The sequence below is a fragment of the Glycine soja genome, chromosome 10 (genome assembly GCF_004193775.1).
Source record: "Glycine soja cultivar W05 chromosome 10, ASM419377v2, whole genome shotgun sequence".
Lineage (NCBI taxonomy): Eukaryota > Viridiplantae > Streptophyta > Magnoliopsida > Fabales > Fabaceae > Glycine > Glycine soja.
In genome coordinates, this window is record NC_041011.1 from 32441393 (window position 1) to 32579561 (window position 138169).

General features: G+C 32.3%; 4 protein-coding genes and 2 long non-coding RNA genes across 7 annotated transcripts; 5 read left to right on the forward strand and 1 right to left on the reverse strand.

Annotated features, from left to right (window-relative positions):
- Positions 1-2170: 2170 nt before the first annotated feature.
- On the reverse strand, positions 2171-3769 carry LOC114369960. The gene is made up of 2 exons (XR_003657743.1): positions 3618-3769; positions 2171-2483 (listed from the first exon to the last, which is right to left on the reverse strand). It is a non-coding gene; the product is annotated as an uncharacterized LOC114369960 (long non-coding RNA).
- A 6515-nt stretch (positions 3770-10284) lies between these two features.
- Positions 10285-14627, forward strand: LOC114371956 (glycosyltransferase BC10-like). Of its 2 annotated transcripts, none has more exons than XM_028329298.1 (2): positions 10285-11738; positions 14191-14627. In XM_028329298.1, exon 1 carries the CDS (start codon positions 10728-10730, stop codon positions 11715-11717), a length of 990 nt encoding a protein of 329 aa, XP_028185099.1. In that variant the 5' UTR covers positions 10285-10727; the 3' UTR covers positions 11718-11738; positions 14191-14627. The 2 variants fall into 2 exon arrangements, with proteins under 2 accessions (XP_028185099.1, XP_028185098.1); XM_028329297.1 differs by having other exon boundaries at positions 10288-11719.
- A 12993-nt stretch (positions 14628-27620) lies between these two features.
- LOC114370786 lies at positions 27621-28896 on the forward strand. Its single transcript, XR_003657923.1, has 2 exons — positions 27621-28288; positions 28543-28896. It is a non-coding gene; the product is annotated as an uncharacterized LOC114370786 (long non-coding RNA).
- A 26078-nt stretch (positions 28897-54974) lies between these two features.
- LOC114369476 (uricase-2 isozyme 1) lies at positions 54975-59409 on the forward strand. Its single transcript, XM_028326708.1, has 8 exons — positions 54975-55272; positions 55547-55639; positions 55982-56057; positions 56247-56356; positions 57285-57376; positions 57603-57776; positions 57934-58024; positions 59041-59409. The coding sequence occupies exons 1-8, from the start codon at positions 55063-55065 to the stop codon at positions 59122-59124; spliced, it is 930 nt and encodes a 309-aa protein (XP_028182509.1). The 5' UTR covers positions 54975-55062; the 3' UTR covers positions 59125-59409.
- A 16291-nt stretch (positions 59410-75700) lies between these two features.
- LOC114371638 (probable L-type lectin-domain containing receptor kinase S.5) lies at positions 75701-79205 on the forward strand. The gene is made up of 4 exons (XM_028329011.1): positions 75701-76130; positions 76972-77676; positions 78160-78942; positions 79042-79205. The coding sequence occupies exons 1-4, from the start codon at positions 75701-75703 to the stop codon at positions 79203-79205; spliced, it is 2082 nt and encodes a 693-aa protein (XP_028184812.1).
- Positions 79206-81907: 2702 nt separating this feature from the next.
- LOC114371887 (exocyst complex component EXO70A1-like) lies at positions 81908-100306 on the forward strand. Its single transcript, XM_028329193.1, has 12 exons — positions 81908-82314; positions 82838-82933; positions 83973-84178; positions 84918-85178; positions 89503-89641; positions 89717-89929; positions 90686-90891; positions 91766-91963; positions 92068-92167; positions 98598-98710; positions 98799-98945; positions 99871-100306. Exons 1-12 carry the CDS (start codon positions 82153-82155, stop codon positions 99986-99988), a joined length of 1959 nt encoding a protein of 652 aa, XP_028184994.1. The 5' UTR covers positions 81908-82152; the 3' UTR covers positions 99989-100306.
- The last annotated feature ends 37863 nt before the right edge of the window (positions 100307-138169 follow it).

Consider the following 138169-nt stretch of genomic DNA (forward strand, 5'->3'; position numbering starts at 1 on the left):
ATTTGGTGTATCAATAATTGTGTTACAATTAATGCACATGCACTGATAATGGTACCACAATTAATACGTGAAATGGAGAAGCGTGAAATGCATCAGTATTTGTACTGCATTAATTACGAAGGTACCACATTAATTTCATTTTTTAATTTAAAAATAAAATAAAAAAAGCGTATAAACGTAAAAAACTGTCACGTAAACCGGTATTGATGTTGACATTTTTGGGCGGAAAAATTGGTTAACCACATAACTGAAGCATGTTTGGTACCATTTCAAAATATATAAATTATTTTACGGTATTAGTGTGAGTTATTTTCTTTTTTTTCATACTATAACTTACTTTATCATTGTCTTTACTATTTTTTTTTTAAATCTCTATACTCATGCATTTGAAAATTATTATTATTTCCATATCTTAATAGAATATTTAAAATTGATTGTTAAGTACTTATTAATTTGAAATGAAAATTAATAAAAATACGAATAAAAAATATGCTCATTAATTAAACGTTAATAAATTGACAATGATTACGGCAAAAACAAATACATAATTGAAGCTGGTTTTAATAGTATGTTAAAATTGATATTGTAATACTTAAGATTGATGGTTAAGTACCTACTAATTAGGAATAAGTCAACGTCTAAATTATGATTATTATTTGCATATCATAACCCAATATGCTTGTTAATTTGAAAATTATGATTATTTCCATATCCTAACAGAATGTTTAAAATTGATTGTTAAGTACCTGATAAATTGAAATGAAAACTAACAAAAATACGAATACGAATAAAATATGCTTATTAATTAAACGTTAATAAATTGACAATTATTATGAGAAAAATAAATACAAAATCGAAGTTGGTTTTAATAATAGGTTAAAATTGATATTGTAATTTTTAAAATTGATTGTTAAGTACCTACTAATTAGGAATAAGTCAACGTCTAAATTATGATTATTTTCGTATCCTAATTGAATATGCTTTTAAATAGTTTGAACTGAAGCGTGCTAAAGTAGCAAAGTCTTTTCAATTGTTAAGTACCTACTATTTTGATAATGATTAACATTAAATTATATTTATTAATTATTTATTTATTTTTTGTTTGAAACATTAATCTTATGTTAACATTAATCTTATTTTTTTAATTAACATAATTAAAATATCTAACTCTTCAATACAAATTTGAAATGTCTCTCTTTGATTCAAGTATGAAACTTATTTTTGATAAAAAAAATTAACTACAGTTAAAGATTTTTTTATTTTTTTAAAATGTATAAATTATTTTACGCTATTAGTATGAGTTATTTACTTTTTTTAATACTATAACTTACTTTATCATGTCCATTATCTTTACTATCTTTATTTTGAAATCTCTATACTCATGCACTAAAAGAATAGTGCATGTCACGATTTTCCTAATATTGACATTAAATTAATCTATGCACATTATTGTTTTTATCGTGTTTTTATTATGATATACTGATTTAATTTGAAATAAAAATCAACAAAAATAAGAAAAAAAATATGTTTATTAATTAAACATTAATAAATTGACAATGATTACGTCAAAAACAAATACAAAATTGAAGCTGATTTTAATAATATGTTAAAGTTGATAGTATAATATTTAAAATTGATTGTTAAGTACCTACTAAGTAGGAATAAGTAAACGTTTAAATTATGATATATCATACAAAATACTAAAAAATTGAAGTGAAAGCTCAACAAAATTCAAACAGCCCAAGAAACATTTATTCAAGGGAAACTCAAGGAAATTAAATGCAAAAGGATAAAAAAAAATGCTGATTGACATTGACGAATTTGATTTATTTTGATGATGAATAAAGGAGAAAGAGAAAAGAAAAATAGGTTTGATGAAGGCTTATGATTAAAATGATAAGAGCGACTCACATATAATAATATAATATATTTATTAATTATTTATTTATTATTCGTTTGAAACATTAATCTTATGTTAACATTTAAATTTTAAAATAATTAATTTATTATAATGATGACTAAAAGTATCATGACAGAAAAGCGTACTGGAAAGGCAAGTCTTGGGAACAAAAAAACACATTGGAAAGACAAAGAAAAGCGCATTGGAAAGACAAGTCTTGAGAAGAGACAACCGCATTGGAAAGGCAAGTCTTGAGAAGAGACAACCGCATTGGAAAGGCAAACGTCTTAGGAACAAAATACAAATAATACAAATAATTAATTATTACATATTTACATTTACAATGGAAATAAATGAATAAACGCATCGTAACCGAAGCAAAAGCAACGCAAAAGACAAAAAGTATTAAATGCACAGTAAAATTAAAATCAACAAAAATCATTAATATTAATTAATTAATAAAAATAATAAATGGAGGCTGACACCAACGTTTTTGGACGGGAATGAAGGCTCTTGACATTGCCAAACATAAGCACGGACGGGTCCACGTTAGCATCGTGAGCAAAGAAAACGAAACTTTCTCCTGCAAAGAAAACGAAGAATAGTGAAGAATGTTCAAGAACACCAAAAAGGTCAACATGGTTCAGGAACAACAAAAAATTAAATCTTTTTCACTGTGAGAACTAACAAAACAAAGCAAAGATAGAACAAAAGAAACATCAAATGCAAAGGAAGAACAATACTCAACCACAGTCAAATAAGCTGAGAAAAAAAATCAATATTTTGTACCGTCAGAACCCAAAAATCAAAGCTTTTTGGAGAAAAAAATGTAGTTTTAGAAGAAACAATGAACATGCAGTGAAAAAACAAAAAACAAAAAAAAAACGCATACAAATGCAAATATAGAGGTAAAAAAAAAGAAAACGTAGAAGAAGACGGGGAGGGAAAATGAAGCACATCAAAACCACATCAAGAGGGATAGAGGCAAAAATCGAAGCTTTTTGAGATAAAGCAAGAAAATGAACTTGTGTTCATGGAGTTTGGAGATAAAAATTGAAGCTTTTTGAGATAAAAATGAAGCTTTAGAAGAAACAATGAACATGTAGTGAAAAAACAAAAAACCGGGAAAAAAACACATACAAAATCGAAACTTTTTGGAGAAATGAAATACATCACAAACCTATCCTCCAAATGCCGCACACTATTTGTTTTCTTCGTTGTTGTTGTCGGTCACAAAGATACCTAATGCTACAAATTTGAACCCAAAATGCAAGAAAACCAAGAGAAAACAACATTGGAGAAGGCTCAGGAACACAAAAAAATTTAAGTTTTGACAGAGAAAGCAAGCACACGAACTTGTATTCATGGAGTTTGAAGAGAAAAATCAAAGTTTTTGTCTTGCAAAGGAAAAACAATACTCAACTACAGTCAAATAAGACCGAGGAACACAAAAAAAAAAATCAATCTTTTGTACCAACAGAACCTAGAAATCAAATATATCACAATGAACACGTTGGAGAAGGCTTAGGAACACAAAATAAAGGCATAACACAAAAAAAAAAAAAATCAAATTCAAATCAAATAGTATTTGTACGTAACAAAAAGGGGAGGAAAAAGCACTGAAAAAACAAAAAAACGCTTCAATCATCAATCATACAAATCATACACAATAGATGTAAAAAAAACATTAAAGACGGGAAGTGAAATGAAAACTTACTAGGGATTATTATGCATATGCAGCTACGGTGGAAAATGAAAATAAAAAAATGGAGAGAACGAACAGAAGAGAGAACGGGGAGATACCAATTGGGGTGAGAGAATTGAGGGAGAACGGGAAAAGAGAATAGAAGAATAGGTCATCCCGGACCTTATTTGTATAATAATAGATGATAATGGAAGCAATAGTAAGTGACTATAAGAAAAAACAAAATCAATTTGACGGCTAAATTTATTACTCTATAATATCAAATAAACAAAATAAAATAACTATGAGTTTGTTAAGGCTTAAATGTGAGTGCACTATACACATATATATTACTAGAGAAATAACAAATTCTAAGTTTTACTAAATTGCCTATAATTTAAATTTAAATATATCTACATGAATTTAAATTCTAACTTATAACTAATTATTCTATCATATTACTATTCTAATAATATATGCGTCATATAAACTCTATTCTGTAATAATGTTAAAATTAAGATAGCTAAAAAAACGTGGTACTAACTAGACCAAGATATTTTACTTTATAATAAAGTTCAATGAAGATTTTAAAAGCGTTTGATGAAGTTTAAGTTCCCCCCTCCGTAAAGCTAGACCACCTCTAATTGTTGTCCTCAAGGGCTGAGATGCTTTCCTTCCACGATTAGGTAGAGTAGTAAATGTTGAAATAAAAATATCACGATGGAATTCTCCCTTTGCACAAAATGGAATCCGTTTTATGCATGGACGGATGCAGGAAATAAGTGAAGGGGGTTGAATTTTTTTATTTTTTATTTTTTTTTACTTTAGGGTGGTTTAGTTTGAAGGAATGAAAAATATATGACAATGAATTCAGATAAAAAAATTAAATATTTGAATTAAAATAAAGAAAAAATATGAGACTCACATTAATTTTAAATTTTCATCTCAAATCCAATTAAAATGTAAAGCAATCAAACACCACCTTAATTAATTACTTAAATATTTAACTTCTAACAAATAAATTTTTAATAAACAATGAATTTTATAAATTTATTTATTATTTTTACACATAAAACTAAAATTAGAGGGGGTGTATTCAATTAGAATTTCAAAAGATTTTATAAGTTTTTTTTTTTAAAAAAAAAGTCTTAGATATTCAATCAAGATTTTTAAATAATAGAAATAAGTATTGTGATATTTAATCAAGACTATTAGAATTTTTTAAGAAATTTAATAAAGTTAGTTGGTATTCATTTAAGATTTTTTACAACTTAAGAAAAGTCTTCATATATTCAGAAAGTATACAAATTTTGATGGATTCTTTCTTATAATAGATTTTAATGAATTTCAAAATCCAAATGATCAACCTGTGGAGAATTGTCTTAGGAACCTCCAACCAAAACTTGAAGACGATCCAACGGTTAACGAATCCAGGATCGCGATTTTAATGACATAGATTTTGGTAAAATTTGAAATCTCATAATTTCAACTTAGCTCAATAAAACTCCACATAACTCAATATCCACATCAAGCAAATCACACATGACTAATTCAAGTCATACCTCAACTCATTCAAGTCAACCATATAGTCAAATAACACGATAAATACAATTAAACATCGATTTATAATTAGTAATATTTCAGGGTGTTACAAAGGTCACTCTTAGTTCAACGTGTGAACTCCGGGAATTCAGTTTAGCCACGTCCATCCTGATGTATGCCAGCTTCAGATTTGGTAAATACTGAATTAATCTCACAAGAAAGAAAGATCAAAATTCAAAACAAAAATCCTCCTAAAATAACTTTTCAATTCCATCAATGTTTTCTCTTAAAAATTTTATTTGTTGCTTTGATTTTGATTTCAGGGTATTCGAGAAAATAATTTGGTTTCACTTCTCCGGTTCATCTTTCAACACATAATTTGCAAGGTGAAACATTTTTTTTATTGGTCTATTTACTTAAAAGAGAAGGGAAACCAAAAAAAAAAAATATTTATAGTTCAAGGTGAATTTTAGGATGAAACTTCACATGCAATTTTTTTTATCCAAAATATTGTGAACTTTGTTCTCACTGCAGAACCAATAACAAAACAATATATTCGAGTTGCCTACATCTGTATAGGAGGATGCATAAATAATTCAGATTGTAGGAATTATTGTAAGTGTCGAGGTTTTAAGGAAGAATTCTTATGTCGTACAAATATTTGTTGTTATATGTGATTGAGTTATATTAATTGTGCCCATAGATATTTTATAAAACTACAATAAAATGGGTGCCTAAAATAAAATTTATTATTATTGGAGTTGGTAGATGTTTGTGTTATAAACTATATATCACTAGATCATTACTATTGTACCTTATTTCAAATCAAACAGACATCACATATATATAAGACAAGCTTTTATTGGAGTTGGTAGATGTTTGTGTGTTGATAATTAATAATTTTTAAATTCTTTTAATGCAAAATTTAAAATTTGTTTTTAAATGATATTTTAATCATTTTTAAAATATTAGTTTTACTTGTGTTATAGTACTGAAATTTTGAATTAGTTAACCTTATTACGGCTTATTATTATTATTATTATTTTTATTATTATTATTGTTATTATTATTTTTATTATTGTTATTATATTACTTGCTATATTTTAAAGTTATTAGCCTATAATTAGTTTATATAAAATATTTATTTATAAAATATTATTATATGATCAAAATTTTATATCATATCATTTAATAGATGTAAATATTATTTATCTATAAAACATTATTATATGTGTTACTCTTTATTATTACATGTTATTTTTCATATCTTACTGTTTTTATTAAATTAAAGAAGGAAATATTATTAACAATAATACTTATATTATTATTGTGTACTTTATAGGTATTTTATATTTATTATACACAATGAATATTTATTATCAAAATAAAAAATTATAAATATTAATTATACGCGTTACTCTTTTTTTTAATATTATTACATGTTATTTTTATATGTTATTATTTCTATTTTTATTAAATTCAAGAAGAAAACGTTATTAATAATTATTATTATTAGATTATTATTCCATATTTTATAGCTATTTTACATTTATTATTAATAATGAATATTTAGAACATAATTACCTAAATTTAGAAGAATGTTTTTTAATTATTATTATTATTATCAAGATCTAAATTTATATAAAAAAATATTAAGTTACAATTGGCATTCATATATGAATTTAAAAGAACTCTATTTATTAATAATATTATTAATTCATTATTATAAAACATGAGCATTAATTATCATTAATGTAATTGATACAATTTTTTATAAAAAAATAAATTTAGAGTGAAGTTCAACTATTATTTTAAAATATTAATTTAAAATTAACTAAATATCTATAAATTAATTCAAATAGTTCACAAAATATTTTTTATAATTAAAATAAAAAATTATAATTTTTATATACATAATAATTTATTTCTTAATTTATATCCTTCAGCTATTAATTAAAATAAAATATTGTGGATTATTTTAAAATTTAAATATATATTTATAAAATTATTACTTTTAATTATTATTTTTTATATAATATATTTTATAGTAAGAAATATTAAAAATTTAATAATTTTGAGACTAAATATTAATATAATGTTCAATGTTATTGTAATATGAATTTATATATCTATAAAATATTTAGGATTTTAATAAAATAAATGAAAAACATAAAACATATTTTCATTTGAAACCTAATTATTGGTCAGAAAAAATATATTTTTAGTAATCAATTTAAAAAATTTAATAAATTTGATAATAATTACTAATACAATATTTATTATGTTTATAATATATATTTATATACCTATAAAATATTTAGGATTTTAATTAATAAAATAAAAAATATAAACATATTTTTATTTGAAAATTAGTTATAGGTAAGAAGAAACTAATAGAATATTATTATTATTACTACTATTATAATAATTATAATAATAATAATAATTATTATTATAGTAATAATAATATAATTATAACATAACTTTATTTAAAATTTGAATAAAATCAAATTAAAAAGTTGATTATACTAATATATATATATATATATATATATAATTTAATTTAATTTTGTCTTAGTTATTAATTTAAAATATTACTACTTAATATTTATATTTAATTATATATATATAATATTAATGTCAACAACTTAAAGTTGAGAATAAATATTAATATAATATTCAATGTTATTATAATACATATTTATATACCTATAAAATATTTTGGATTTTAACAAAATAAAAACATAAAACATATTTTAATTTGAACCCTAATTATTGGTAAGAAAAAATATACTTTTAGTAATCAAGTTTAAAAATTTAATAAAGTTGATAATAAGTATTAATATAATTTTAATATTATTATAATATATATATATATATATATATATATATATATATACACAGTATTTAGGATTTCAATTAAATAAAATAAAAATATAAACATATTTTTATTTGAAAAATAATTATCGGTAAGAAGAAACTATTAGTATATTATTATTATTATTATTAAGTTTTATCTTAGTTATTAATTTAAAATAGAATTATATCATACGTAAAATATTACTACTTAATATTAATATTTTGATTATTTAAGTTATATATATAGGTAAATTATATTTTTTATAGATTTCAACTTCTATTTAATAAGTCTCATTAGATTTTGACCAACACTAGAATGTGTTTGAAATGATGTATTTTAAACTCATCTTTAAAATATTGTGGGTATGCCAAAAGAGTCTTAATTCAATTGAATTATCTAAAACAAAGCTTAAGTTTAGTAAAAACTTACTTTAGGAGATTTACAATAACTTAGGTATTATATCCAACTAACAGAATTAGCCTCCCTAAAAAATATTTGTGTTTAATTTAAGCTCAAAATTTAAAACTTAAACTATTGTATGGGAGGAATCTTGACTAACTTGACTCATTTTGCCACACATAAATACTCCTTAAAAGCATGTGTCTATAATTAATGGTTAAGCCTGCCTCAACCAACCAGAATTGCCTTAAAAATAAAAATAGATGCTGTGAAGAAGAAAAAAAACATGTTAATAATTCTCATATTTTTTTAAAAATAATTGGCTACTTTTTAATTTCTTTCCTTTTAATAAATTCTCTTCTAAAGCACCAATCAATTCCATTTCAGTCCCCACTATCAACTGCCCACCACCCTCCTCTCCTTTTCCCTCCTCCCTGTCACTCATGCTAAAAGAAAAAAGCACTTGTTCTTGTCGTTCCCCGCTCTTTTCTTGCATCTCACTTCTCTATTCCAAGAAAGCAAAAAAGAGAGAACAGAAACACACTTTTATAAAGAACTTCCCATATTTTTCTCCTCTCTCTCTCTCTTTCATCCCAACACCCCCATATACGTCTCTTATATTCACACTTTGTTCCCTTGCATTCTAATTGGTTCCCAAATATCATTATTTTATTCATACACCGAACCCAACAGAACAACACATTTATCCACTTGCCCAAGAATAATTATTGTGGTCCTGTTTTGATATATGCATTATAGAAACAATAATAGTAAAACTGCATCATATCTTTGAAAAATCAGCACTCCTCCTTCTACTACCCATAATTTTTCTCCAAAAAAATCGGTGTAGATGTTCAGTAGGGTGAAAGGCTAATCTAATCTGGTCCTTTAATTTAGCATCATTGATTCATTTTGCTTTTACATTATAAAAAAAGAAATCTAGCTTTAATTTTGACAGATATAGATTAATCTATAAGAGTATAACTGTAATCTTTCGTGCGAGGAGGGTAAGAGAGATGATGAATTTATTAATGCAGTTTTTAGCATTAATGCCCATTTCGTTTTTTTTTCCTTAGGTGACGTTATTTCCTATTTCAAACCGTCTTTTATGTGTGTGCTGTATTTGAATTAATGAGTACGGGGGAAAATTTTGGATAAACATTTTACTTCAAGAAAAAAACTTACCAAATAAATTAGGGTTAAAATTAGCGGAAAAAAGTTTAAGGATAAAATTCACAAAATTTTGAAAACTACTAGAAGGTAAAAAAAATTTTGTAATTAAGCCTTTTTAATTTTAGGAATTAATTTGATCCATCATTATAATTTTATGAACTAAATTAATTAGTCATTTACAGTTTTAGTTAAGATCATTATACCATTTTATTTATTTTAAGAACTAATTTATTGTTTATTACAATTTCAGAAACTAGATTGATTTATAGTATATAATTTTATTGACCTTTATATCATTATATTAATTTTAGAAATTAATTTGACTAATCATTATAATTTCAGAAACTATCTTCATAATTCACTTATAACAAATTGTTGGATAAATAATTTTTAAAAAAATTAGAATAAAAAGCTAAAATTGTTTATAGCCAAAATTTAAATTTAGCATCCTTAATGTTTTCCTCACAAATTTAGTAACTCCTCAATTTTAATTTTGAAATTTTAATCTACTGATTAATTTAACAAAAAAACGTGACAAAATATAAATCAAAAGATTGAACATCAAACTTTGTAATATATGAAAACTATACAATTAAAATAATAAATAAACTAAATTTGCAAACAAAAAAAAAAGTGAGACAAAACTTGAATTTTAATTATAATAAGAGGCCAAAATGCAATTAAATCCACAATTAAATTGGCATCATAAAGCATCTAATATTCCCTTCTTCTCTTTCTTTTTTTCCAGTTTTTCCTTTCCTTTACCACCAAAAAATAAAATAAAATCCTACAGTTTCTTCTTCCGTCCCCTTCCCTTCTATTCTATCATCAGATTCCGCAAAGACGTCCTTTCTTGTCCAAACACAGACCCACTGACACCATCATCATCATAATCACCAATGTTCTCATCGACACCACAATTGTCCTTGTCCTCTCCTCCACCATTCCCCATCCCCAATTTTCTCGATCTCATCTCCCACCACCATCAAAAATAATAATCTGAAAATGAAAAGAAACTAAAAATCCAAACCAAACCAAACCAAATTCAAAGACACGATGAAATTGAACTATCAATTTTGATACCAATTGAAGGACTAAAGAAGTTTCATCAAAATGAGAAGAAACTAAAAACCGAACCGAACTCCACGAACACCCATTTCTCCCCACTAATGGTGTCATCTCCATTGTTAGTGTCCCTCACTTTTTTTCTTTCTCTCCCTCTCTTGTTGTTTCTATCTCCTCATATTTTGTCCCCTCCCGACGCCGACGACCTCGCCCTCTTCCGCCGCGCCGCCGCCCCCCACACAACCTCCCACCTCTCCGCCACCCCGAAAATCGCCTTCCTCTTCCTCACCAACTCCAATCTCACCTTCTCCCCTCTCTGGGAGAAGTTCTTCTCTTCTTCTTCCTCCGATCACCACCGCCACCGCCTCTTCAACATCTACATCCACGCCGACCCCACCAAAAACATCACCATCTCCGGCGGCGTCTTCCACCACCTCGTCCCCGCGAAACCAACCGCCCGCGCCTCCCCCTCCCTCATCTCCGCCGCCCGCCGCCTCCTCGCCGCCGCCCTCCTCGACGACCCCCTCAACCACTACTTCGCCCTCCTCTCCCAATACTGTATCCCTCTCCACTCCCTTCAATTCACTCACAACTTCCTCTTCAAAAACCCACACAAAAGCTTCATTGAGATTCTTTCTAACGAACCCAACCTCTTCGACCGCTACACCGCGCGTGGCGAACACGCGATGCTCCCAGAAATCCCCTTCTCCTCCTTCCGCGTGGGGTCGCAGTTCTTCATTCTCACTCGCCGCCACGCGCGCGTGGTGGTGCGTGACATTCTTCTCTGGAACAAGTTTCGCCTTCCGTGTGTCACGGAAGAGCCTTGTTACCCAGAAGAGCATTATTTTCCGACGCTATTGTCCATGCAGGATCCGAATGGGTGTACCGGGTTTACCCTGACCCGGGTCAACTGGACCGGGTGCTGGGACGGGCACCCGCATCTGTACACCGCCCCGGAGGTCTCGCCGGAGCTCATTCTCCGGCTGAGAGAATCGAATTCGAGCAGTTACGTGTACCTCTTCGCGAGGAAGTTCGCGCCGGAGTGTCTTACGCCGTTGATGGAGATCGCCGATGACGTCATTTTACGGGAGTGAGAGTGAGGACTACTTTCTCTGGTTTCTGTTCTAAACACATACTCTACAGTGACGTCACTTTTGCTTTTTCTGGAAAGAAAAAAAAAATCTTGTTTATCTATTTATTTATTTATTGTTATGGACCTTAATTATGCCTTGTGGTGGGGATGTCGCTGTCGAACTTTAGGGGTTTTTTGGTTTTCGCTGGTTATAATTTTATTTTTGGCATTTTTTTTAAGGGATAAGGGAAATTCCACAAGTGAGTAGAGGTCATGTATATCTCAACTTTGCTATTGGAAGGAGGAAAATTTCAATTAGGATTTTGAAATTAACACCACTTATCAAGTTGGTCCATAATATTAGAGTATACGAATTTAGTTGGAATGGAATAGGGTAAACATCTAACTGTTGAAAATTATTAGTTTTTATAATAATAATTGTCATTATTTCTCTAAAAAGTGTAATTTAGATTGATCTCTAGTTAGTTAGCATAGGTCCTTTATGGATAAAATAAAATTCTCTAAAAGCATAAGAGAAGAAAATAAGATTAAAATAAATTGAATAATTGGTACACCTCAGACTTTTGCAAAAATTAGAGGAGAGAAGTTCTGTAGAAGTTATGTGCATCAGAGTAGTTTACACTTTATAGTGTATCATTAGGCACCCCCATTTATTTTTATATTTTTTTTTCTTTCTAGAAGCAAGGTAAGGCACCCCCATTTAATAGTTACCAAAGTTTAGGACTAAAATACATTTTCCTAATGTCAAGAATAAATTGACTCATAGAGGAAATAATTTAATTATAACTTACTGAAAATGTGAAGATTTTCTTTATCTTCTCATCTAATAATAGATTGTTATGTGTGATAAATTTGTTTATTTCTATAGTAATTATTTTAAAAAAATTATATTTAGGGTGATTTCAATAGAAATTAAAGTTGAATTAGTGTTTGTTCAATAGGAACCGTATGGTGTAAAAAAATAGAAAAGGATCAGTTTTTCTTCAGAGTTTTATCCAATTCAAATAATTTAAGGGTTACCTAACAAAGTGACACTGACTAATGCGACCTGCTGTGTGATTTAGTAAAACCCCTCTAATCAGCTCCTTCACAATTTATTTGGTTGCACTTTGATATGCCAGGGCCAAAACCATTTTAGCTTTATTAAGCGTTCATGGTTGGAAATGTGCATTCAATTAATTTGGAGTGATTCAGAATGTTGCACCTTCTAGGTTGATAAGATAGCAAGTCTCTAAGGTAGCAACTTTTATTCTTGTAGAATTGTGTGAATAATATTACTTTAATTGGTGACAAAAGCTAGTTACTAATTATACCTGTTGGAGAAAGCCATAAGAGGAGTATGTTAGACAAGACTGATCCACTCATCAATTATAATTTATATTTCATAGTTGGTACTTGGTTGCTGTGATGTGACCAATTTAAGTCATTCTCTAATATAAGTTTGGAATCTTATTTAATTTTCCAAGGGTTATTATTTTGTAGCTAAAAAAAGTGTTTTTGATGGTGTGATTGATATCTAAGATTAGTGATGGGGTAGGTATGAGCATTTGTTTTATTGCCAACCAAATCATGATCTAGCCCGAAGAGGCATGGTTCAATAATTAATAGAGGAAAACATACTAAGGACACTTTTTAACATCAGCAAATACCTGATTTGGGAGATGTTCATTTAAAACGTACCCAAATTCTCAGATGTTCCCCATTTTGTATGTTACATGGGGTACATACATGCTTGTTGTTCTTGATATGCTGTGTGATCCTGTCTTTCTCTTCATAATGTAAGGTTTCTTTCAGCTAGTTGGAACATGGGACAAGTTGTCTCACAGTAATGTAGATCTTAACATAATAATAAGAGAACCCTACAGATATATTCGGTATTGTCATATAAGTCACTATCTCCCTGGTTACTCCTACCTCATATAGTTACTAGATTTTAGTACGACTATGTACAAATTTGGTTAGCAGAAATTAGACCAGGACCACCAGGTTTAGCCAATTAGAAAATGTGAACAAAATTATGAGTAATGTACCTTACCACTCTTTTACATCATCTAATGAAACTATTGTGATGACTTGGAAGTCATCGTAGGAATTGTCAATGACTTATCCATGGTAATCTCTGTTTAGTTCCCTTGAAGTCATGATATTTTGAAGGGTCCTACAGGCACAGGATATGGTCAAGTCTTAAGATACTACTGGTCACAAAATTCTAGCAACTTGAATCTGAATAGAGCATATTTTCTGTATTGTTCATTTTCATCTCTATAATACTGCCAAATGGTTGGAATTCTGTACTGAGGTCACGTGGTAGAGAATGTGATGATCTTCATTCCATCCAACCATAAAAAATTATGCTAGTGATTGATATAATATATACATACCTGTGTGCATATTATGTGCCTTCTTCACTGGACCTAACCACTGCATTTGACTATTTCTCTTACGTGAATTTCTGTTTTATATTGTTTTTTCAGGGCATCTTTGATGATGTTGGGAAGAGGAAACCTTGTGTTGATGTTCAATGCAAATGTGTGTACAGAAAATCTGATTTCTTTAATTGTACATCTTAGTATGGAGTGCAAAAGGCAAAGGTGGTCTCCAAAGGTGGCCACATGGTCGAGAACATTGAGAATTGTATTTTGAAAAATCTCATGCAAAAAGTTCCACCATGAAGGGGGGTTGAAAGCTTGTAAGATGGATATATATAGATTATGTATGATGTGCTAGCCAAATTTTGAGTGCAACACATAAAGAAAACAAGCAATAGTCAATACTTTTTCTTTTCCAGTTCTTCCCCCCGCCCTTTTTTATCTTTTCCCTGAGGGCTTTCTACTTCAATGTAGTTCCCAAAAAAAAAGAGATTGGAAAACAAAAAATCTTGCTTTAAAAACGAAAAATCATTAACTCTTCAGTATGCATAGCCATTTCTTCCCCTTCTCACCACTCTTCTTTTTCCTTTGTGTTCCTTGGAAGACTAGCTCTTGAACAGCCTCATTATGCATGATAAGGTTGAAGACAACCCGAGAATTATGCTTTGTAGCCAATTTTTTTTTTCTGTTCCACTTATACTACCAGTGAACTGCCACATGATTTAACCCTATGAATAATATAATTTATTTCTTCAATAAAAAAAAGTTTACATCAAAGTTTATTCGCAACTTTGATCACTAAGCTTAACAGTGTAAATTAAAGAAAAAATTTAAGAGGTTTATCTATACTAATAACAAAGGGAATATTTCTTATTTGGTGTTCATATTTCATTGGACGATTTTATTCCTAAATTATTTTTTATTTTTATTTTTTAATTCTAACCTTTGGTAACCTTCCATTATTTCTATGAAGTTAGTTTCTTATTCTACCTCTTTTTTTTTATTAAATGTATTTAACTTTTGTTTTTTTATTATTTAAAAGGTTTAGAGAGACACGGACCTCTCTTCCCCTAGTTTTATTAATAAGGCCTTTTAATAATTTTTTAAAAAAGGTAATAAATAATTTTCATAAGCACGCTTATGAGTGAAATTTCAGGGTGCAAGGAATGATGACATGGAGCTATTTAAGGATATTGCTGATTAGGCTTTTACTTCCTGCACCCTTCTTTTTACTTCTTGCACCTCTAAAAATACTTCAATGGATAAAAATACCCCTTTCACCGAGCATCCCCTATTCTTGAATGACTATTTCATAAGAGTATCATATTCCAAAATAGCTATTCAGAAATATGTTTTTCTTATTCTGAAATACCTATTCCATAGTAGGTTTACAGATTACTCATCTTATTCTGGAATAACTATTCTGAAATATGAAACATATTCTAGAATAACTATTATGGAATAGGATACTCTTATGGAATGACCATTTTGATATAGGGGGTGCTTGGTTCAATAACATATTCAATCCTCAATATTAGATTTTGCATGAGATTTCAAAGGTGGCTTGATCCTGAACGCTCTTCAAGGGGTATTGGTTCTTGTTTTCCAAAAAATGTTGTTGTTGTTGCAGAGGACAAAGAGAGCGTGAAGAGGAAGAAGAAGTGGAAGAACCTCGCTCTTTTTCAGCCGCATGTTGTTGAAGAGGAGCTTTGCTACAAGTGGAAACAACAACAATGACAAATCTCAGATTATTTTGAGGGACTCCACACTCAAAGTTCTCTCTGTTACATCTATGTTTGGCTAGGGCTTTGTTCTTCACTTGTTTATTCTAAAATCTAAGATTATTTTGAGAATTGGTTTTTGATTTGTTTGTTTGTTGGGAACAATTTGTATAAAAAACAAACTTGGTTTCTTATTGGATTATTTTGTGGCATGAATTTAGGACACAATGTTGGACTTGAAAAGATTGGGAGGGGATGAGGGATCGAGAATTTGGGGATTGTTCATAATCATAATGATTTGGCTAAATCCCTAGTTGATTTTTAGAGAGAGAAACATTGTCGCTGATAATTGTCTATAACGAAGACTCGCAACAACTATACCACTTGTGAGGGTGGTTAACCCTAGACATCAGAGATGGGGGATTTAACTGTTTAAGTTTTGTCTTATGTTGTAGGGGAGAATGGGTGTATTAATTTTCCTAAAAAGAAAAAGAAAGGATATACTTGAAAAAAAAAAAGAAGTGGAAGAATGTGCAATAGTATAAGTGGGAGGCATGTTTAGCACAAGCCCATGAAAATGCCAATCCGACCCGACCCACCACGAGTTGGTGGGTTAGGTAGGTTGGCTCATCAAATTAATAAAAAAAAACTTTAAAAAATAATTAAAAATGTTTTTTGTGTTCTTTTTAAAAAAGATATGACATTTTTTTCATAAAAAACAATTCAAATGATTGAAATACAAATACAACTAATAGATAAATGTCTCAAATAATCATTCAAGAATCTAATATTTTCATTAATAATTCAAATGTCTAAAATACATAAATGCCATTCAAAAGTTTTAACAAACCATATTCTTAAAATAAAATTCAATCATCCAATCATTAGCCATAGTTCAACAACATTAAAGTCTTAAAATTAAAAATATCAAGTTGTGAAGGCAACACATATAATTGAAATTACTAGGTTCTAAACAACTAGAACATTTAATTCTAAATTCCATCATCCAAATTCCAAAATTGCAAGATGAAATTATAGTTATCCAACTTACTCTATTACATTTTAGTAAATAATATTATTATATTTTAAAGTGAGTTAACCCGACTTGAACTTATTTAACCCATAGGAGAAATGAGCCTAATTAAGTAAAACATTATGAGGCATATAATAATATAATATTTAAATGAAAAAATATTTTAAAACATATGATTGTATTACAATTGATTTGTAAATGCAGTTGCTAAGAGACAATAATCTACTATAATATAGTTGATAATAGATAGATAGATTGAGAAAGATTAATATGCTTATTTTAATTATAAAATATAATTATATTATTAATTAGAATCTTCTACTAATTAATGTTTATATAATTATAATTTTTTGAAAATGAATATGATGATGTCACGTGGCAAGACCTTCTCTTGTATAATATAGTAGATAGATTTGACTTATGTAAAATTTTAAGTTCTACTATAAAAAGTAATAAATTAAGAAAGTTTCTTGATTCTTCATTTTATTTATTCTCTTAATGGTGTATTTAAAATTTCATTATAGTAAATGTGACACTATTGAAAAATGAGTCACTAATAGACCAGTTTCTAAAATGTTGATATAAAAACAAATAATATTGTGCAAGAATAGAAAATATAATTTACTCATATATTATGAACATGTTGTTCATTCATGTATTAAACATTATAATAAAAAAATATGCTTAAGCAAGATTTTATTAAAAGATATAAAATCTTTACAAAGGAAGATATTTCACTACAAAAAATAGGGTTTAGCGACCGATAAGTTCTGTCGCTATATGGTTAAATACGGTCGCTAAAACTATTAGCCAGCGACCGAAATAGGTGCATCGCTAAAACCAAAAGTCGCTAAGCCCTCAGCAACCAAATTCCAATTCGGTGGCTATTTAGCGACCAAATTTGGTGGCAAGTACATACTCTTTGGGACTGTGTATTTGGTTGCTATTTCAATTGTGACTAAAATCAGCGACCGAATATTTCAGTCGCTAATTGATAATTAAATTTCAAATGTGAAATAGTTAAATCAAATTCAAATTCGGTCGCTAATTTGATCACCAATTTTATAATATAAAATGAGTTTAAAATAAGTTTGGTTGCTATGTAATAATTAATTTTAAATATAAAATAAAAATACAATTTAATCACTAATTCACTCTCTATTTAATATTTAATTTTTAAGTATAAAATAAATTAAAAATGAAGTTCAATCTCTATTGGGTAATGAATTTTAAAATAAAATAAATCAGTCACAAATTTGGTCACTAAACAAAAATATGTTATATTTTTTGTTTTTTTCATTTGTTACATTTAGATCTGCTTAATAATTATCAACTATCAATATAATTCTTAATTAAACTGTATAATGAAACTTATAAATAAAAGTGGACATTCATAATGTGTAAATATATCCAATAACAAAGTTCTAATCTAAAGATTGGTAAGATGCAAATTCAAAGTATCACAGTCCAACACACACAAAAAAGGTAAAGAAAGCATCAAATCTACCATGCATCTACTAGTATTCTTACAAAACTTAAAATTGTGAGTACAATATTATACCTAATGTTTGAGGAAGGGCTAAACTATGGTCCTTAGAGTGAGTAGCATGCTCCTTTATCACTACACTCACATGACCATTTAGATATTTGATTCAAAATATAATATTAATATAAATTTTATGCGAAAATAGTTCAAAATTCAAACTTTATTCTTTTTTAATTTATTATATTGTTATAATCTTATATATTATCCTTTAAAATATAATATATAAGATTAAATTCTATTTTCGCATAAATTTGAATATGTGTACTTATATAAGCTTTATTTTATTTTATATATTATATATTTTATAATCTTATGTATTTTTATCACATTATTTCAAACTTGTTTTATACAGTAAAAATATAATACAAATTTTATATTTAATGTATATTTTTATATAAATTATAATTTCACAAAATGAAAATATTTTTTATTTTTTAAAATATTTATATATGTGATTTAATGACAATATTTTTTTTACCTATATTAAGATATTCTTGTTATTTATTATAATAGTATTTTTTATATATCAATATATTATGTTTAAGGACGTGCAAAAGTGAGGAGCAAGCATATAGTGAATAATCTTAGACAATTGCTCTCTAATATTGATTATTCTAGAGTTTTCTTATTTACTAGCCTCTCTCTATATTTGTTATGTGTCTACCACCTCAAGAAAAGGAATCTAAGTGAAGCTTTTATTGTGTCATAAAGCTAAAATTAATCAATGACATAAAGCTAATAATTAGGAGAAAATGACACAAAAATGAACAATGAAGTAATTTATGGATTTATCTCCTTTCAAATATATAAAATGGTTAATGACATAGTCAGTTTCTTACGCATTCTAATTTCAAATGTAAAAATTACTAAGTTATACAATTTAAGGAAACCAACTTTCAATGAAGTAGGTAAAGAAATATATCGTAAGCATAACAAAAGGAATGAGGGAAGTTAACAATAGTTTAAAATCAATAAAAATAATCAATAAAAAAAGGATATTTTTTTTAAGAAAAAGATAGTAGAAAAGGAAAAAAAAAAAAGCAGCCTCGAGAACTTAATTAAAAATGGTAAAATTTTAAAGTTAAAAAACAAAATGTTTAATTAACAAATTATAAATCATTATAAGTCTTTTTATTTACACCTAAATGAAATATATTTAAAGATATAGAAACATTTATGTTATGTATATAAAACTTAAATGCTTACATGCATTAAATTTCTTAGATGGACTATTCTTGAATCTTGAAATTTAGGATAAAGAAAAAAAGAAGAGGTAGAAGTTTTAAAACTAAAATTTTATAATTTTCCTTTTTTTTAAAGTTTGGTTCAATTTCTTCTTTAAAAAAAATATGTTACAATAAATATTACCTTAAATTATCATTTAGTCATATTAAATATGTATGAAAGAAATTTCTTCAAATGAAATTATTTTAATACTTAAAATTTCAATAGAAAATTTTGGTTGTAATTCATAGGACCACGAAAGTGAGAATTAAGTTTTTAAAGATGACAATGATAGAGATAAGAAAAATAATGAATTAAAATATTTATTAGCACATGAATAGATAGAAACATAGCAGTTACGTAGAAATAAACAAGGAGAAAATAGATAAAAGACTGATGATAAGTGTAAACCAGGTGAAATTGAAATGATAATTTTTATTTCTATAATAATAATCACATGGTCACTGTGTGAAGCAACTTTCTTAGGCTAAAATTAGGACACGGGAATAAACAAGAACCTCAAACTAATAAGAACTTGTCTAATAGCAAAAAAACACATTATCAAATGCAAACATTTGAGTTCTATATTTCATGACATAACAACTTTTTACCATACAAGTTCCCTATTTATAAATCACTTTCCAAATTTAGTGTCTCGATCATCAGAATACACCTACCAAAATGAATAACAAACACACATTTAAATAGGAAACAAATTGACTAAGAATTCTGGTACAAGCAAGACAAAACATCGGTTAAATTAATTCTAAGTATTTTTTTAGTTAAGAAAACATTAAGCTTATTGAAAGAATGAATTGGTGAGACAAATTATGTGTTAGGCTACACATTTGTTGTGTTATTTATTGATTGATTTACAAGCAATTAGAGTATAATCTCAATGGACCAAAAACTAATCTCTACTCTAATAATTAGTAATTGATTTTTATAATCTAATGAACACAGATACGGATCAATGACTTTATATTCTAGCATTCATGTTGGTATTTTAAAAAAGACATTCTAAGATGGTTATTCAGAGAACCGTCTTCGAAAGTCTACTTTCTAAAAATCGTCTTAGAATTTTCTATTTTTAAATTTCTTTAAAAATAAGACATTCTAAGACGGCTATTTAGAGAATCATCTTAGAAAGTAGACTTTCTAAAATGGTTTTCAGGAAAACGATCTTAGAATCCTCAATTTTTTTTTAAAAAAAGAATTCTGAGATAGTTTTTCTCGAGAACTGTCTTAGAAACATCCAATTTTTTAATTTCTTTTTGTCAAGAAACATTTTCTAAGACGATTCCTTGAGAAAACCATCTTAGAAATTGAACTTTCTAAGATGGTTTGAGAATTGTCATGGAAAGTTTTGATTTTCTACGACAACGACTACAAAAACGGTTGAAAATTATCATAAAATACCTCTGGCAACTGTCGTGAAAAACAATTTTTTTTAGTAGTAATGTTAATATTATAACAATGATCAATTCCTTTTGGGGCAACATTTCTATATGCATACTAATAATTAATTTACAATGTTTATACATATTTTTCCAAGCAACCTTACTCATGCATCACATGTATACATATTATCCCCATGAAGCCACTCCTTGGCAGTACCATGTGTTAGTATGTTAAATGCAGTTTTGGTAAAAAGAAGTTAACTTTACCTCATTGTAAGTCTAATGAGGATATCTGCAGTAGTTTTGTGGAAACAAGAGTTTATTTTGAACTCATTGTCATGTCAAAGACAAATATTATATGACACTAGTCATATACTTTCTTTTTAGGTTACATAAATGAACAAAAACAGGCTAATAATTCCTTTTTTTACCTTTATTTTTTAATCAAACATTCTCAAAAGACCAAATTCACTTGTTCAAATCACAATAAAACCAACAATAGGAGACATAACCTCGTCACTTTCAGCATAATCCAAGTGAAGAGGTTTGACTAAAGATAAGGATAAATGGGGATTTAGTGCATCTTCAGTGCTGAAATCCTTTGTAATCTTCTTTCATTTTTTTTTGGATAAATAAGATATTCCTGACATTATGAAGGGTGCAAATTCTCAAACTAGAGAAACCATAAAAGTCATGATGAGGTTACACATGCCACCAAAATGCCTATCCTATAAGTTAGTGACAAAATTGGAAGATCTACCAACACCAAAATGTTTTCAGAAATTCAAAACATGGTTACTGGTTAAAGATCATAGGCCTTCAGCGTCTTTAATGTCACCATAATTTTCTATATCTATAAAAGTCATGTATATAAAGATATTTTGATTATTTATTATAATAGTATTTTTTTATTTATATTTAACTTTATTTAATCTGGCATGTAATTTTTATAAGAATTAAATTATATAGTAAAGATAATTAAATAAAATGATGTTGGACAAGTGACCTCAATAACTTAAGAAGGGGGGGGGGGTGAATTAAGTCTTACAAAATTTCCCACTAACAAACTTTTAACCCTCTTTTAAATGATAGGCTCAGAATGTAGGAGAAGAAACAACAATCAATTTAATAATGTTCTTTAAACGTTCAAGACAAAATTGATTGCAAAAAAATAAATAAGATAAGGGAAAAGAGAATTGCAAACTTGATTTATACCGGTTCGGCCACATCCCGTGCCTACGTCCAGTCCTCAAGCAACCCACTTGAAATTTTTCATTATCTCTATAAATTCTTTACAGACTTTAAACACACATTGGGATCCTTCACCCTTGTGTTCAAGATTCTCCAAGAGACAACCAGTCTCTTGATTACAACTGAGTTTATGAGATGAATAGAAAGATTTCTCTCATTTAGAGTAGATGATACAAATTGAAGTTCCTAGAAGAATTCTCAATAGATTTGCAAGTGTTTACCCAATAATTATTGAGAGAGCATTTGACAATTAATTTCTCTTAGTACATTTCTCTCTTGCTTTTCAAAGTCAGACACACACATATATAGGCCCATTGTGCCTTTTCAAAATGGTTTGAAGAGATGTGTCTTTTCAAAAAGCTTTCCTGAAATTTTCTCACTGGTAATCGTAATTGATTACACAACTATATTTTGAAGGGTCAAGACTTTTCAAAGTATTTTCTGAAGTGTCGTTACTAGTAATCGATTACAAACATCTGGTAATCGATTACAAGATTCAAAATTCAAATTTCAAAACCCTTTTGAAAAGCTTATTTCCAAATTTGTCTCTGGCACGTAATCGATTACACTGCGTGGTAATCGATTACCAGTGCCTTTGATCTCTTGGAAACAATTTGTTTTGAGGCAAAAACCAATCAACCAGTGAGATTGTTTGAGGCCTTATATTTTTCTTGATCTTGTTTGTTTGACCTTGAATTAATCTTGAAGCAATGCTTAACCTTTGAATGTTTGTTGAAACAACCTTGTTTGATTCTACTTTGGCATCATCAAAACCCTACATTATTCACAAATGACAGTATTTTTTAAAAATATTTATGCATGTGATTTGTTAATAGTATTTTTTTTATCTATATTACAATAAATAACATGAATATCTTAATATAGATAAAAAAAAATGGTGTCACTAAATTAGAGGCATTATTTTAAAAGATAAATATAATATAAAAAAATAAAAATTATATAAATATACATATTCTAATTTATGTGAAAATAGAATTTAATCATATATTTTATATTCTAAAAGATAATATATAAGATTAACAAAAATAATAAATTAAAAAAGAATAAATTTAAATTTTGAACTATTTTCGCATAAAATTTATATTAATACTATATTTTGCACTAAATACTCAAATGAGCACTTAGGTGTAATGGTAAAGAAGTGTGTCTCTTATTCGAAGGATCATGATTCTAGTTCTTCCTAAAATATTTTTAAAGTTCTTATTTTTTAAGAAAATGTTGGTCAACTTTCTAGTTTAGTCAACATTTAAAATTTAACAATCAACATTTTGGTGACTCAGAGAGTGAATTTTGAAATATAAGGGAACTTAGATAGTGAATTAAAAAACAGGGAGACAAACTTTGCAATTTAAGCCGTAAATTAAAGTCAATTTGAACTTTTAGTAAATGCATAAGTTACACATTGCATCCTATTGGGCTTGCTTAGTGAAATATTGTACTAAAGTCAAATTGGGTCTTCATTAATACATAAATTTCACTTACACCATATTGAACCTTAATGAATCATTAGTGTTACACTTATGCCTTATATTTTAAAATACTTAATTTTACAAAATTTGACTATGACATATTTTCATAATATAAAGGGCATTTATTTATTTATTATAATTTTTAAATAATTATATAAAACAAACAATTATTTTGTACAAAACACAAATTAAAAGACTAATGATAAGCATGATTTATTTATCGTAATCAAAAAAATATAAATATTGGTTTGTTAATTTTAATAAAAATTATCATCGTGTAATTAAAAAGATTATATATTTATTATGATTTAAAAAATATTGTAAATATCTATTTGTTAATTTTAAAATATTACTAATACACTAATTTCAATACTTTTCAAGTATTTTAAGTATATTATATATTTATTATGATTTATAATAAATTAAAAATTTAGTTTCTACTTTTTTTAGAAAAAAATACATTCAATCGCTAATTTAGTCACCAATCCCAAGATATTATTTAATCTAATAGCGACGAAAACAAATGTATTTAAGTATATTATATATTTATAATAATTTCGGTCACTATATTCATAACATAGCGACTAAAAATGAACTTGGTCATTATCTGCAAGTCCTTCCTTGGTCGCGAATTTGGTCGCTATAATGCTTTGTATTCATAGATATATCACAACCAAAGTAGCGATCGAATAGTTTGGACGCTAATCCGGTCGCCGACGTAATTTAGCCACCACGGTTAACTTTGATCGCAAACTCAGTCTCAATTAGCAACAAAAACTGTTCGGCAACTATTTTGGTCGCTAATAGTGACTAAAATTTTTCGATCGCTAATTTTGGTCACTTAATTGCATTTTTCTGGTAGTGTTTAGTGTTAGATTATTACTATAAATAGTAAATACCAATAAGTTGTTGGTTCAAGTGAAACTGAGCTTTGTTTTGAAGTAAGATCTCGAGTTCGAGCATTGTGGATGAAAAAAATATGGTTGGAAGGAGATGCCTAATAAAGGTGGCCCAGTTAGATTTCCCTGTGAAGATTATCAATCAACAAAATCGATGAATACTTTGCACCAATAACATAGTTAAAAAAAAGATTATTACTATAAATATTATTTTAATGTGGAGACCAAAGTCTTTGCAATAATAAGCTTACATTATAGTACATCGTTCAAAGAAATCAAATCTAAAACTAACTAAGTGATAAAATAATATATTCCAACATACTTTTTTAATTTCTCCAATTTTAACAAGAGTCTTGTTAATTAGTACCCTAAGAGGACATTTGGTAGCATAAAAGTTTTTACATACCTCAGAATCATGATTTATGGGAAACCTGTTTACTAGGAATCATGATTCCTGAGAATGCATAAAATATGTTTGGTTACTCTTAATATATTTTCTAGGAAATAAAGATTTCCACGTTTGGTTACATTATAACTTTCCTTGGTATATAAGAATTTTTTACAAATATACCACTAAAAAAATGCATCATAATGTTTTAATCATCTCTTCAACAACTATGATGTTTTTTATTTTTATTTTTTGACTTTGTATTCATAGAATCACATTATAAAAGCTAATGATTATCTGATATCGTCAAAATTGGTATGTCAATAGAAAAATAAATGAAAGTGAAATGTATCACGTAATGGTTAATAAGGACAATGTCAAATATAGAAACTTTAGACAATGAGAAACACTTGAAAATATAGAAATATAAAAAATTAAAATATAACATAAACACAGTGCAACAATAGTGGAGACATAAACTTTAATTTGGATAAACAATAACCCTGGTGGATTCTAATTTGTAATTATAAAAAGGATAATGTAGTCATTTTCGTAATTAAAACTCTCTCCAATTTGGAAACTTGGATTATAGTCCTCCTTCTTGGGAATATTTTTGCGGAAAACTGAGATAAAATTGATTCCTAGGAATTATAATTATTTGAAAATCTTATTTTATTAATTACATACCAAAAATGAGAATCATGGTTTCCCAATGTAAGATTCTTGGGAAAGTAAAAACTTACAACTACCAAACGCTGGTTGGGGAAACAAATTTTGATACCCAAAAATCATGATTTTTAAAAAAGTTGATTCTTGTAAATGATTAAAATATATTTAATTACTCATAATATGTTTTCTAAAAATCAAAGATTTTGACGTTTAATTACATTAGAATTTTTCTCAGTATATAAGATTTTTTTTACAAATATACCCAAGAAAAAAATTAACCTATGATACAAAACAATTTGAAGGACCAACCTACACTTATAGCCCGTAAAACATAAAACAACATGTGAATAATGTCTTTTTCTCAAATTTACAATTCAAGTACCAATACATTTTCCTAGTGCAACCTATCTAAAGCTTTAAACCACCCCATAACAAATGTTAACATGACTGTTACCCTAAAATAAAATCACCAAACAAAAGATTGCCAAAAGTATCTCCCACCAACCCCGAAGATCAAATCTCATACTCCCTCCGTTTCAAAATACATGTCCATTTTTGAAAAATTGCGGTAACCAAGGACAGGCTAATTTGACACAAAAGTTCCTATTTTACCCTTGTCCTTTATTTTCTCCATTTTATATTTATTTATCCCACCTCATAATTACTCCCAATACCAAAATTAATTAAAGTTAATCAAATTACAATACCAATACATACTGGCAATACCAATACTACTAAATGGCATTATTTTTGCTTCGGTATTGAAAAGCTCAATTGGCATAGTTCGGTTATCAAAGTTTTTTAAAACTCAATTGAAAAAACTTCCCTCCATTATTAATTATACTCTAATCTTAAAATGTTGTGGACAAAAAACTAGAATCCAATTAATTAGTAGGCAAGGGCAAAATAATCAAAATGCATCCTTAAACTATCAAATGGACATGTATTTTGAAACAAAAAATTTCTCCAAAATGGACATGTATTTTGAAACGGAGGGAGTACTAGCCAACATCAATAAAATCTTGAGAGCAATAAATGCCAACCCCAAATTGCAACACCAATCATGTTAGCCTTTCAAAACCACTTCCACCATTATGAATTCATTCCCCGAATTTTGTCCATCACATAAAATCACCTTAAAACACCACTCAATAACACCACGCAACTCTGTGTTGATGAAATTAATGTATTTAGCTAGATTTAATTGACACTGTGAGAGTACATAACCAAATAAAAGGAAATAATGGTTTTGTGTCATCATGCATATGAAGGACTCGTCCATTTAAAAGTGTAACACTGATGCGCTGATAACACACATCCTTGGAGGTTTCGATTGAAATTGAAAATAATAATTATTAACGAACGACATATAAACTAATCGTTATCAAATTGGGGTATTGGAATTAAAACTTGGACCATGAGTAACAATTGAAATTGGAACATAATTGACGAGAAAGACAAAATCACATAGATAAGTGTGCAACGTTCAACGATGGAGATTGGAATTATTAATAAAGATGAACCCTAATTGAAGATAATTTATATTTGGAAAAGGATAATATAGTCTTTTATATTATTAAAACTTTCTAGGCGAGAAAGTTAGAAGTTAGATTCTCATGGGAATAATGTTTTTTTTATGTATACAAAACATGGAAAACTAAATTTCTCAACATATGATTCCAGGAAATTAAAAATTTCACCCATATTAATAAAAAAATTCTTCTTTTACTTGCTAACTAATCAATGCCAAATAATTCACTTATTTAATGTGTCTACACCTTAGCTTCGCAGAAAGGAGAGAATGGAAAAGTCGCCAACAAAAACAAACGCACGCGCCTAAAGCACAAACCATTGTCCTCTAGCATTTTATGTAATTTTAATGGGTCTCCATGTATTTTTATAGTTATATACTAGCTTTGTAGAAAGGAGAGATAGTGGAAAACAAAAATGTGCGTATGGGAGGAGAAGCTGCCAAGAAAAAACGCCTAAACCAAAAACCATTGTCCACACTTTCTTTCTTTGTATCCATAAACCATTGTTCTTCACAACAATTGAAATTGCAATCGCAATGACTTCTAAACACCATCATCGGATACAATTTTTCCTCATCTCCTACGATCAGGACATATGATGTCTTTGTTAGCTTTTGTGGTGGAGACACACGCTTCAATTAACATAATTGGTTCTCTTTTTTGGGCTCTCTGTAAAAATGGTATTCATGCCTTCAAAGATGACACACATCTTAAGAAATACGAATCCATAGCACCCAAGTTGCAACAAGCCATTGAGGGGTCTCGCCTTTTTGTTGTGGTCTTCTCAAAGAATTATGCTTCCTCAACTTGGTGCTTAAGTGAACTTGCACACATCGGCAACTTCGTTGAAATGTCGCCAAGACTTGTTTTGCTTATTTTTTATGATGTTGATCCATTAGAGGTGCGAAAATATAGTGAATGTCATGGGATGGCCTTTGCTGAACACGAAAAAAGATTAAGAGAAGACACAAAGAAGATGGAGGAAGTACAAAGATGGAGGGCATCTCTCACACGAGTGGCCAATCTCTCTGGTTGGGATGCCTAGAATAAGTAAGTAATCCTTTCTTATTTCTTCATTTCTTAATTCTTAGTCACACTGTTTTTCTCGAATTCAATATCCCTTTTTAAACTAGAGTTGAGAGAGGTAACATGCAAATTAGGTCCAAATTTATACATGTTTGATAAAAATACTAGTTTAAAATTTAAAAATGAAAAAAAATTATTATCCTGTCTTACACATGTACAATCTGTTTTCATTCTCATGGTTGATGATTTGACATTCTTTATTTTCTTTGCATTTTCAGGCCATTATATATAGAGATTGAGACATTGTTCAAAACATAAAAAGTATATTGACTGCCAAATTTTCAAGTCTTAATGATCATCTAGTTGGGATGGAATCTTGTGTTGAAGAATTAAGAAGGCTTTTATGTTTGGAGTCAGTTAATGATCTTCAAGTTATTGGAATACGTGGAATGGGTGGAATAGGAAAGACGACTCTTGCTCATGTTTTATATGAAAGAATCTCTCATCAATATGATTTTCATTGTTATATTGTTGATGTAAGCAAAATTTATCAAGATTCTAATATATTAGGGGTACAAAAACAACTACTTTCTAATTATTTGAATGGTAAAAATCTAGAGATTTGTGATGTTTATGAGGCAACAAGTTAGTTATGGACTAGGCTACACAATGCAAGAGCAGTTACAGTTTTTGATATCGATCAAGTTGAACAATTAAATATGTTTATTGGGAGTGGTAAAACACTATTACGTCAATGCCTAAGTGGAGTGAGCATAATCATCATAATTTATAGGGATCAACACATAGTGAAGACACTTGGAGTCAGTGCAATTTACCTAGTCCAACTATTGAATCGCGAAGATTCTATTCAATTGTTTTGCCAAAATGATTTCAAACTTAATTATACTCAGAGTGATTATTTAGTGTTGACATATGGTGTACTATCACATGCTCAAGGCAATCCATTGCCCATTGAAGTATTGAGACCATCTTTGTTTGGCCAAAATTTCTCACAATGGGGAAGTGCATTGGCTAGGCTAAGAAAAAATAATAGTAAAAGTATTATGGATGTGTTGCGAACAAGTTTTGATGTGCTGGATAACACAGAAAAGGAAATATTTCTAAATATTGTTTGCTACTTCAACAATTATAAAGAGCAATATGTGAAGAAAATTCTAAATTTTCACGGATTTCATCTTGAATATGGTCTACAAGTTCTTATTGATAAATCACTCATAACAATCAGGGAGAGGTGGATTGTGATGGATCTCTTATTGATAAATTTGGGCAGGTGTATTGTTCAAGAAGAATTAGCCCTAGGAAAGTGGACTAGGTTGTGGGATTACCTAGATCTATACAAAGTCATGTTTGAGGATATGGTAAAATAGTGCCCGAGTACAAAATCTTAATTTTCCTTTTTTTCAAGAATCAATAAATACTTCAAAAGATGCAACACTTTCTTTTAATTTTGCAATGTTGTAGGAAGCAAAAAATCTTGAAGTAATGGTTGCTCTACTTAATGAGCTTCATGACATGAAAATGAGAGTTGATGCTCTATCAAAATTGAGTCACCTTAAGTTTCTCTCACCCCAGAATGTGAACTTTCCAAGAAGCTTCAAACATCTTTCCAATTAATTACTATATCTTACTTGGCATGGACTTTCAAAGGTTTGCCACCAAATTTTCAGCCAAACAAACTTGTTGAGTTATTTCTGCCTAATAGCAACATCGATCAACTATGGAAAGGCAAAAAGGTAATGTAAATTGTAATTTTATTTATGCTCTGTTTTTTTTATTATTTAAATGAAAAAAAAACAAGCTCTCTCATGTTGTTTCCTTTATGTCTGACTAACTAAAGTAACAAAAGAAAGTAGAAGTCTCATTATTAATTTTGTCTCTATTATTGGCCCTTCGTTGCAATGTCTACCCAATTTGAGATGTGTCAATCTCTCTTACTCCAAAAATCTAATTGAGACACCAAATTTTGAAGAGGCCCTAAACCTTGAGCAACTAAACCTTGATGGATGTGTATAGCTCAGGCATATTGATTCATCCATTGATCATCTAAGAAAACTTACTTTTGTGAATTTGAAGAACTGCAGAAAACTTGTCAAGTTACCATATTTTGGAGATGGCCTAAATCTTGAACAGCTAAATCTTAGGGGATGTACACAACTCACACAGATCAATTCATCCATTGGTCTTCTAAAAAAAAACTTACTATTTTGAATTTGAAAGACAACAAAAATCTAGTAAGCTTACCTAACAACATATTAGCCCTTAATTCTCTTAAATGTTTGAGTCTCTCCGACTGTTCAAAACTGAATAGTATCTGTTTATTAGATGAAGCAAGGGATGTAGAGAATTTGAATAAGAGTTGTATGGGTGAAGCTCGTCTCATTCTCATTCAGTATTATCCTTCTTGATGTGGCCTATACATTGGTTGATTTCTAGTGCACAAAAAGACTCAGTTAGTTGTTTGGTTCCTTCCTCACCTACCTTCCCATGTCTGCATTAACTTGATCTAAGTTTCTGCAATCTACTTCAAATTCTTGATGCTATTGGAGACTCTACCTCCCTCACATATGTAACACCTCAATCGAATCACATTAGAATAAGAGGGATCCAAAGATTGTGCATATATGAGATTGTACAATTGAGGAAGAGTTAAATGAGTTAATTGATACTATCTATACCAACAAGATGCATCTACTTTTCAGTAGCCCATCACTTAAGAAATCTATAGTTAAGCATGCTTGACTTTGAGTAGTTATGGGATGAGTGACCTTTTAAGAAGTTTCCCGGAAAGCGTGTGAGTAAAAACAAAACACGCTAAAAAGTCTCATGTTGATTTATGGGGACAATCATTGATCTTAATAGTAGTCGTAACAAATTTTGAGTTCTCAAAAAAGGCTACCTATGGAGGGCTTTGATCGGTGAAGGGATCTGACCAACGAGAAGTTGAGTGAAGTGCCACCATGTGAAGTGTCCTAGTGTGAGAGCCACCGAGAAGTCGATAATCAGGAGTGTTATAGTTTTGGTTTTCATTGGTTATAATTTTATCTTTGACCTTTTTCTTGAAGGGATTGGGGAAATTCCACGAGTGAGTAGGGGTCATGTATATCTCAACTTTGATATAGGAAGGAGGAAAATTTCAATTAGGATTTTGAAATTGACACCACTTATCAAGTTGGTCCATAGTATCAGAGGATAATAATTTAGTTGGAATAGGGTAAACATCTAACTATTGAAAATTATTAGTTTTTATGCTAATAATAATAATAATAATAACTCTAAAAAGTGTAATTTAGATTGATCTCTAGTTAGTTAGCATAGGTCCTTTATGGATAAAATTCTCTAAAAGCATAGGAGAAGAAAATAAGATCAAAATAAATTGAATAATTGGTACACCTTAGACTTTTGGAAAAAAATAGAAAAGAGAAGCTTCAGCAACCAAGATAAGTTTGTTTGCAAAGAAGAAGTGAGATACCTCAATATCTTTGTTATGCCCAAAAACAAAATATTTCCAGCTCTCATCATTCAAAAAATCACCAATCATGAGCGCCAATCTTTCAAGATAAAGGACACAAAGATAGGGGGACAAAGGGTCCCCCTCCCCTGTCTCAGCCTTCTTGAGGGAAAAAAGGATTATGAACAGTCCCTATTCTAATTAATAGCTAACGAAGAGGTTGAAAGATAAACAAAGATAACATCAACAATCCAGCTAAGGAGATCGATACTCTGCAAAGTATCTTTGATGAAATCCTACTTGATTTTGTCATACGCCTTCTGATGATCGAGCTTAAGCAACACGTAACCATTTGCTCCCCTCATGGATCCAAACAAGTGGACAATTTCTTGCAAAATAACATAATTATCAACAAAATTTCTCCCTTTAACAAAACTCGTTTGTAAAGGTCCAACCAAAGAGAGCATGAGATGCTTAAGACAATTGTCAAAAATTTTGGTGAGAGTCTTATAGATGCATTGCATAAAGAGATCAATTTGCATTGAGAAATATCAGAAGGGTTATCACACTTAGGAATAAGTGTAATAAGGGTTTTATTAATGCTCTAGACTAAGATGGGTTGCAAGTGGATCTTAGCCAGCAAGCTAAAAGTAGAAACCTATAAAATATCCCAATTAGATTTAAAGAACACCGGATGGTATCCATCAAGACCTAGGCCTTGTAATTGCCCATGGAGAAGAGAGCCTCTTTGATCTCCATTATAGAAAAAGGCTTGTTCAGTACCACCAAATCATCTTCAGATAACTTAAGAAAAAGGCTTTGAGTTTGAAGCATAACATCATGGACTTCAAGAGGTAAAAATACTTTTAAAATGTTTGAGGACCATCATGTGAATCTGATCTTCATCATAAACCCAAATTTGTTGTTGATTCTTGAAAGCATCAATTATGTTCCTTCATTTTCTGATAATGAAGGACTTATGGAAAAATGGGTGTTCCTATCCCCAAGGTTAACCCACTTAGCTTGAGCAAGTTGATACCTGGAGACCTCTTCCTGGTTCATCAAATATAAGTGCTCATTCCATATATGTTGCCTCAAAGACATCTTGTTATGATCTTAACAATCAAAAATAGCTTTATCAACCCCCTATATTCTAGCAAGAATATTCATCTTCTTTTTTAATATGTTTTCAAAAGTGTTGTGATTCCAGAACTTCAAATTATCAGTAAGCCTCACCATGTCCTCCTAAGAGTCAATGCTTTGCCAAGCATTAGAGACCTGAAGAGCAAACTTTGGGTGACTTAACCAAGGAGCCAAAAATTTGAAGTAGGGTCTCTTTGTAGAAAGTGTGCCATCATTGACCTACACCATAATCCCACAGTGATCAGAAGAGGGAATATGGATATTCACAATAGAGGAGAACAAAATTTCTTAAGCCACTTTTTATTTGCCACACATCTCTCAAGTCTTTCTCTTAAGGTGCCTTTACACCAAGTGAATTTAGAACCATAGAAGTTTGCATCCATGGGTGAAAAGAATCAAGACAATCCTTGAATACTACATGTTAATTGTCTTTTATAAATTTGTTGAAATTTTGGAAGCATTTCGTTTAAGTCCCCAAGTACACAAGATGAAAGCGGTGGCATGTCTTCATCAACCACATTCAACTATGCACTCGGAGAACAAAGTGAAATGAAGTATACCAAAATTTTAACAAATTTAAGAAAAGACAATTAACATATACGTATTAATATACTATACAAAATGAGCCTTCTCAAACTGTTCAAACAGAAAATTCAAGATTCCATACAACGATTAATGCAAAATTTTCGTATTAATCATTGTATAGAATCTTAAACGGGAAACTAAGGTTCACTCACAATGCACATAATTGCTTATATAACACAAAATTGATATATAAATAATCATGTAATTATCATTCATGTGAGTCAAACAAATACATACCTGACAAATATGGTCAATAACAAGAGGTACGAGTGGGATCAGAGCAGTGGCAAATGAAAGACAACGAGTCCTTACAAACAACTTTGACGCTTGTCAAACAAGAATTTACTTCCTCACTTTTTGTCTCAACCTACTACCTACAACCAAAGAAAACATTCTCATATATTCAAAGACATTATTAGTAACTCAAGTTGGATTGTAGTTGTTTGAAAAATGATTATTATTTAAGTCTCAAAATTGGCTGTTTTATTCATTCTAAAAAACTATGCAACATCATGCATCACTTCCAGATCACATGAAAAATAGTATAATCCTGTGGACTTTGAAAGTTAACACATAATCTTCGAAGTTGGCCCTTATCCTATTTGGTAATTATACTTCTGCATTATGCAGATAACCATGATGAAAAAGAAAGTTCAGATGCAGGGATTGACCTTTTGCTTTAGAAAAATATCAACAATATTTAATAAACAATAGTCAGAATCAATTTTTTATTTATTGGAAACTGTGCAGGAATTTTCTTATTATTTTCCACCAATAGAGGATTGGCCTTATGCTTTAGAAATATATCAATAATATTTAATAAATATAGTCAGAATTAGTTAAAAATTATTTATTGGGAAATGTGCTAGTTTTTCCTTTTTTTTTTCCACCTATAGAGGAGTAAGAAAATAACAAAAGTTATAGACCTTGACACCATCATATTCATGAAGCAGGTAAAACCACAAGCTAGGTGCAAATATTAAATACTACATAGAATGAAATCCCAAGGTAAGCAATTCTCTCAATAGTATAGGATTAAAATCAAAGTATTTATATCAACTTAACAATTATTTTGTTAGAGTAAGGGAACGACAATGCTAAAATGTACCTGCCCTGGAGATAAAGTCAGCAGGAAGCTCCCTTATAGCTATTCCAATACACCATACAATAGCCTCCAGCTAAACTTGAGACAAAATGCTGCTAAGCGAAACCTGTGACTGGAATAATAGGAATCACATATATTCAGAAATTGATAAAAAAAAATTCAAAACTTGAATAATGTAGCCAAGATAAATCCCAGCATTGACTGACATGCATTAAAAAACCAAGTTTTCACTGCCTCTTCCACCAATTCATATCCATCAAACCAGTCCTTATGTAAGAAAAATTATAAGGAAAAGCACTAATTAGTCTACAATGTCCTACTTCTATTGTATACATAGTTTCCAAGATATCCCAAAACATAAGAAACAATTATTTAACAACCTGTAAAGTGAGCATAAACTTTCATTGCCAATTAGCCTCCCCCCACCCCCCCCCCCCCCCCCAAAAAAAAAAACAGAAAAAGAAACCAAAGATGTGTCAGTAATTTTAACTCTACATTGGAACAATGAGGGAATGTAATAGAAACTGGTAGTATATTAAAGGAAATAGGTGAACTTCTACGAGATCAACTCCTTTACAACAGATAAGTATAACTCAAGCCCAGAAAAAGAAAAAAAACGAGAAAACAGGAATAACAATGCAAAAAAGGAAAATAACAACTAGAACTGCAAGAAGCAACCTCTCTCCCCTGGGCAAATGCCTAACCAAATTCTGTTATGACCCTTTGCTACTCTCCCCCTATCCTATAAACACATCCTCGACTATCTTTCCCATCATGGCAGAATATTCCAGTCCAATGTCCTATTGCCATGTGGACATTTTGTTATGTATATAACAACTTTTGTCTTTGCATTCCCATGCTTAGCCCATTTGTTCCCAGCCCATCTCCTTTCCTTTTACCCTTCCTCTTATAGCATGGGTTAAAGGCACCACAAAATATTTCTATGGCAAGATCAGCACATATCCAAAGGAACAAATAGGATAAATGAAATAATTAAAGCAATACAGGAAAGCCATGTGATTTAAGTCCTCTAATAGTCTAATTATATAATGCACTTTAGAGAGCAACATGCATGTGAATGACCATTCATAAGGAAGACGTCAAAGGTTCAAAAACTTTCAAGTACAAACTTGTCCATAAAATTATCGTGACATAATTTGTTTAGTTTTTCATCAACAAACAAATAACAACACAAGCCTTATTCTACCAGGTGAGGTCGGCTACATGAATCACATGGCATCATTAGGTTAAAGACCAAATTTACAAAAAGATACATGAGTGATTCATGTTAGTTAGATGTATTGAAAAGTTTTATGTTGCCTGCCAAAAGCGTAATACAACCCTCCTCCTTTACCTGAGCTTGGTTTTTTTTTATTAAAAGTCATCCAATTATGCTTTAGTCTCTAAACTCTATACAATATTATAGAGGTGGCCAAATTCTTATGCAACTCATTTCTCCACTCAATAAGCAGTAAAGCTACCAATTTAAACAGCACATCATCCATAGCCTTATAGTCAACGTCAAGTAAAACAACCCAATCATCTCCAGCAGATAAGTAACCTAATAAACATACGCTTTGCCCTCCATAGTTCGCTTAGTACTTTATAGGAGCTAAATTCTTATTCAAGCTATTTATCTGCTTAATAAGCAGCGATTCTGTATTCGAACAGGAAGGCATGGCATTATACAATGCAGTAAACAACCCAATCATCTTCCACAAACCACCAGAAACTAAACATATAGTTTACTAGACATATTACAAGCTCATTGAAGTGAGGGTCGAAACTCATTTCAATTTCAATTAAAACTAAAATGAGTTTCGACCCTCACTTCAATAAGCTTGTAATATGTCTAGTCAACTATATGTTCAGTTTCTGGTGGCCTGTGGAAGATGATTGGGTTTTTTACTGCATTGTATAATGAATGATCGAGGCCGTACCCGAATCAAATAAACATTAAAAATACAGTATTTAGGAAGTGATCCTAGGTCGTCTCCCAACGAGCAATGGTCAACCAAATGTTCATAACAGATAGTAATAAAACAGTAACGAATTGGGGGGGGGGGTTGTTTGTTTTTGTAAATTAAACAACAAGAAAATTTGAATTAGAAAATAATAGAATTAAAACATGTTGTTTCCCCTTGATTCACAAGCAAGTCTCTTATCCTAGGTTACGAGGATTTATCCCTAACCAGATCAACCACTTAATCCAATCCTAAATTAAATTACTAAGCGAAAATTAATATAAGGCTTTCATTATGTGATTAAGCAACACATACACCAATTAATCATGAATGAAACTTATCATTAAGCATGAACGTAAATTAAGCGCAAAGACAATTAATCAAGCACTAAGCATGCATGGATTAATAGCAACAAATACAGAGTAATTGGTGAAGAGGAAAAATTGATCAATATTCAATAGTAATAACAAAACCTCAAAGAGAATTGTGCTTGATCCTCAAGAGAAAACAACGCTGAAGACTTAGCCTTCCATTAATTAGCAGAAAACTAAATTATAGATTGAAGCAGAAACGAAATTGCAGAAAACAAATTTTATTCTACGTGAACAGTGTGCAAGAACAATAATAAAAACTGGAATTGCAAAATCCTAAAGTTATTCTCCTCTCCAAAAACTCCCTACACTAAAACCCTGGTGCTGTTATATAGGTTCTCAGCCCCAAAGCTTACAAATCTATTTTCAGTCCAAGCCCATAAACGAAATAAAATAAAACCTGGACAAGATAAGATAAGATTGGATGAAATAAAATCTGGTCAAAAATAAAATCTAGATGAAATAAAATTTGGATAAGATAAGATTTGATAAAATAAAATTGTCTGCTCTCTTCAAGTCCAAGCCCAATTCCGGATTCAAGCCTAACTGCTTATAATTCTCCTGAAATTAAATTAAAAACACAAAATTAGTCAAGTAGGCTCAAATGATAAAACTGCATAATTAATTTGACAATTAAGGCTAATCAGTAATTAAAATGGTGACAAAAAGGGTTAAGAAATAGGAGAAAATAATGACACATCAAATCCCCCCACACTTAGCCTTTTGCACTCCTGGGAAAAATCAAAAAGCAAAGCAAGGAACAAATCCAGAGACATTAAAGAGAAACAAACAAACACAAATGAATCTCAAGGAATGGGCAACATCCAACACGTAGAGAGTTAAAGAATCAAGACAGTCATGAAAATCATCCAAGCATCTCAAACATGGCAAGATAGTCAATCAGCTGAAGAATGAAAAGTGATAAAGCCTCATAAGATATGTACTCTATCTCTCAAGTGTCTAGGCTACTATTTACTCTCAGAGCATCCATGAAAACAAACACCACATAGACTTGGCAAGACTCTAAAATTGACAACCACACCACAAACACATGCATATGAGGATCAAAAGGTCTTTTAAGGTTGTAATGGGGCCAAGGACAAGGTAAAGGAAAGTATGAGATAAGTAGCTAAAACCCAAAGGAATAGAGGAGCAGTGGGGAATAAGTGAGAACTAAGAAAAAGTAGTAAACCCCAAAACCAAAATTAAAAATTAAGCATAAAAGATAAACCCAAAACAAAGTCAACCAAGTCCTCAAACCAATCCAAGTCTTCAAACCAAGACCTAATGTATTCAACTTCATTCTTTTGTTTTTTTTGAATGTGAACAGTAGCAATTGAAAAATAAAGCAACAATTAGGCAATATATGTACATACATCAAGCATGGCCAAAATACATCATCAAGCATGGCCAACATATCATCCAATGAAACACCCCCCCACACTTATTCCCAAAACAATTCCAAAGCTCCAAAATTCCTTAAGGTAGGGTGAGATCATGATTTTTCACTTAAGGCTTGTAATGAGCTTCAAAACAAAGAAAGGGGGACATAGGCTCAAAGGGGCTATCAAAGGAATTAATTCAAGGTAGGCTCATTTAGCTGGAGGCTTATAAGAACAAAATGCCTAAATCATCTCCTAGCATGCATGTGAAGCAAGAAGTATCAACAAGAGTCAAGCCAAGGCTATTGTGCAAGCAATAAATGGGGCAAAACACACCGAATAAAATAGATGATGATGGCTCAAATTCTCACCAAGGGTAAATCTATCACTTCCAATTCGAACTTTCAAAACTAACTTGACATGCAGCGAAAAACAAGGATTTCAATTCACAAAATGTCAAGAAACTCCTATTTCAAAAACAATTACCCATTACCTGTACATAACCTATAATTCAAAGAGAAACATGCAATGTTGTACATAAAACATAAAACCAAAATAACAAAATTAACCTAGAAAACCTAAAAAATTAAACTAGAAAACCCAACAAAATTAATCTAGAATACCTAACAAAATCAACAAAATTAAAGAACAATCCCCCCATCCCCCACACTTAAACAACACATTGTCCTCAATGTAGCACAATCACAAGATCAAGAGCAATCAAAACAATCAATAAAATTGGACAAGTGCAATAAAAGTAAAGAAGGAGACAGGAAAAAAAAACTCCCTAAGTCATGGCGGAAGAGAAGTAGGGTGAAGTAAGGAGGTCTCCTCCACCACTACATCCACTAAAAAGGGATTTGTGAGGAATCGTTTCAACCGGTGTCCATTGACCTTGAAGCTCTTATATGTGGATTCACTTTTGATCTCAACTGTACCATAAGGAAAAACATTAGTCAGCACAAAAAGACTAATCCACTTTGACCTCAACTTACCACTCATGAGTTCGAGCCTAGAGTTATACAATAAAACTTTCTGTCCAACCATGAAGTCCTTCTTAGCTATCAAGCTATCATGGAACTTCTTGGTCTTCTCCTTGTAGAATTTGGAATTCTCATAGGCTTTTAAACGGATCTCATCTAGCTCACTTAGTTGCAACTTCCTTTCCTCTCCAGCCTAATCAATAGAGAAGTTGCAGGTCTTTACAGCCTAGTAGGCTTTGTGCTCTATCTCTACAGGAAGATGGCATGCCTTGCCAAAGACAACCCGATAAGGCGACATTCCTATGGGTGCTTTGTAGGCAGTCCTATGCGCCCAAAGAGCATCATCCAGCCTGGTGCTCCAATCCTTTCTGTTCGGCTGCACAATCTTCTCTAAGATCATTTTTATCTCCCTGTTTGAAATCTCAGCCTGCCCATTAGTTTGGGGGTGGCATGGTGTGGAAATTCTGTGCATGACCCCATACTTTTTGAGCAAGGCATACATGGATCTGTTACAAAAATGGGTGCCTTGATCACTAACGATGTCTCTAGGGACTCCAAACCTACAAAACAAATTAGATCTAACAAAATCCACAACAATCTTAGCATCGTTAGTTCTGGTGGGTTTGGCTTCCACCCATTTTGAAACATAATCAACAGTAAGGAGAATATAAACAAAACCAAAAGAGACAGGGAAAGGCCCCATAAAATCTATACTCCAAACATCAAGCACCTCACAGAACAACATGGGTTGTTGAGACATTTGATGTCTCCATGAAAGTGAGCCGCCTGCTCTCTGACAAGGCTCACAAGTGCTACAGATTCTCCACGCATCCTTTAAGATGGTGGGCCAATAGAAACCGCAGTCAAGCACCTTGCGAGCTGTCCTCTGTATGCCAAGATGGCCACCTGGTGCGGAAGAATGACAGGATTGCAGGACCGAGTCAATCTTGTAGAAGCAAAGCTTCATGGTGAATCAAAGGTGATTCAGAGGTGTTTTGATGATAACAATTATGATAACAAAAGATGATGACAAAGGTGATGAAAAAAAGCTCAAAGATCAATCAAAGAACAACTCAAGTAAATCAAAGATCAATCAAGAACAATTCAAGAGTTCAAGATAAGAATCAAGAAGAATTCAAGACTCAAGAAGAAAGTTTAGAGACAAGAATCAAGATTCAAGGTTCAAGATCTCAAGAATCAAGATCAAGATTCAAGACTCAAGATTCAAGAATGAAGAGAAGACTCAATCAAGATAAGTATTAAAAAGTTTTTCAAAACTTTGAATAGCACATGAGTTTTTGACAAACCCTTTTACCAAAGAGTTTTTACTCTCTGGTAATCGATTACCAGTAGCAAAATTGTTTTGAAAAAGTTTTCAAATTGAATTTACAACGTTCCAATTATTTTCAAAAGGCTGTAATCGATTAAAATGTTTTGGTAATCGATTACCAGTACCTTTGAACGTTGAAATTCAAATTCAAATGTGAAGAGTCACATCTTTTCACATAAAAGCTTTGTGTAATTGATTACACTGATTTGGTAATCGATTACCAGTGACTGTTTCTGAATAAATCAAAAGATGTAATTCTTCAAAAGGGTTTTGACTTTTTCAAATTGGTTTTAAGTTTTTCTAAAAGTTATAACTCTTCTAAATGGTCTTCTTGACCAGACATGAAGAGTCTATAAAAGCAAGGCTTTGTTTTGCATTTAAAAAAAAATTCATTCTTTCAGACTTTACTTTTCCAATCAATCCTTTACAAGTCTTGAATCTCTTTGAACTTCTTCTTCTTTGTACCAAAAGCTTTCCAAAGTTTTCTGGTTTTTCTAAACCTTCAAAACTTGTGCTATTCATCTTTTTCATTCCCTTCTCCTTTTGCCAAAAAGAATTCGCCAAGGACTAACTGCCTGAATTCTTTTTGTGTCTCTCTTCTCCCTTTTCCAAAAGAACAAAGGACTAACCGCCTGAATTCTTTTGTGTCTCCTTTCTCCCTTGTCAAAGAATTCAAAACGACACAGTCTGAGAATTCTTTTGATTCTTTCCTTTCCCTAATACAAAAGTGTTCAAAGGACTAACCGCCTGAGAATTCTTTTGTATCCCCATTCACAAAGTATCAAAGGTTTAACAGCCTGAGATCTTTGTCTTAACACATTGGAGGATACATCCTTTGTGGTACAAGTAGAGGGTACATCTACTTGGGTTTGACTAAGAACAAGAGAGGGTACATCTCTTGTGGATCAGTTCTAGTGGAGGGTACATCCACTAGGGTTTCAAAGAAAACAAGGGAGGGTACATCCCTTGTGGATCTTTGCTTGAAAAAGGATTTTTACAAGGTTGAAAGAAATCTCAAGGACCACAGGTCGTTCGGGGACTGGATGTAGGCACGGGTTGTTGCCGAACCAGTATAAAAACTCTTGTGTGTTTGTTTCCTTCTTCCCTACTCTTTTACTTTCCGCTGTGCATTTAATTTCCGCTTTTACTTTCTGTTAAGTTTCTCTTCTACTCCTCATTCTCTTAACAATTTAGCAAAAGCCTTAGAAGAGTAATTTTTAATTAGTAAAGGTTTAGAAATAATTAATTCAACCCCCCTTCTTAATTATTTTGAGGCCACTCGATCCAACAAATCTCATGGCCTAGAATGCATCTCCTAATAACCTGGTCATTGCACAACTTCCACAAATAGGGGTCATCCCAAATATAATGCTTAGCATCGCTCTTAATTTTATCAGTTTGAGCTTTAGATGCTAAGGGAGGAAAAACAGAAGCAACCAAATAATTCATAATATTAGCAAACCAAGGAGTGGGGAAGGAATCAGAAATACTATACAAAATGTACAAATGGTCATCCGGAAAATCATCCCAAATGGGTGAGTCCTCAGACACGCGCTCAATTCTACTTAGATGGTTAGCCACGAGGTTCTGTGCACCGCTCCGATCATGGATCTCCAAATTAAACCCTTGGAGCCAAAGCATCCACCTGATCAATCTAGGCTTTGATTTAGCCTTCTTCAACAGGTACTTCAGAGCTTCATGGTCAGTATAAACAATAACACGAGTACCAAGTAAATATGAACGAAATTTCTCAAGAGCAAAAATTATCGCTAATAGCTCCTTCTCTGTGGTAGTGTAATTTGCTTGAGCAACATCCAAAGTTCTAGAAGCGTAGTAGATCACCTGAGACAGCTTATCAATCTTTTGAGCAAGGACAACCCCCAATGCGTAATTGGATGCATCACACATTAGCTCAAATGGGGTTGTCCAATCAGATGCCTGAATGATAGGGGTGGTAGTCACCGCGTGCTTGAGGCAATCAAAAGCCTCTTTGCATCGGTCATCAAAATCAAACTCCACCTCCTTTTGTAGCAGATTGGATAGTGGAAGGGCCACTTTGCTAAAATCCTTGATAAAGCGCCTATAAAACCCTGCATGACCAAGAAAAGAATGAACCTTTCGCACGCAAGAAGGGTAAGGCAATTGTGAAATAACATCTATTTTTGCAGGCTCTACCTCTATGCCCCTATTGGAAATGATATGCCCTAAAACTATACCTTGTTCTACCATGAAGTGACATTTTTCAAAATTCGGCACAAGGTTAGTTTCAATGCATCTACTAAGAACTCTATCCATACTATCTAAACATGTATCAAAAGAGGATCCATAAATAGTAAAATCATCCATAAACACCTCTATGAAACTCTCTAAAAAGTCACTGAAAATGCTAAGCATACACCGCTGGAAGGTACCAGGGGTGTTGCATAGGCCAAAGGGCATCCTCCTATAGGCAAAAGTGCCAAAGTGATAGGTGAATGTGGTCTTTTCTTGATCCTCAAGAGTAATATGAATTTGTAAATAACCATAAAAACCATCAAGAAAACAATAATGAGACTTACCTGTCAAGCGCTCAAGCATTTGATCAATGAATGGCAGGGGAAAATGATCCTTTTTGGTTACCTGGTTTAGCCTCCTATAATCAATGCAGACTCGCCAGCTGTTCTGCACTCTTGTGGGGATAAGCTCATCCCTTTCATTCTTAATTACTGTGAGACTTGTCTTCTTAGGAACCACTTGGACCGGACTCACCCACTGGCTGTCAGAAATGGGGTAGATGATTCCATCTTGTAAGAGCTTGGTCACTTCCTTTTTCACCACATCTAGAATGACATGATTGAGTCGCCGCTGTGGTTGCCTCACTGGCTTAGCTCCATCCTCTAAAAGCATCCTATGCATGCAGGTAGATGGGCTAATACCAGGAGTGTCTGCTAAAGTCCATCTAATGGCTTTCTTGTGCTTCTTGAGAACTAGCAACAACTTCTCCTCTTGCTCAGCATCAAGGGAGGCAGAGATGATCACTGGAAATTTTTTCTTGTCCTCCAAGTAAGCGTATTTAAGGGTTGTTGGTAAGGGCATCAACTCTGGTGTGGGTGGTGGCTGAACAGTGGGAGGAACCAGGGTAGGAGAAGAAGAAGGTTCCTCAACCTGTATCTCATAAAGCAAGTCAGAAGTATATGTACTTCCTGCAACATGGTTAGTGCATTCTGACTCTAAAAAATCAACATAAAGAGGTACAACACCCAGAAAATCAGAACCAGACTCAAATTCAGATTCATTCTCAGCATAAAAATAAGATACAGGATCAAATTCAAACTTAGATTCATATTCAATGCATAAGGAATGACAAGTATGCAGATCAAATAAAAATGGATGTTTCCTACCATGAATGACAGAATCAAAATTAAACATATAATCATCAACAATCTGATTAATTATCTCAGCATGAAAAACAAAATGATCCTTAGATGGATGTTTCATGGCATCAAGAATGTTAAAATGAACAACAATATCACCAAATTCCATAGACAATGTGCCAGCATAAACATCTATCTTGGTTCAGGCTGTTTTCATAAATGGCCTGCCTAAAATAATTGGAACTGAACCATAGGAAAATCCCTCTTTCATATTAAGAACATAAAAATCAACAGGAAAAATAAGTTCACCAACCCGAACCAGCACATCCTCTATGAAACCTGCGGGGTGAGCAACACTTCTATTTGTCAAATGGATCACCACATCTGTAGATAACAAAGGTCCAAGAGATAAAGAATTGAAAATGGACAAAGGAATGACACTAACTGATGCTCCTAGATCTAGCATGGCATTCTCAAATTTACTGTTCCCAATAATGCAAGGTATACAGAAAGTACCTGGGTCCTTACATTTCTCAGGAATGTGAGGAACAAATTTACCTATCGATGCTGACACATTTCTGCCCATGCTAATCCTTTCATTGCCTTTAAGCTTCCTTTTGTGGGTGCACAATTCCTTTAGAAACTTGGCATATCTTGGAATCTGCTTGATGGCATCTAGCAGAGGTATGTTCACTTCTACTTTCCTGAAGGTCTCCAAGATCTCCTTTTCCGCTTCTTCCATTTTTTTGTTTGGAATTGCTCTTGGTGGGAATGGAAGAGGGATAGGCGGCTGCGGTAAGTCAAAATTACTAGAAGAAGGTCCACCTGCATGAAATTTTTTGTTAGGAAGCTTTCTCTTTTGTGCAACTATCTCATCCTCTTTTTCAGGTGTAGAATGAAGCTTGACAGGTTCAGGTGCAGGTGCTGCTACTGGTGGAGGCACTTGAATTTGGTTGCCAGACCTCAAGGTGATGACACTCACAGTTTTCGGATTCTGCACAGTTTGTGAAGACAATTTGTCAGAATTTTGGGACTGAGCTTGGTTCAACTGAGTAGCCATCTGCCCCATCTGATTTGTCAGACTCTGAATGGAGGCTCTTGTCTCTTGCTGAAATTACATATTCTGGATGGTCATTTGCCTCACTAACTCTTCTAAGGAAGGTTGAGGAGGAGCCTTAGTTGCTTGTTGTCTTTGTTGTGACTGCTGCTGTATTGGAGGAGGAACATATGGCTTGCTTGGACCAGCAACATTCTGGAAAGGAGGGACAGGCTGTTGTTGTTGTGGAGGACTTGCCTATCTCAGATTTGGATGATTTCTCCAACCTGGATTGTATCTGTTGCTTGAAAGATCATAATTATTCTGTTGTTGTTGGTTTTGCTACTGAGGGGGTCTATTATAAATGTTTGCAGCATAAGCTTCAGGTTGCTCATTGACTCCAGATTGCTGCAAAGAAGGACAAAGATCTGTATGGTGATCAGCAGAAGAACATAGACCATAGACTCTTGCAACATGTGTAGATTTCTGATTCATGGCAAGCTGAGTTACTAGGTTGACCAAGGCATCAAGTTTTCCCTCAAGCTTTTTATTTTCACTAGATGAAGATGAATCTGTGGCCACCTCATGGACTCCTCTAAGGACAATAGCATCATTTCTTGCACTGAATTGTTGAGTGTTGGAAGCCATCTTCTCAATCAAATTCCTAGCCTCAACAGGGATCATATCACCAAGAGCTCCACCACTGGAAGCATCAATCATACTCCTCTCCATGTTGGTAAGTCCCTCATAGAAATATTGAAGAAGGAGTTGCTCAGAAATCTGGTGGTGAGGACAGCTTGGACACAATTTCTTGAATCTTTCCTAGTACTCATACAAGCTCTCTCCACTAAGTTGCCTGATGCCTGAAATGTCTTTTCTGATGGCAGTGGTCCTAGATGCAGGGAAGAATTTCTCCAAGAACACCCTCTTAAGGTCATCCCAACTGAAAATGGACCTGGGAGCAAGGTAGTAGAGCCAATCTTTTGCCACTCCCTCCAGAGAATGAGGAAAAACCTTTAGAAAGATATAATCTTCGTGGACATCAGGGGGCTTCATGGTGGAACAAACAATATGGAACTCCTTAAGATGCTTATGAGGATCTTCTCCTGCAAGACCATGAAACTTGGGCAGCAAATGTATTAGTCCAGTCTTGAGAACATATGGAACACCCTCACCAGGATATTGAATGCACAAACTTTCATAAGTGAAATCAAGTGCAGCCATCTCCCTAAGAGTCCTCTCACAAGGTGGAGGTTGAGCCATGTTCTCAGTATGAAAATTAGTAGTTGAATGCTCAAAATCAGAATATTCAGAATCACCAGCAACAGAATACTCAAAATGCTCAAAATGCTCATAATGCTCGAAATGCACAGAATGATCAGGATGCACACTATGTCTAACTAATCTATGAAAGGTTCTATCTATTTCAGGATCAAAGGGTTGTAAATCACCTGGATTGCCCCTAGTCATGCACTATATGCAACAAATAATGTGTTCTCAAACAAGCACCCGGGGAGGGTTAAAACTACAACTATAGTCACATGATATCCAAATGAGCTGAAATTTTGTGAGCAACACCCTAAAATCATGAAAAGATAGCACAAAAAATTTCAAACAAAAATTCAAAGTCTAATTATGAAAACTACTTAAGCAAAGTTTAGAAAAATAGGACAATAATACTTGAAAAATAAATAAAAAAACTTAGTAAACAGCTGATTTTTCGAGTTTGGGAGACCCCAAACAACTAAAGTAGGTTGTCACAATATGAGAAATTTTTTTCTACCCCAAATGCATATATAATAATAGTCATTCTAATACCCGGAGCAAAAGTTATGATCGTTTTAAGTTTTGCTAAAAACAAGTTCCCAAAATTTTTGTCTCTCAAATTCAACCATACCAAGTGCTCCTGGTATTTTTCACATAAAATATGGATCAAAAGAAACTACCACACAAAAAAATCAGCCAAAAATAACAACTCTAACTATCAAAGCAAAAATTGCTAATTATATTTCAAATTCAGTCATTAATTCCCAGTCGCTAATCACTGTTCACAACAAAACACCAACTGAATCAGTCGCTAAACAGGGGACGCGACTGAAATGCAAAACAGAACGCTACACAAAACAAAACAACTAAACACTATTATGAACCTTTGGCCCACTGCTCCCCGGCAACGACGCCAAATTTGACCGAGGCTGTACCCGAATCAAATAAATATTAAAAATGTAGTATCTAAGAAGTGATCCTAGGTCGTCTCCCAACGAGCAATGGTCAACCAAATGTTCATAACAGATAGTAATAAAACAGTAACGAATTGGGGGGGGGGGGTTGTTTGTTTTTGTAAATTAAATAGCAAGAAAATTTGAATTAGAAAATAATAGAATTAAAACATGTTGTTTCCCCTTGATTCACAAGCAAGTCTATTATCCTAGGTTACGAGGATTTATCCTTAACCAGTTCAACCACTTAATTCAACCCTAAATTAAATTACTAAGCGAAAATTAATATAAGGCTGTCATTATGTGATTAAGCAACACATACACCAATTAATCATGAACGAAACTAATCATTAAGCATGAATGTAAATTAAGCGCAAAGACAATTAATCAAGCACTAAGCATGCATGGATTAATAGCAACAAATACAGAGTAATTGGTGAAGAGGAAAAACTGATAAGTATTCAATAGTAATAACAAAACCTCAAAGAGAGCTGTGCTTGATCCTCAAGAGAAAACAACGCTGAAGACTTAGCCTTCCATTAATTAGCAGAAAGCAAAATTGTAGATTGAAGCAGAAACGAAATTGTAGAAAACAAATTTTATTCTACATGAACAGTGTGCATGAACAGTAATAAAAGCTGGAATTGCAAAACCCTAAAATTATTCTCCTCTCCAAAAACTCCCTAAACTAAAACCCTGGTGCTGTTATATAGGTTCTCAGCCCCAAAGCTTACAAATCTATTTTCAGTCTAAGCCCATAAACGAAATAAAATAAAATTTGGACGAAATAAAATCTAGATGAAATAAAATCTGGATAAGATAAGATTTGATAAAATAAAATTGTCTGCTCTCTTCAAGTCCAAGCCCGATTCTGGATTCAAGCCCAATTGCTTATAATTTTCCTGAAATTAAATTAAAAGCACAAAATTAGTCAAGGAGGCCCAAATGATAAAACTGTATAATTAATTTGACAATTAAGGCTAATCAGTAATTAAAATGGTGACAAAAGAAAATAATGACACATCAATGAACGCGCGTATGTGTGTGCGTGTGCATGCGTGCGTGTGTGTGTCTCTCCAAAAACACCATCAAGACCCATTCTTTGGAACACATTATCTGCCTACTCCCCATTGATTCTTGGTTCCAAAAGACCAAGGAAATCCAGATTTTGAATTCTAATGAGATCTCTTATAAGACTTGGAAAATTATTTTTACTTGCACCTCTACATATTCCACGACCATGCTAGGTTCAGATTGAATCTCTTATGAGCTTGAAGGAACAACTCCCATAACCATGCTAGGTTCAGACTGCATCTCCTCTGAGCTTGAAGGCACAACACCAATATTCTGGGCTTGAACATGTTTTTATTGAGGATAACCTCCATGAGGGAGAAGGGAGATTCCACCTGGTGGATCACATTTGCGATCTGAAGCAACCCCGGTACCTTGAGAACCCAGGACCTGATGAGAAGAAGGAAGATGGTTATGGGGAGGTGGAGGGGTTTGGGCATGGGTAGGGTAGGAACACAAGGTTATAGGAAGGTGGTGGGATATGACCAAGGGCAAAAATGTAGAAGATCTCGTAGGATGAGAGGGAATATGCAAGGTGGACGACTCTTTCCGAAGGTTGAAAGACCCTTGTAGAAGAATCATCTGGGAGAGGAGGTATCCTAACCCAAGCTGCGAGCTTCGTGATTGAGTTTTAAAGAGGATCGAAGAATGATCATGACCTCCAACGTTGAATCACAGCAAGGTAGTGGTCGAAAATAAGCCACAGTCCCTCATAACCCTATTTTCTTTCCCAATAGTTTCATAGCCAAGGCATATTGTCAAGGCCTACACCACCTATCATAGTTCTCAGCATCCACCGGAATATTTGGGCAGGGTTTAAAGGGTACATCTATCACGTCTTCATCATCCTCTTCATCAGCAGATGGATAGATGTCCTCAGTGACAACAATTCCCCCATAGACACCTCCATCCCCACCACTTTGTCTTTGTATGGTGTGCTCTAACTAGGCAGAGGACCCGTACAAAGGACTGTGCCTTCCTGGTCTATATTTCATTTAACCTTTTTGGTGCTTCTTTCCTTCAAGTCTTTTTCCACACAGAAAAAACAACATTGATTTTTTCGCCGTTATCGCTTATAAGATGCTCTACGTTTTCCAATTTTTAACCTTAACGACGTTGTTGTTTATTGGACAGAAAGGACAATATTACATTGATTTTGAAAATTAAGCTAAGAGGCGAAATGGAACTCTTTAATAATAAAGAATTGGACCAAATACATACATTAAGCAACCAAAAGAATTAATTTAATTTGTATTTGAGTCTATTGATATATAATTATCAATGTTAAAAGGATAATATTACCAAACATAAATAATAGTAAAAATGACATAATTACAATAAACTAATATTATAAAAGGGCTATACTATTATAATAAAATTAAATTATTCTAATATAAACGTATCATAAATAAAAGTAATAACAGTACGATAAAAGTCATAATAGTATATATGCTATAAGAATTAGCCATGACTTGTACATATAAATGACGTATCTATGAAGAAAAAAAGATTTATAAACCATGTTTTTACTAGAAGCAATTGAATGCCTAATTAAGCCAATCGTTATTTTTTTAAAAAAAAAAAAACATTACCTTCTGAAAGGATGACATTTTGATAAACTTTAAAATAGTTTAAAATGATATTTAAATGCTAATGTTATATCTCATTATTGAAAGATAAGATTGGTACGAGTACGAACCCTTAATATTCCCTTAATATTTAATTCTACCATGTCTAAGGTTGTAGAATAAAGTTAAATTATATATCAAACATATTTAGTTTGGCAATCCCCATTGAATAGTAAGAAAGAGTCCTCACTGAATAGTTTAAAATGTACTATGTAAAAAACAAAAGTAAAATTATCAAACATATTCATTTTATTGGCAATCCCCACTGAATAGTAAGAAAGAATCCCCACTGAACAGTTTAAAATGTGCTTTGTCAAAAAATACTAACAAAGAAAGAAAAGTAAAATTATCAAACATAGTTATCGGCAATCCCCACTGAATAGTAAGAAAGAATCCCAACTGTATAGTTTAAAATGTTCTTGTCAAAAGGATTAATAATAAAGAAAGAAACGGGGAAACAAAGATAGAATTACATTTGTCCTTTGGGGACGTGGTCACACAAAAATTATAAAAATTTAAATGGTACTTAAGTTTTAATTTGTTTTTTCATTGAAAAAAAAATAGATAAGTTATCCAGAAGATTGTGGCGGATCAAAGGGGAAGAGGGTGTTGGCCTCCCTTTCTCCCTTCCTTGGTATCCTTTATGTATATATATAAAAAAAATTAAAATTAAATAAATATTAATAAAGAAAATATAAAAAAAATAGATTTTTGAGTTAATATAAACTTAATTTTCTTCTATAAATAGATCATATATCTAGTTTTACACATAAAATTAATAATAAATATTTTTATTAAAATTATTATTCATTACATAATTATTTGTTAAAAGTTAAATATTTAAATAATTATGTTTCTACTCCCCTTTAATACACTTTTGAACCAGTCCCGGTAAGGAGTAGAACATGTTTTATGGCATAAAGAACACATAAAAAATACTTATAAACCTTAAATAACTTTTTGGTTCCAATATATACAATAGAGGATTTTTTAATTTAGTATTTTAAAGATTTTTGTTAAGATGTTAGTTCCTCTAAAAAAAAGGGGTTGTTATCAAATAACAACGTGGATTGATGATTTTATAACGACATCAACAACTCATTGACATGTTACCTCATCAAGGAATCTAATGGAACAATCATACGTAATTTAATTTGTAAATTGGGTTTTTAAATGCTCATTTGTTAGAAATAATTGATGACCTAAAACTAATTAATAAGAATTAAAAAAATATTTTATAAAAAAAATAGGCTTAAATGAAGTTTTGGTTTTCATATTTTTTAAAATATTTAATTTTGATCGTCCTATTTTAAAATAGAGACATTTAGTTCTCATATTTTTTTAAAATTTATAATTTTAGTCCTCCTATCTTAAAATAGAGACATTTAGGTAAAATATATAATTTTGATCATTCCATCAAATTTAAAAAACATTGATTGGTAAAAAAAATTAATTTGATATGACCCAAATTTAGTAATGTGACACAAAATTATTAGTTTAATTTATGTTATAGTCAATGTTAATATCTTAACAATCAATATTTTTAGTTTGATGGAAGAATTAAAATCAAAGATTTTACAAAAAAGTGAAAGACTAAATGTCTTTATTTTAAAATAAAGAAATTAAAATTGTAAATTTTATAAAACAATAAAACTAAATATCTTTATTTTAAATGAAAATATCAAAATTGCATTTAAGTCAAAATAATATTACACCTCATTGTCCACTATGTAAAGATGTGATAATTCAATGAATAGTCAATATCATTATTATGTTATGACTTAACCTTGTTACTTTGATAACATTGACTAAACCAAAAGAATTTAAAATTTTATAAGAACTAGAAATAATATTTAAAGAATTAAAATAAAAATACTTTCTTTTATAAATACCAAAAGCTTAATTAAGCCTAGATACAAATTATCTATCATTCTATCAATAAGCTTTTCAGCTAAATTTGAATTTATAGTGTGAGATATGATAATCATCTTTACTAATCGGATCAATCTTTTGCTGATGCCTTTAATTTTTATTTTAAAACATAATGTTTCCGTCTTAAATATTCATTTTGCCCCCACAGAAATTTTCTGCTTGCATTGGTCATGGGATTCCGTCATATTGAAAATGAAATTTTCAGATCATTCTTACAAAGTTAGGATATTCTATTGATTACTCGTTTAAGCTTAACTTTCCACGTCCTCCTCATTTAACTTCATTTGAGACCTTCTATACAACGGTGAACACATCGTCATGCCCTAACCAGGATAGGGCTTTTGAGGAGTCTCCTTTTGGCTGTGATGAATCATCCTGCTTTTGTATGTTGTTACATCCAATCATTTTACAAGCATTTTAAATCTCCAAACAACAACAATAATATATATATATATATATATATATATATATATATATATATATATATATTTCAAATTAATGTACCGGAACAAAAAGTGTATGAATAAGTGAAATTATATTTTAGTCCCTTTACTATTATCATTTCTTGAATTTAATTTCCTCATTTTTTCCCATAAATTTGTTTCTATTATTTTAATTGTATAGTTTTGATCGATTTATCAATTTGACATTTGATATTTAATGAAAATATTAACATGACAGTTCAATAAAGCGTTAACATGTCCACAAAATTTTTAAAAAATGCCCATAAATTTGGCTCAAATAATAAATACGTTTTGACAAGTAATGAAGTGGTCTGTGTTGAGGTTCCAACCGGAAAAATATTCAGAGACGGGATCTGTGTTTCTCGTGCCATGATCTATCCTATATTCAACGGGGTGTAAAAAAATTGGTAAAATAGCAAAGTATTTAATTATTATAAATTGAAGACAAAGAGACTCAACTAATTCAATTCCTTAAATTACTTATCAAAAGTGGAACTAAACTTTATTATATTCTGGGAGTTGAGTTTTGAGAGTTAAACTACAGATCATTCTACCGAGGGTTTAGTTCAATTGGGTACACAATGTGTAAATGTTAAACTCTTTCTACTTAGTTCCATTCTTATGGATAAAAAAAGAAGAAATAAAAACAGAAAGGTTATATTTAATTAAATTAGTTGAAAAAGTCAATTGAAAATTTGTAGTCGGTAGTTTTTTATATTCTTGTTGTTGATGGATGATTACTGTAATATCAGGTAACTCATTTATATATTTAATGAAAGTTACTAATGTAACTTGAATAATAAGTATTTGGTAAAATTATATGTAGAAGTGTGAAAAGTATAACAGAAATGAATATGTTTAATTGATTCTTCGTATATATTTCAATTTTATTTTATTGATAAAAATATATGTTGGAGGTAATTATTAATTTAATTTTTAAAAACTGTAATTTTTATTTTAATTATATTTTTAATTTCCAATTATCTTATTATTTTTACATATCATTTACCAAATAGTTAAATAAGTTTTCCAAATAATAAAAAAAATTAAAAATTAATTAAAATATCTTATCAAACACACAAAAACAAAATATTCTACAAATAATTTATAATTAAAGGGAATCATATGAATTCACAACAAAAAAACGAAAATCATATGCATGTTAATTGATATCAAATATATTCTTGTAAAAAAACATTTTTTTCATAAAATAATTAATCGATTAATTTAAGCCAAGTCAACACCAACAACTTCATTTCACATTTACAATTAGGCTTTTCTTTTTTTTACCAAAATGGATTAAAAATAAAAGCTAATTGCCATAATAAATTGGTTAAAAAAGTATTTATCAAAATGATTGATTTTTGTCACGTAAGAACATAGGAGACGTGTGCTATCCTAAGTGACATTTGTGCTTTATGTTTATCGTATAGGAGAAGGTGCAACCCTGATCTTGATAGGTATTCAACGTCAGCCAAGTCGAAGCTAAATACATGTGTAATAATTAAATTTCATAACACATTTTCACTCAATTTAGTGTTGGCTAAGTTGAAGGAAAATATAAAGCAAAAAACTGGCTTATTTTATTAAAGAAACACTTTTTTTAAAAATAAGTTTTGCTATCTTATAATTATGGTTATGAAACTCTCGAGTTAACTCGTTAACTCTTACGAGTTTACTTATCTTCTACAAGTTTATTCATGTCCAAATTCTCTTTTTAATAGTCTCGAGGTAAACACTTGAGTTTATCATTGAGTAAGCAAGTTAAAAAAAATTAGATCAATTAAAATACATTGTCATTTTTTGTTGTTTTCTGCGTGTTTAGAGTTCAACATACATTCATTTGATGTGTCGTTCTTGAATTGAAGAACTCCTACCTCTAATAACATCAAACCCTCATTATCCAACAACATAAAACCCTCAATCAGAATGATATCTACTACTATTATTATCCACATAAGTTATAATCTAATAACGATACATTACTAGACTTAAATATTTAAATGCATGTTATAAAATTTATAAATTATTATTTTGTTTTATTATGTTGTTAAAATATTTCATTGGCATGTTACATATTAGTGTGCTATTATTTTTATATATAAAATAGATACTTACAAATTTAAAATTGGAGTCTAAGAAACTTACACGAATTTACATATATTTTTTTGAGTTTGATAACTTAGTTTTTTTAGTTATATTTCTTTTTCATAAAGGAATTGAGCCCCATGAGTTAGAAAACGAGAACCAAATTTAAATAACAAAAACATCAAAAGATTAAAAAGTAAATTCCTTTCTATAAAAAAATGTAATTAAGCACATAAACTAACATTCACGTCCGTACTTGCTTTAACTTATTTTAACACAAATTATTACCTTCATATTCTCCACGTCCTTATCCTATCCTACCAACAATATCAAGACAATATCGACACATATATGATTTTTCAAGTTGAGAGTTTTCTCACGTAATATCTCCATACATAATTTCGGTCAATCTTCGTCCAAAACCTATTTGTAGCAAGAAATTGAAAAAAAAAAATTATTAACAATTTGTTTGGACAATGATGTAATGTACCCGCACACAGCACACAGAGATACAGCAAGGAGGGGATAGTAAAACCGGCAAACAGGGCCTTGTCCTCACACGAGACACGCACACGTATAAATAGGGCGAAAACTCAAAAGAGTTAAATCACTCACACACTCTTTCTTAAGTTCTCAGAAACCTTAAAAACAACAACGTAGGAGTGTTCGGAAAAGATGGCTAAGCAGGAAGTGGTGGAAGGGTTCAAGTTCGAGCAGAGGCACGGGAAAGAACGCGTGAGAGTGGCGCGCGTGTGGAAGACGAGGCAGGGGCAGCACTTCATTGTGGAGTGGCGCGTGGGGATCACTCTCTTTTCGGATTGCGTCAACTCGTACCTCCGCGATGACAACTCTGACATCGTTGCTACTGATACCATGAAAAACACCGTAACAACCTTAACCTTCTCAGTTCTCTCTCACCCACTTTTTTTTTATTATTTCTCTTTCTGTCAATTTTTATTGTTAATTTCTGTACATAAGGTCAATCCTATTTTCTTGTTCTAGTACATGTTTCTGTGAAGTTGAATTTATGCAGAACAGGAAATGTTTGCCTGTGGTTGTGTGAAAGTACAATGTCATTTACCACTTGATCATTTTCGTCTGTTTATGTTTACCATCGTCAGCTCACTGAGTTTTGAATTCTTATCTAATGTGCAATTAGGTGTATGCAAAAGCAAAGGAATGCTCTGACATACTTTCTGCCGAGGAGTTTGCTATTCTGCTTGCTAAGCACTTTGTATCATTTTACCAGAAGGTTGGTGACTGAAAATCTAATATCAATATTGAGATTATTTGTACTTTTCCGCTCCTTATTTGTTTTTGTTGTTTCTTTATTTTGCACTGTGTTTTTCCTTTGATCTTTTTTAGGCTAAGCATTTTGCTTTGGACTGTCTTTTATCGGAAATTATTGTCATCCTTCTCATATTTTCTTTTAATGTAATTACATAAGTATTTGGTTTAACTTATTTTGGAGAAATAATTGTGTATTTTTGCTCACTTCCTGTGAGAGCTTTATAAAATAAGTGATTATTTCCCATGAAAAAGCATTTCTAAATATGTGCTACTTGATAGAAAGAAAACTCTTGCTTTTCTGTAGGTTACTGGTGCTATTGTGAATATTGTGGAAAAACCATGGGAGCGTGTCACTGTGGATGGTCAACCTCATGAACATGGTTAGTCAAACTATCATACATTGTGCTGACTTGCTCGTTTTAGAAGGTGCTCATATATGTCACACTCTGTAGAGGTTCTGCTTTTGTTAGCCTTTGCACTCAATTTGTGTTGCAGTTGAAGATTCTTGATTTAATTATAGTTATAGTTTGTTTCTACCTGTCCTCAAGTTCTTGGTTTTATTGTGTTAGGTTTCAAACTTGGGTCTGAGAAGCATACAACAGAGGCGATAGTACAAAAGTCTGGTTCACTTCAGTTGACTTCTGGTATTGAAGGATTGTCAGTGTTGAAGACAACCCAGGTAAGCTTGCTAGAAACAAGTGCTTTGATTTTCATCTAGTTTTTCCAATTCCTGTAACTCTAATACAGAAGTTCTCAAAACAATATGATGTTTTCAGTAGGAGTGGCATGATCTGTTTTTAAGCTGAAGATAAATGCATGAAAAATGTAACCATTTACCCAAAAGAAAGCACAGACTTTTCTGATTTCATTTTTCTTTTTATGGCAACTTCGGTGATAATTTGCTCAAAATATTTTCTGCACACATCATACAGTAGTTGCATTACACATAAAACTTGGGATTGCAATACAGTATAACAGATTCTACGTTTTATATAATTTATTCTGAAATACATAGGAAAGTAACACAAATAGGCTGAGTACTTTTAAAATTACAACTTGTATTTATACAAACTCTAATTGAAAATACATAAATTGCAACTATATCAAGGCTCATAAAATATTGTAGATTTTTAGTTAAAATCAGTCTTACAGTACCAGATCTATGATAATGATGTTACCAAAATTTTCAATTCTGTGTAGAAGATGAGGATACTCAAAATGATTTCGGTATAATAAGAGAAAGAGAAGATTATTACTAAAGAACAGAAAGAGAAAAAGACAAAAGCTGCTGCATATACTTCGCATGGCATCGCTACATCCTTTTTTTCTTATTTTTCATATTGAAATTCCCTTGGTCCTAAAAGGGTGAGGACTGAGGAGGATAATTCTTTTATTTGTAGTTCTGAAATTGGTTACATATCTTTCATGGCTGATATGAACTTTCTCAGATGGTAGACGAAATAAACCTGTTTGGGCTTTGGAACTTGTTCAATTTGCATGAGCATATAGATTCATACACGGCATTATTACAGAACTGGTTTGCTGCATACTTAGAAAATACAAGTTGATGTCCTAGTTATTTATTTATTTTTGTGACTTCTGAGCAGTCTGGTTTTGTGAATTTCATAAGAGACAAGTACACAGCACTTCCTGATACCCGTGAAAGGATGGTAGCAACAGAAGTAACCGCACTGTGGAGGTAATTTTTGTTCCCTTATAATTTGCCTTAATATTATGGAAGCCAATCTTGTAGGCATAATTATGATCAATTTCATTACAATTTCTAGAAATTTTTCTTGTCATTTTTTTTAATTGTAAAATGAAAGAGTTCATATAGCATCGTCCAGGTAAGGAATTCAAGCCTGAAAAGTTTTCTCATTGATTATTACACTGGTATTCTTTAACCTGGATGTGGTTGTTTGTAGGTATTCGTATGAATCGCTGTATAGCCTCCCTCAGAAGCCGCTTTACTTTACAGAAAAGTATCAGGAAGTGAAAAAAGTTCTGGCTGACACTTTTTTTGGCCCACCAAAAGGGGGAGTCTATAGCCCATCTGTTCAAAACACACTCTACCTGATGGCAAAGGCCACACTGAACAGGTTTCTCACTGTCTAACTCATTGCGTGTGTAGAAATCTATCTACCTCTCTATTGTCTCTGCATTTCACAGCCACTTTTGGTTTTCCCCTAAATAACCACAAGTTTAATGCATGTGTGATAATCCTAGATGGAGTAACTATTGATTTTTATGCTTCAGGTTTCCTGACATAGCTTATGTCAGTCTAAAGTTGCCAAATCTTCATTTCATACCTGTCAATATCTCAAACCAGGATGGCCCTATTGTGAAGGTATTGTGATTCTTTTCTTTGAAAAGCTTGCAGAATTTAGTGGAACCCATTATGAAGTCTTAATTGATGTTATTAGTATTGTGACATCTTTCTATAAGGAGAAAAGAATATTGAGGAACCACAGTTGGAAATCAAATGTGACACTATAATGATATAAGCACTAAAACTTGAATTTTTCATTTTAGTCATGGGCTTATGGCCATAATTGCAGCTGCAGGATGGACAAGTTTAATCTCACCTTTTACCAATGGTTTGTGATGACATTAGGAAAGACCTACAGTAACATGTCCTGTATTTACTGTGTATTATTTTAAATTCTTGATATCCGGCCCTCATATTAGAAGGGATCCTTACGGAAGGAAAGTTTTATGTGGTCTTGCTCGTAGGCCAAGTAAACGCAAAAACGTATGAAAGATCAAGAAAGGAAATCCAGAAAATATGTCATTTGATAAACCTAATTGAACCCATTTTCTATATTTTCCTTTCCTGCCCAAATATTTATGTATAAGCTTCCTTCAACTTGTCTACATCTCTGTCACTTTATGACTGCCCTTTATAGCATCTCCAATAATGAACATCATTTAGTTTTTTTAACTCTTTTAATGGCTCTTACCATCCCACATCGGTTTTAAGAACTTTAGCAACTTTTCACTCCAATGATGCATCTCTGTAAGAACTTAAACAGGTCTCAAGTTTTTTACATCTTAATTTTTCTTTAATGGGTCTCAGACGTTACCTTTCAATTGTTTTTTAATGGTTAAGAGTCAGTTCTTTTATAAGAACAGTTCTTACTCGTAATGTCCATATCATCTTCCTCCAGTGGTGAACCTAGTTAAAAATGGTTCTTAACTTTAAGAACCTACACAAGAACTATCTTAGAGATGCTCTTGTAGTGAAGGTATAGGTTGTTCTAAGATGGTCACATCAATCACAGATCACCTTATGTGTTCTATATTTAGAATTTACCTTGTCTGTTACATCTTAAAGACGATACTGAATTACTGATGCTTATGCAGTTTGAGGATGATGTGTACTTGCCAACGGATGAGCCACATGGGTCAATTCAAGCTAGTTTGAGCCGCCTTTGGTCAAAGCTGTAGAAACTGCAGAAACTATGGTGCTCATCCCTTCTGGTGGATTGCTAGTGCAGCCTAAACTAGCAAACCTGGCCTCAGATAATGCTTTCCATTAATGTGTCTTGTAATTCTGGTTTTTGTTATCTTTATCTTTTGTTTTGTTTCATGAAGAACTATTATGCATGAATAACTTCCAGGAGGGATATTCTGTGGGTTGCACCAATGTTAAGCTTTTTGTTTCTACTATTCCAATAATTTCCTAGTGTCCTTGTGGAATCTGAAATAAGTCTTACTATGACGTTGATGCAATGCTTTTTTATGGTCATATAAAGATGGTCATACTCGTACATTATAGTCAAGATTTTTAAAACGAGAGTTGTCACCAAATTGGTAAAGACATGGTTTATGGTTTAATGATTGGATAAGTAATTTAACCCGTGGTAATTTGATATATATTTTTTTAGTGATATTCTTTTTCCAACACTCTTTATAATTGTCTGAAATTAATTTAAAATTCTTATTGAGTGTCACTTATAGATTAGGAGAAATTTTTTTTTTTAATAAGAAATGAAACCTATCAAAATCGGTGATTTAATAAATTTTCACTAATAGTAAAGAAGATTCAGAAAAAAATGTCGCCAACATTTTTCTTATTTTGAAATTTACATAATATATGGAGTAATAATTAAATAATATCTCATGTGCTTGCATATAAAATTTGATTATAACCGTTTGATAAAACTAGTTGATGAATTAGCTTAAAACTTATAAGCGAATAATTGGAGATGTTGAAAGTTTATAAATTAACTTATTGAATTAAAATATTTGATAAAATTAGTTTTTTATTTTATTTTACAGGACTAAAATTAGTTGTTAGAGTAATTGATATTAATAAATGTAAAATGATATTAGATAATATATTAACAGTTTTTATTTGCATTCTGTTTTTTTTAAAATAAAAAATATTTTAGGTAATTATAGTTTAATTTTTTTATGAATTTTCAATTATTTTAAATTTTTTAAATATAAAGTGTATTAACAAAATTCGAGAGGAAAATATAAAAATGACTTATTTTATTAATTTCGTAGCTCATTTTTTCTCTCAAAATAATATACTTTGGTTTCTTTTTCTCTAATTTATCTTTTTCTATCTTTATTTTCTAACAGATCCTTGTTTTTCCCTTGATTTTCATAGATAAACCAACATGTAATATTTAATTTTCTAATATTTAATAGCTAAATGATTCAAGTTTGAGTTTGTTTGAATTGTTCTTTGTACAACTAAAATAAAAAAGAACGAAGTATAATTTAATAAGAGTTAATGAGAGAGATGAGAAGATAATAATTAGTTAAAACAGTGAAAAAAACAATAAATCAAAAGTTAAGAGTATCATTTCCCCCATGATCTAAAAAAAAAAAAAGAGTTAAGAGTATAATATATAAATAATTTGACAACGCGTGAAATTGAAGTTTGAAAAGAAATTACTATAGTGGTCTGTTTCCGATATGCAAGATTAAGAATTTAATATAAAATGATCGATATATAGAAGGGCATTATATAAAACAAAAAGCCAATAAAAAAATGGGAATTGACTCGTAATTTTGTATAATGAAAGAGGTGGGGTGTCAACTCTCGAACTTATATTTCAATATATATATATATATATATATATATATATATATATATATATATATATATATATATATATATATGTATATATAATATTCCAATAGATATGTAAATATACTTTTAATATCAAGTCTTATTTGAAAAAACCCATATGTGATATGATTTAATAAAAAAGGAGTACTAAAAAATAGCAAGGGTTAATAAAGAAAAATATTATATAATGTTGGATGATAGTTTTGACTCATTTTTTTACAGCATGTTTGGATGAGTGCTTACACCACGGCTTGAATTCGAAGATAAATATTTCATAGTTGAATATGAAGGCCTTCACCTTCTTTGGCTGGAGGTTGATGCTAGGTGCATTGTTTGTGCACCCAGCAATTTGAAATTATACAAAAAATGTCCTTGTGCTATCTTCTTCCTTTTTAAGCTGGTTCCTGTACTTTTTTTCTTTTACACCTCCATGCTTTTTTCGTTCATTTCTCTCTTTTGTATGGTTTTTCATTGTTGAGAGAGGTGATGCTTGAGTGATGGTGAAAGTGTTACAGGTCGGTGATGATTGTTGTGGTGATTGATCCGTAAGTGGAATGTCAACATATGGATCAATTTGATCCGTAAGGTTTATACAGATCAACTTCATCCGTATAAGCCTTACGGATCAATTTGATCCGTAAGGTTTATACTTGATCCGTAAGGTTTACAAATTTTGATTTTTTTAAACATTTTTTTAAGTTTAATATTTTTTAATTATTAATATGTTTGTATGCTCATTTTTAAAAATAAATTAATTGTTTATATGTGTATTTGAAATAATTTGTATCTAGAATGATATAGGGTTTTTGTATTTTATTATATATGATTATCAATTGTAGTGTTTATAAAATGGTGTGCAGTAAAAGATTATGTAGACATGATATTATATGTATAGTGCGGTTAAGTGTTGTATGTTTGTCATGTTGAAATTTTTGATTTGTTGTTAAAATGGACGAAGATCAATGGATGTATGACAATATAATGTCTGAAGAAGTTGATATGGATGATCAAAATGAACAAGAATGTGGTATGAATGAACAACATGTTGATTGTTCGGATGCGTGCAATACTTCTCAGGTAATAATGTTCATTATTGTTATTAATTTCATAAAATCAATGTCCCTTAGAAGACTAAAATTGTGTGGGTTGCGTTGTAGGTGTTTGGTACTCGAGATGATGTTTTGCAGTGAGCTCGATCCATTGCTCATGAAAACAAATTTGTGGCGGTCATTATGAGGTCTGACACAAACACTGATAGTAGAGGAAGGACTTCATTTGTGTTAATTGGTTGTGAAAAGAGTGGTCAGTATAGGTCTAGGAAGAAAGATTTTGTTAGAAGAGATATTGGGAGTAGGAAATGTGAGTGTCCCTTCAAGCTTCGTGGGAAACCTGTGGTTGGAGGGCAAGGTTGGATGGTGAAGTTGATGTGTGAGATTCATAATAATGAATTGGCCAAGTCATTAGTTGGACATCCATACGTTGGGCGATTGACTAAGGATGAAAAGACAATTATTACTGATATGACCAAGTCAATGGTGAAACCAAGAAATATTTTGCTAACGTTGAAAGAGTACAATGCCAATAGTTGTACAACAATCAAACAAATATACAATACAAGAAGTGCATTCCGTTCTTCCATTAGAGGAAGTGATACTGAAATGCAACATCTAATGAAGCTTCTTGAACGGGATCAATATATTCATTGACATAGATTAAAGGATGAAGACGTGGTATCTTTTGGTGTCACCCTGATGCAGTGAAGTTATGCAATGCATGTAATTTGATGTTTTTGATAGACAATACCTACAAAACAAACATGTACAGACTCCCACTATTTGACTTTGTTGGTGTGACACCAACGGGAATTACATTCTCTGCTGGTTTTACATATCTGGAGGGTGAATGTGTTAATAATGTGGTATGGGCTTTAGAACAGTTTCGAGGTATATTTCTAAGACATGATGCCCTCCCTGGAGTTATTGTGACTGACAGAGACCTAACATTGATGAATGCAATGAAAATTGTATTCCCTGAGTGTACAAACTTGTTGTGCAGGTTTCACATCGACAAGAATGTCAAGGCAAAATGTAAATCACTAATTGGTAAAAAAAAATGTTTGGGAGTATGTCATGGATGCCTGGGGAAGTCTGGTTGATTGTCCTTCGGAACAGCAGTTCGATGAATGCCTTAAGAAGTTTGAAATTGCTTGTTCACCTTGGCCAATGTTTGTTGACTATGTTAACGAAACATGGATAATCTCCCACAAGGAAAATTTTTTTACGACCTGGACGAATAAAGTGATGCACTTAGGAAACACAACAACAAACAAGTATGAAAATGTTCAACTATTTTTATTAAGGTTGATGAATTGATGGAATTTAATTATTGTATATGTTTATTATTTTTTGTGTATTTCAAATGTAGGGTTGAATCTGCTCATTAGGCTTTAAAAAAAGTATTACAGAATAGCCTTTGAGACTTATGTAGTGTTTGGGATGCCATGAATAACATGATCGCGCTGCAATACACTGAAATTAAAGCATCTTTTGAAACAAGTACACATGTGGTTGGACATGTTTTTAAAGTTACCTTATACAAGAGGCTTCTTGGAATGGTTTCAAGATATGCTTTAAATCAGATTGTTGTTGAGTTTGAGCATGTACATTATGCTGGCAAGAATCCTTCTTCTTGTGGTTGTTTCATGAGAACTACGCAGGTCTTCCTTGTGCATGTGAGCTATCTAAATATGTTCTTGGTAGCATCCCACTAGATTCAATCCATATGTTTTGGAGGAGACTCAGTTTTTTAGATCAAGGGTTATCTGAGCACAAAGTGACCATAAAGGAAGAGATGAAAACCATATCTAAAAGATTTGAGAAACTTGATGTTTGTGGTAAGTTTACTCTAAAGAGTAAACTTCGGGAAATTGCATACCCTGATCAAAACTCCATGTGTCCTCCTCCAACAAAGGTCAACACTAAAGGTGCACCGAAGAAACCGATGAACAGAAACCAAAGATTAACAAAGCATGATCCATCTTAGTGGGAGTATGTTGATGCTTTACATGTTTTGCAAAATAGCAATTCTTCAGTGAAGCGTAGTGCATCATCTTCTGACCAGCCCAATCCAAGAAGGATCATGCCGATGTTGGATCAATTTCAGTCATTTATACACGATTTCATTGACTATATTGTGGATGTCAAAGCTGACAGTAACTGTGGATATCAGTCGATTACTGCTTTATTAGGTATGGGTGAAGATTGTTGGTCCTTGGTGCGCAACCATTTGCTTAAAGAACTTGCAAATGGTCAGATGATTATATCGAGCTCTTCAGCGGCACAGACAAATTCGAGGAATTAAGGAGGTCCCTACTTTTTGATGGGTTATCTAAGGTATGTAATTTATGTTTTGCTTTTTAAGAAGCAACTTTAAATAAATTTGACGTGTATATTTGTTTGATTCAAGTTACTGTGGATAAGTGGATGGACATAACCGAGATAGGATATGTCATTGCATCAAGGTATAATGTAATCCTTGTATCGTTGTCCCGATAACAACGCATGATTTTCTTTCCTCTTAGAAGTCAACCACCAACAAATTGTTCTGTGCATCGCATAATTTGTGTCGATCACGTCTATGACAATCATTTTGTTTAGGTACGTTGAACATAGATACTCTTATTTTTAAATTTATGCAATCACTTGTGTCCTGTTAACATAATATTGTTTGTGCATGTACAACAGACTTATTTAAAAGATCGTTGTCCTTTACCGCCTCTAGCATTGTTATGGTCTAGGAATTGTCATGCTCAGGCAAAGCAGTGGTCAACTCCATATATTAGTAGAATGCAGCAGTACAGAAGTTTCATGATGTTGAAAAGAGACTATGTTGACATAAATGAAGACTGAACATCTAGCAGTAACTTACATTATTTTATGAGAGCATTATTTATCAAATTTGTGACGAAACTATGTTTTTTTTCAAACTATTTTTAATTAAAAAAATTGGTCAGATATCCGATGACTCAAATTGAACAAACATGTTAATCAACTAGTTGGTTTGGTTTGAGTTACACAAAAAATATTCTCCCTTATTGTCCACATAATCCTCCAATATGAAATCAGGATTATTGGATGTAGCTCTGTCACTAGCTACCACATTGGCAAGGGTAGCCATATATAGTAACTATAGATATTCCAGCCATATATAGTAACTACAGATACTCCAATATGAAATCCTCCAATAAAGGAATTCTGAAATTGAGCAAAAAAGAAGGTGATTTTTTTATTGGTGATGGTCGTGGACTTTTTACATCTAACTTTTGCTTATTTATATTGATAAGAGTATATACGAATCACTCTTGGCTCCTAATAAGAGAAGGTGATTGCAAAATCAGAGAACAAACCCTTATGTTGTGTCTTTGACCATTCTATTCCAAATAATAATAGCAATAATAAATAAAAGCCAATATTTAACCATGCTTCAAATTAAAAAGACGACACACACAACAAGAATAAACATAGAATAAAAATTATAATAATTTAACAGATACAAAATGTTTGGGAAAACCAAAATGTTGTCAAATACAAGAAAATTATAAACATCATCTACGACTGATCTGTGCGCCGTCTTCGTCGCGCCCTAACATAAACAGTCATATGGTGTGACACCCTTAGCGATCCTAATGCAGTCTTCCATGACCTTGTGTATTTTTGTGCCTGTCGTGACTATCCTTAGGTTGAGCAGATACTTCAACCTTTCCGCGATTGCTTGGCAAACCTCTTATCAAATAGAAAACAACCCAAATAGTATTACTTACCACTACATGTCTAGGTTGCTCTACATCAGAAGAGGCATGTGCCGGTGCTGCTGGTGCCATTGGGACCTCAGGATATGTGGCTCCACATATGTGTCATGTTGTGTCACAGGTGGATGTCGGGCTGGATTTGCAGGCTGTTCCGGTGTCATGAACGGATGAGAAATCATGAAGAACCAGTCCATGTAATCTGATGCACATTGTCCTGGCACAACACAAATCTGCCCTGTTGCTGCAAGATAGTCTGAGTAGTGCATCCACTTGTCGTCAATTTCTTCAAATGACAACCTGAAACCTGTAGCCTCTACAGGAATAGTCTGCACATATCCGAATTGTTGCATCACCCTCTCTAGGCGGTGTCTCACGACAACGGGCCCCCATCGTAGATGTCCGGAGAAGCATGAAATCAAATCAAACTCTCGAACTCCTCGATGCTCATCGTAGGGCATCCAACAACCATCCAGCAAACTCCCAAACTTCCGAACTCCTGAACGTTTCCTACATGTCGATGCAGGTAAGGACTTCAAAGAAGCCTTCGTAGCAATTCACCGACATGCACGTTGTGAGATGTCATCATAGTCCGGATCAGTCAAACACTCAACAACTGAGGGAAAGTGCTCATATATCCAACACTACAAAGATTAGATCAAAAGAAAACAAATGTCAAATGAACATTTTAAAAACATGGTTGTAATTAACTTATTAAAAACATATTAATTACCAGTAATAAAGTGATGTAACCAGCAAGCTGTCGGCCTTCGCTCTTACAAGCATAATTCAAATGATCATACATATGCACTAGGGCGGCAGCTCCCCATGCATAGCTTCCACTCTGACTGAAATCTCAGAAAGCGTCTAAGAAAACAACATGAACATGGGTTGCACTCTTGTTAGCAAAAAGAGTGCAACCTAACAGATGCAGAACATAGGCACGAGTTGCAACAGTCCAATGTCCGGCCTCACATCTCCTCTGATAAATATCTCATAGCCAAGATAGGCATACGTATGCCCCATGACACTTTGTTGTCTCAGCTCTAGCTTCCTCACTAGAGACTTCAAGTAACTCCACCAACATCAACACGACTTCGTCGACGTGCAGAGGCTCGAAGGTATGGAATGCGTCTATAATTGGCAGATGAAGTAGAGACGCCACATCATCCAGGGTGATGTCAGCTCCCCAACAAGAAGATGGAAACTGCTAGTTTCCTTATGCCACCTCTCCACGAAAGCGAATATAAGTTCCCGATCGCCAGTGTCTACTGAACATGTGATCAAAGGACTTAATCTTGTGACAGCGACTAGCCCTTCAATTTCTGGAGCAAGCCTCCCTAATTTTTGAACCTTCCTGCCATGGGAGGATAATTTCAATTCAGGACGTTCCTGCAAAAAAAAAAAATTAAATGATTCGACAACTAATAAACATAATAATGATAATTATGAAAAATTTAAATAATAAAAAATACTTAACAATTAAGTTAAATTTTAAATTTTAAATACCTCTCCATTCCATACGATGACTGCAACATGGTCACCATACTCCGTCAGTACTGATGGGTCACGCGACCCACCTAGAAATCCCTCAGCATCAAGACCAGCTTCTGCACCATGTGCATGTACGTCTTCAGCTACCACAGGCTCATCCTCAGCAACAGGGGCAACTTCCTGTTGCCTACGTGCGGATGCTGTAGGCCTTCGTCGCTGGGGACCATCATCTGAATCATGATGATCCTGTCTCCCCAGGACTTTGCCTATAACCTTACCTAAGGCACGACCTAACCCTCTGGTTTTAACCATGATCTGCAAATGTTGACGCACATGTATTATTTTGTCAAATTCAATATTTACTATTCAAATAAACATATGACTACATAACCCTACACCCTAAACCCTAATCCCTAAACCCTCAGCACTAACCCTAAACCCTAAACATCTACAAAATGTATAACTACGAATAACATATGACTACTAACATTTTGGTCACATCTTCATTCCATTACTAAACCACACAAATTCATGACAATATAATTAATAGGCTAAATACTTATCTAAAGTATGTGGTACACATTTAGTTTAGGTATCTCAATGAAATTCTCCATAACTACTTATAGGATAAGGAATTAAAAAGGTAAAAATATTGAGTTTATCATATCAGCTAAAATCAACTTATGCGTTTTACCTTTTGGACAGGTTAAATAAGAGAACTTCTACAAAATTCAAGCACAAAATAAATCTGACCATTTCTTTAAAGTCATTTGGCTTAAGGTATTCGATTATTCAAACATGCAACAACACCATCATATCCACTGAAGTAAAAAGTAATACAAACTAACCAAATTTCAAAGCAATATCAACTTGTTCAAAGAATTCAAACATAATACCATAGAAACCAAACTTTTGAGCATAATGAAATTTCAAAGCAATATCAACTTGTTCAAAGAATTAGAGCATAATTTGAAAGTTATTTCATTATTCATTCGTATTCTACTTCACCCTAAACACTCAACACTAACCCTAAACCCTAATAAAAATAATTTTTCAAAAATAAAATACCTATTTTACTATTTTTAATTAAAAAAGGGTCATACGGATCAAGTTGATCCGTATGAGGCTTACGGATCAACTTGATCCTCAAACCTCACACGGATCAACTAGATCCGTATGCACAAACCTAATTCTACTTCATCCGTATGCATAAACCTATTTCCTACTTCTAATGCGGATCAACTACATCCATACACAACACAAAACTAGAAACGGAAATGACAGCCACGGGGAGAAGTAGCTTACCTCGACGGTCGACGGTGGAGTAGCCAAATGTATGTCCTCAATGCTGACACCCAACGGAGGAGAAGAAGCTCCAAGGGCCAATGAAAATGACACGACTGCGCAAACGCATGGAAGAAGAATAGCGGCACAAATGGAGGGGCTGAGCTTCGAGTACGAAACGCGTGAGAAATGGAGGCAGGGTGCACACAAACATTTTAAAATTAGGCCAGGGGTATTTTTGAACTTTCAAATTAAATGCTGGGTGCACCAGCAATAATGCTAGGTGCATCTAGCTTGGCCCTTGCCTCGAATGTGGGCATTTTGGGCATCATAAAGACCACAGTCATCACTAGAAGGAATTCCCCACCGGAAAAAGAAGAATTAATTTTGAATGAAATTAATTTTGTGAAATTGATTTTGACTTACTAGTTATTCAATATAATTTTTTTGATCAAATCTAAAATTTACTCAAATTTGATTCAAATTTAAAATTAATTTTAAACTCATAATCAATTTTTAATATAAAATTACACATAAAAATTAATTTATAATCAATTTTGTACTAGAGTTAATTCTTTAACCACTACTAAAAAAAGAGATTTTTATGACGCATGTTTAAAGTCGGTTATATAAAAGCCATCGTTGTATTAGATGCGGTGGCAATTTGTAAATATCGCCCACATTTCAATGGCGGTTTTCGTGAAACTGACTTTGAAATGTGGGCAGTATTCAAAGACGGTTTCATGAAAACCGTCTTTGAAATGTCATCTTCAAGTTTATTCTGTCCTCGTGAAGCCTACGTCCTGGTTGTCATTTGCGAAAAAAGTTCATTTTTCACTGTCAGTTCTGTTTCTCTCTCACTTGTATTTGGAGTTTCCCTCTCGCCTGTCAATTACGTCTGTCTCACTCTGTCTACTCAGTTGCCCTCTCGCAATGCTGCAACTGTTGCCTTTGGCAACGTATTGTTGTGCTTCATTGGTACGTGCCCACTTCGTTTCCATTTATTGAGTTTTCCAGGGTCGCATTTGTTTCTGCTTTTGGTTTTGACCTTATATTAGTTCATGTGTTTGTTGTTGCTTTGTTGGCATGCATTGTTAGATATGGAATAAGCTTAAGTCCAATTGTGGGTATTTTTTGATTGCTTGTTGTCTGTGTAATTATCATAATATGATATATAGGCAAAAAAGTTAGAGATACATGTAAGAGAATTGTAAACTCTAGTGAAAACAGGTCAAATTGTGAATTTCTTATTTCTTGTTTGTGCCTTACTTTATCACTTGGCATATGTATTGTTGAATCCTTTTCACAATTGTACATGCATATGAAGGAGAGGTGTTACTCAACTAAAGGAGAGGTTGTCAAGTCATATTGGATATAGATGCAAGTCTGACTCCTTTAGGTTTGTTGAGTATTAGGTTCCTCTACAAATATCTAATCTGCAAATTGAACAAAATTGTTCTATTTTGCTTTCAAATGCTTCAATTCTTCACTCCTCATCAAAGGTTGATAGTGTTGAGGTAGTTCTTGATGTTCTTTTTTCCAGCCGAAAGGTTAGGTTGTACTTTCTAAATAAGTTGCATGCATTACATGATATCAAAGACAATATAAAGTTGGTTTAGGTTTAGACTCTAGCTGTTTTAAGCTACAATATTTAGTTGCACCATCTTAATTATTAGATGTTTAGTGATAAACTATTAATAATTTGTTACTAGTGAGTGAGATATTTATAATTTGGGTATGGCATCAAATATAATCAATTGGATACATGCTTCATTAATTAATAATTGATATGATTTTAAATTGAATCTATTTTTAAGTTTAAAATCTTATGTATATTGTATGATGTTGTTTTGGTGTTGCTAATTGAAAATTAAAATGAATTTGATAAACAAACATGTATTTTTTATAGTTGATTCAGTGTTCCTTTACTTTTCTTAATTAACTCCAAAGTTGTCAAATGTATGTAAATTTTCTTAAGAGATTCATTTCTTGTTGTGGTATTTGTTGACAGTGTTGTAGTCATCCCTATCTTGTTGGTCCGGAACTGCAACCTTCTCTTAACAAGTGATGAAACCCTTAATTTCCGGATCCAATTTATTATCATCAACAAACTACTGGGAAACCTATTTGGGACTCTCTGAAATTAGGGAAAATAAAAAGAAAAAAAGAAAAAATAGAAAATGAGATGGAAAGAACAATACCACAATCTTGGAAGGTTGATAAGTTGAGGATGATTCGTCACAAAGAATAGAATTTTTTTTATAAGAACCTAAGGTTTCACACAAAAACCAAGAGAAACACTCTCTTAACTATGTCTAATATGAAATTTCATCAAAAGCTGCCAACAAAGTGTTTAAGAAGTCTATTTATAACTCCTACTAATAACCTTAAATTAGGCCCAAAGCCTAATAACTTATTTAATAATTAGAAGACTTAAAAACAACGATAAAATGGTAGCAACCCATTACAAGTCCAAAAATAGGCCCAAAAATATAGTTAAAAATGAAATAAATCTTATTCTAAAAGTTGGCTAAAATAAATGAGCTTTGCTTCTTCTTCTCTTTTCTCCATGGGAGAATTTAGTCTCTTGCTAAGCTTTTCTTGAAATCTCTTACTCCTTACTCAAGTGATTGGTCCATCCATGTTGAGCCCTCCCAAGCCAAACTTTTCCTCCTTGGATAATCTTATATCAACAAGGGTCTTAAACCAATTGAGTATCTTGATTTTGATTTAAAAGCAAGTGGCAAGTTGCAACTTCTTGATTCAATGCTTGAGGAGTTGAGGAAGAATGATTTAAGGGTGCTCATTCTTAATATTGAACAATGCTAACAAAAAAAATATACAATTCAATTCTTGTTGGTCATTATTCATTGGTATATATGCAAATGCTCTAGAGACTTGTGGCATGCCACATGCCCTCATATTGGAAAAGGACAACTTCTTCCCTTATGGTTTTATCAACATAATAAAAAGGATATATTTTTTTGAGGGAGGAAAGGGAAAGATGGGGTGTTCAGTTCTACATCTTTGGTTTCTTCTTTATGTATCTGATCTTGCAAATAACCAATGCCTTAGTTTTAAAGGTGAAAGGAAGATTAAGAATTTGTGCTACTAACCGTGGAGTATGAGCTTGAATATGATGATGTCTCCAAAGAAATAAATAGTTTATTTTGTAGGAATCAATTTACTTCTAAATGATACTTATTTTTGAAATAGATATACAATGGTTGGAGTGCATTTTGTAGGAATTAGCTGTGGAGATTGGAGAACTTGAGAAGTTGAAAGACGAGCTTGAAGACAGACTGAAAAAAGTCTTTTTTATTTTTAAACTCCTCTTGAAATCTTGAACTATGGTGCTAAAAAACATTTAATTGAACTCAGGAATTACATCTTTTTATTTTTTTGCATGCATTTGATAACCATATACTCCCTCCGGTCTCAAATATAAAAAAAACACTCTTTTGTTGCTCTCAAATATAAGAAATTTTTAACTAACTCTACCTTATTTAAAGTTATTATCTCTAAGGTATTCTTTATTTAATTGAGGTGTTAGTTTCAATGACTCTTTTTTATTCCTGATAACAAGTTCCAATGAATAGTAAGTTGAGAAAAAAAATATTTTAATTAAAATTGGTGCAATTTAATGTGGTCAACTAATTTTCTTAGTTAGCATGAACCGAATTTTTTTTGTTAGATTTAACATAGGAGGGATTAAAGTTTATTGTGTATATATATACATGATTGTATCAATTAGCAGTTAGTGCTTTCCTATCCTCATTCTTTAGTATGATCTACATGGATCTGTTTCTATTATCCTTTGTTGACATTACATTTACATAAGCTTGAAATATTATTGCAGGCCAACAACTTGTTGACACGGATGCACCACCACAATGCAATAGAGTAAAGAGAGAAGTTTCATGAAGCAAGCAAATAAATTATTTCACTTTTAAAAACAAAGGTACAAAAGTTTATTTCATGCCTTAGGGTCACATCTTCATGAAAAGAAGAAAAAAATTATTTAGAGGGATATATTAGAATTAATAGTATGATGTAAACCATTTTATTATTTGTCATATTTTGTTATGAAGTTTTCTTATATTAGGAAGATGAGATGATGCAAGCCATTACTTCTTATACGATGGAACCCAATGTTGTTGATTCATGGATCAAATTTGTAGGGAGCACATGGGGTTTTCAAGCTGCACATACAAAGAAAAAGGAGGAGCAGGTCTAGTATGTCATGTAATTTAATACCAATGGACAAACAAATATGATCAAATAAATCTTGAAATATTACAATCTTCAAAGTTGTTATGCAAACCAATTTGTGGCATGGTAGTTCCTCTTATGTTCCTTAAAGTGCATGTTATCATATATTAATATTCATATTTTGTATTTTTTTATCACACATAAAAGAGTTGAACTAGAGAGACATGGTGATCATTTTGTGAATTTAGTGGTTCATCTTTTGTATTCTTACAAGGTGACAAATCATTCTAGATTAATCATTATCTTTATTATAGTGGATTTGCCTTATCTTTTCTGGACCGACTTGCTTATATGATAGGAAAATTTGGGTTTATTTGTTACTCAAATAAGAATACTTATGGAGAATTTAAGATCCAGTCAAGGGTATGGTGTCCCGCCTCTCTAAATTGTTTATTGTGTAAAATACCATGCCTCCACCTGTTAATTTATATCAGGTTAGCAATATCAGTAGCACCAGCCAATGAAGGTTTGAAATTAGTGAATCCAAGAAAAAAAAACTTGAAGAAGAATACTTAGATATTGAATATGAGGTATTTTTCTTTTCAATGTTTAATTTATATCATTATGTATAGTGAAAATCTGCCATAACTCTCATAGAAGTAAGATAGATTTATTTGTCAGATGACATAATAGGGTGAAATCCAATTGATAGCCTCATCATTATGTATAGTGTATAATTCATAGGTTAATTTTATGCCTTCAAGTTTGAATTTGGTTTTCCCTCCTATTTCCCCTTTAAAAAAAATAAAATCACAAAGAGCATAGAATAGTCAAATAATCAAATATAGTGGTGGTGAGAAAGTGCATTTTATTAATTTGCTTTTATGTTTGTTATAATAGCATATATCTAGCATCAAAAGGATATGCAAATATTTCTTCCTATCTTGTTGAACAAGGAGTACATATCAACTATGCAGGTTAGATTTTGAACTTTAAAAACCTAATCATATATAATCTTTTATTGAATATGCTTCTTTAGAGAAAAAAAATAGTGTTACATTTTAAACAAAGTTTTGGGTTATGGAGTTAATCCAAATGCCAAAAATTATTATTAACGTACACCTCTTCACATAGCTGGCCCTAAAGGTTTGTTTACAACGACCAAATTACTTCTAAAAGCAGGAGCAAGTGTTTTATCTAAGGACATGTATGTATGGTGCAAATATTGAGTTAGTAATATTGTTGTCTTATAATTCTTTATAATTGCTTGTTGTGTTCATGTTTGATCAATTGGAGCATCACTTATTATTTATAATACAATAATAATAGTTTACTGTCATGTATTGTATTTGGTTTCAATTTTTTCAGAGGTACACTATTTACTTAGTTGTGAATATTATATTAAGGCTCCTCATTCTTTTATTTACTTAATTAGTATTTCTATGCCAATATTTATGAGTTCTAATTTTTTCTACAATTAATGAGGATGTATATGTTATTTGATGGTGAAGATGTTTTGTAGCTCCCTAAATTCTTTCAGCATCTTGGATCAATCCACAAAATATGTGTGAACTTCTTGAGGATGTTAGTGGTGCTACCCTTGGAATTGTTGGTTGTGAAGTTGTAAATAGTTAGACATAAGCTTCTTGTGCAAGTCTACACATGTTAATATTATATGTAAAAATTGTATAGTATTGTTAATGTAAGGATAATATTTCCATCTAGCCCACATTAAGAGATAACATTGTGTTACAATAACCTCAAAGGTTAATCATGGAAAGTTTTAATTAGCAATATTTTTTATTTTATTTTTTGTTTGCAATGAATAAATGCTAGCGTAGTCATTTATCAAGAATTGGGAAATGATGTATGCGTTGTCTTTGATGTTCCATGCATTTTCGGCATTGGAAACAATGATCCATGCAGGTACAAAGTTTAATTAGCAAAAATAAAAATAAAAATAAAAATAAATACGACATCGGTTATGTAATGAGAATTGTCTTAGAAACTAGAGTTTTCTAAGATGGTTTTGGCGACAAAACTGTCTTAGAAAACTTAGTTTACAAGATAATTTTCACATGAAAACTGTCTTAGAAAATTTGGTATCTAAGACAGTTTTCTCGTGAAAATTGCCTTAGAAAACTATTGCTTCTTAGACGGTTTTGGCCCAAAACCTCTTTAAAATGAGACATCTAAAGGGTTTTTAAATGAAAACGGTCTTAGATACCCACATTTAAATACAATTTTCATTTAAAAACCATCTTTAAATTCTGTCTTTTTAATTTTCTTTAAAATAAAAGCTAAATATACAAAGATAACTTGCATTCAAACTGATGTTGAATATGATCTTTTAAGATAATTTTTTAACCGTCGTGAAAAGTGTTGAATTTTTACAATATCTATTACAAAGACGTTAAAAATCATTGTCAAAGGAGTAATAACCGTCATAAAAATTATGTCTTGTAGTAGTGAACATGACGAAATCATAAGATATAAGAAAGTTCCAATGTAATTTCTCATTAATGGGAGAGGAAGAATATTGATGTAAGATTACTCTAAAATAATAGTAAAAAAAAGATTACTCTTGTTCACCCCCCCCCCCCCCCCAAAAGAAAAATCTAAAGCCACCCATATAGTACATAAGTAGTACAGAAAAGGAGCTAATCGGACCTCTTGTTTGGGTTGAAAAACAACTAAGGGTCAAAATTTAAACAACGAAAAAGACAAAACAGGTGTAAATTCCAATGAAGTATATAAGCTCCTTGTCCTTTCTCATATTTGCATGCACCATTGTCCCATATGAGACCCCTCTTTACCAACCCAACAAATAAATTAACAAGAAGCATAAATTCGGTCCAGAAGTCAACTTGTGTGTCAAGTAAAACTCAGAGTGCTACTCTGGCATTGCTCATATTTTAAAAAAGACAAAAATACCCTGACATTGTTGAGTTGGGAAACTAGTTTATCTACATGCACAAGTCAACAATGTTTCCTTTCCTAACAACACAACATTCAAATCACAAAAGAACTTAACACTCCACAATATATATATCTCTCTCTACCTGCACATCAAAAAACATTGACTAAGTAAACTCTTCTAATTAAGTTCAAGGTCTTCAACAACATTCCACAATACAACAACCATGTTCATAATCATGCTTTTGTTGCTCTCTAACTTGATGATCCAACCACAAAGTGGTGCAAGCACTGTAGTTGATCCTAACACTTTCTCCTTTGTTACTTTCACTCCCGAGAGTTGCACCAATGGTGAGTTGCTTTGCATGGGTTCAGCCACCGCTGGAAATGGGTATTTGAGTCTCACCCCAGAGCCACAACAAAGTGGCAATTTAAGTTTATCATTGTCTAACACAACAAACAGTGTTGGAAGGGTTTTGTACCCTCATCCTGTGAAGGTTTGGCCTGCCATTATCTCCACCACATTCACTGTTAGGATCACTCCCTTTTCGGAAAATTCAACCAACGCTGGTGATGGAATGGCATTAGTGTTTGCACAAGATAATAGGCCCTCACCAAATGGCTCTTATCTTGGCATGTTTGATCAGTCTACACAAGGTAAACATAGTATATTTATTTGTTGTATGAAATATCTTGTTTCAAAGTTTTCTGTTTCTGGCCACATATCACCCAATGTATTGGATAAGTCAAAAGATTTTTTTTTTATCAGAATCTTGATGGGTGATGCAAGTAATACCCATTTCATGCGGCCACACATCATACAACTCAAAGAATAGGAGAGGAGTTCCATAGAAAACACTCATTGATTATAATTGATAAAAGATCATGAATGTGTTACAACTTCTAAGCAAGATATGATTAACTAATATCTCTAAAATAAGGGACATGATTTAAAAGAAAAAAAACAAATTACTGGTTTTGTCTAAAAAATTAGAAGAGTTGGAAAAGAAGATGATTAACTAACACATGTTTTTATTGTTTTATTATATAAAAAGGAAACGAGGTAAAAATTGTGTAGGCTTGTGTTTTTTCTTGGTGTGTAACACTATTTCTGGATTTTGAGTTTGGTTTTTTTTTTTGGTCTGCTGGATTTGGAATTTGTGAGTTGTACATATATTGCAACTGCACACATAAGCTCAAATGATTAAACAAGAGCATTCCGAAAACCAACTAAAAGCATAGCGTAAGCTTCTTTTTTTTTTTCCAAATCTAAAATTTCAACTAGTACTCATGACCAAAAATAAGATTTGTTTTAACATTTTGAATTGGTTTGTTTCAATGTGTTTAATACTTCAGCAAGATGCATACTATCCCTATGGTTCTGTGAATGAAATTAACTTAGGTTGTCATGACCCCGAGACTCTTCATTCATTAATGTTGCTGGAAACAAAACAAAACATTTTAGTCTAATGTCTAAACTGAAAATGATGTTGTGTAGGAGGCGGTTTTCAAAAAATAGCTCTGGAGATGGACACTTTCATGAATGAATTTGATCTAGATGGAAACCACATTGGAATAGTCACAACAAGCATAACAAATCCACTTGCATCTGAGAGTCTCAATAGCTCTGGCATTGACCTCAAAAGTGGAAGAGACATTGAGGTCAGAGTTGACTATGATGGATGGAGTAAAATGATTTTTGTCTCTGTGGGATACACTGAGAGCCAATTGAAGAGTGTCCTTAACCATTCAATTAACCTACCTGACATAGTTCCAAGCTCCATTTATGTAGGATTCACAGCCTCCACAGGCAACAACACTTTTCCTGAAAGCCACCAAGTCCTCAATTGGGTATTCACATCAGTGCCACTGCCTATTCTTTCTGTTGAACTCACTAAAGTTGGCACCATCAAGACCATATTGGTAGTTGTCATGGTATGCTTATTTCCTTGCATTTGGATAGCTGCTTCTTTGAGGAGAACATATGTAAGGGCTAAAAAGAAAGGGGATATAGAAAGCCTAACAAAGAAGGCTGCTGATATCCCCAAGGTGTTCACTTACAAGCAACTATCAAGGGCAACATGCAAATTCAGCCAGGAAAATCTTTTGGGAAAAGGTGCATTTGGTAGTGTTTATAGAGGCATCATATTGGACTCTGGAAAAACTGTAGCAGTAAAGAAGATTTCAGCAACTTCTAAGCAAGGTATGTTTTGGTAAATACCACACCTCAAGAAAAGATACTAATAACTGCAATAGATAATGTTGCCATTTAAAAGACTGAGAAAGTGTTCTAGTGATGTGTCATTATTTAAGGTTGGAGGGCAAGTGTGAGTAAGAATTCCCATATAGGTTAGGAATGGTCAAATTGAGCAACATATAAATGATAGGGGCCTACAAACTGTCTTTAGCCCTTAAGATTTTGGGTTGAAAGTGATGTCAAGTTCATTTGTGTGACTGGCTCGTGGTTCATTGATAGGGATCTCCCTTTGAATTTGGAACAAGTGACTTGAATCCATTTTGGCCAACTAGCCAAAAACTATATGCATGGATATGGATTCCATGATTTTGAACCTACTTAAAGTAGTTGCACCTTATTTATTACACCTTCCATAATCTCCCTAAGATTTTGGTTTTCTTCTATTCTTGACCATTTTGTTTTCCCTTGTTTCTTTGGTTGTGTATACAGGTGAAAGAGAGTTCTTAGCTGAAATATGTACCATAGGGCGTCTTAGGCACAAAAACTTAGTGAAGCTCCAAGGCTGGTGCAGCGAAGGTGAGAATCTTCTCTTGGTTTATGATTACATGCAAAATGGAAGCCTTGATCACTTCATAGGCAAGGGCAGTCTGAACTGGCAAACCAGGCACAAGATATTGACAGGATTGGCATCAGCATTACTTTACCTTCATGAAGAGTGTGGAAACCCTTTTGTTCACAGAGATGTTAAGCCTAACAACGTCATGCTGGACTCTAATCACAATGCTCATTTAGGAGATTTTGGACTAGCAAGGTTACTCAAAAATGAAGGTTCAGTGACTACAAATCTAAATGGAACTCTAGGATATTTGGCTCCTGAACTAAGCTTTACCGGGAGAGCTACACCGGAATCAGATGTGTATAGCTTTGGCATGGTAGTTCTTGAAGTCATATGTGGGAAAAGGTTAAACTGGCTTAAGCAAGGGAATAGTTTTGTAGATTCCGTATGGAATTTGCATGCTCAAAATGCGTTGCTTGAGTGTGTTGACCAACGACTAGAGAACAAATTCGATGAGGAAGAAGCAAAAAGGGCATTGATGGTTGGTTTGGCTTGTTTGCATCCTGATTCCATGTTCAGGCCAAGGATGAGAAAAGCGGTGAACATTTTTCAGAGCCCAAATGAACCTTTAATGGAATTACCTGGAGTGAGGCCTACTGGAGTTTATGTATCAGTTTCTTCTAGTTCATCATCAGCCTCCAACTCTAGCTCTAGAGGTGAGTTACAGATCCAATTATCCAGAAAATCATCGGATGGAAAATTCAATTATGTGTGAAGTATGATCAGCAGTAACATCATTTGCAACTACATGCCAGTGATCATTGTCTATGATTACTTACCAGCAAGGTTTTTGGAGCCTCTGCGAACGAAATTTCAGCTGCATTTGTCCACAATTTTCCAGATTATCAAAGATCGCGACGAAACCACAACCTCGAGTGTGACTGCCATTCACCACCAAGTAGTAAATTGGGGAAGATAATTATCATTTTTATTTCCTAAATTCAATTTGAATACATTGACTATTCTATTAAAGACAAAACAAGATTCTTTGGAAAGAATTACAAGTAGGAAAAATATTTTCATAGAAACAAATTTGAATTGTGTATAATCTGCATTTGCATTGACATCCATGTCTATGTATGAGGCATCTTGAGTTTGAGTTTTTACTTGATGTATAAAGTTGACAGAGTTTTTACTTGATTACTTTTAGTGCTCAAAATTTCACTAAAATCTAATGTTATACCCCTTCATTCTGATTCAATTTTATTTACTTCCTAGCTTTTCTCTTCCTATATGCTTATATGATTTTATACATTGCACGTGGGCAACACAATATCAAGGAGTTGCAGTACAAAGCAAGTCAGAATTTAGACGCATTTGGGGGGGGTCAATTTTCTCTTGCAACATTATGCTTTCAATAAACCTATAAGGCTAAAAATGGTCATGCAGAGACTTGTCCTCAAGTTACAACCTTGTATGTAACTTGTAAACAAGAAATAAGAAAATAGCATAATGATAAATTAACAAAGGAAATAGAGGATCAAGGTAATGATAAAACATCAAATCAAATAAATGCGGAAGCATGTTTGGTACTTGACATTGAACAAGGCTATAAATGATTATTGCTTTCTTTGTGGGTCAGGGTAGTTCTTTCATATATTACTTGGATGAAGCATTGAACAAGGCTATAAATGGTCATTGCTTGCTTTGTGAGTTAGAGACTCATGGTAGCATTTTCATATAGTACTTGTCTGAGCATTTTGCAGGTGTTATTTCAAAGAAACAATAGCATATTTTTGTCAGTTACTTTTAGAAATTTTTTGCAAACTAAGTGATTAAGTCTCTAAATTTAAGCATTACCAAATACTCATAAACTAGTACTTAATGTGTCAAATATGTATAAAGTAATTTGTGTCAATAGTTATCTTCAAGCCTTAATAAGATGGAGATCACCAAGATGCTGGTCCCCATGCTAAGAAGCCTATGCATAGCATCACCAATGGTCCTAGAAAGTTTGGTCAGTGTATTGATATCAAATCTTTTAATCAATGACTTCAACCACATGAAGCAGTTTCAAAATCGTAGTCATGAAGTTACCTCCTCAACAGCCGCCAGTGTGTTAACTCATTCTTTCAAAGATGCTTCCGGTTTGGTAGATTAGGAATCACCTGCTTAAAATGATGCATTCAGTTTGCCTATTGATCAGTTCTAGTTTTTCATAACAACAAAATTTATGCAGCATATTAAACCTTAACATACACTAGTTTGTTCTTTGTAACTTAGGCATTCGGGTATCACTTCTCTTTAGTGTATTGGTTCCAATTTTTAAGTTTAATTTGAGAATAACAAACAAGAGGTGGTATTTAACTATAGAACCATGCAAAGTACAAATTTCTGGCAACAAATGAGATACAAAGCAGGTTATGTGACAGCTGATACCAATTCCCAGTTTCGCACAAATTAAATCACTAGTTTCAAAAGATAAGCGGCCTCACAGACAAAACTATAACAAACAATGCTCATTCATCTTTTAATACATCATTTAGAGTTCCAATCCAATTTGCAATTTATCATAGCAGAGAAACTATGCAAAGAACAATTTGAGCTAACCGTATTTATGTAAAAGTGTCCGGTGTATTTGACAAGACAATTAGATATCTTTTAATTTATTAGTTTTAAAATAAATATTATATTTGATTAAAATTATAAAATTTATTAATAATGGTTTAAAAATCATGAATGAAAGAGAAAAAATGGAAAATATATGGTCTCAAATTCTTACTTTTAATTTTCTTTATACGAGATTGAAATTGAAAAGAAATAAAGTTTCATAGGATTTGACATTTTTTAGTCAACATTAATATAAGAGAGCACATTTTGTAAATCAATCTATTTGTTAGGGAATGTAAATCTAATTTATTTTGTTAGTAAATTATTTTTTGTACATATTAAGTGGTTACCAAAATACGAAAAAAACCATAATATATACAAATAAACTCTCAAATATTTTAAGTAGAAAATAACAATTTGAGAGCTTTATCGATCATTAATTATTCTCGTTAAGAAATTCGAACATTTATATAGTAATAATATTCTTTATTTTTTTTCATCATTGGATTCCTATCTAACTATACATGACATGAAGAATAAGAAAAAAAGGATTATAGGTTTTTCTTGCTTGCGCTGGATTTTGAAATATTTTTAAAATTTTCTCTATCTTAACATCTTTAACCAGTGAATAAAAAAATAAACATATCAAATTATCAAAGGAAATGTCCTCTCAATGCTATGAGAGTCACATCGAATATGAATTTAACGGTTTCATGACATTTCATGATATTTTAAATCTAGTTTACGTTCCACAAACAATCCAACCCTTGAATATTTTTAGTAAAGTTCTTATTTTTCAACCACTTTTTTTATTCATAAAATTTAATTCCGAGATCTTATAAAAAAATCGAGCCTATCACTCATACCATCAATCACCCAACGAGGTACAAAAATCAACATGTGTAGTTTTAAACAACCCCATAATGTTACTCTAAAAAAAAAAAAAACTACTCCTATAATGTTTGAGTACGAATTGGTTCTGACTTCTGAACCTAACACTATAAATTAAAGAATTTGTGCAATTAAAATCAGCATAGAACATCACGTGGTATTTATCCATGGTCAGGTAAATTAAAAAAAAATAATTCAAAAGAAGAGAACTACAAACCGACAAGCTAGAGGGGTGGCAAACAGAAGCCAAGAAACGCCACCGAAAGTCCAAAACAGACAAAGTGCGGAAAACTGTTGACAGCACTCTCTAGAGGTGACGTGTTTGCAAGCAATTGCCACTGTGTTGTTTCGTTTCGTGTTCATAGCCTAAGCAAAGCAAAGATACCAAATCAAAATCAGAATCAGAATAAGAAGAAGTCAAGAAGATGGGAATGGCTGTGGCGAGTGATGATTTGCTGAGCGAGAAAGCTGCGGCGATGAGAGCGTCTCTGGAGAGAAGCCAGGCCATCACGGACGACGTCGTTTCGATTCTCGGCTCCTTCGATCACCGCCTCTCCGCCCTCGAAACCGCCATGCGCCCCACCCAGGTCGCTCTCTCCACTCAAAATCGGTTCTTTTGAATTGGGTCTTTGCTAGTTTTCGAAAAAAAAAAAGCTGTTCTTTATTGTGATTTTGACCGTGACGTCAACATTTTTTGACTCTTCGTGACTGAAATTGTTGCTGCATCGGCGCATTTGTCTGCGATTTCTTGCAATATCAAAGATCGCGACGAAATTGTGACTGCAGTCACGAACGGAGACCTTATTTGAGGTCTCTGCTACTGTAGTTGTGGCTGCATTTGTCTGCAATTTCCTGAAATATCAAATATTGTGATGAAAACCGCTACTGCAGCCACGAAAAAAGACCTTACTTGTGGTCTTGGCGACCGCAATTGTGGCCACATTTGTATGCAATTTCCCACAGTATCAAGGATTATGGACTTTATTTCTTGCTTAACTTTTAAGGGACATCTGGGTTTTGCTTTTGCTTCTTTTTCAAGGTACTCACATGTGGTGACTGCTGAATGTGTGGTTTTCTTTTTCTTTTTCTTCTTCTGGTTTGGTTTTGCAGATCAGAACGCATTCTATTCGGAAAGCCCATGAGAATATTGATAGGACTTTGAAGTCTGCAGAGGCCATATTGGCTCACTTTGATCAATATTATCAGGTTCGTTCTTGTGGTGGTTACCATTGTTCGCTGTTTGATTTTTGAATCACTTCATGACCTGCTTCACTCTAAACTGATTTTTTCTTTCTTCTTCTTCTTTTTTTTTTGAAAGATTGTTCCATCCTTTGTTATGGGTATATAAGGCTTTAGAATTTGCTTTTACGTGGCAATGCTTTGTCATGGTCCTCTGCATAATGCTAATGCTTTGTTAATGAAATGCAAGTGTTTCAGAATGAAATCTGACACTGGCATCTGTATCATACAAATTTCTTAAAAAAAAAAAAAGAGAAAATTCCTAGAGAAGTTAGATGAAGAGGAAGAATAAAACTGGTGAACAAGGGTTCTCAATAGCCTAACATAACCCTCCTCTTTCATTTGAACTTGGAACTGATTATGTCAAGATTTGCTAAAAAGCATGACAATGGCAATTACTGCAAATAAATATGATTATATTAAATACAGTGATACAATTCTTGATCCTGATTTTCATAATTACATCATACAGTGAACCTAGACAAAAATTTCCAAACCCATCTTTTGGCTTCTATGCCGATCTATCTAAGTTTTATGGGGAAATGCCCTGTCCCAGATAGAGCCTCTTTTAATGCCTCGTAACAATCATAAATTAGGTGGAAAATGTCTTGAATGAAAATGAAACCATACTGACTAGATGCTAAGAAATATTATAGTGTTTGTTTTATTTATTTTATTTTGCTTCTTGTTGACCATATGCTTGTTTACTTCTTTATATCATTATTTCATTATTCTTTTAGTCCTATTTGATGTGTTAAAGTACTACCCTAGCCCTTAGGTACTATGAAATGAGTTTCTTTCTTTATATTTCTTCTGCTTCTGCTTTACCAACTTAAGGAATTTTACTTTCATTGCCATAAATGTGGTGCAGATATATCGTAGTCATATGATTTGTTTCATTGTGTGTGTGTATATATACATATATATATATATATATATATATATATATATATATATATATATATATTTATTTATATGGTGGTGTTCCCATTGATCTAATATACAGGCAGAAGCAAAAATAGTTAAAGGACCACATGAAGATGTGAAGAACTATCTTGAAGCAATTGATCAGCTGAGAAGAAACATTAGATTTTTTGGCAATAAGAAGGGTTTTAAGAATGATGATGGTGTTGTCATCCGTGCCAACAATTTGATAAGCGAAGCTATTTCTAAACTAGAAGATGAATTTAAGCGGCTATTATCGTCTTACAGGTTTGTATTTAATGTTGTTGATTTTTGACATGTCCAACCAAAAGTTCATTTTCTTGCATGAACTTAATCACTGTTCTTTGTCTCAGGTAAATGTCATTTCATTAGATAAATCAATCTTTAAAGCAAAAATGAAGCAGCAGCCTGGTAATGGTCAGGTCCTTTAACTTCTAGCTGCTAACATATAAGACACTTTTCTCATCATTATTTATTTATATATAATATGAATTTGGTTTTGAACCAAGCCCAATATCATCATATGATCCATGTAGATGATCCCATCTAGTGGGAGAAGACTATTATTGTTGTTGTATAATATGAATGGGATAGGTCTTATAAATAGTATTAATAATATTTGAAATGTAAATATTATAAGAAATTTGAAATGAATGCAATCCATTTTGAAGTTTATGTTGATGTTGCCTCTTGTATCATCCATCTGGTTGTTATACTTAAAAAGGTTTGGTATTTTTGTTGTAGTAGATCTTATGCTTTATAACTTTCAAAGGTTTATTGATTGTCCATGATTCTAGGGTTGGTAACAGCTCAATGGCGTCCTTGATAATATTAATCATAGAAATATCTTCAAATTATGTAGGAAATGGTTTACCTGTCATAGAAGCATAATGTTATGCTTGAGGAACATTTGGCGTTCTGCATGACAAAATGGTTTAGTTTTTTTTTCATTGGTGAAAGTTATATTTATGTTATTCTGCACCATCTCTTATCTGTGTGATTACAGCAAACCTGTGGAACCTGAGCGCCTCTTTGGTTCTCTTCCAAACTCAATGCGACCTTCATCAGCATCACCAGGTCGTGATGGTGATCCTAATGGAAAGAATCATTCTTCTAATGTCCATTATGAGCTACATAAAAATAATGTCGATGCTCTTATATACACACCTCCTATTCTTATTCCACCAAGAATTTTGCCACTGCTCAATAATTTAACCCAGCAAATGGTTCAAGCTGGTCACCAACAACAGTTGCTCAAAACATACAGGTAAATCTCCTTCTCTTGACTGTTTTATTTTAAAAGGAAAAGGAAATTGCCTTACTATAGCCCTCTCTATATGCATATTGCATTAGTAGTCTGAACTGAAAAGTATATTTTCTTTTGAAGCTTTTTATCATGTTCAATCCTGTTAGAAGTGTAGAAAATGATTAAGGATATTTTTGTCAATGAAACTTTGGCCTTAAGTAAGTTGGGATTGATTGACAACTCAATTGTGTCATATAGATATAGCAGTGGGCTAGAGGTAGTACATTTTTCAATCTGCATTATTTTAGGCAATTTCTGGTAGGGAAGGTTTATATTCCTTTCCAGTATGATTGGTGCTTCTTTGTGAGTTTTATATCTGTAAAGTATGTTAGGTGGCGCTTGGTTTGAGTCCTTGTTTTCAATTTTCATTTTCTGTTTTCATTTTCTGAAAACAATTTTTATTTTCAATTTTTTTAGATTTAGAGAATATGTTTGGTTAAGATTTTTATTTTCTCTTTTCAAAAAATCAAAATACCGAATCTTCTCCACCCAGAGTATTTCTAAGCACAAAGGAAAAGAAAACCCTTCTCAGCGCAATCACCAAAAAACCCACCCTCATCAATCGTCATCCACTATCCACACCTTAATCAAATCCCATACTTTTTTCAAGGAACAGATAGTGGGTCTCGTGAAGTTGAAGACCAGGGTCTTTATTGGTGTTCTTGAAGAAAATATGACCACAGAGATGTCGTTAATCTTGTGCAAGACTGTCCGGTTGGAGTCTTGATCTGCCTTCCCATGTGAGCGAAACTGGTCTCTTAACCAAGTTTGAGTGAAGGGGTTGAAGATTGGGGGAAACAGGTTTGGGCGGTGATGACAAGCAGAATGAAGCTGTTGGTGACGGAAAGGGACGTGATGGAGAGAGGTTGCGAGAGAAAAAGGAGATGAAGAAGCAACGGATGTTCTGTCTGGAGACGATGAGTAGAAAGGCTTCAAGGAAGAAAAAAAGAAGAAAGAACGCTCTTGTGATTATATTTACAACATGTGCCACTGATTTTCATTTTATTTGAAAACGTTGAAAATGGTTTTTATCATTTTCAATTTTGTTCCACTTTTTGAAAATATTTTCACAAAAAATGTTTTCTAAATTGAACCAAACATATTTTTAACTTTGCTTTCTGTTCTCACTAAAAATGAAAACAGAAAATGCACAGACTAAGTGCCCCCTTACTGTTTCTGTGTGTTGTACCACGCACCTAAAACCTTTATTTATAATATGCAATGATACATAATTAGGGAAACCAAATAATGAATAATAATGGAGAAATCCCTAATTTTAGCTACACAACCAAATCATATAAAAATCGTATATTTACACTCCCCCTCAAGCTGGAGCATAGATGTCATATGATCCAAGCTTGTTACAAATATTGTCAACTCGAGTGCCAAAATTTTGTGAGCATGTCTGCTAGTTGGTCTTTGGAGCTGACAAAATCAGTGGTGATTTCTGCTGAAAGTACCTTCTCTCGCACAAAGTGACAATCAATCTCTGTGTTTTGTCCGCTCATGAAAGACCGGGTTTGAAGCAATGTGGATAGCAGCTTCATTGTCACATATTAGTCCAGCATCCTGAACATCTCCAAATTTTATCTGTTGGAGAAGTTGCCTAAGCCATGTGATCTCACATGCCGCTGCTGCCATGGCATGATACTTCTGTGTGGTTTGGTGAGGTTGCTGTATGGTTCGTTTGTGTGATCTACAGCTAGTTGGGTTGCAGTATTGCAACATGCAGCAGGGGAAGCTATAATCTGTTCTGTTGTGGTGCAGCTTAAAAAAAGTTGCATGTGGTTGGTATTATACATTGTGCTGCAACTTAAAGGAGGCCGTGGATGTTATCAAGTCCAATATTAGGTCTCTGTCTTCTTTGATTGATGGGTTATGCTATATGTTTCTTTTCTTCCTATTCTGTTTAGGGTTTTGTATGTGTTACAAAAGTTAGGATTTTTTTGGATATTTTTTATTCTGTTAGGATAAGAATAAGAGTTGTCTTCGCTTTTATTTTTCCAGTTTCCCTTGATGATCTGAGGAGTTGACTCAAGATGTTTCTAGAGACATCTGCTGTCCTCCCTGTGTATTTACAGCCGTAATTTCCTGCTGAGAGTAATAAATGAAAAAAACTGCAGTTGAATAACTTTTAACCGATTCAATTAACACTAACTATAGACTGCAGTTGAATGACTGCAGGTCTATACTACACTACCCTTACTACACTCAGGTTAATATTCACGAAGTTAAACTAAAATTTTTCTAGACTGGGCACAAACTGTGAAGCTTATAAATTATAATAGGGTAAAAAGGCAAGCTTGGACTCCTTAAAGAGACAAAAAAGAAAAAAAAACAGAAAAATGATGCAGATTTGTGTGAAACCGTGTTTACTGTAATGTTGTGTATGATCACACAACCTTTATTTAGTAATGACTAAATATAATAATGAGTAATAATGACTAAATCACTAATTTCTATCTAATCATAATAACAGAGTAATATGTAATCTTAACACTCCCCCTCAAGCTCGAGCATATATGTCTTATGAATTGAGCTTGTTACAAATGTGGTCAACCCAATAGAAACTAAAGGCAGTTCGGGTTGTGTGGTTGCCCCGGATAAACATGGCTCAGCGGTAGCCAACAAAGGCTTGCAGTGACGATAGAGATTCATGTAACGCTCACCGGAGATGTGTCAAGCGTCATGTGCGTGAACTTCACGTGCCAGGGCCCTGCATGGGGCCACATGCGGCGGCAGCGTTTTGAGTTGACTGCGCACAGGGATGGTGTGGTGGTCTTTGGCGATGGTGAAGGGCATTGTTCACTCGTGAAAAAAGCAAAAAGATCCACCAGGGAGGCCTTGAGGTGGAGGGAGAGAAGATCAGTGTGATGCTAGTCGAAGATGCGTCACACGTCGTGTGTGTGAACTTCACGCGCCATGGCCCTGCATGAGGTCGCGTGCAGCGGTGTTTTGAGTTGGTTGCACACGTGGACAGTATGACGGTCATCGGCGATGGGCGACAGTGGTTGAAGGTAAGCTTCGACGAAAAGGATTAGAAAATTTGCCAAACAAGGGCAGTCACGGGGGTACTGTTCACCGCGAAGACGGGCTCTGCGAAAAAGAGAAAACAAAGGAAAACAAGGATACAAAGGAACACCCCCTAAAACAGCGCGAATTGGGCCCAAACTCTAGGGTTATGGTCCCACAAAAGGGGCGATGCAAAGCGCGACCTGAATGAACGCGGCCACACACTGTTTAGCTTTCTGGAAAAGAGGTGCATGGGAGCACATGTCAAGTCCGATGGTGAGGTGCCGACACGGTCTGTGTAGCTCGGCGGATGGCGCACCGAACGAGGTAGGTGACAGTCGAAGGGTCGTTGGAAAAGTTTCCGACAACCGGTGATTGTGGTTAGAGAAGGCAATGTAAAACGGGAAAAAGCTCTGTCGGGAAGCGAAAACAGGTTGTTGGATAAGAGGGCAAAGCAGAAAGGTTCACTAGTGACAGTAGGTCCGCGGTGGAGTACAATTTTCGTTATTCCTCTATCAAGAATAACCTAAGCTCTAACTACCGTATAGCGTTTTACTATGTAATGTTGTGTGTCGTGTATGACTACACAACCTTTATTTATAATGAGTAAATAGGATCAATATTGATTACATAGGTTCAATCTAATAATGAGTAATAATGACTAAATCACTAATTACTATCTAATTGTAATAACAAAATATGTAATCTTAACTATTTGCAACATGGTCTAGAAAATTCCGTTGTTTGGTTGATTAATTCTATGGAACAAACAATTGGTAAGCCGTTTATATTTGTTTTGACAGCTAAGTGTAGGACTGTCAGCATCATCTCTGACTTGGAAAAAAATTCATGAGACTTGTTGTGTATAATTCTCAGAAAATTGTTTTCTGCAGAAAAAAGTTGTAAGAATCTGTCTTTTGATACTTCCTTACTGGTGTTTTATTCAGAGTGTAGCTGTTGGTAACTTTCTTGCTGCATTTATGGGTTGTTTGTGTAGCAATCAAAGAAGAGTTATGCATATGTTATTAGAATGTCAATTTCCACCATTACTTTGTTCATATTTCTACTTTTATTGGATGGACAAGTATACTTGTTCCCCTGCATAACGATACGATATGTGTAATTATTTATTTTATGTCCACATGCTAAAGACAATTACAGTCATCTATGAATTGTATGCCTCCTATCTCCTGTTTGAAGTGTGTTAAACGTTATCACTGTAACTAATATTACTATTGCTATGATCATGATTTTCATCTTTATTATTGTTCAGAGATACCCGTTCTAAAGTATTGGAAGAAAGCCTTCAAAAGCTTGGTGTTGAGAAACTCAGCAAAGATGATGTTCAAAAGCTACAATGGGAGGTTTTGGAAGCCAAAATTGGAAACTGGATTCATTTCATGCGTATTGCTGTAAGACCACTGTCGAATTTGTTTACATATTTTTTATTTTTTTTTTCATGTAAATATGCTATTGTACTTGAACAGGTCAAATTGTTGTTTGCTGCTGAACGGAAAGTTTGTGATCAGATATTTGAAGGATTTGACTCACTTAGTGATCAGTGTTTTGCTGAAGTAACTACAAACAGTATTTCCATGCTACTTAGTTTTGGAGAAGCAATTGCCAAAAGCAAGAGATCACCTGAAAAGTTATTTGTACTTTTGGACATGTACGAAATATTGCAAGAGATTCATGCAGAGGTATTAGCTTTTAACATCCAAATTCTTGAATCTTTTTGTTTACTTTTTGCAACATATATGGACTGAAAATTGAGAATTCTATAACTTAGATCATTCAGAATGTCTGGACTATCTTACTTTGTTACTATGTTATGCTATATTATGAAGTTGGAATGAATGTTATTATTTTATGATATTATATTTGGTTTGGATACTATGATTATGTATTTTTAATATTATTATGGTACAAGGTAAACTCATATAACTGAATATAAAAAAGCCTATTTTAAGTATACACGGAAAGCCTTTGACATATGGCTTTAGTGGATGAAAAGTTAGTTTATGATTGTTAAAAGTCGTTATTTAGAATAAAAGGGTTTTAGTATGTATATGGGCATGACCATTTGCTTTTATATACTTAACCATAGTAATACAAATGTGGGTAGCTACACATTGTAGTGTACCCAATTATAGTGTACTCATATGTCTCGCTTTTTTCTACAATAATCAATCAAAGCATTATACTTTTCTCCTCATTAGAGTGGGGGTCTCTTGCTAGTTATTACTCCCAACAGTTTTTCATTCAACCTGTGATAGAATTTCACATTAGCCATGGCAGTAATGATGTCACAAGTTCAAGATGTCTGATATATATGGGGTGTTTAGGATATGCAATGTAGGTTTTAGTGGCTGTTTTGCATGTGGTTAATAAGCAAATTGGAGGCATATTTCCATTGTTGTAACTTATTATCAACTTTTACTCCGGATAATTTGCAGATTGAAATACTCTTTAAAGGCAGAGCTTGCACTAAAATAAGAGAAGCTGTAATGGGTTTGACAAAACAGCTTGCACAAACAGCCCAGGAGACCTTTGGAGATTTTGAAGAAGCAGTTGAGAAAGATGCTACAAAGACTGCAGTAACTGATGGAACTGTCCATCCTTTGACAAGCTATGTGATTAACTATGTGAAGTTTTTATTTGAGTAAGTTCATTTCTGCTGTATTCTGCTTCAAATTCTCGAGCGCACTCATGAAGTTATGTCTAGCATTGTATATTGTTTTAATTGGTGAGAAAGCTGCGTCTTTATTTATCTAGGAGGTGTAGAATTTTAGGTTTTCTTATTTATTTTATGGGTACAGCTTCTTTCTTTAATTTCTTTTGCCAATTATCTTCACTTGTTTGTATTTATTTGTTTAGAAGGTATACTAAAAATTAGTTATAGACTTGTGGGAGTTGGTTCATGAGTCCTAAAACTCTTGCGAGGAAACTAATGTTACTTGGCTAGAGCAAAATAGAATTTGGAGGTATATAAAGGTGATGTGTTTTGGTAGTTGGTACAGGTTTGGATAAACATTTAGCTTGCATGTGCAAGAAAGATGATTCCTAGAATGTGTATCGTCAATAATGTATATGTATGGTCTCCTACAAAGAATAAGCAGGGAGCTGCTGAATATTGCATAATATTTCCCAATGCCGATAAGATCAATTGTGACTGTAAAGGGTACTGTGCTGCAGCATGCCTTTACTTTTACAAATTTTGTCTTCAACTTTGTCAGATCTTTACCAAATCATCCTGTTGATTATTCTATTGTACGAATTTCAAAATTCCAACTCTTTTTGAACTGAATTATATTTTCCATATCTATTGATGTTTCAATGAAAGAATTGGGAAGTCTCATGCATTAATTCTAAATCAAGTGAAATTACTTATCAACCATTCAATTTCTCTCTTTTTATGCAAGGATAATGCTTAAAACTTGTGCACTTTCTCCTTTATTTGTGTTTGTAAATTGTGCCTCTATTTATTTGAGATCTTGACATATTTAACCATACCAAAATTCATTAAATATTTGCAGCTATCGATCTACTTTACACCAACTTTTTCAAGGAATTGAAGGTGAAGGTGATTCTTCACAGCTAGCATCTGTGACAATGCGGATATTGCAAGCTCTTCAAACCAATTTAGATGGGAAATCAAAACAGTATAGAGACCCTGCTTTGACACATCTATTTCTCATGAACAATATTCATTATATTGTCAGATCAGTTAGGAGGTATTTCATTCACATGTCGCGGTTTTAATTTCTCTGAAATGTGAAGTTTACTGTATTCTCTGCTAGTTCAAATTTATTGTTCTCCTAATCTTCTTCTACTTTAGGTCTGAAGCAAAGGACTTGTTGGGGGATGATTGGATACAACGGCATAGGAAGATTGTGCAACAGCATGCCAATCAATACAAAAGAAATGCTTGGGCAAAGGTGCGTTTCCTATTGATTTTTATGACTACTATGTATGCCTTGCAGCTTTCTTGGATGTTTAGTTTTTTTGTTAGAACTGAAGATTATTAAGAAATGCAAATGGTTATGATTCATATTTTAGTAGATTGAGATAAAATTGCCTAGTGTTTGCTTCCATGTGAAGTGGATCTTTATGAATTTTGTTGCATAATTTCTTTTTGTTCACTTTTGGAAATCTGATGCCATTTGAATTGTGACTGTACGAGGGAAATAAAAACAAAAAAAGGCATGAGAATTCTGCCAGCTTAATCTTTCTTTATTTAACCATTATATTGTTTGAAATAGAGAAAAGCCTAATTTTTTTTTTGATCGGCAAAAATAGATATATATTATAAATAATAGAGAAAGCAGTACAACTGGTACTGATTTACATACAGCCTAGCATCAACCGGAGCAGAACTGTGGTTAACTAATACAGTATACAGAACAAGTATTAGGGAACCAAAGCTCTGGCTGTAAACTAGGTAACCACCCACACACAGGATCTGTAAAGTTTATATACTATTCCTCCCCTGATTACAAAAAGCATCCCTAATACTGTTAGACCAAGAGTGAAATGGGATATCAAATCCTTTTTCCAGGTTTTTAAACCAGGTCCAGCAGAAGAATAAGGCATCCTTCATCAATTTATGACCATTGAAACTTTCATTTAGGAATACAATCCTATTCCTATAATGCCAAATACACCAAGTGAGGGCAATCCACCAACTCTGCCATCTTTTACCCCTAAAACCATCAGAATTACAATAAGAAAGTTGAAGGAAATGGTTTTTCGGGATTTCTGAGAATGCCCCCACAATATTTCCTCCTCATGATTTCTGCAAAATGGGCAGCTAGCATCATTTATTTCCACACATCTTCGTAAATTGTTCCTTGTAGGCAATCTGTCTTGTATTAATCTCCAAGCAAAGATTGAGACTTTACTTGGCATTTTTAATTTCCATATTGCTTTAAACACTTCATCCTGAGTCATAGATGACAAGACTCTATTGGGAAGCATATAAGCATTTCCCGCTGAATACTTCCCACTTGAATCCCCTCCCCAAGTCTAAGTCTTGTTGCTGCATTTGTACTTCCAAACTCTGTATATCCTCCATAAAATTTGCAGCTGCAGCTATTTCTGCTTCCAGTAAAAACCTCCTCCACTGGAGTTGCCATTCCCAACCTGTGTTTGTTGTTATCCCCATTTGCTGAACTTGTTGTTGAGAAATCTGATACAATCTTGGATACTTCTCCTTCAGCGACACTTCATCCTCCTTCCAAGCATCTTCCCAAAACAGCACCTTTGAACCACTTCCTATTTTCCATTTTATGTTTCTATTAAACCAGCTCCCTTCCTTCGTCAAATTGAAAATGAAGCTTAGGTCCCTCCACCTTATAAATTCTCTATTGAATCTTCTTGTCTCATCTAGATTCCGCCATCCTCCATATTTTGAATTCAGAACTTGTGCCCACAGTCCACCTTGACGGTGAAACAAGTTCCAATGCCATTTCCCAAGTAAAGCGTAGTTGAACTTGCTCAAATCCCTAATACCCATGCCCCTTGCCTCCTTTGGCATATAGACTATTCCCCAGCTCACCCAAGTGATATTTTTATGATCTAAGTTTCCTCCCAACAAGAACCACCTCTGTAGCTTTACCATCTTGTCCATCACCTTCTTCAGCACCCTGAAAAAAGAGAAGTAGAAAATTGGGATCGAGTTCAAGATTGACTTTATCAAAGTCACTCCTCCCCCGAAAGAGAGATATTTTTGTTTCCATTTTGACAATTTTCTTTCACATTTTTTAACTATTGCGTCCCATGTCTTTCTACGCCTTGGGTTTGCCCCAATAGGGATACCCAAATAAGAAAAGGGTACTGATAGCCTTTTGCAATTTAAGTAGCAGCACTGTTAATAATGTTCAGTCGTCCCAAACGCCCCAAAATTACTTTTGGCAAAATTAATCTTCAATCCCAACACTAATTCAAACATCTCAACATCACCTTGATTGCTTTGACATTCTCCATCATCGCTGACCCAAAGAAGACTATGTCGTCTGCATATTGTAATATATGCTAATGTCTACATTATTACTCCCAACCTTAAATCCTTCAAATAAATTCCTTTCCTGTGCTTTCCTCATCAAACCGGTTAATCCCCCAGCTACAATGTTGAATAGGAAAGGGGCTAGTGGGTCCCATTGCCTGAGATCTCTCTGGGGAATGAACTCAGCTTTTGGGCGCCCATTGGCCAAAATAGAAATAGAAGTTGATTCCAGGAAACCTTCGATCTATGCAATCCATTTAGGACAAAAACCCATCCTTTTCATCATATATAATAGAAACTCCGAGCATACAGAGTCATACGTCTTTTCATAATCAACTTTGAACACACGACAACTTTTATTTTGTCTTTTTACTTCATCAACCACTTCATTGGCTATAAGGACATTGTGCAGCATATGTCTCCCTTCAACAAAAGCAGGTTGGCATGACCTTCTTCAATCTTCTAGATAACACTTTGCCCACAATTTTATACACACTACCTATTAATGAAATAGGTCTATATTTATTTAAACTCTGGGGATCATAGACCTTAGGGATTAACACTAAGAATGATGCATTACCCCTTTTCAAAAAAACTCCATTAACATGGAATTCATCCAAAAAACGGAGCAAATCTGATTTGATATCATCCTAAAAATCCTTAATAAATTTGGAATTTAAACCATCCGGTTCAAGACTCTTCTCGCTGCCACATTCCCACACCGCATCCCTCACCTCATTTTCATCTAATCGAGCCACCAGGAAATTATTGTGTTGCTGTCCAATGGATTTAAAACTGACCCCATCTAATTTCGGTCTCTCCTACTCAGATTCCTCAAATCTCGAAGAAATTCTGAATTTCTTCTTTGACCCTACATGGCTCCACTATCCAGCAACCATTAACAAACACACCTTTAATCGTATTGCTTCTACGCTTCCAATTTACAGTCATGTGGAAGAACCATGAATTGTAGTCACCTTCCTTAATCCATGTAGTCCTTGCTTTTTGCCTCAAAATTGACGCATTTCAGTGTGCTGCTACCCACAAATCCTCTTGTAGTTGCCTTCTCAATTTTATTTCTTCAGCCGTCAGTTGTCTGTCATCACCTTCTACTTCCAGCTTGTTAATCTCCCACTTTAACTTCTTATTTTCTGCTGGATGTCATCAAACTGGGTTTTGTTCCATTCTTTTAGCCTTTGTTTTAGTCTCCCAATTTTTTCTTTTAAGACAAAACCCCCCTAGCCACTTACTGGAGTCGCTAAGGAGTCGCTATCCAACTATCATGGACCACCTTCCTAAATGATCTGTCCCCTAACCAATAGTCTAGAACCCGAAAAGGTTTCGGGCCCCAATTAGCAAACAAAAATTTGAACAAAATTGGACAATGGTTAAAAAAAATTGTGGTCCATTATAAATTGTGTGCTTCCTTGCCATTTGGCAAACCATTCTGCAGATACAAGCACTCTATCCAATCTACTTTTGGCAGTTCCATTTGGTTTGTACTAGGTGAACTTTCTCCCTACACAGGACACATCCTCAACCTCTAAGTTAGCTATCCATTCATTAAACTCCTATATAATTCCTTCATCTTGCATCCTTTGAGAAATACCCACTCTTTATTTCTAACATTGTTAAAGTCTCCTAATATACACCATAGCCCCCCCATAATTGCACTTCTTAGCTGTCAGATTTGTTCCCACAGATTTCTTTTCAGAATTGTATTCCAAGGCGAGTAAATGTTTACAATTATCACTTTTGCACCATTTGCCGCCCATGTTCCTTCTAGGTAAATGAAACCACTTCCCTTCAGTTTCTTCTCTACTTTAAATACTTCCTCATTCCAAATGCATAGTAGTCCTCCAGCACTATTACATGTTGGTTGCATCTCCAAGCTGACACCATAGTTACCCCACAAAGCTTGGCATACATTGTTTTCTATGACTTCCTTCTTAGTCTTTTGTAAACATAACTTATCTACCATTTCTTTTGTCACCAATTTTCTGATTGAAGCCCACTTTATCCCCCTCCCCGACCCCCTTATGTTGTGTGTTATAATCTTCATTAATCACCTTCACTGTTTCCCATCCTCTGAACTTCTCCCTTATCCCTTTATTTCATGCTGACCATTTTACCCACCATTAATCCTTCCTGGTCGCGGCAAGTAATTCCTAGTTGTTTTGGTCCCGTTTATTTCCTCATGGATCCCATTTATTTTCTTTCATGCTGACCATTTTACCCACCATTATCCCATTTTATTTTCCTCATGGATCCCGTTTATTTCCTTGGGCCCATGTTCCTTTTTGTACCCTTTGCTACTTGAATATACTTTCCAACTACGATCAGGCCCTTTCGTACCTAAGCAAGAATGGGAAACAAGATCAGGCCCATTCATACCAGAGCCCAACAGCTTGTCTGTGTGCCTTTGTCTCTGAACAGTGTTTTTAAAGTGTTTCCCATAAGTGAGCATATATCTTCTCTTTCCTCTGACTCATCATGTACATGTACCCCTTTCCTCTGACTCATCATGTACATGTACCCTCTTTAATTCAAAATTGTGATTTATGAATGGACCATTTTCTTCCCTATATTTTCCATTCTCATATCTATTTTGAGTCTTCTCTCCACCAGTCACAGCATTACCCACTATTTTTGCATCAGCCTCTATAGACCTTTCCTCCTGATTTCATCCCCCTTTTCTGTTGCTATCCATATCTCCCTGCTGGCACCCCTGAGTGTGTCAGTAATCTGCCGAAAGAGTGTAGTGCATTGCCGTCATGTCTCGGGACTTTGTCATTAGACCTAGGATGGGTGGGTCCTGGTTAATGCCCATTGGTTCTTGCACATTGCATTGACCGCAAGACCAAAGGTTCTTCCCACTGTTTTGCGTCTGTTTACCCCCCTCCACACCCACCACCATGGGTATCATTGGAGACTCTCTTTCATGTAGTGTTCCTCTTGACAGCAAGCTTAGCACCACATCACTTTAATCTAACGATATTTCCTCTGATGACCCTTCTAAGTACCCCATGTTGCATCTGCATCTGTTTAGATTGTAACACGTCTCCTCAACAATATGTACCACGTTATCAACCCCGTTAATGGACACCAGCACATTGTGGTTGATTGTTGGGATCTTCAACGTTGTCGTCAAAGTCCACCACTTCTCCCACTGCCACCACTATCTTCTTGATATTCTCCAGGTCCCATACATGTAATGGGATTCCCCAGCACATGGAATGTCCCCTTGGCTGTTTATTTATAGCAATCAATGTTTAATTACAGTAATAATCTAATCCCTTAATTGTAGGGATAATAATCAAGCAAAATCAATTACATAAAAATAGTAACTAGGAAACTAAATCAATAACGTTAATAAGGAAACAATCCTAATGTAAATAAGGAAACAATCATATCAGAATGATATCTTAACAAGAACAAATTTGATGAAAAATTAAATCTTTAAGGGGCTAACTTCGTGACAAAAACTTTAGAAGAAAAAGTGGTGACACTAATCAAATCATTGGACATACTTGCATGTTAAAAACTTTAGAAGAATAAAGTGGTGACACTATAATCAAATCATTGGACATACTTGCATGTTAAAAAACTACTGAAGTTTATATTTATGGCTTGGAATCCAAGAGTACTGTTAGGAGTCCCACATTGAGTAGAATAAACTACTTCGTGTGGTACTTAAGCCTTGAGGTTCTCCAACCTAAGGAACTAGTCTTATGGGTTGGGCTCTCCTCTTGTGTTTAAGTCCTAACATTTGGTGTTCTAGTTGAGAGTCGGGCCACAGAAAGGGCTACCTATGGGCTGGATTAAGGCATAAACCAAATACTGATAGATGAGTGAAGCTGTCCTAGGGAAAAGGGGTACCACCAGGTCAATGTCGATAGAGGGAAAGTTAAGCCTTGAGGTTCTCTCACCTTATGGACTAGTCTTTTGGTTGGGCTCTCCTCTTGTGCTCAAGTTCTACCAATTGGTACCTAAAAGCAACGTGGGAGGATGTCACTGCCATTCAGACCCTGTTACCAGAGTTCAACCTTGAGGTTCTCGCACCTAATGGACTAGTCTTAGGGAAAGCTGCCGTGGATGTCGGCAATGTTAGGAGTCTCTTTCTGAATTTTGTAGTTTTTATTAAATTTTAACCAATAATAGTATGTATGGTTGAAGAGTGTGTTGCTATCACTCATCTTCTATCAATTTCTTTGTTGATAAGTAATTTCTTCCTTTCAGTTAAATTTTTGTTTTGACCTTTATGCACGCAACTTAAAGCACAATGTCATCCCAATCTCCATTGGTTGGCAATTACTTGACAAGGTACTGTACCATTTCTGAAGTTTTATTCTTTCCATTGGCAGATTCTTCAGTCCCTCTCTATTCAGGGCCTCATCTCATCAAGTGGTGGTGGTAGTAGTAATGCTGGTGGTGATGCGGGCAGTAGTGGTGCTTCAAGAACAATGGTTAAAGACAGGTAGCTTTTGTGTTGCTTCCTTATGGACTTTATTTCAAATAAAGCATTTGCCCTTTCTTTTAACACGTCAAGGTGTTTATGTTCTTAGGTTCAAGACATTCAATACTATGTTTGAGGAACTTCATCAGAAACAATCTCAGTGGACAGTACCAGATGCAGAGTTGCGAGAGTCTCTTATTCTTGCAGTTGCTGAAGTCTTGCTACCTGCCTATAGATCATTTGTGAAACGTTTTGGGTGCGTATTCTCCTTTTAACCAACTGTTTGAATTATAGCAAGTATACTCTTTTTAACACACTCTAAACTATTAGCTGAAATTTATTAGAAAGTAGAAACTACAATATCAAGAGACTCGTTATACTAGGAGTGGGACCCCCATAATTTTGTAATTCTTGACAAAATTTCATGTAATAGTTAAGAGTGTGTTAGAGAGTGTTGCTAGCATTTCGGTAACTGTTTTATATGATTGCATCGTTTACTCAATTGGTCAAATCGCACTCTGACCACCCCTGGTAAATGCCATCGTTGACAAAATTCCATCTAATGTGTTGTTTTTTAGTCCAATTTAGTGTGAACTAGCTTCTTTTGGACAATTGTTTTTCTCTCCAGTGATTCTAAGCATCATTGATAGCAGTTTTGAACCCTTACTGTTAGATACGAAGATTTTGGGTGATGTTCCAAAGTCAGACTAAGACAATAGGGGGAGATAAGGTGTTAAAAAATAGTTGCCAATGATAGTGAAAATGGCAGAGGAAAAATGTTCTTGGGAGGCTCATAGAGTCATAGATGCTTATCACTACTAAGAGGTTCATTTACATTTAAAATAGTAAAAAATATAACATCTCATCTTTAAGTGAAGTAGTGTAATTTTTAGAATCAGAGGGGAGGACTGTAATTTAAGTATCTTTGAGAGTGTGTAGTGTATCCTAATCAGTTTATCTTTACTTTATGGGAACAAGTATCCATGGATGTGAAATAATGTCTTTTCCTCCTTCGCAAATAAAGTAAATGATTTTTCTGACAGTTTTATCTAGTTACCAGTTCATTCCTTCTTCAACACCTTGAGGGTTAATTTGTTGGTATTGTCTTGTGGTTTTGGTATGAGCTATTATTTAGCTATATAAATTTATTAAATTATAACTGAGATCCTTGTGCTTTACAGGCCACTAGTGGAGAATGTAAAGAGTACTCAGAGGTACATCAAATACACTGCTGAAGATCTAGAGCGAATCTTAGGTGAATTTTTTGAAGGAAAAAGCATGAATGATAACAAGCGGTAATTGGAGTCAGTCATGTGGGAGGTAGGCTAGTTTGCCTCTGCATCATGGTATTTAGAGGTTAATAGGATCTAGATTTTACATTTAGCACATATGGACTTTTTAATGTCTTAGTTTATCTCTTTTGAGATGCATATATATGTAATATGGGATTGGTGCCCCCATCAAACTTGGTGAGGTCAAAGGTCATAAAGTTCAAAGCAGAGAGGAGAGGGATTATATAGAAGGAAACTGTTATAGTATTTAGATAGAATAAAAATATATGTAACAAGTGATATAAACTATATTTATATTATATAGAAGAGGTAAGCATGGAAGCTACTGGAATGTGATCTAACATAATCAGAAATGATGGCTAAGTATGTTACAATAAATAAGCCACCTAACAAACTAACCTATGCTGAATCCACGAGCTACTATGCAACTATGATCTTCTCATTTTACATGTTTGGTTTCACGTTTAAGACTCTCTAATATGCATCTTCCAGAGGCTACAAATTGTAGCTTTTTGCAATGTTTTGTTGAATGATTTTTGTATCGGGATCAAACCCAGTTTGTTATGAACTAATTGTAAGACAATTACCATACGGACTGAGGATGCCAGTAGCTTCTGCAACGTTTATTGGTATTTGACGCAGTTTCATTAGATAACGTGCATAACCAAAACACATTCACTATCTTTGCCCCCTTCAACAGCACAAGCAGGTAATGTCAACAAGTTAGCTTGGCCACTAATGGGGACTTAGAACTTGTTGCTTTTCAGATGTAAGACGTATATTGTTTTACTTTACTAACTCATTAAGATTCGAATTGTCATTATTTTATTTCAAGAAATTTTTATAAAAAGAGATGCAAAAAATAAAAAAGTGTAGGGATGGTAATGGGGTCAAGGTGGGTGTGGGTTTCACCATCTGTCCCCATTTTTTTAGCAAGTCGCTGTGTGGTAATGAATATCAAAGGATATATGGGATATTTACTAGTTTACAAATTATAAACAAAACAAATATCATATAATACAATAGTAGGACATTATATTAACACCACTTAATATAACTATTATTTTTTTGTAACTTTAAAATTTCAAATAATATATCAAGTTTATTTATTTTGTAATAATCGATCTAAGTAATCTTTTTTGTTGCAAGAATAATAATAAATGTTACAAAGTAAAAGAGAGTTTTTATCTCATATCTCAAAATGATAGAAAGACCATGGTACACGTAATTTATTTAATAGAAAATTCTTTTTATATAAATAAACTGGGTTTCTGGAGACGGGATATTATGATACTAGCCTTCATCCAACAATCATCTATCTTTAGAGTGTTGCTAGGTGCACCCAGCATTTTTGTTGGTGCACCCAGCAAACCTATTAAATGCTAAAATTGTCCCTACCACCTTTCTTCTTTAAAAATGTCATTTTTTTTCCGAAAAAGCTTTTTGCCTCTATTTTCAAAAAGCTTTGCTTCTCGTTTTCTCTTTTTCGTGCGGCATTGCCTCTGGTTCGTGGGGGTAGCAACGTTGAGCGCAGCGGTGAAGGTGAAGTTTCCGGCGTCAAGCTATGCGGTGGTCGGTGGTGGCAAACGAGGTACGCAGATGGTGTTTGTTCGTCGCGGACGTATGGATGACTTCCGGATCAAGTTGATCTGTAAGTTCCGGATCAAGTTGATCCGTAAGTATATTATTTTTTGTATTTGCTGTTTTTACATTTTTGCATCTATTTTTCCATTTATTTTCTTGTTTTCTTTTAAATTACTAATTTTTTTGTATGGCCATTTTTTGTTTGATTTGGTTAGATGGATGAAGATGAGTGGATGTATGAAATAATGTCTGAACGAGCGGATATGGATTATGAAAATGCAGAATCATGTGGTGCGAATGAATCACATGTTGATTGTTCAGATGCGTTCAAGACTTCTCAAGTTATAATGTTAATGTTTGTCACATATTTAATAAAATGAATACTGGTAGAAAACTTAAATTATGTGGATTTTGTAGGTGTTTGAGTGCCAAGAGGATGTTTTGCGGTGGGCTCGATCCGTGGCTCATGAAAACGGATTTGTGGCGGTGATTTTAAGGTCGGACACAAACACAGGTAGTAGAGGAAGGGGTACGTTTGTGTTAATTGGCTATGAAAGGAGTGGCGAGTATAAGTGTAGGAAAAAAGAATTTATCAGAAGAGACACTGGGACTAGGAAATGTGGGTGTCCCTTCAAGCTTCGTTGCAAGCCAGTGGTTGGAGGAGAAGGCTGGATGGTGAAGTTGATTTGTGGAGTGCATAATCATGAATTGGCCAAGTCATTAGTTGGACATCCATATGTGGGGCGATTGACTAAAGCTGAAAAAACACTTATTGTTGATATGATGAAGTCCATGGTGAAGCCAAGAAACATTCTGCTAACTCTGAAGGAACACAATGCCAATAGTTGTACGACTATTAAACATATATACAATGCAAGAAGTGCATTCCGTTCTTCCATAAAAGGAAGCGATCTTGAAATGCAACATCTGATGAAGCTTCTTGAACGTGATAAATATATTTATTGGCACAGAATAAAGGATGAAGATGTGGTTCGTGATATCTTTTGGTGTCACCCTGATTCAGTGAAGTTAGTCAACGCATGCAATTTGGTGTTTTTGATAGACAACACCTACAAAACAAACCGGTATAGACTCCCATTGCTCGATTTTGTTGGGATGACACCGATTGGGATGACATTCTCTGTCGGTTTTGCATATGTGGAGGGTGAACGCGTTAATAATTTGGTATGGGCTTTACAATGCTTTCGAGGCCTTTTTTTAAAGCGTGATGCCCTCCCTAGAGTTATTGTCACTGGCAGAGACCAAACATTGATGAATGCAGTGAAAGATGTATTCCCTGAATGCACAAATTTGTTGTGCATCTTTCACATAAACAAGAATGTGAAGGCTAAATGTAAATCACTAATTGCGCAAAAAAATGCTTGGGATTATGTCATGGATTGCTGGGGATCTCTGACTGATTGTCCTTCAGAACAACAGTTTGATGAATGCCTGAAGAAGATCGAAGTAGCTTGCGCACCTTGGCCAATATTTGTTGACTATGTCAAGGAAACATGGATAATACCACACAAGGAAAAATTTGTTTCCGCCTGGACTAATAAGGTGATGCACTTAGGAAACACAACAACAAACAGGTATGAAACTGTTCAACTATTTCTATTAACGTTGAAAAATTTATGGAATTGTATTATTGTATATGTTTATTTTTATTTGTGTATTTGAAATGTAGGGTTGAATCTGCTCACTCGTCTTTAAAAAGACTGTTACAAAATAGCATTGGAGACTTATGCAGTGTGTGGGATGCCGTGAACAACATGATTACGTTGCAGCACATATAGATTAAAGCATCATTTGAAACAAGTACACATGTCGTTGGACATGTATTCCAAAAAACCTTATACAGGAGGCTGCTTGGAATGGTTTCAAGGTATGCTTTAAATCAGATTGCTGCTGAATTAGAGTGTGTTCACTATGCTGGCATGAATCCCTCAAGTTGTGGTTGCATGGTGAGAACCACGCTTGGTCTTCCTTGTGCTTGTGAGCTATCCAAATATGTTAGTGGTTGCATCCCACTTCATTCAATCCATATGTTCTGAAGGAGACTCAGTTTTTCAGACCAAGGGTTATCTGAGCCCGAGGTGGGCATCAAGGACGTAATGGAAACAATATATCAAAAATTCGAAGAACTTGATGTTTGTGGCAAGTTTACTCTAAGAAGTAAACTTTGGGAAATTGCACACCCTGATCAGAATTCGATGTGTCATCCTCCAGCAAAGGTTAACACAAAGGGGGCACCGAAGAAAACTACGAGTAGGAACCCAAGGTCAACAAAGCGCGATCCATCTTACTGGGAGTATGTATATGCCTTTGAATCACAACAAAATAGCAATTCGTCGGTGAGACGTACTGCATCATCCTCTGAGCAACCGAATCGAAGAACGATGATGCCCATGTTGGACCAGTTTCAGCCATTTATGCACGACTTCATTGATAAAGATTGTTGATGTCAAAGGTGATGGTAACTGTGGATATCGGTCGGTTGCCGGTTTATTAGGTATGAGTCAAGACTCTTGGTCGATGGTCCGCAACTATCTGCTTAAAGAACTTGTCAATTTCTCAGAAGACTATATCAAGTTCTTTGGTGGCACAGAGAGATTTGAGGAATTAAGGATATCACTACTTGTTGATGGGTTAACCAAGGTATGTAATTTATGAATTTGATTTTTAAGACTTTAGTTTGAAATTAAGTTTGACGTGTATATTTGTTTTATTCATGTGACAACGGATAAGTGGATGGATATAACAGACATGGGACATGTCATTGCATCAAGGTATAACGTAATCGTTGTATCCTTGTCTAAACAACAAAGCATGATATTCTTTCCCCTTAGAAGTCAACTGCTGACAAATTCTTCATTGCATCGTATAATTTGTATCGGTCATGTGTATGACAATCATTTTGTTGAGGTACATTGTAGATATGAAGTGTTTTTTTTTTATGATTATGCAATGGGTTTTGTAGGATTGAGTTAACATTTTTTTCGCATACACAACAGGTTTATTTAAAAGAACGTTGTCTCATACCGCCTGTATCATTGTTATGGTCTAGCAATTGTCATCCGCAGGCGAAGTCGTGGCCAAATCCATATATTAGTAGAATGCAGCATTACAAGAGCTTCGTGATGCTCAAGAGAGACTATGTTGACATAAATGATGATTGAACATGTAATTTATAAATGCCTGATCGTTTTGAACATGTAATTTATTTGTTACGTCCACAACAAAATTATTACTTAATTCTAAAAAAGCATGTATGATATATTGTTGTCTGACTTGACTACACATTGTGGAAAACCGTGTATGATAAATTGTTGTCTGCATTAACATAAAGCATGTGAAAGGACCCTGCACAGCATGACTACACATGCAAATATGATGCAAGCTAAAACATGTCATGTCATTCGTGTAGTTGACAACACATACAGAAAGCATGTGCATGCGTATTTTCAATCTTAAAAAAATGCAGCATTGATATTAAAACTCATCTATATATATGGCACAACCTAACCTTGTAAGAAAGCACAAGTTTCAGTATCAACCCAAGTCTTACAAAAAACTATGACATTCTTGGGAGAGACAAGCAGTCAGACAGTTGTGAACTCCACATTAGGTTTTATTTTTCCAAATGGATCCATTGTTCACAACGACAATGGTGTTTCCTTCCAAGCTTCCACTCCAGTTCCCATTCGAGTACCTAACGGGTGTGATTTTCAAACGTTAAAAACCAGAATACACAATACCTTTAAGCTAATCGACAAGCAATTTTTGGATGAAATTTACTACCGGCAGCCTTTCACGTATGCAGGTAATCAATTTCGGTTTCAATGTATGCAACTGAAAGATGATGCTAATGTTAACACAATGTTAATGTGTAATCATGAATTTTTTTTTTTGGTCCAATTGAGTTATTATGTAGCATTGCTAGAACCCCTGATGGTATTTTAAACTTACTTGAAACTACTATGACCCCTACTCATGATGCCCTGCTATATTACAATGGGAGGTGGAACATATCACGCCAAAATGAGTTTGTTGGTTACTCGTTCACAGGAAAAAATCCCAAAAACATTGACATTCCCACCGGATGTACCATGGATGAACTGAAGGATTTGATCAAACAAGTTGCACCTCGTGGGATTCCCCCTTATGGTGTTGATGAAACATAAATGGTAATGCGATTGTTTTTTCAGAAACCAAGTCACCATGAGTATTCAGAAAAAGTTATAAAATTTGAAATAATTGAACTCAAAACCAATGAGGACGTGATGAAGGTGCTCATTGAGTCTAACTACTGGAAAAAGATTGGGCCAATAGAAATTTTAGTTGTTTTCAGTAAACCTGTACCGCAAATGGAAGATGAGTTGTCCTTGTCGCAAAATTAGCATGAGTTAGTTAGTTGTAGTATTTGATGGAAATTTAATTTCGTTCGACTATGTTGAATTTAATGTATTGTTTGAATTCAAGTATTGCATAATCGTTTTCAATTACAAGAATCTCAACTAAAAAAATAGATTTCTATATATAACAAACTAATTCATAAATTATTGTTTTTCTTCTTACAGATCAAGGTGATCCGTACGTTGATCCGTTTGACACTTATGGATCAAGTTGATCTGTAAGTGTCTTACGGATCAACGTACGAATCACCTTGATTCGTAAGAAGAAAAACAAGCAGGGACAATTTTGGCATTTAATAGTTTTGCTGGGTGCACCAACAATAATGCTGGGTGCACCTAGCAACACTCCTATCTTTATCTCCTGGCCCAATGACTGGTAGTTTGTGAGAATACTTTGAGGATGTACGTATTTTTGTCATTCTCACTCGAGTGTTAGATTATGAAAAATAAAGATATAGGTAGATTATTATAGACATTTATTGAATGATTCAGTGATTTTTAATAGGTTGAATGTTTTCAAATAATTATCGTACTGTTTAGAAAAAGGTTTATATATATAGCCATGCAAGTTCTAAATAAACCGTTGTAATTATAATTTTAAAATTTATTGTGACTTTGGAGATGTATAAATTTGTAGCACTGTTAATTAATGAATGGAAATATTTTTATAGTATTATTTGATGATATATATATATATTTGATGATGTATTATTAGATCACTTTTATTTTTCACATGTTATAAAATGCATATTATAAACTATAACAGTATCACTCCAAGTGTTATTCTGACATTGTCATTTCTTCTCCTTGTTATAGTGACACTCTAAATATTCCCTTGGGCCAGATCTCTCACCTAGAGTCAAAAATATATCATTTGATGTTTTTTTAAGAGTAAATAGGTATTTTGATTCCTATTGACTCCTTTTACAAATTAGTTTTTATCTTTTTGAAATGTAAAAAATAGTCTCTATCTTTGCATAAATTTTGCAAATTAGTTTTTATTGTTAAATTTAAAAGTAACGCCATTAGGAAGGTGTAATATTGACAATTATAGTACCACATAAATTATCTACCATGACAAATTGTTTTATATTATGACACGTAGACTGAACTTTGATGTAAAATTTAAAAAATAGTCAAATATTTTCTTCTTCACTTATTTCTTCTTTCTCAAATTAGGATTTTTAAGTCCAATCTACGTGTCAGAGTCTGAAAATGATCAATGTCTCCAGGTATCAAACCCGAACAGGAAAATGACAGTCAATAGCATCCCTGCATATTTGATCCATTGGTCCACTCGGTTTCGTCTCTCATTTAGCCTCAAAACAGAGTTTGATATCCCCACTGTATTGAGGATGTCCAATGCTTCTCGATGTGCACTCTGCACCAAAATATACGTTCAAATGAAAATGTGTATCAACAACGATATGACGGGGATTAATAATGCTTCACTAATTATCACTACCGTAAAGATTCTTAGGAATTAAAACCATTTGAAGAAAAAACCAATCTGGGTATAATATACATTAAAATATAAAACAACACCAAAATGATAAAAAAAATTACATTTCCTTTTCTTCTACGAAAGAATAAAAAGGACAATGAAAAGCATCATGCCAATGCTCAATGCATGAAACATAAAAGTAAGAAAAAAACAAAAGGTTTAATTTCAAGAACACGCTCTCATGGTATTGCCCAAAATGAATTTTTCAAGTGCAATGAACTTGATCTAAATGGAAGTAGCAAGAATTTTTCAAAATTTAATAGAAGAACGGGACAGGAAAATGTTAGCTTCTAAAACAGAAAATAGCATAAAATGAACAAGAAATAGAGACAAAGCAGAGATTTTTCATAATTATATCTAATGTAACTAATATTTTTCAAAATTTAATGGAAAAATGGGACAGGAAAATGTTAGCTTCTAAAACAGAAAATAGCATAAAATGAACAAGAAATAGAGACAGAAAGTAATGTAACTAATGACCTAGTGGACACGTTTAAGAGGTCAACTTCTGAAACAGAAAACGGTGTGAAAAGAACTCGAAATAGAGACAGAAAGCAGAAATTTTACATAATTAATTCTAATATAACTAATGACCTGCTGCCTGCTGGTCTGCAGCAATTTAAGCAATTACCTTCCAGTCTACGTGTCCGGTCAATGTTTTTAGAAATCCTAATTTAAGGAAGAAGTAAGTGAAGAAGAAAATATTTGACAACTTTTTAAATTTTGCATTAAAGTTCAGTCTATATGTCACAATCTAGGACAATTTGTCATGTTAGATAGTCTATGTGGTACTAAAATTGTCAACAATACATCTCACTAACCTTGTTACTTTTAAATTTAACGACAATGACTATTTTGCAAAACTTATGTAAAGATAGAGACTATTTTTTACATTTAAAAAAGATAGGGACTAATTTGTAAAAATGGTAAAAAGTTAGGGATCAAAATGTCTATTTACTCATTTTTTTAATTTAATTTGTAAGAGTGATTGGTTTTACCATTCACAATCCACTTATATATACGTATAAGATGCAGTTTATCATGTGCCTATTGTTATCATCATCTTTTCATGAAAATTCTCTTTTTGACTGGATGGATATTAGATTAGACGCTATTTTTACACAACATAGGACACACCCTCCCATGGAGTGGCGGATCCACATTATAATGAGGGGTGTAAATGCACCCATTCACTTTTAAAAAATCACATAAATATGTTTAGTAGGTAGATTTTGATTCTCCTAATTTTATGTATTTCACCATTATGCTCCTAATTTTTTTACCCATTTTATAATATTAATTTTTATTTTTTAAATAAATTATCCCCCTAACTAGGGGTGGGTAAGCGGGTTGGCCCGCTCCACGTAAGGTCCTCCCGCATAAGCTTGCGTTAGCAGCGGACCGGGCCAATCCGCCCCACTTCTTACACGGATCAAATAAATCGGTCAACCCCCGCCCCGTAGACCCCGCGGGTCAAACGGGCCAGTCTGCGGGCCTAATTTTAAAAGAATTTTAATTTTAATAAAAATACAATACAATAAAATTAAGTTCAATACAAATGTAAATAAAATCTCAATAATTAGTCAATTACATCAATAAAATAAATAATTTCTTAACAAAAGAAAATCCAAACAATAAATCTAAAATATGAAATTTAAACATCTCCAACAACAAATAATTCCATATTTGAAGTAGCTTGAGTCTTCTCCATCTCTGATGTGAGCTATTTTTTATAGTAAAAATATATTGAAATATCTATAAAAATATTTATTTAACCATTATTTTTGCCTTAAATGATAAGAATTGATATTTTTATTATTTATGGCTTGCAGATATGAAAAGGATAGATTAAAAGAGAAAAAGATCGAGAAAATATCAAAAAGAAAGATTTTTAGCATGTTATCACTTATCTTTTTTATCTTAATCTTTTATTTATCTTATCTTTTTTATCTTTATCATCTTTTAATTTAAATCTTTTATTTTTATCTTTAAATCTTTATCTTATCTAATACATTTCTTTATCTGTTGTTTTAAAAGAAAAGTTTAAAGTGAAAAAAAGAAAATCAAACATAATATAATTGGGTCAAGGTCACATAAATCAAACCTAATGCGGACTACAGGCAACCCACGGACCCCGCGGTCCAAACCCGCATAGTCCGCGGGTTAAGCAGGGTGGGTCCAAAAATATGACATAACCATGAACCGTTTAAAAAAATTGGTCTGTAACCCGCGCGGACCGCGGGCCCCACGGGCCAGTCCATGGACCTGGACCCGTTTACCCACTCCTACCCCTAACTTAGGGTCTTAGGTCCGTCATTGCTCACATCAATAATTTAAAAGAAAGTTACATTAACATTTCAAAACTTTTAAGGTGTGTTTTGTTTAAGGAAGTGAATTTGATATGCAATTGAATTCAGGTGTTTTAGGGATCAAGTTGTGAGATGGGTATTTGTTAGGGGTGAACTATGCTATAAGTTTTTAAAATTTGTGGGTCTCATGGTAAAATTTTAACCCCAAAATGAGATGAAAGGAAGTGAATTGTATTCACCAGTGAGAAAAAGAGGCATCCTTCCAAAATAGACAGGGAGAATCTTGTGATTCTTGTGGTCATTTATTTATTCTTTGCCAACATAATCAATTCTACTTATATCATAATTAGTTATTTATCTACTTAATCTTTTAAAAATTGGATAGAATTGGTCTTAGGTTTGCATGATAATCAATATGCTTATACCATAATCAATCATATGGTCAAATGAAGTTGCATAATTGATTATGCAATTTTCATAATCAACTATGAACATAATTCTAAAAAATAATCATCACTTAATGGGTTGGAAAACCTGCATGAATATTGGGGGTAAAAGGAACTTTTGCTTAATAACTATTATTTAATTTTTTTTATTTACCTACAACTTTAATTCAAAATTTTCATGTCTTTTATACTCTCTTTCATCTTAATCAAATAATTTCACTTTATACTCTCTTTCCGATAATCTCTTTCATTTCTTTTTATTCCTCACACTTTTATTCATTTTCATCTCTCTTTACCAAACACTACCTTAATAATAGTCATATTATAAATCCATATTCTATTTATCGCTTTTGAAGAATTATTTAGTTTTTATTTATCTATTATTTCAAAACTTTAATATGACATTTATAACTTGATCAAAGAAAGAGAAAATAGTAGTGTATAAAATGTAAAAATAATATATATAAATAAAAAGATAAAAAAACGATACTACATACTAGTAAGATTATAATTTTTAATAAAAACAAAGAAAATAAATATTTTTCATAACTTTTGTGTGTTATATATAATATTAAATAGCAAATAAAATAGATGAGTTGGTTAGTATTTCCCTCTTTTAAGTCTACTTTCCATATAATCCTGTATTATAAATTTGATTTCTAATATTTTTTAGGTAATCATGTTGTTAGTATGAAGTTTTGACTGAATATGTTGATGATAAATCTTTGCTAGGAAACCTAGTTGACTACCTTTCACCCTTTTTTGAGGTTTTTAATTTCTTTTGAATCATATATTTTTCTTTTACAAAGTTTAAAATTTGAAACATAACTTAAGGGAATCAAGCTAGTTCTATTCAAACCAACAACTTGTTGGTAATTTGATTTCTAAAAGATGAGCATTTTAGAAATTATTTTTCAACTAGTGTTTTTAAGAATTCTTCTTAAATGATAGTTTTAAGAGTTATAATTACTTATTGAGCCACATGTGTCATCTAATCTTATATATATCATCAGCTTTTCTCTTTCAATTTATTTTTTTCATGTTTATTTCTTAATTAAATTTTAATAATTTTTTTATCAATAATTGTTAAAAATAACCGTATATCACAATATAATTTATTTATGTTAAATCTAAAATATAATTTATATATTTAAAATATTTATTTATTATAAATTTCAATTAAAACATAATTTATATATTTTTAAAAATATTTATTATAAAGTTTAGTTATATAAAAAATATTTATTATATATATTTTATAAAATAAAATACTAATTATATTAAAGTTTAGAAAATATAAAAGTTATTTGTGAATGATTTTATACTTCCATACCATGTTTGTGCAATTGGTAGTATTAAATCGTATAATTAGCTAGTTGAAGAATCCAAGGTCATACTGCACAAACGATTCTATGACTATGTCAGATAGTGATGCCACAGTTATATATTGATTATTGGGAGTTGGAGATCCAAGAAATCCCTTACTTTCATGCACAAAATTCTTGTAATCGAAAGAGATCGATGGCAGAAAAAGATAGTGGTCTTATATATATGTATAAAACAACCGTTTTGGCTTTATTAATTTTTATTTTTATTTTTTTTTCCCTTCTCTTTTCCTAAAGACTGCAAAAGCTCTATGTGTGGAAACTTTGTCTCCATGCCAAATTCTTATTTGCCACTATCTCCCTTCACTCAAAAAGTTTGGGGTGTTGTAGCGTGTGTTGGGCAACACATTAACTACAATATATATTCAAAGAAAAGAAGAAAACTTGCATGGCCTTTTGAGGAGTATGAACATTTTGAATGTTTATTTGGGTGAGCTCTTCTTTATTTTTTGAGTGCTTATAAGGGCTTTAATGCTCCCCCCTCTAAAAAGAATGAAATTAGTGGGGCTATATGCTTTTCAAATTCTCTTTTTCCTTGCGTCCGTAATGATTTTTGGATCGTGTTCTTTGAATATCTTCATATTTTATAGAACCTTTTGGTCATCTCGGGATGAACACTTCAATGATAAGTTGCACATTAACAACCACGTAATAAATTGGACATTTATGTGATTAATAAACTGGAAATTTTGGAATAGGAAATTGGCCAGGTTAATTTGTCTGTAAAATGCTTTAGATTATCAATTTTGTTAATTATCATATACAGTATATACGTTGTTTGAAAAATACATCTGGGTTTACTATTGACTACATCAATTTATTTTAAAATCAACTCACCGTAGTACGATTCGTAGAAAGTTCTTCATAAGATACATAGAATCACTGGTATATATAATGTTTGATTTTTTTTTTTTGTCTTTTAAATTTAAATTGAGTAGTTTTATTTACTCAATTCTTTCTAGTTAAATTCTTCTATTTTTTAAATTTAATTAAATATTAATTTAGCCTCTTTGGATTTTTTTCCGCCTTATTAAACCTTTAATTGTGATTCTCTATCCAACATATATGTGGTTTATGATGAGTTTGAGATGCGAAATAATTTTAAAAGTTCAAAACTAACAACTCTACTGAAAATTAGATAAAATTTCAAAGATTTTATACTATATGTAAGATTAATATTAAGATTTGAGAATGAGAAAATTGAGATTATCTCCGTTAATGCTGATACAAAAATTATGTTATCAACCAATGAGATAAAATCAAAAGTATGACGAATATTGCAAAAGTCAATAATTTTTAATGATATGATAATGCATGATTGATTGAACATAAATAATTTTACACTATACCAATGTATTATAGTTAAATTATATGATATTTTTGGGAAAGATGATATTTGGTTGGCGTGTTTTGAGAAAAAGAGAGTTTAAAACAATTTATTGAAAAAAAATTGGGTAGAGATTGAAAGTTTAAAGGTTTTAGGGGTAAAAAAATTGGCAAAGTAAGACCAGGAATCAATTATATATATTAACGAAATTAAGTAAAATAAAGTATTCTAATCCATAAAACAACTTAACATAAGTCAAAGCATCACCTAAGATCAATTACAATCTTTAACACTTCGATATACGTACTCCATTTTAGATGGCAAATACACTAATCTTAAATTGAGTAAAAGAAATCCAGTGCCTTTGAAAATAACTATATATGACCAAAGCTTTTATCAAGTCTAGCAGAAAAAAAGATCATGTTCTTTTGTTAAAGACTGTCCCATTATGATGCAATCAAATGGACTATATACATTTCACTATCACAAATTCACAATATCAATATTTTATTTTTTAAAATCGGATTAATCTTTGAACTAGTCAACACATTAGTTTAAAGTTTAATGATCCAACCGTGATTAAATTGGATTTACATAAAATTATATATATTGAAGAAATGAAATATTGTACATAATTTTATAATACTAAAAGCTAAAAATAAAGCATAGTTTTATAGTTCTTTTTCAAGTGAGTTTTATACGTTCTTAACATTTAAAGTATATACCAAATTTCAAATAAAATATATTATAATATTTAAATCGAAGTTTCAACAAAACACAATTATAATACTTAAATCGAAATTTCAACAATACTCGTCAATGTTTATTAATAATGACAATTTAAACAATATTTTTTTTGGTCAATTTAAAAAGTTGACTTTTAGAATAAGAAAAAAAAACAAAATATATTAGACAAAATTTCAATATTTTCTACCCTACTATTAACCCACATGTAGCCTGTAGGTGAATGGTACTGTACGTTGTACAGAAGTTTGAGCCATATAATTTGGAAGCCAAATTAACCATGAATAGCACATGCATGTACAAAATTGAATAAAAGTGAAATTAATATGAATAGGATACAACGTCATAAGAACAGTATGGAAAATATCCAAACAAAATATAGTTAGGAACCTATGATGATACTATTTATCTTCTAAAGATTCATTTTTGCAGGGATTCCGTGCCAAAAGATTCTGCCAAGAGATCGAAGGTCAACAAGCAGCCAAACATTTTCAAAAATTCCTAAAAATGGTAATATTTGAAACTGGCGACTGACACATCCCAAGACTATGAAATGTTCTTTGAGTGATCTTCACACTATAAACAACTTGAAAAAAAGAGAGAAAACATATGAAGTCTGGACAAGACAAAACTTTACACTATTAATTAGTATAATTCTACCACCCAAGGACAAATGCGTTTTTAAGTACAAGCTAAATTGATTGAGTAGGAATGTATACAAATGCAGACTCTTGATTTAATGACGGGGAGACAAATATGAAAATTAAAATTCACCTAATAAATATATTAACTAACATCAAAATTCATAAAGTGTTCATAATTATACAATTTTCAAAATAATCTAAGAACTATAATAGAGAATATATTTACGTAGTAGATAAATTAAACATTTTAAAAGACTCCAAATTACAAATATGACAATCACCAATTTCGTATGTGATCAAGATCTCTAATGAATTTGTAATAAAAATTACTATTTACATTAAACAATTTTTTTTTGTGAAAAATATTATTATGTTAAAAATAGATTAAAATATAAAATCCCTATTTTATAGATATATTTTAAGCTTTAAATTTTTCACTTGATAGTTGTATCTTATCCTCATCCATGATAATTGAATAATTGATTAAGCTAGAACAACTCATATTTAAGTCTTAAACCTTTTTTAAAAAAATACTAACTTAAAAAAATTCTCAATTGAAAAGATAATAAAGATAACGATGGCTAAAAAATGGGCTGTGTGATTTTAAAATTTTTTAGTTCTTTAATGTTTTTTTCTAGTCCTTTAAAGATTTAAAAAATTTAGATGTAGTTCCTACTAAGTACTAACGGCATTAATTGATAACTTGTCACAATGGACGGATACACAAGGGGAGGAGCAGCCAAGAGCTTTAGCCCCCTCCTCAAACTTCTTTAAACTATTTCTATAACAAATTATTTTCGTGAATAAAAATATTATTAATAATATATATATATATATATATATAATTAATAATATATATACTAATTAAGAATATATTACTTCTAGTAAAAATAAAATAAAATGATATACATTAATTAACAATATATATACTACTTCTAGTAAAAATAAAAACTAATTAATAAATCTGATAATTAATACCACTGATTATATATTAATATTTTTAATAATATATATTTTCACTAATTATAATAACCCTCTCTCATACATATATATATATATATATATAATTTTAATAGATTTTATTTCTATACGACTTTTCATGCATCAATTGTTATAATCAAGGCTAATTATGTTTTGTTTATTATTATAAATATCATTTATCTATTTATATCTAATTATTAACATTGTAATATATATATATATATATATATATATATATATATATATATATATATATATATTAATTGCTAAGAAGTTTGATGACTTTTAATTATTATTATATTTGACGTGTTTGTTTTTTTTATTGTTAGATTATTATTGTAATGTGTTTGATTATTATTGTGCTTGTGAGACTGACGAGTCTTTTAAAACTAAAAAACAATTATATAATTTATAAATACGTGTTTTTCTTCTGGTATAATTTGAAATAAATTTTAATTTTAATTTTACATGTAAAATTAATAAATAATTTTATAAAAGTTATTATTTATTAAATATTTGTTTGTCATACCTTAGATATTTAAATAGTTAAAGTAAAAAAAATAGTCCCCCATAGTGTTTTGATTTGACCATCCCCACTCATTATGTCATTAAGGAGTCTATATGATAGTCACATATTTTTCTTTTGTGCAAATTATATTTTTAAATCTCTCTCATATAGCATTGTGATGTCACCAATTGTTTTTTTAAGGTAAGTCACGAATTGTTTTAAACATGTAAGAATTTAAAATCATAGTTTATCAAAGGAAATTATAGGTAACTAACCGATGTTAAAAGTATCAACGTTAAAAGTAATACCATTAACATAAAAATGATAACATCATTTTTTTAAAAAAATTGATGTTATATAGTAAGAATTATAAAAAAAAGTCAAATATTTTCAAATCAACATCGATTTTGGTAAAAATCGATGTTAATATATACATGCAACATTAGTTTTTAGCAAAAACCGATGTTGGTTATCAGACAACAACATCGGCTTTTAGTACTTCCTAACATCGATTTTTTGTGAAAACCGATGCTGTATGTATATATTAACATCATTTTTTGTAAAAGCCGATGTTGTATGTATAATTAACATCGGTTTTAGTAAAAATCAATATTGATTTGAAGATATTTGACTTTTTTTTATAATTATTACTATACAACATCGATTTTTATTAAAACAACAATTTTTGGTGAAAATCGATGTTGATGTTCAACCACAACATCGATTTTTTAAAAAACCAATGTTGTGAGTGCAACTTAACATCGATTTTTGTGAAAATCGATGTTGTTTGTAAACATCAACATCGATTTTTACTAAAAATTGATGTTGTTTTTTGGATTTTTTTTAATGTGCTTTATGTTTTTCTAATTACCCCAAATTAACCTACAAATTTAAAAGCAGAACCACAATAGATAATTTTTAGTCAGTTTTTAGCAGAAATTTCATAAAAATTGAATATTTACTATGAATTAAAAGAATATTTAATGTGCATACGTTACATGAATTGTAAAAAAATATAAATTAACTAAACTACATAGAAATACTACATGATATAATAGAACATAAGTTAATAATGTATAATACCAATTATAACAAAATGAAATACGTTTGAATTAAACAATTACTGTTTCCCAATTATTATTGAAGCTTCCTAAGATTATAGTTGACATCCAGTGCATGACGTAATACCCGCACTCGGTGCTTCCTTTTTTATCTATTACACTAAATATATTCTGAAATTTAGATATTTAATGTTAAGTACAAATTAGTCTACACAGTATTAAAATATAATTAGAAGCATTGCTAAAATGGCTTACTTTAACAACAATCCACCTAGCAGCAGCCTTGGATTTACTTTGTGGAGTATCATCAAATCCTTTCAAAGCATTGTTCAATACAAACATGGATGCGTATTGTACAATTAAAATATTGATGTTTCCGACTAATGCTAATGTAAATGTGTTGAAAAATATAACTGACCTATTAATAATTCCTTTCAGGTAGTTATCTGGCCTATTATGCAACGAACAAAATTAGATGACAACATTTTTCTTAGGCAAAATGACGACCATTTGCCAATGTACATTGTAGTGGAGAATAATATAAGTTATTATACTATTATACATTATTTAAATTCATTTGTTTAGTTTAACTTACCCATTCAAGTAAGCTCCTAGGTACACATCCCTCCTTGAATTCTACATCCAATTCATAATATAACTTTCTGATTCAAATTGCGATTATCCAGATCTCTATATAGACTATGGCTCGAGGAATCCATACACATCGACATTTCCTGTTCGCATACTTGTCTCAGTCATATGCCTATTGTTGTTAAAATAAAGTAAATTATGTATGAATTTAAAACAATAAGTTAGGTAAATAAACAATAATGTAAAATGACTTATAGAATCCATAATTGTATAACAGAGATGTTGAGACATTGACCACCGTGTGTTATTTCAGACAGATCTTCATGCTTTATGTACAAGGGGAAGTTGTCATTAAACACTTCAAATACAGTAGCATCCCACATAACTTGCAACGACTTTAGAAAAAGCTATGGGATGGTCAATGTCATCAGATATAAGGGATCATCGACATCATGATCAGGTATATCTGCAGGTTTCGTTGGTCCTACAATGAACAATTAACTAACATAATTTAATGACAATGAACACTTTAATTGAAAAAAAAAACATTTAATGATAGTGAAATATATGTTCTGAGAAACACTTGACAAGATGTGTCAGCCAAGCAACAAAGGTGTTAAGTGTCTGCCCCACTAACTGAACCTCTTGAGTGGGTACTTGAATGTGAGCATCTGCATCTCTAACTTCCTCAACACCAACCTAGACTTGATCATTGCATAAAGGGATGTTGTGAACCATTGTCGACCCCTCATAAAGTATTCCTAGGGCAACCAGGCAGGGAGGATTTTCTTCGATGTACAACCTGCATTTCTCTGAGTCACCTGTGTCTGGGTTGTTCCATGAGGGATAAACAAAACTCTCCTTTGTACTGACACAAGCAGCTAAAGGACCAACCTCAAGCTCAGGAGACAGTGCGAGTCCCCGTGATTGCATCTGCGATTGTAACTAGGACTGCATCTGGCCGAAGGACAACATTAGTTGTCAAGTCACTTATTTTGTGGTCGATTCCTCCAACTGGTCCCTGATTTTTTGCATCAGCTACTCCAAGTCTTCGGGAGCCATGGATGAAGACGTGCGGGAGGTCCTTGGAGTCAGTCCAAAGTATTGTTTGATCGTGCGGGAGGTCCTTGGAGTCAGTCCAAAGTAATGTTTTCTGGTCAGCCAATGACAACAGTCAATACATTCTGACGTCCATGAGCGACAAAGAAACCCTATAAGGCCTACTCCTCCAAGGAATCCTGTAATGAACACATTCACTGGTTTACTCAATCAAACAATAAATATAAATAATTGCAATTGACAATTGAAAGTGACTTACAATCTTGTTAGCAATTTCCTTTGCTACCTCAGACGTCATTTGGCTAGTTTTCTTGGTGCGGGTCATCTTCCACTTCACATGTCGTCTGATGGGAAGTGGAGGATCAATGACGTTGTCAGGGCTTTTGGATTTAGCAGTTTCCTCCAGTTGTTTCTTTTTCTTCTCCCCCATCAACATGTTTTATAAAAATTCATAACCCTCATAAGACAACAAGTAAGAGACAATGTTTTGTTTTTGAATGGTCTGTGCCTTCTTTTGCACATCCTTTAAAAATTAAACATTATCCAAAGTTATTATTACTGACAATAATAAATAAATTTAAAGTTTAAAACAATGAAAATCACAAAGTTACCTCTCACGAAAGGTCTCTGAGGCTCTGACAAAATTGAGTTCACTTCTCCTTGCTAATGTCGTACTTTTCACAAACAGTGTCATTGACATCGTCCATGTCGGCTGTAGGTGCCCATTTCGACGTCAAATTAGACTTAAATTGTCTCCATCGCTCCCCCACAATCTAAAGTATTTTCTTTTTCATCCTCAAATCAAATGCTTCAAGGATCTCAAATTCAGCCTAACAAACAAAAATTACATTTTATTGTTAATAAATTGCAATTTTGTTGTTAATCAACAATATGTAGCATTTAAGTAAAATACCTGAATATCCTCCTATATCAAATCCTTTTGGGCAGTAGGGACTTGTTTCCAATTCTCGTTTGTCACATCCACCTTATCGCGAGCGACAATCCCCAAATATGTTCTTAACTTATTTCTGTGGGGACCGTCGGTTTTCCCAATTGTAAGATCCACATGGACCAGGGGTCTCTCTGCCCCAACTGGTCTAGTAGCCAATGATCTCAGTCGGATTGCTTTTCTTGTCCTCTTCATGGTAGAAGGGTAATGTGATGTTGAATCAGTAAGAGGGGGAGGAAGAGGGGAGCTAGGTGGTGTAGTCATTTTCCTATTAAGAAAAAAAGACATTAGATGAAATGAAGTACATATAAAAAAAATTGAAATGAAGTACATATAAAAAAAATTACATTAGATGATGTTAATTAATTCTTCTTCATCATGATCATTACGATTTACATGAACATCGTTAGCTTCATTTCCAACAAAGTTAGGTAAGATTTGTGTGGAGAAAGAACTAACATTAGTATCAATAAGTGAATCATCATTTTCAACATTAACACCAATTGTTTTCCCGTGTAGAACCATTGACCACCTTTCATCACAAGGGTCTTGAACATAAAATACCTGTTTAGCTTGTTCTGTCATGATGAAAGGGTCATTCTGGTAAGCGAGTTTCTTAAGATCTACCAACGTAAATCCTACATCATCGGTCTACACACCGATATTGCTGCCAACCCACTTACATTTGAAAACACAGATAGTGAATTTGACATAATTAAGCTCCTAGATTTCTTCAACAAAACCAAAGTAAGGGATGGAAGCTACATGGGGATTGTTATCATGTACACTAGCGAAGTGTTGAGACTCAGCCCTTACGATAACCCCACTATTTTGCATTGTGCTTTTCTTGTCTTGTGCTTTTGTATAAAATGAATAGTTGTTTATATTGTATCCTTGCCAAGTTATAACATTTCTTTTAGGCCTATCTGCTAGCTTTCTTAATGTTTCAGAAGCATTATCATCACCACAGATTGTATCTTTAAACCAATAAAGTCTTTTTATGCTATTTCAACACCCTGTTCTTCGACATATTTGGATTACTTTCCTTCACTAAACCTTCATGGCAAAGTATGTATGGCACAACTTCATTACTGTTATTCAATACATACAAATGAGCTTGTTGCAAATCTTCTACACTTGGAGTGATAACATGCAGTCCTCTTGAATCCTTACCTGTCACTCTTTCATCATGTCGAGACTCGGGAAGCCCAACAAATTTTTCCTTTTCAATGTACTCAAAACAAAACTCAATAGATTCTTCTACAATGTACCTTTCCACACTAGATGCTTTCGGATGGTGTAGATTCTTTGTATATGCTCAACCGGGTACATCCACTGCAAATAAACAGGACCATAACATTTGATTTCTCTGACCAGATAAACAATTAAGTGAACCATGATGTCAAAGAAATCAGGAGGAAAATACATCTCCAACTGACACAGTATAATGACAGTCTCATTTTCTAGTTCATCTAACTTGACAGGATCAAGGACTTTGCTGTATATGGCATTGAAGAATAAACACAACTGAGTTATGGCAAGCCTGACTTTGTTAGGCAAAATGTCTCGTATGGCCATGGCTAACAATTGTTGCATCAAGACGTGACAACCGTGAGACTTTAAGCCTACCAACTTTAAATCTTTCAATTGTACAAGGCTCTTAATATTTGAAAAGTATCCTTGTGGGACTTTGACACGGTGCAGACACTGACAAAAACTCATCTTCTTCTTTTTGGAAAAAGTATGACAAGGCAAGTATATTTTTTTACCGTCAGACCTTAGATGTAACTGGACTCGTATACCCATCTCAACTAGATCTTGGCGAGTATTCAAATCATCTTTTGTCTTGCCTTGAATGTTAAGGAGCATCTTAATGACACTATCACAAACATTTTTCTCTACATGCATAATATCAATACAATGTCTAACATCTAGATCAAACTAATACAAAAGATCAAACAAAATCGACCTTTTCTTCCATATGCAAGTCTTATTCTTTTGGGTCTTCCCAAATATAGTATTCAAGTGTTGAACCCGCTGAAAGACTTGGTGACTAGTTAATGGTATCGGCACACTTACATGCTCTTGACTTCCATTAAATGCTTTTTTCAATCATCGGTAAAGATGATAAGGTTTCAGAAAACATCGATGACTAGTGTATATTGTTTTTCTACCTTGTTTTAGTTGTATGTAGCTTGTGTCTTCTTCACAAATGTTGTAAAGTCATTAATGATACAAAAAAACATTGCACGCAAACCAAAAGTCTTATTTTGAAACCCATCAAACACTAAAACCCTATCGTCCCATAACTTTGTCAAGTCTTCAATCAAGGGATTAATATAAACATCAATGTCATTTCCTGATTGTCTTGGGCTCGATATCATCATAGACAACATCATGTATTTTCACTTCATGCACAACCAAGGAGGCAATTTGTAAATTACTAGCAAAACTGACCACGAACTGTGTTGAGTGCTTAAACTGTCATATGGATTTATTCCATCAATAGCAATTCCAAGCCTAAGATTTCTTGCCTCTTTGCCGAAATTTTCGTTCCCATCCGATCAACTTCTTTCGGAAGCAAATTGCAAGAACTGTTCCACACCTTCCTCACACAGAGCGTTCATGCGACTTTCGTTCATCCAACTTCGATCCATCTAAATAATAACTTTGTGATACTCACAAAGTTATTCGTTGCATGAAAATCTCACTTTTTCATTAAAGGTGTAGCCCTATCCCATTCAGGAAGACATTTTTTTATGGTAGATTCATACGTCAAGGTTAAGTCTCTTTTGTTAAATTTCATGAAATTTCGGCAGCATTTCGCATTGATCTCCAAGTACACGACATGAAAACAATGACATTAATTCCCCGACAATCAAGTATGCACTTAGAGAACAACTAGAAACGCATTGTACCAAAATTTCATCAAATTCAACAAAATAATCTTAACCTTCATGCATGAATCTACCATAAAAATATGACTCTTCCCAAACTGTCCAAATGGACAACTCAAGATTCAATACAATGATTAATGCATGTTGTCTGCAAGAATCATTGTATTCAATCTCAAATGAGAATATAAGGTTCACTCGTGATGAACATTAATTATATACAAAATAATAGTCATTAATCACATAAAACAACGTAAAAAAGGACTGATAACAAAAAATAGCCTAAGAAAAGTATGTGTTGGATTCGTACCGGTTATAATGCTCACTAACAGTCTCCAACAATTAATATCATGAATGATGATGCAAACGACAAAATGATAAGTGCCTACAAAATTACTATGTCCATGTTATCCACTGAATCTACTTTATACCATGCTCATGTTATACATTTTTTTTTTGGTGGACATAGGATAAGGATTTAGTGCTGATTGAAGGAAAGGCCATAGGATAAGAATGTTTCAATAATTTAGTCCAAGCTCATATATACTACCAAACAGACAAGCATTTAATATATAGAGTGAGTTGGAAATAATATTATATGAATTAATGCACTTGCTACTAATTTTGGTTATTCATAACTTGGAATTGAATCAAAAGGGAATTAATGAGTACAAGAGAAAGCATAAGTTCATAACCCTAAGCAGTCATACACTTGAGAAATAATCATATCAAACTATAAACTCCATAGACAACAATTATTTTAGTTTATTTTGTTATCTAATTATGAAAATAATTATGCGGGGAGGGGGATTGATTGTTGTCATTTTTGTTCAACATGTTGAATCATAATAGCATAAGGGAGGATCAACCATTGTCTTTATCTGGTTCTGGATTATCTTCCTTCTAATATCCGATATGTTTAATTTTGTGGTTGTGAACACAATTATCTTACCAAGAACTAGACACATGTTAAATATTGGATTGTTGCATTGTGATGGTCATCAATTAATAGGTTGCATCCTTTAATAAGACAATGTCGCTCCAAAAAGGTTAACTAACATCAAACCATAGCTTAAGCTCTTACATGGTGTAAATGGAATTCTGAATATCAATTGTTAGTGCTCATTACATAAACCCAATGTGGAATGAAGAATTGAATATAGATATTTAAAATACATTTTTTTATACATAAACTATAGAATTAAGAGTATTAAGAATTATGCAAAATCTCTTTGCTCGCACTCAATCCACCTTTCTCCATCCCCTCATCATGTCTTAAGGCCTTCATTGGAACTGAATAAAAAAGCCTTTTTACTACCTTTCAGGGCAATTTTTCAGGTGCATAGATGATTTAGAGAATTTGTCGTTTGTTATCATTCTGAAGTAGGATAGGTACTGCCACTGTTGGGTTAAATGGTTAACTATAAAAAATATGAACACACTCAATAATTTTACTTTTACCATAATTGAACCTTATCTTTTATATAGTATATGCAAATGAATGGTTTGTTTGTAGTTTGTAGAACTATGTATTAACCTTTGTTGCATATGCCTGCCTATTCCAAAAGCATCTGGGGTAGGTTTTACAAAGATGAGCAATGGACTACTAGCCATTTCTGTTGTTGCTGCACATACCTTGGATAAAAACATGGTTGAGGCCAACTCTCCAAGCAATAGAGCAAGTAAGACGCCTTTACATTTACTTCATTTCATACCTTCTTTATGCAGTGGTATTTGTGTATTGATTATTTTTCTAATTAAATTAATTTTTGCTCTTTATTTATAGTTTATCAAATAGGGTACACTAGAGGGAGATGTATCTTTTTTTTTATCAAAATGGATAGACAAGTAGGTATGAAATCCACCAAGTCATTGGAAAAGGGATTTATGGTGTTGTGTGTTCTACTAGTGACACTCATACTGGTGAAATTTGCAATTACAACAATCAATGATATTTTTTAGAATGTGACTAATGGCACATGGATCCTAGCTAAGAGAAATCAAACTCCTTTGTTTGCTTCAACATCCTATAATATAGTTGAAATTAAGCATATGATGCTTCGATCCTCCCTCACAATGAGATTTCAATTGGGATGTATATGTTAGTTTTTAGTTGATGGAAATAAGTCATTGACTTTTGTAGATAGTGAACTTAAACTAAAAATATTTTTTTTATGGAAAATGTGTTTCATGTTGATTTGAAGCAAAAAAAAAAAAATAGTTCGTTTTGATTACAGACTAAACGTATGTGATTTTTGAGTTGCTTGAGTTTCACTTAATAGGGCTCCATTAGTTGTATTCTAGCTAATTATTGCACTTATTTATTCTGTTTTGCTTAGAATTTTGATAGGAATATGCAATCAAATTCATTATTTCTATTTCATACCAACTCCTAAGCATTTTGCTAACAAAAATAACATTTGATGGATGAAAGAGAATTAATTGCAAATGATGCATTTCTATTTTGGCAACAACATCTGATAGTTTTGAAGAAGTGAACTTCTATGTCTAAGTTAATTGAAGAGGAGAAAAAAAAAAGATTCTTATTGCGCCCAAAACCAAGAGCACACTTTGTAACATCCCAATTTTTGTAATCTAGTTTAAAAAGAATTGTTATTTATAAATAAATAGAGTTTTAGAAAAATGATGAGATTTTATAAATAAATAAATAAGGAGATATAATTATTAATTAAAATAATGATTTGAGAGAAAATAAAAAGAATATTTCATTTATTTGTTTGATAGAAAATAAAATAGAATTTGTTTTTATAAAATAAATAAATAAATAAATAAATAAATAAATAAATAAATATAGAGCAAATAATAGGCTGAATAGTTATGTTAAATCAGGTGCCTCTTTTTGGCCTCATTTTCGTTTTTTTGTTTCTCCTCTCAAAACCCTTTCTTTTTCTAGTAGCCCACCAAACCTGTTTCAGAAAAACAACGATCTCGGACACGTTCACCGTTGAATCGTCGTGAAATTTGAGTACCATGTTCGCAACCCAATTTAGAACATTCTCACCGTTGGGAATTTCAAAATCATACATGATCTTAGAGGAAAACCCTTCGCATTGTAGCATTTCAATTTCCCGCAGAAACCCAAAACGGTCTCGGTAAAACTACGATCCCAATTTCTTTAACCGTTGGATTTTCATGAAATTTGGATATGTTGTTCGAAATTCAATTTCTCACACTTCCACCGTTGAGATTTTCGAGATAATATTCTTGGAGGGAGAAAAAGGAATCTCATGAAGATAGTACAAGTGGAGGTTTCAATCTCTTCTCCGTCTCTCTGACATTTGAGAATTCTATCGGAGCAGTCGGAGGAATAACTGAAGGAATCTCAGGGAACCGCTATAGATGTTACTATCGTTGGCTGAAGACACGTGAGTCCGCTTAGAGGTAAGGGATGAATTTATCGCAATTGGGGATTAGAATGAACATGTGTAGGGATCCTTAGAGAACTAAATTTGGGTTTATTTTGGGATGTTTATTGAATTATAATTTTCTCTTTATGATTATAAATATAATATTATTGTGTTCTATGTACCAATTGATGTCCTGATGAGAATTGATTGATAAACTTGAGTGCTCTTGATGTCTTTGTGTTTAACCCATGAATTTGATTAATTGATTTTGATATAATTGTGAGAAACTATTTCAGGGATCTTACACCCCATGTTGTGATGAAATCTTTTGTATAAATTGTTATGTTGAGGTTATGAAATGATGATTCAAACTGTGAGTATGTGATAAATTGAACATGTGACGGATGATGAAATACATGTGTATTGAGATGAGATGTGTGTATTGAGTTGTGAACTATGAACTGTGCAATCACACAATTGCAAGACCCTTTAAGGGCGACGAGTATTGTGATGGGATCCACTGTGGGAACCCGACGAGTTAAAATGATTTTGAAAACAATTGTGTAGATGTGTGTATTGCATAGTTCATAGGTAAAGTGTACATGATTCATGAGGTGTGATAACATGTTAAATTGAGATTATACCATTGTGATTGAGATTAAGTGTATGTGATAAATTGAGTATGTATATGATTGAGATATATATGTGCATTGAGTTGTGAACTATGAATTGTACAATCACACGATCATAAGTCCCTTCAAGGGCGACGAGTTAATGCTAAGTCCCTTTTAGGGCGACGAGTTGATGTTGAGTCCCTTTTAGGGCGACGAGTTGATGCTAAGTCCCTTTTTGGGCGACGAGTTAATGATAAGACCCTTAAAGGGCGACGAGTTAATGATAAGACCCTTAAAGGGCGATGAGTTAAAATTATTTTGAGAACAATTGAGGAGTCGTGTGTTTTGTACAGTTCATAGATAGAGTCTGTGTGCTAAAATAATTTTAGGGGTTGGACCTGAATCAGGAGGGAAAGGCCCTGACGGACTCTTCGGAGTGTAGGCCTTGGTGGTCACCGGGTTTGAGTGCTCCTTTAAGCCTATGTTGATCCCATATGGTTGGAGCATTCTCGCAAAACATCGTGACCCTGACTGGTCTCCCTATGATCTTACTTAGTGAGAGTGACCTGACAAACCCATTGTGTGGTGTGTCTTGTTATGTACTCCTAAGCGCCCCAGGGTGGTTTTTCACTGACATGGTACCACATTGCATATAGGCTTGAGTCTTAGCATAACTGTCGCATACGCTTGCTCATTGTTTATTATGAAATTGATGTGTTATTATGTCTTGATCGGAGTGTGTGATTCCTGTGTATAATGATTGATGATTGAAAGGTGTGATTGATGGATGAAAAGTGTGATTGATGAATGACAAAGTGATGAAATAATGTGAGATATGCTAAGTAAATTGTATTTGGCTACTATATGTTGTGTTGTTTCTCCCTAGTAGTTAGCAATATGATAACTCACTCCCGGTTTGCTGTTTGTGTTTGGATCCTGTGATGATCTTGAACTTTGTGTTCGAGGGAGCAGATGAATAGGTGGATGACTATGAAGAACCTCATGCTAGAGGACACAGGAACACCACGCTCTGATAGGATGTGACATTAGGATATAGGTTCTATATTAATTGTATGAGACTTATATGACTTTCTTTGAGTCGAGATGACTTTATTATTTATTTGGACAAGTTTGAATATGATGTAAAAGAAAGTGAATGTGAGTCTTTTACTCATTTGAAAAGCTTGTATTTAAAAATGTTTTAAAAATACTTTTAATTAATATTGAATTTTTTATTCCTTTATTAATATATATGTGAGGGGTAGAGGGTGTCACACACTTCATCCAATACAAGTTTACAACTTCAGTGACACAATAACAACCTTAATTCGTCCAAAACATTGTCCAGAAACTTGCATTCTTTATATCATGTCTCAAATCTCCAAATTTGGTCTAATGCTATTCTTGCATAAATGTGGTCTTATTTAGGACAACAAATATCAGTAAGGCAAAGTAGGAAAAATTAGGATATCAGTTGAATACAATGTGCTTTAATTTAGAAGAAAGCTTCAATGTTAGTTCCGGGAACTTTTTGAACAACAACTTGATGTTCTTGTCAAGTATGCTATCTTTGGGAAAGTTGGGAAATTAGTAGGACACTAGTTTCTTCTCTTCTTTTAACGAGTTTAGGAGTGACAATTTTACATTGTTTGAGTTGTTACCAATATCTTTTGTTGGATCGAGTGGCCTCAGAATAATTAAGAATGGGGGTTGAATTAATTATTAATTAGCCTTTACTAATTAAAATTTTCACTTCTTAGGCTTTTACTATGTTGTTAAGAAAGTAAAGAATAGAAATATAAACTTAACCAAAAGTAAAAGCAGGAATTAAAGTGCACAGCGGAAATTAAAAGAGTAGGAAAGAAGGAGACAAATACACAAGAGTTTTTATATTGGTTCGGTAACAATCCGTGCCTACATCCAGTCCCCAAACAACCTGCGGTCCTTGAGATTTCTTTTCAACCTTGTAAAATCCTTTCCAAGCAAAGATCCACAAGGGATGTACCCTCCCTTGTTCTCTTTGAACAACCTAGTGGATGTACCCTCCACTAGAACTGATCCACAAGAGATATACCCTCTCTTGTTCTTAGTCAACAACCCAAGCAGATGTACCCTCTACTTGTACCACAAAGGATGTACCCTCCAATGTGTTAAGACAAAGTTCTCAGGCGGTTAAACCTTTGAAACTTTGTGAATGAGGATACAAAAGAATTCTCAGGCGATTAGTCCTTTGAAATCTTTTGTATATGGGAAAGGGAAGAATCAAAAGAATTCTCAGACTTTGTCATTTTGAATTCTTTGACAAGGGAGAAGGGAGACACAAAAGAATTTAGGCGGTTAGTCCTTTTTTCTTTTGGAAAAGGGAGAAGAGAGACACAAAAAGAATTCAGACGGTTAGTCTTTGGCGAATTCTTTTTGGCAAAGGGAGAAGGAAATGAAAAAGATGAATAGCACAAGTTTTGTTTTCATGGTTTGGAAAACCAGAAAACTTTAGAAAGATTTTGACAAAGGAAGAAGAAGAAGAAGTTCAAAGAGACTCAGAAAGCAATTGGCAAAAGTTTGTTGTCTAAAGAATGAATTGGAAAAGATAGATGTTGCAATGCCAAACAAAGTCTTGCTTTTATAGACTCTTCATATCTGGTCAAGAGAACCATTAGAAGAGTTATGACCTTTAGAAAAACTTAAAACCAATTTGAAAAAGTCAAAAACTATTTGAAGAGTTACATCTTTTGATTTGTTCAGAAACTATCACTGGTAATCGATTACCAAATCAGTGTAATCGATTACACAAAGCTTTTTTGTGAAAGGATGTGACTCTTCACATTTGAATTTGAATTTCAACGTTCAAACACACTGGTAATCGATTACCAAAACATTGTAATCGATTACAACATTTTGAAATCAATTGAAACGTTGTAAATTCAGTTGAAAGCTTTTTGAAAACCATTTTGCTACTGGTAATCGATTACAATAATCTGGTAATCAATTATCAGAGAGTAAAAACTCTTTGGTAAAAGGTTTTGAGAAAAATTCATGTGCTACTTAGTTTTTGAAAAAACTTTTTAATACTTATCTTGATTGAGTCTTCTCTTGATTCTTGAATCTTGAAATCAAATTTTCTCTTTGAACCTTGAAGTGTTCTTGATTCAATCTTGAACTCATTCTATGATTCTTGAGATCATCATCTTTGTTATCATGAAGTGTTCTTGACCTTTGAGCTTTTTGTCATCACCTTTGTTATCATCAAAACTTCTTTGAATCAATCTTGATTCATCATGAAGCTAGCTTCTACATCTTTGGGAAAGATCAATAAATTAATTGACTCACGGAGTGAACATCTTGGGCTTGGAAGAGTTCAGATTGAGTGAAAGACTATTGAAGGAATATGATATACAATACTAAAAAGGAAAGAAGTCAACTTGGATGCAGAACTTGCCATCTTTTACAAGAGACACTTCGTACAATTATTGAACTTCTTAATTTTTCCATTTTAGATTTTGAAGGCATCTCGTTGTGCTTTAGCTTTCACCCTTTTTTGTAGTCAGTATATTTATATTCCTATTACTTGTGGTTGATGCCCCTTGGTACCTAGCTTGAAATGAAATATAAGTTATTTGAGTCTCATTTTTGTTTGAACACGAGATTAAAGTGAGAAATGTTTGAAAACATTTACCTCTTTCTTATGATCCTCATGCTACCTTGTCTTTTTCAGTCATCAACATTTGTATTAAAAGGTAAGCAACTAACTACAACACTGTCTATTTTAGTCACCTATATTTATAGGATTCCAAAATTGATTATTTAAGACTAAATTCATGTGGGTTTGAATCCGCCGACTAAGAAAAACCAACATTTGCCGATAAAATAAAAAGACTAAATTCACGTGCAAACTTATTTCATGCTTTAAGAGTACATGTATATGCAAGTCATACAAATGGGGAAAATATTAATGGGGTGTTGCTACTAGGAATCCTTGTTGCATTCATCTTATCAACATTGCTATTTCTTATTATTGCAATCTACGTGAGAATCTTTGCCTAATACAAAGAATTCAAAGAAATAACCAATGAACAAAAATGGTACACCAAGTTAAAATTTGAAGAGAAAAAGATTGAAAACTTACAGACTCAAAAGTGTCCAATGGAAGACCCTCCATGTGCCGCCTAATCACAACATTACCCTCCCTACGGACAAGTTTTATGTGCATGAACCCACGAACCAGGAGCCAAGAATGCCTCTAAAATTTATGAAACAACAATGATTAATGAAATCTTATAGGATAAAGAACTCATTGGAAATATAGGAAGACCAAAAGTAGAAAAACAAAAGCTTTGGTTTCAAAGTGTTTTGGCCTTAAGACATAATGGAATGAAATAATCTAGCAGAAGATGACCAGTGTCTCCTAAATTCTCCAAATGTTATTAAATATTCAAAGCACTACATAGAAATACATGTAACCATATTAAATCTATTGTTCAACTGTTGAAGGTAGTTTGAGTCTGAGATAGATTATAAAGTATCATACTCCTTAAGCTCATCTATGTCGAATTGCATCCTATGCCAGTTTTTAGTTAATTGTGTTAGCTCACTTATAAATAACATAACGCATTCCCCCACATAATGGCTAAAACCTTTATTGACATCCAAAATATAGTTTTAACTTTAGAGCCTTTGAAGTAAATGTTGGGCTTTAGAGAAAATAAAGTTCAAGTGGTTGCGTGGAAAGAACCAATTAGTTCTCTATACGGTAATGAGAGTTTTCACTAGAAACAGATTTTAGTCCTGTTCATTTTGAAATTCCTCATGGATCGACATACTTTGTTATGGTTACATTCAAGATATTTTAGCATGTGAATCCCACCTCTGTCATTGAACAACAGTGCACAGAAAGACAGGAAAAAAATCAAAATAAATTCCATTTGTTTGTCTGATTGATACCAAGTCCATTGTAGGTAAGAATCATGCTTTTAAATCTAGCAAGATATTCCTGTGTAACAAAGGGAAAAACCCACCAAAGGCAAGTACAACAGTTATCAACCAAGGTGATAAATCATTAGCAAATCTAATTAAATGATAACAAAAATTAATTGAGATTTACGTTGTATACCTGCAAGCTATATTTTTCAATCTTGCATATCCCAGTTAAATCATAGTCCAAACGCTTGGCTGGATCACTTAATACTGTTACATAACAAAGAAAGACCAGGGTCAACAAGAAAATGCTATCTAACCATTGTCATCTCTTATCATTACCTTAGATGTAAATTTCTTAGGGTTGCACTGTGCCACAAACAATGACGTCGATGGTGGACACAACGGTGACAAACGTCAGTGGTCGTGAGGTAATGAGCACGGGGGAGAGAAAGTCGCAAGGAGAGAAAAGGATTTTCGAGACTAAGCGTGGGGAGAAAAAGGGTTTGGAGTTTTTAATTTAAGTAAAAATACAACATCAGTTTTTTAAAAAAATCGATGTTAACTAGCTCATGTTAACATCGGCTTTTCAAATCGGTTTTTCAAAAACCGATGTGAACTACCTCTACTTAACATTGATTTTTTAGAAACCGATGTTAATTAACTAATGTTAACATCAATTTTTGGTAAAACTAATGTTAACATGAGATTGTTCACATTGATTTTATAAAAATCGATGTTAATAAAGTCATGTTGTTTACAACAATGTCATCATATTTTTGTTAATATTGGTTTTGTCAAAAACCAATGTTAACCTTGCGCTATTAAATCTATAAATTTTAATAGTGCATACTAATGTGGCTAATGGATTGTCAGTTGTTGTTATGTTATCATTTAAGGTTGTTATTTGATAACAATAACTAAAAAAAACTTTACAAGACTAAAATCAAAATAGAAATCTTAAAAGGATTAAAATTAAAAATATCTTATTTTACGTAGATTAAAATTATATTCAACCTTTTTTAACGTATTTTGCACTTGCTATTTTTTTAAAATAACAAACTTTTATCATTTCAATTCCTAATTAATATTCTTATTTTTGATAAAATTGTTGTGCATACATAATAATTTAATTTTTGTATTCACTATACTTTACCTAATAAGATTAGTAACAGTAACAACAATAATTAATAATTGGTTCCAAAAAGTAAATAATAATAATATATTGATATATAAATTAAGTAAATATTATATACTCACACATACATAAATATGTCATTTTTACATATTTTATATGTAGTTTTTTTTATAGACATAATTTTATATGTAGTAGATAAGTTATTTTTACTAATCATTTATATATAGTTTAATTCACTAAATTTAAACTGTGAATTTTTAGTTAATTTTCAGCTAAATATGCCAAATAAAGTCTAAATTTTTCCAATGGACAAATTTCTTCATACTTCAATCATATGTAAATAATTAACGTTTAAAAAAATATTTTATATTGTTCGAGAAAATTTTAACTTAGAACATTGAAATTGAAATGAGAATCCACAATCTTCGGGAAAGGAAGTTCTAGGTTTCTTGTAAGGTGGGTAAGGAACATACCTTTAATTTGGATTAACATAGTGAAAATTTAAAAGCTTCAAGATCAATTTATCTCATTTAATTTTATTTCTTTTGGTCTTTTTGGTCTCTCGAACATGAAGGATCAAATGATTAAGAATTGGGTCTACCCTTCCTAGTAATTAAGAATTGTGCCATTTAATTCAATATTTTCTTTTTTTTAGCTTTAGTTTTCCATACTCCCTTTATAGGAAAAGAAGAAGAATCCTAATTCATTTTTTTTAGTTAAAGTAACTTAAAGGATGACATTAAAAAGAAGAAAAGAAAGGCATGCTATCTTTTTTCTATGGTAGATTTCTCCAAATTGGTTAAAAAAACAAATCCCTATGCTGTGATATAGTAAACAGTAAAACATGCGATTAATGAAAAAGTTGACTTAAATGTGTTGTTGGTTTGTGTAAGTTAGCATTTTTTATTTTATAAGTTTATTTTTTAATTTTAATTCTCTTAAGCTGGAGTTTTTTCTTTTTTTTTTTTTTTAATTTTGATTCATGTAAGTTTTTTTATTCACTTGCTATTCTTGTAAGTATGTATTTTTTTAAAAAAAATTTTAACACCTTTAAAATTCTAATATTTTTATTTATAGTCTTCATAAGTTTGTGTTTATATGAATTATTATTAGAAAAATAAACTTCCAAAAATAAAAAATAAAAAAATAATTACTTACAGAAACCAAAAATATATTAGACGAAAATATTCGGGTTCAAGTATATACATTAAACAATATATTCTTTCATTCCCAACTTTACAAAAACTTGTCAATTTTATATTTTTTCATGAGTTGATGTAACATGCTAAAATAATTATACATTTTATCTTTAATTTTTTTTATTTTTTTGACAAATTTTATCTCAATTGTTTTTTTTTTTTTTACAAATTTTAACTCTAACTTTTACATTGCCACATCAACTTAACTACGAAAGACAAAATTTGTAAGTTTTTTTTATAAAAAAATTAAGGATAAAATATGTCAAATTAATATATAAAAACGAAATTAGTCAAAGAATGAAAAATTAAAGATAAAATATACAATTAAATTTTTTTTTATTAAGAATTTAATTACAATACACATGTAAAAGCTTTTATGTATAATTTCATGAAATCATAAATCGTAACTATATGATAAGACATTCAATCATAGAAGTTATATATATGTATGGGTGATTGTTAATTAATTAATAGCTGACGAAATTTTACATTGTCGGTGTATGGAATTTTTTTTAATGTTTCCTAAAAGTTCTCTGTCAAACAAAAAAATATTTCCTTAAAATGATGTTTATATAATATTAAATATTATGTATCAAATACTTTATGGTAGACCACAATGAATTTAGCTGTGTTGTTAAAATAAGATTGGAGTTTCGAGAAAAAAAAAAAAAAAGATTGCACCACTCCGACTATGAAATGACATTAGACTAGTTTTTTTTTTTTTTTTTTTAAGTATGAAAATCAAATTTGTAAAGAACCAAAGAAAAATCAGCTTACAATAAAGTATATTGAGAATAAGTTATACATTATTGATGGTCTAAAATAATTTTTACATAACCATGATAAATTAATGTATGTTATAAATTTATTAATTTTTATAATAATTATTCAAAATATTATATTAATAATCATTTTTAATTAATTGATATTATATTTTTTTTAGTAGTAATATGTAACTGTTAAACACTTAAGTATAACTTGTGATTTGTCGGTTCAAACCACTTTATAAAAAAATGCTTGATTTAATTTCAAATTTAATTTTAAATAAAAAGTTTAATTTTTATTTTTATGAAATAATAATTATTGTATTCTTTACTATATTATTTAATATACATTGATAAAAAAATATTGGTTAATATATTATATTAAAAATTAAAATAATTTTTTTAATCATGATTATACTATTAGATCTTAATTTAATTTAGTATATTTATACCCCTTAAACCACTACATTTTTTAAAATTTGGAAATACAGAGATATCACTCTAAAGTGGAACTTACCCCCTCGTCTGAAAACAAATCATATGTTATTGGAGGGAAAACATTTAAAGCAATAAATGATTTATCTATAATGAAGGAGAGAATTTTGAGTATTATTATTATTATTTTTATGCATTTTTTTTCCTTATGTAATGCTACGAGAGGGTACTTTTGGCAATTTCCGTAAAGTATCACTAAACACAAGAAAAATGAGTTCGAAAAAAAAAATCTTCTAAGGTTATTTAGGTACATCATGTTCCAAAAAGTATGAGGTATCGTTAAGAAGTTACATTGACTCATGGTTAAGTGGTTGCTGCATATAAAGTTCCATAACAAGTTGGTTAATCTCTTAAAAAAAACTAGTTTTTTTTGGCTCAACGAGCGTTGGTTGTATCAGCTGAGTGTATGTTTAAATAGAAGTTGCATTGCACCATAAAATAACTTAACTGAAATTTGCATCCAACCAGCTAATTTTGCATTCAAAATCTAGGGGTTTAAATATTTTTTAACTTATACTTTGTTAATAACTTTTTAATGTATTAAAAAAATTAACGATAGAGATTCTTGTTACTTCCCCTCTCTCACTACACACAAAATCTATTTTATTTTAAATTAATACTCCAAAATATATGACTCAGTAGTCATTCAAATAATAGCAATTAATAACTTGGTTTTATGGTTGATATTTAATAAGTAAAACATTTTATTTTAATTTCGAGTGAGAACGAGACTGCAAGAGATAGAAGGAATCAAATAATACATATATGTGTTTATGCTTGAATTCAGATACTAGTTCCATCTTAACATGATATATTCTTCTTAATGATGCACCTATAATTCTGCAATTTGCTTCGTTTTTGAAGTATTAGATCCTCATGCATGATCTTTAAACGATTTTAACTTTTGACTTATATATGGATTTGTGAAAAGTGCTTTTTTAATGTACTTTGAGATGTTTGCAAGCCTTTTCCTTTGCCGAATGCTTACGCTATGAATCATTCTTTCATATACCCTAAGATGACCTTTAACCTTTTGACAAGTCTTATTTCCTTAAAAGACTTGTTTGAATTGTCCATGAAATAAAGTGGCTTCAAAGAACATGGGGCTGCATAGCTCATGTTGCCACATACGTCGAGTAAAATAGTCCTAGCTTAGAGGATGTAATCAGCAAGACATTCTAGAGATTTTACCTAGACATTGTGCATGAGAATTAACCCGGATGTGTTCCTATTGTCTTTTAAGACTTGTAAATTGATGAAGTTAATTGTCTTCATTATTCACTATGTTTATCAACAAAATGTTAGATTATTTAGTTATTTATGAGATAAAATATGTTTGGGATCCCTGTAAAATTTTAAATATTTCATCTTCATAAAATTTTTTATATTAATTTTGTACTTGTAAAAAAAATATTTTTTTAATTACTTTTTCTTTGTCTTCTCAAACACACTCAAGAAGATACCAAAATAATTATTGTTTCATCTTCGCTTCTAATTTAGCACTTAAGAAAGTGCCAGAAAATTGAAACTAGAAGGAGAAAGACCTTACCCTTTAACAGTTTTTAGCCGAAAAAAATGTTTAATTCATTTTAGGAGTTAGTCACCACAAATTATTTGATCACATCAGATTATTGGGTAATAAAATTCCCATTGAAGACTAACAAAATAAGTTTTATTTTTAAAGGGACAAAATTCATACAAAATATTTTATGAAGACAAAATTAATATTTTTTAAATTTTACTAATACCTCAAACATATTTTATCCTTTATTTATTCAATTGTATGGAATAGTATTAATCAAGAATTAGGAACTATTTTTTAATTATCAATATTATTAATTATATGTGATTAATAGTTCCTCGTTTTAAAAAAATAGTTACTATTAAGTCACTAAACTGATTAATAGGAATTGTAGGGTTTTATACTTATATTCTTTGAATGACCCTGATGGGTTGGGTCATTGAATTTGAAAAGTCCTGGTATGTTTCTATTTTTTATAATAAAAAATAATTAATAATTTGTAATTAATTATTTTTATATTTTTTAATAAGAATTAAAAGATAATTAAAATATAAATTATATAAATTAAAAATATTATTTTTAAATTATAGGAACTAAAAGAGAATTAAAATATAAATTATAAAAATTAAAAAAAATACTTTTAATATAGAAACTAAAAGTTAATTAAAATGTAAACTTAGAGACTAAAAAAATCATTTTCAAACTATAGAGAATAAAAATGTAAGAATCATAAAATTATAGTAATTTAACCTTTTTTAATTTTTTAAAAATGTCATTGATATACATCTACATTCATACATTTCGTGCGTGTCGTTCGTACCAAATAGCGTTGCTGTTTTATTAACGCACGAGAACGTAAGAGTTCATTCTTTATCATAAAAATTAATCTTGACCATATTTGTAACATTGAATGATGAAAATTAGGCCTTCACATGCTCTCACCTGACATGCACTCTGAATATTTAGGATCTGCATCTTGCATTTTTCTCCACGCTTCTTTTTCTCAAACATGACTGCTTCTTTTTCTTCCCACTGAACCTTACGTTTTTTTTTCCAGGAACTCAATGTGCGGACTGTGATAGTCAGTGTACAAGTGTTGTGACTTATGAGATAGATTTCTTCTTCCTTTTTCAATGGATGACACTTGATAGTTATCATACTACTACATATCCAATTTTTCATATACTTGAAGCGGTGAGTTTATGAGTAACTCTTCAATTCAATCTCAATCGCACATTTGATCCAAGGGTCTCTCCTTCTCTAATTAGAGACTTTTCAATTATTTTGGATGAGAGAGAATTTGAATCTAGGCTATTTCCCACAAGCTCAATGAGATAGCAAGCATACATGTGTTGTGACTTGTGAGATAGGATTTCTTCTTCCTCCCCCAATAGATGACACTTGATAGCCATCATGCTACTCCATATCCAATGTTCCATAAACTTGAAACGGTGAGCTTGGCATAACTCTCCAATTTAATTTTGACCACATACCTGATCCACTAGTCTCCTTTTCCCTAATTGTGAGATAAGTTTCTTCTTCCTCTCCTAATGAACAACACTTGATAGCCATCATACTTCTCCATATCTGATGTTTCTTAAACTTGAAACGGTGAATTTAGGAGTAACTCTCCAATATAATCTCAATCACACATTTGATCTGATAGTCTTCTTTTCTTTACTTGGAGACTCTCCAATTATTTTGGATAGGAGAGAATAATTTTAAAATTGAAACTAATTTTTTAACTTTTTGTGTCATGCGTGCACATCATTG

Bases quoted from the DNA above. Each gene is read 5' to 3' on its own strand.
- LOC114371956 (XM_028329298.1), top strand. From the start codon at position 10,728: ATGGTGTCATCTCCATTGTTAGTGTCCCTCACTTTTTTTCTTTCTCTC.
- LOC114369476 (XM_028326708.1), top strand. From the start codon at position 55,063: ATGGCTAAGCAGGAAGTGGTGGAAGGGTTCAAGTTCGAGCAGAGGCAC. The intron at 57,777-57,933 runs GTTTCTCACTGT...TTTATGCTTCAG, and splicing joins GCAAAGGCCACACTGAACAG to GTTTCCTGACATAGCTTATG. The intron at 58,025-59,040 runs GTATTGTGATTC...ATGCTTATGCAG, and splicing joins AGGATGGCCCTATTGTGAAG to TTTGAGGATGATGTGTACTT.
- LOC114371638 (XM_028329011.1), top strand. From the start codon at position 75,701: ATGTTCATAATCATGCTTTTGTTGCTCTCTAACTTGATGATCCAACCA. The intron at 77,677-78,159 runs GTATGTTTTGGT...TTGTGTATACAG, and splicing joins TTCAGCAACTTCTAAGCAAG to GTGAAAGAGAGTTCTTAGCT. The intron at 78,943-79,041 runs GTGAGTTACAGA...ACTACATGCCAG, and splicing joins CTCCAACTCTAGCTCTAGAG to TGATCATTGTCTATGATTAC.
- LOC114371887 (XM_028329193.1), top strand. From the start codon at position 82,153: ATGGGAATGGCTGTGGCGAGTGATGATTTGCTGAGCGAGAAAGCTGCG. The intron at 85,179-89,502 runs GTAAATCTCCTT...ATTATTGTTCAG, and splicing joins CAGTTGCTCAAAACATACAG to AGATACCCGTTCTAAAGTAT. The intron at 89,930-90,685 runs GTATTAGCTTTT...GATAATTTGCAG, and splicing joins TGCAAGAGATTCATGCAGAG to ATTGAAATACTCTTTAAAGG.